The sequence below is a fragment of the Acartia tonsa genome, chromosome 13 (assembly GCF_053477335.1).
Source record: "Acartia tonsa isolate MP-2025a chromosome 13, ASM5347733v1, whole genome shotgun sequence".
Classification (NCBI taxonomy): domain Eukaryota; kingdom Metazoa; phylum Arthropoda; class Copepoda; order Calanoida; family Acartiidae; genus Acartia; species Acartia tonsa.
In genome coordinates, this window is record NC_137272.1 from 6436278 (window position 1) to 6580456 (window position 144179).

Here is a 144179-nt window from a genome sequence, read left to right on the forward strand (position 1 = left end):
TACAGAATTATTTTTAAGGACATACTAACATTTTAAAAACTTGATTATAGATATGCTTCGCTTGTGATATTGTACTTTATTGCATAGGAGTTAAAAATAAATATGATTCATATGGACTTACGGACATTCTGGAAACGATAATAGAGTTGCTTTCTATATCGTACCAAACTGTTATAGGAATCATCATACAAAGTTTGAAATCGATAGGACAATTCTAACATATCTGAAGTAACGAAAAGAACTAACCGTAACGGACGGACGGACCGACCCTAATTATAGCTTCGCCTTAAAAAATCTTTTGTTTAACTACCTTTTATCCTATCTTTTATTTTGTTTTTGTGTTTATTGCATGCATATTATAGCATATTATTGTTTGAAGGTTTCTAAATTGGCCCAAAGTTTCCTGATAGCACAGGAAATACAAATTGAAGGACAGGAATTCTAAAAGTTCTTGGAGCTACCAATACTGATATGACTATGAGCTAAATTTGCGGTTTAAGAATATTTGTCCTTCAGTTCCACAATCCTATTATATTAAGTAGTGTGTTTTTTTTGTCTGTAGCGAAGGATCTCGCCAACCTCTGAACCGACATGGTTCCCCTTTACAGTGGAGTTGCTTTTAGTTCCTGAGGTGATTTGGGGTTATTTTTTTATTAATAAGTCTTTGTATGGTTTTAGGCTATTTTTCTGCCCTTCCATATGCCTTCTAATATAGAGCCCCTAAGTGCTTGGGGCGCAGCCTCTAGCGTTTTTATAAAGAACTGATTGGGCTTCTCTCTTCTGGGGATATAGCTACTATTTATAACTATTCTCGTATTCATTCGAATCCGGTGGATAGGAACCGGTTCTCACCCATACGAAAAAACTATGTCTAGCATCGTATTATATCCAGTTTTCTACGAATATAAAATGTACAATCATAAGATTAAAACTAGTTTTTTTCAGCCCCGAGGTGCGATGCGAGAAATAACTATTACTTGTTAATTCCTGTCATTGTTAGTTTGCAAGAATTTGAAAAATTAATGGCTAAAGAATAATTTAACCATCATAGTTATCTCCCTTCCCGGCTTTTATATATTTATGGTTTTAAACAAGGATGGCAACAAAACAACATCCTTTTTGTTACTTAATTTCAGATTTAGCTTTTTTTTAAGAAGTAAGAAAATTTAGGTCGGTTTATTTTTTATAGGGGCGAATTATTTGGGAGAATTGTGGAACCCTCTCCTAAAATTGTTTTAAGCCTTCCCTGGATTTATCAAAATCTACACTGAAAAGGAGAACTATATCAGTTAACCGTACGTATCTAAACAGACATTAGACCTTCTATCGTAATTACGACGTAATCTTTTTAATAAAGTAAAGGGATGTATGTCTGTTTGTCTTTCTGTCTGCACCGAAGAATCTCGCTAACCGGTGAATTATTATGGTTCTCCCTCACTTGGTAGCTGCTCATGGAAGGTTTATAACTATTTTGGGGGAGGGTACCACCACCCTCCTAAGAGGAACCGCCCCTAGAAAAAAATAGCTTTTTCTTTAGAATCTAAAATAAAAGATTGTGTTATCAAATTCTGCCCTTCTCAAGTGCCCCTAGAGGCATAACCACGAGTCCTAAATAACTTAAAAGACAAAGACATGATAAAATTATAAAAACGCTACGCCGTAACATAGGAAGCAATCAGCTACTAGTAAACTTGGGGTTAGGGAGACAATTGACAGACATAATTTAGAGCAAGCATAAACCTACTTTAAAGCTAATGGTATAAACTCTACTACTGACGTAACTAGAAAGACCATAATAGTTATCTATCGCATCGTATTATAGACAGCTTTCTGTAATGTGATATAATTTAATATAAATCTATAAGATTTAACCTGTTTTGTTTTAATTAATTTTTGTTTGTTTTAATATTCGTGGAAACTTGTCTGTAATAGGATGCTACAGTTTACATAATTTTTCAGCATGGCAGAGAACAGGTTCTAATCTATCGGTTTCGAAGTCATGCTGGAAAAAAGAATTCTGAGAATTCTGCATGATATTTTTCAAAATGTTTTGGAGATTTTTTCATAAAAATGGTTATTCAAATTTTTCAGTTATTTCATATTTTTTGTTTGTTTTTTGCTACACTTTTACGTACATTATTGTTCTTTTTCAAATTTTCAAAAAAAAATTGTGGACGCAAATAGAAGATTGTGTGACTCTAGATGTATCTCTATTGGTTTACCAGAGCTATAACAATAAAAAACCTATTAAGTTGAAACCCAATACAAGGGCAAGGTCATTATCTATCTATCTCTACTCTAATTATTTATCTATTTATCTTCTTATCTATTTTCCTATTTATCTTCCCCTATTATTATCATAAATGGTTTCCAGAGAGAGAGGGGGGGGGGGGTTCTTTATTACACTAGTCCCCAAAGTTTTATAATAACTTTTTCTCATTCATTGGTTTAATAACTTGGGGATTTTTACTCAATTTTGATTGGTTGGTTTATCAAGTGTAGTGTTCAAACGTTTTAACCACTAATTTTTAATCTACAGACGGGGTAATTTTGTGTATCATCATTGGGAAAGTACATCAATTTATTGGACATTGTCTTATCCCTTATTATCATAAAACAATTTCAGTTTTGTTGTTGTTAGGCAGAGATCTAAAGGGATAAGACAATAGTCGATAAATTTGTGTAAATCCTTAATGATGATACACAAAATTGCAACTTGTAAAATTAGTATTAGTAGTTGAAACGTTTGAACAATCAACTTAAAAAAACAATCAAAATTAAAAGTCTCCAAAGTTTTTAAGCCAACGAACAAGAAAACGTTGTTATAAAAACTCTGGGGACTTGTGCAATAAAAAACCCTTTGTCCCCTCTCTCTCTGATTTCTTTACGTGTGTTAATGATTTTTGTAGGCTGTTATACAAAAAATACGTAGAAAATTTGTTCCAAAGTTTTAAATGACAATTAAGATATCTTTTTCTTTCTAAGTAAATTTGTTATGGTAATAGGCTTCGCTACTTATGAATTTTATCATCCATATTTAGGATCTAAATGTGTTTATTAAGAAAAATAAATTTAGCTCACTACAAAATATTTAAAAGTTTGAATCTTTATTAAAGCAAGAGCATTATTGAACATAAATTACAAGTTGTATATCAAACAATTCATAAAATTGTTCTCTGAAGTCAAAAGCCAAAGGGTAGAACAAACGAACATTAACACTTGTCAGGATTTATCATCAAAAGTTTGAATTCTAACATTCCTAAATTAATGAACGGATGTACAAACCCTGATTATAGAAAAGCTTCGCTTTTAAAAATAAAACAGAAGAGTTTACTAGGCAAATTTTTTCCCTGTATCATACACATTGTTTAAAGAATAATAAAAATTCTGCTTTCAGGATGGGCTTTTTATTGAACTAGTCCTCAAAGTTTCATAATAATGTTTTCTTATTTGTTGGCTTAACAACTTTGGGGACCCTTATTGAATTTTGATTGGTTGGTCATTAAGTTGAATTTCCAAATCTATTAAACCACTAACTGTAATCTACATAAGGGATCAACATAAAGGATGTATATTAATTTTTCAGCTATTGTCTTATCCCTTTAGATGCCTGCCCTCCTTTACTATTGAATATAATTTCATGACAAAAAATCCTTATTCTAAAGTTAATGTTCATAATGTTTATAATCCTTTTGTGTACTACCATAGACTTATAATTATTATTATTATACATAACATGTTCTATATAATTTAGCTTTCCATCACTCTTAAAGAATAAAGTTTCTTATCCTATTATATAAAGTGGTAAGCTGAATCATAAGTGCCCGGCCTCCAGAGGCTTCTAGAGTCGTTGCTGCGATTTCAGAATATTGAAAAACTATGTGTGCCTGGTTGTTAAAGGTTTAATAACTAGCTAAATTCAAGGAACATTCTAAATTTTATACTAAGAAAAACAATGGTAAATCTAACATGTCAATTCTGGTAGTTTAAGGTTTTATTCGCTTTTTTTCTGGAATTCTTTCATTTTATATTTCTTTTGTATAGCCCTATACTTAGTTGTCTTGTATATAGCAGAAATTTATTCGTAGACTGTATTTAATATCTCAATTAAGATATCTATGTAAAGTATCTCTATATAGGAGTAAAACACTAGAGGGACAAGGGGTTCAATAACTGTATGTCCGCTTCTCCCTAGTACCCTGACCAACTTTCAATTAGGTCTTTGAAAATCAACTTATAGCGTAGGGAGTATTAACATAGCCAAGTCGCTACAAAAGAGCAGAAAGGAATTTGCTAGCAGTCGAAAAAGGTCCTTAACAGGGGGATCCACATTCCACATAGTTGGTTGGTTATACATCTATACTATAAATGTATTATTTATAAAAACGGAAAATCATATTTTTATATAGTACAAATATATAATAATGTTTCATTTATAACTTTTATTACAACAACAAAAAATAAGAAGTTTGCTGTAATTGTGATAAATAAAGAAAAATACAGGGATCTATAGTGATAAGACAACGGCCGATAAATTGATTTACAACCCCATTGTTAATACACAAAATTACTCCTTCTGTACATAAAAAAATTGTGGTTGAGACGTTTGGACACTCAATTTAATAAACCAACCAATTAAAATCCATTAAAAGCTCCCAAAGTTTTTAAGTCAACAAAAATGAAAGAGTTATTATAAAACTTTGAGGACTAGTGTAATAATCAGCACATTGTCACCTCTGTCTGAAAAAAATACAATATTTAAGTTGGTTTTCATTATTCTAATATTCTTTTCCATTATCTTAGTCTAGTTTCTTTCAGAGAGAGAGAGAGGGGACAATGGGCTGTTGAATACATTAGTCCCCAAAGTTGTATAATAACGATTTCTGATTCGTTGACTGAACAACTTTGGGGACTTTTTTGATTGGTTGGTTAATTTAGTTTAGTGTTCTAATGTTTCAACTTCTAATTTTAATCTAAAGAAAAGAAAGGCAATTTTGTGTTAAATCATTGGGGATGTAAATCAATTTATTGGCCATTGTCTTATCCCTATAGATCCCTGAGTTTCTATGTATATAATAAGTATTAAGTTCAATATCATTACATAATAACCTACAAGCAAGTAAACATCTCAGAAAATACATCAAATTATGTTGTTTTTTAAAATATTTTTTAAAAGCGAAGCTTTTCTATAATTAGGGTCGGTCCGTCCGTCCGTCCGTCCGTACGTCCGTCCGTCCGTCCGTCCGTCCGTCCGAGATAGATAGCTTTTATTCGTTAATTTAGGCATGTTAGAATTGTCCTATCGATTTCAAACTTTGCATGATGATTCCTGTAGTAGTTGGGTACGATTTAGAAAGCGTAGCAACTCTATAATCATTACCAGAATGTCCGTACGTCCATTTTAAACATGTTGATTTTTCTACTTTTTTAACAACAAATTTTCAAGTGTTCTAATTATCCGTTTGATCTGATTTTTGGTATATTGATTCCTGGGACAACAAAGAACAATATTATAAGCGAAGCAACTCTATAACTAAGTCCAAAAATGTAAGTATGTCCATAAACATTATCCTGCTTCAAGCAGTTTTTCAACATATTTACTTACAATTTTGCTTCGACTCTTATACTTTTAAATTCTGATTATTCAGTTCAGATACTATACAAGTGTTAATGTCCGTTTGTCCTACCGTTTCAGTGCTTCGCTTTTATGGATGTTGTCATCCTTGTTTTGTGTGAAATAAGGTTAAAGTTATAGAATACAGAATTTCGATTTAGTTAAGGAAGGTAGGCACCCCCAATTTTTTTTTCATTTTACCCCCCCCCCCCCATTCAAAATTTACCCCTACCCTGGGGGTGCCGTAGGAACCCTTAACCATTTAGGAGGGGGTATTTACCCCCCCCAAACAATTTTGGGGGGGTAAATACCCCCCAAAATAAAAAATCTCTAATAAAAAAAATTTTTGCGCGCTTCGCGCGCATTTTTAATACTATATATTTAATAAAAAAGCTTCGACGCCCCTGTGCATAACATAAACAAAATACAAATCCCTTAAATAAACGTTGTGAAAGTATGAAGTTATCTTCTTAAAATTATCTATCTTAACAAAGTTGTCATTATGTGTTTTAGTTATGGAGGGGGAAAAGGACAACGTAAAATTTTTGTTTCAACCATTATTTTCCAAATAACTATGAACTACTTCAAAATTGTGACCATGGAAAGAAAACGAAGTAGAGGGTTTCGTCGTATTTTAACAATTGCTTTTCTTCTATTTCTAGCCCCTGCGGGTAGGGGGGAGGCTCTAACCCTACAAGTCCAATTTCCTATCCTGCGGGGCAATCTTTAACATTTGCCTAACCTAAAATAAACTATCAAAAGCTTCTGTGAAAATACGACGAAACCCTCTACTTCGTTGTCATTCCATGATCCTAATATATTATCTCGAATAGTCCCTTCCCTACACCCCTGGTTAAAGCTAACCCGAAAATTAGATGAAGAACCTTGGGTACTAAATATGTATAGTTAAAAGCACAAGGATAATCAAACGCGAAGATACAATTAAAACAGAGAGAGGGGATAATGGGCTAATGGTTATTATAGTCCCCAAAGTTTATAATAACCTTTTCTATTTGTTGGCTTAACAACGTAAGGGACTTTAGTGAATATTGATTGGTTGATTTATTAAGTTTAGTGTTGTTTTAACGTTTCAACCACTAATATTAATCTATAGAAGGGGCAATTATGTTTATCATCATTGGGGATGTACATAAATTTATCGGCCATTGTCTTATCCTTTAAATACCTGCAATCATAGTCATTATAAAAGTTCTTATCATAAGTGATAAAATTGTCCCGTTCATTTTAAACCTTGAGTTTTGGCATAATGACAAGAAAGAAACTCTTTTTAATTTATTCTCTATCTTAACGTCACAATATTATAATCAAAGCAACCTTAATATGTAAAGTAGTAGGGGGTTTGTCAGTAAAGATCTCGATAAAAACCGAACCGAAAGGGTTCTCCAATTTAGGGACGCACATAAACAGTATATAAAGGTTCTTTTTATGTGTTTTTAGGATATTTTTTGCCCTCTCTTTATAACTAAAATAATCTTATACGCGTACGTACATACAGGCATAATTATGTATATAGTATCTTTGCTACAGATATTGGGTAAATCATTAAAATGTTGTATCCTTGAAATCATTTTAATTGGTGTAATTATATTTCAACCTTAGCAACCAGGGATGCAGGGAGAGATAAATTAAAAAGAAAAGCCTGTGCCTTCGGCATCTCGAGGCTAAAAAAATAGTTTTAATCTTATAAGTGTAAATTTTATATCTGCGGAAAGCTGATTATAATGCTATGCGATAAATGACTATTATATTCTCAACAAAATTGTTATTTAAAACGCGTACTACAAAACAACTTCATAACCTATGGTGATTTTCTTTATGCCTACACTTAATTTAGGTTAGGTTAGGTAAGGTAAAGGTTAGGAGAGCGTTGCAGGGATTATACACCTTAGAATAAGAGACACCTGCAATGACTATGATTATGTTATTATTATTTTTTAATTATGGGGTGGGGGGAGTCATGTAGTCCAAAAATAAAATAAAAGTGAATATCATACAAATATTACATTTCGAGACCAACGAATAACATATTACCATTATCGAAAAATATATTTTTTGTTGCAATTTATAAATCCTTGTATGCATGTTAACGTTCATTTCATAAATAATGACTTCTTCTTACACACGTATAGTATTAGGGAATAGATATAAATAAATGAAATAAATTGATGAATTTTGATAAATTTGACGTGTAATGTCAAAAATTAAGCATCATTGATTGGCCTAACAGTACTGTATCCCAAAAGACCTTTTTTTTTACATATTTTACCAGAGAAATTTGTAATATTGTATTGTAATAGTACCCTTTAAAAACACGTTCATTCATTTGTTGCTTTACCATTAGAGTAAAACACTAAAGGGGAAAAAGGGTTAAGTAACTGTATTTCCCTATCCCAATTACCCTGTTCCGACTCTCAATTATGTCGGGAAAAATAACACAGCCATTGTAGAAAACAATTTGATAGCAGACGAAAAAGGATATTGGAAAAGGGGATATGTAGTTTATATATACATTTACATATACTATAGATCTGTAACTGTTAGACAGCCAAACAGACGAAAAGATATATAACGAATTAAAGTACTAGTGGCTTTGCCACAATAGGTAATGGGAAGTCCCCGCCTATATAGAATCTTAAAGCTATAGATTATTAGTTATACTGTCTCAAAAAATTCTTTGGTAAAATTTACTCATAACAAAATTAAACCCAGGTTAAAACCTTTCAAAAATATTTTTAATGAATTTGTATCTTGTTTTGATTTTTACATAATTTGTAAAAAAATCTTAAGATCAGACAGACAGACATCGTACTACTTTGTATTATTCTATGTATTATATGTCAATAGCATGCTCATTGTTAGAAACTTGACATTTTTATTTCAGAATTATCTAAAATAATAAACTATTAAAATGTCCAAATATTTTACCAACGACTGAATGTAACTAGAAGGTAGGTTTGTTTTGTATTTTTGATTTATTTATTTAACTTTTTAGAAGTGACAATTCGTGAGTTATCAGGAAAAATTGTTTGGTGTATTAACAATAACATTGACTATAGTAAATGTTTTTCTTGCCTTTTGTTTGTGTAAAGATAATCAAATTATGTTAATTATAGCACATTAGTAATATGTAAGACCTATGACAATATGAAAACAAGGATTACAACATCAATAAAAGTGAAGCTCAAAAAAGTATACATTAACAAATGTAAAATTACAGTGTTTTGAATTTAAATAGAACATCCATAAAAGCGAAGCTTAAAGGCTAAGATGGATATTAATCAATATAAAGGACTAAGACATTTATTCATAAAAAAGTATTTATTAAATTGGACTTCTGCAACTGCCCCCCTTCCTCCATATAACCTTTCTTGGGGGGCTTTTTCAGACCGCCACTTCTCCTTTACTTTAAATTCGGACATTACATATTTACGAAGGTCTTACATTACTGCCAATACTATTAAATAGCAGAACAATAAACTTTATTCAGGGAGAGAGGAGACATTAGGCTTTTTATTACACTAGTCCCAAAGTTTTATAATAACGTTTTCTTTATTTTTTGGATTAGCAACATTGGGGACATTTATCAATTTTTTATTTGCTAGTTTATGAATTGAAGTGTCGAAACATTTCAACCACTATTTATAATCTACAGAAGGAGCAATTTGTGTATCATTTTTGGGGATGTAGATCAATTTATCGGCTATTGTCTTATCCCTGTAGATTTAGCCACATTGTAAAAACATGTACAATATATGAAAACTATTGAATGTGTAAGTGTATGTGAAAGTCCCTCTGTCTCTCTGACGGAGTATTTACAGAGTTTCTACAATATAACCAATAACATGTAATCTATCCTATTATATAAAGTAGTGCGGTGTTTTTGTCTGAAACTTATAAGCTCAAAAGTACCAAACCGATTGGGTTTTTAGGTCAACGTTACATATGTCTTCTGATGGTTATAGGCTATTTAAAGATTAAGATCTCAGTAACCGCTGAATCGATCGTGCTCTAATCTTCATGGACAATAGATACGGATCCTGGAGGGGCTTTAGGCTATATTTTGGTGGATAGGGGAGGTATACAAAAGTATGAGGTGTTATGTGGCTTAATTTTTCTAGACTTCTATTGTCTTGAAGCGAAGCTAGGAACGAAGCAACTAGTAATGATATAAACAAGGACTATTTTGTTTTAAAAAGGAAAGTAAATTATAGCATTTTTTTCTTTTGTTGTTTTATAGGATTACTTAAAATATTGTGTAAGAAAGCGCAAAACCTTGGTTTTTCAGCTTGTTATATTGGGTTAGAAAGCTCATTTCGCACTATCTCTCTCTCTTTCTCTCTCACTCTCTCTCTTTCTCTCTCTCTCTCTCTCTCTCTCTCTCTCTCTCTCTCTCTCTTTCTCTCTCTCTCTCTCTCTCTCTCTCTCTTTCTCTTTCTCTTTCTCTCTCTCACTCTCTCTCTCTCTCTCTCTCTCTCTTTCTCTCTCTCTTTCTCTCTCTCTCTTTCTCTCTCTCTCTTTCTCTCTTTCTCTTTCACTCTCTCTCTCTCTCTCTCTCTCTCTCTCTCTCTCTCTCTCTTTCTCTCTCTCTAAACGTATTCTGTCTATAATAATAGCTTTCTTTATATATTTTCTTATTTTACCCATTAAACTCTTTCTCTCTCTCTCTCTCTCTCTCTCTCTCTCTCTCTCATACTCATTCTCTCTCACTCTATCTCTATCTCTCTTTCTCCCTCTCTCTCTCTCTCTCCCTGTCTATTGTTTGTCTCTATTGTAAACTACCTACGTAACCAAATTATCCTTTAGTTTAGTGAAATAACCCATAATGTTAATGTTATTAGTAGCGTATCTACTTTATACATCTAACTCCAATTAGTACAGGGATATAAAGGATAATGCAGGCGAAAAATATTTTCTGCAAATTTTTGCACTCTCAAAAGATGGATGTAAAAAGTTGTCTACTGATGTATTATCCCTTTCCCTGATTTATTTTTATGTTTAGTAAAAGTTATCAGTGGCTGCGCCCCGAACTTTTAAACTTTTTCAATAATTTAATGTCCTTTCCAGTATGGCTTAGAAACTGATTATTATCCGCTGAATTAGAAACGGTTCTCAGCCATACTGAAATCATGTAAAGTATCGTATAACAGTAAAATAAAAATTATAAAAATAATATCCTTTTTCCTTGGCGTGTTTTAATCCTATAATTTTAATATCAGCGGAAAGTTGTCTATTATACGATGTGATGTATAACTATTATCAAATTTAAGTTTTATGTATTTCTTTGCGATCAAGAAATACTTCTATAATCAAACCCGTTGTTGTAAATCGTCGTGTTCACAACCCATAGAAAATGTTAAGGATTTAAAGATATCATTTTTTGACGTATGCCAGGGCAAGTGTCTCTAAAACTATGTAAAGAACCATGAAAGAAATGCAGGAATAAACCAAGATCAAATGCTTTGTATAAGTCAAACATTATTTTAACTCTTTATCTGAATGACCCTGCGAGGTTTACTGGTATCTTGTGCCAGCCAGGGTGGAGATTTTCAATATTTAAACGCTCAAGTATTTATAAATACCAAATAAAAGTTAGCCTCTAGGGGCACTTAAATTCGACTCTCCCATTTTATATTTTAGGGAGGGGAGTCAACCAAAACATATTTTAAGCTTAAGTTCTAAGAAGAAAAGTATGATAAAAATTTGTGTGGGGATTTTTTTTTCTAGTGTCTATTTTTCTTTGGAGGTTGGTAGAAATCCCCTCCAAATACATTCCTTCGACATATAGTCCCTTTCGTAACATCGTCGTATTTTTAAAATGGCTTTTTATAGGTTATTTTAGGTTAGGTTAGGTTAAATTGGGTTAGGTAATTGCCCCACAGGGTTAGGTAATTGGCCCCGAAGGGTTAGAGCCCCTCGAAGGGGCTAGAAATAGGAGAAAAGCTACTGTAAAAAATACAAAGAATACGAAAGGGACTATACACAGAAGTTCTTATAAATAAGCGGTTAGCTCAGTTCAGTTCAATTCAGTTAGCGGTTGGTACAAACACAAAGACAAACAGACAGACATCCTGTAAGTAAAGTAAAGTAAGTCAGGGATCTAAAGGGATAAAACACTGGACGATAAGTTGACGTACACTGCTAATGATGATTCACAAAACTACCCCTTCTCTATTTTAGAGAGTAGTTCAAACGTTTGAACACTCATCTAAATAAACCAACTAATAAAAATTGTATTTAGTCCTTAAAGTTGTTGAGCCATCGAATCAGAAAACTTATAAAACTTTGGGGACTAGTGGTATAAACAGCCCAATGTCCCCTCCCTCCCTGGAAGCCTTGCCATGTCCATAATTATTTAATTTGTACATTTCTGTCATAAACAAGTAATAAATCTTAATTTGCTGCTGTTAAAATTAATAAAAACCCCACCACTTAATTAGTTTACTATTTTTTGAATTACTAGCGGCCACGCCCCCTTGAGACCTCTAGGGGCACTTGAAGGAAGGGTGAGAGGGGCAACAACCCTTCACTACTTATTTTTAGCTATTTCAAAAATTAAAAGAAAATGGGCGAGGGTAATTTTTTATTGGCGCAATTTGTCTTGTCTTTCTATCCAGAAATTGTTACATTACATCTTGTTATTTTTGGCAAGGGTTAGTTGCTTCGATCTTACACCTTAGGAGACCAGGGAGAATTGAAAAAGGATAAATAGCCAAAAATCGCCCCAGAGCATATTTGAAAGTTACAAGAAAAGTAAATCCTAATCATAACAGCCGTTTCTGATATATTATCTAAATATCTAGATGTGGGTTTGTAAATGCGAATTTTGTCCAGTAGGATCTCATAAAAAGCTGTACCAATCACTGCTCAACTATCAAGCTTAGTATTAGTCCTGGACAGTTACATGTAAGGAAACCCTATACAAATGTATTGGCTTACTTACATCTAAGATATCAGAAAGACATTTTGAAATTGAATGGCAGAGATACATATATTTAGCAGCCACTGAGTTTTATACATTCCTTCCATACTACCGTACTTTTAAGCATTTTCCCAGTAGCTTTTGAAAGGCTATTTTAGTTCTGATTAGGTTAGGTGTTCATGTTTGGCCCCCGCAGGAGCTAGAATAGGAGAAAAGCTACTCTTAAAATACGACGTAACCAGCTACTTCGTTTTCTTTCCATGTTCCGAAATATATATTAATGTTATAATTTTTTATTGTGCAATCTATTGTATAAATGTACTGCATATGATGACAAACATTGCCAAGACAACTAATTATTATTATAAACATTATACTTTTTATTTCATCTTGGATTATGTACTCATCCCCTCAAATTTGAAGCAGCTTATAGTGCCTAATAAAAAATGACGCCATACAATACAAATGACCAATACACATTGTATAAATATATACTGGCTTATTATTGGTCATTAGTATTGTTATACGTCATTTTTTATTAGGCACTGTAAGTTGCTTCCTCATATTGTGTTATCCAATTTTAGTAGCAAAGCTACTATATACATACAGAGCTTTCCCGGATTTTCGAAAGCCTGTCTATCATTTAATATAAGTTAATTTATAAGTTTCAATAAATAACTTTAAACCTATATTCCTTTAGTTTTTGCAAATAAAGGCCTTTGAACAGAAAAATCATAAATATAATTGTCCAAATCTAAGACAAAAGTCTTTCAAATAAGACGGATAGAGGTAACGGTAGAAAAAAAACGTTGTAACTTTTAGAGTAGTTTAGATTCTATCCTATAACATGAAGTAGTAAGAATATTTTGTCTGAAGTTTAAGATCTCGGAAAATACTAGTTCGAATTGGTTTCATTTTTCCGGGACCTTTATTAATGTATTGAGATGGTTTTAGATTATTTTCTTAATTCCATAGCCATCCTCTAGAGCCTAGGGGTGAAGGAAATAGAAACTTATTTTTTTCATATGTATAATATTGCATTTAAACACAATTTTTAGGAATCAAAACCATTATCCTTTTTTTCTTCAAATGCTACATTTTAGTCAAATTGACATCTTTAGACAATTTTGGATAATAATATGGGGGGAGGGGGGGGGATGGGTTAGGGTACCTTTTTAAAAAGTTAATAAGAAAATGTTCTATTATTTTTTCCCTTCAAGAATAATTGACATAAGAGTAAATATTGTTTTCCAACGTGAGTAAATATTTTACTCTGTAGATTTAGTATTAAAATACTATACAATGTCTTATTTTAAGAAGCGCAGCTACTCTAAATGAACTGTCTGTAGATGATTCTTAGGTTCTAAATAATCAAACAATTACCTCTTTGTGAATAAAACAAGAATGATGGCATCCATAAAAGCGAAGCTCAACAAATTTAATCGAACGGTCAGACAATTTATAAATCCTTACATTAAAGTAACAGGATCTTTTAACCGCTTCTCTAGGTCCTGGAAAAGTTTTTAACTATTTATGTTTGGGGGTGGGAAGTGTACTACCACTCTCTCAAGAGAAATCACCTCTAGAAACAAATTTGAAATGACTCCCAAAAAAACGGCTAAAGCTATTTCAAAATTACTTTATAATAGGATACATTTTACGGACTTTAATATGGATTTCTTAGTTTATTTATTTAATAGTAACTGCACCCTTAGGATTTAGTTTCTCCGTATTCGAAGTGGTTGGATGGGTTAGAAATAGCCTAAGGCTATACCTACCAAAACTTGAATCCAAAAAATGAAGTTGCCTAAAACCATCACAGGACCTATCTTAACGATATCTTAAGCTATAGACATAAAAGCTTACTACTTTATATCATAGAATTTATCATTTTAGGAATCAATAAGTAAAAATTCAAGTGTATAATATAATTATATCATTGTTTAGCATTGACTTACTTGTAGTAAATCTCCGCTTCTAATAAAAAATAATAAATTCACATAGTTACCATGTTTTGCAGTTATGGGAATTTTCTTTGTCAAATTAATTAAATTAAGTGTCTAAAAACTAATATGACAACTTCTTAAAAACAAAGCTGAAAATTATTGAAGGAATCAGGGACAATGGCCAATAAATTGATGTACATCCCCAATGGTGATAAATAAAACTATCCCTACTGTAGATTAAAATTAGTGGTTGAAACTTTTGAACACTCAACTTATAATGTCTTATAAAGAATATACATGACGCCATACTAGCCTGCAATTGGTCAATTAAAATGTATACTGGAATGCTATTGGTAATTTAGTTTTGGCCATTTGTATTATATGACGTCATTTTTTATAGAAAGAATTGGAGTAAGATCAATAAACTGTTGATTGTCGGGGAGGGAGGGGACATTGGGCTGTTTATTACTCTAGTCCCCAAAGTCTTATGATAACGTTTTCTTATTCATTGGCTTAACAACCATGAGTACTTTTATTGAATTTTGATTGGTTTGTTCAAAAAGTTGAGTGTCTAAACGCTTCAACGTCTAATTGCAATCTACAGAAGGGATAATTTTATGCATTATCATTGGGAATGTATATCAATCTATCGGCCATTGGCTTATCCCTTTAGATCCCTGGTTGATTGTGCTATTCCTGTAATATAATGAATATTAATATATAAAGACAATATTTATTTTGGCACTATAGCAAAAATTATATTATATTAGGGCGCAATATGTATTTTTATTCTAATCTATAGAAAATGTAGGATATTTTTTTTCTTTCCCTCGGTTCACCCTTCAAGATCTCAATAACCGTTGAACAGAAGATGTTGTACTTTATATATTCGAAATATACTATCAAATATGGCTTTGAAATCGATTAATATCCACTGGTTTAGAACCGGTTCTCAGCCATACTGAAAAACCATGTATAGCATCGTATTACAAACAATTTTCCACAAATATTAAAATAAAAATTTTAAAATTTTAACCAGTTCAAATAGCCAGGGAGTCCGGCGCCTCGGGGCAAACATAACTGGTTTTAATTTAAATTTTTTTCATTTCAATATCCGCGGAAATTCCTCCATAATTCGATGCAATATATAACTATTGCCTTGGCGTGGTTTTTAAGCCTTTTTATAGGGGAAGGGACATCTATGGGCATGGGATGGAGAAGAAAAATTCTAAAACCATCCAACGATTCATATTGAAAAATGTAATAACATCCCATGACAAGAAATTCCCTAAACTGAAGAAACCAATCGGTTTAGCAAAATCTTTAAAAAAAACTTTATATAAAAGAACTTTTAAATATTTTTCGATTCTTAAAAGAAAGGGGGGGGGAGGACTTAACCCCATTTTTTAGCAAATGAATATGTTTAGAAAAAGGAAAAAACAGATAAGATAATTGGCTCTTTACCAATTATACAGGGGTATTCGAACCAACAACGAAAAGCTGTTTTTTTTCACTTTAATTTTTTTCCCTTCCTGTTTATTATACTAGCGGCTTCGCCCCTAGCCTCTAGGGGTTTCGCCCTATAAAGTAATGGGAAGTCAACCCTCTTAAATAGAAATATTCAAAAAAAAAATATTCTTTGTTTTATTACTCTGTGGTAAAATTAAACCCAGGTTGTGCGCCATATGCACAAAAATTTTAATTCGTAAAAATTAAACCCAGGTTGTTTGCCGTATACACAAAAATTTCAATTTGTAAAAATTATACCTAGGTTGTTCGCATACACAAAAGTTAAAATTTGTATAAAAATATTTAATTTTTTTTTTGAGTGGGTGGGGTTCATAAAAATTTTTAAAATTAAAAATTTTGGAAGTGGTAACTTTTTTATTTTTGGGGGAGTTGGGTTGTCCCATCCCTAAGAAAATAGCTTAAAACCACCAGAGGACCAGTAGGTATATTTCCAGAAGGGTAGAGCCCAATTTGATCAGTAGTTATTGCAATTTTACAAAAAATGTAAAAAAAAATTTTGGGGGGTGGTTATTTTTAGATTTTTTGGGGGTTGGGTAGATATACCACACTTTTCTGGGATCTTGCTGCGTCAAGTATCAACTGTTGGGAATATCAAAGGATGACTCCATGCAAAATTTGAGCCGGATCCGGCCAAAACCGGCCGTGAATTTTATAAAAAACCGGTTTTTTCCGGTTTTTAGGGGGTATCAGTAAATCGATTCAGCTGGAGCAAAACCGGTTGGAGGTACAAAAAATTTTACTTCACATGAAATTTAGCCAATGCAATTGCCTACAAAAATGTACTTCATCATCAACTTGATTGGACAACTCTTTCCCCTCCTAAATGTCCATTAAAACCTCGGAAACGGCAAAAATCGCCAAAAATCACGCCTTTGGCGGCGAATAATGGCTAAACGGTCAGTCGGAGGCGAATGAAACATAAATAAAGAAATGTCCGCCTCAAAAAGTTGTTCAATATCAAAGAGATGCTTGAAGTCTCTAAAACGACTCCTTCCCCTCCTTTAAGGGGAAAAACTGAAAAAACGTCATTTTCAAAAGTATGCCCACTTCGTGGGTGTGGGGGGCACTGAACCCGTCACCCCTGGGTCACCAAATATAAAGGCTAGGCGGCTCACATTGCTGAATTTTCACCAAGTGAAAGTCTTGTGTCATTATCTCTTATGAGAAAAAAGTTATTAATGAATTAAAATTTCAAATTGTGATTTTTTGATGGATTTCTTTGATGAAATGACAGGCCAGTCAATTTTTAGGCCATTTTTTGCGGTTTTTGGGCTGTCACGCCCAAACGGTTTGAGATAATCTCACGGGACCTTTTGCCCAACCTAAGTCTGGTTATTTGTGAGGTCTAGGAAAAAAAATCAGACTTACGCAAAAGATTATAATTATAATCTTTACACAGAAAAATGGCACGAGGTGAGGGTTTGAGGGGGCAAAATGAGCCGACCAGCGATTTTTGACGGCTCGCTGCGACGTCGTGCTTCATCCAATCCGGGATTTTTTTTTCTTAGACCTCATAAATAACCAGACTTAGGTCGGGCAAAAGGTCCCGTGAGATTATCTCAAACCGTTTGGGCGTGACGGCCCAAAAACCGCAAAAAATGGCCTAAAAATTGACCGGCCTGTCATTTCATCAAAGAAATCCATCAAAAAATCACAATTTGAAATTTGAAGGAGTCGTTTTAGAGACTTCAAACATCTCTTTGATATTGAACAACTTTTTGAGGCGGACATTTCTTTATTTATGTTTCATTCGCCTCCGACTGACCGTTTAGCCGTTATTCGCCGCCGAAGGCGTGATTTTTGGCGATTTTTGCCGTTTCCGAGGTTTTAATGGACATTTAGGAGGGGAAAGAGTTGTCCAATCAAGTTGATGATGAAGTACATTTTTGTAGGCAATTGCATTGGCTAAATTTCATGTGAAGTAACATTTTTTGTACCTCTAACCGGTTTTGCTCCAGCTGAATCGATTTACTGATACCCCCTAAAAACCGGAAAAAAACGGTTTTTTATAAAATTCACGGCCGGTTTTGGCCGGATCCGGCTCAAATTTTGCATGGAGTCATCCTTTGATATTCCCAACAGTTGATACTTGACGCAGCAAGATCCCAGAAAAGTGTGGTATATCTAGGGTTGGGGGTGTCCCATCCCCCAAGAAAATAGCCTAAAACCACCACAGGACCAGTAGGTATATTCCCTGAAGAGAAGAATCCGATCAGTTCAGTGGTTACCAAGATCGTAAGGGACAGACAGACGAAGAGACGGACAGACATCAAGCTACTTTGTATTATAGATTACACCAACTAATAAAATCAGGGTTCGGAAGCCGCAGCCGCAGCCTCAGCCTCAGCCACCATCAGCCGCGCGGCTTACGAGAAGCCTCAAAATCAGCCGCGCGGCTTCCTCAGCCACCCAATAAGCCTCAGCCTTAGTCGCAGCCGCGCGGCTTAAAGAAAACATAAGCCACTGTAAGCCTCAGCCGCATTCAGCCACTGTAAGCCTCAGCCACAAAACTCCAATTCAGCCACATTAAGCCTCAGCCGCACTAAGCCTCATTCAGCCAACGCCCCTCTAAGCCTCAGCCGCAATCAGCCGCGCGGCTTATAGTTGGGGAAGCCTCAGCCACACTCAGCCGCGCGGCTGTTAATAATTTGAAGCCGCAGCCGCACTCAGCCGCGCGGCTTCAAGAAAGCCTCAGCCGCAGCTGCAAAGTTATGATTATGCCGCAGCCGCAGCCGCGCGGCTTGATGTTTGTAAGCCGCAGCCTCAGCCGCAGCTTAATTTTTTTAATTCAGCCGCAGCTTTAACACAGCCGCGCGGCTGAGATATTGTAAGCCCCAGCCGCAGCCGCAGGTGCTAAATTAGTACAAGCCTCAGCCGTCAATTCAGCCGCAGGGCTTAATTTTCATTTAATTTTGTCTGTCTGAAGCTTAAGATCTCAGCAACCACTGAACTGACAATGTTGTCCTTCTTAGGAATCCTTTTACTAAAGTAACAGGATGTCTGTGTGTCTGTGTATCTGTGTGTCTGTACCAAAGGATCTCGCTAACCGCTGAACCGATCAGGTTCTCCTTAACAGGGTAGCTTCTCATAGGTCCTGGGAAGGTTAATAACTATTTTTTTGGGGGTGGGACACCCCCAACCCCCCAAAAAAATTTAAAATCCTCCCCCCCAAAAAAAGAAAAAAAATTTTAAATTTTTTAAACTAAAATTAAAAATAAGGGGGGAGGCACCCCCCCCAAAAAAAAATTTTTTTTTTACTTTTCTTTAAAAATTTAAAATAAGAAATTGGGTTATTAAATTTGACTCTCTCTTCCTCAAGTGCCCCCTAGAGGCCTCTAGGGGCGTAGCCGCTAGTTATATATATATTGACATTGGATGGTTTTGAGCTAATTTTGGGGTGGGGGTCAGACATTTCCATTGCCCAAAAATAATTTTTTTAAATGTATTTTTTTTTAAATGTTATACTTTTAAATTTTTTTATATACTTTTATAAAAATTTTATCTTAATTTTTTTTTTTAATTACAACCTAGAAACTACCATCTCGAACAACTACAAAAAGTTTGAACCTGTAATGTAAGAGCTCCAGTGGCGCAATCAGTTAGCGCACGGTTCTTCTACACTGTTATGCCGGGGTTATAAGTTCGAATTTCACCAGGAGCAATACGTTTTTGAACGTTGATACTTATGAATATTATTGAATACTATTTATAGGGTAACTGCCCTACTGACGTTTGCCTAATTTTATTGTTTTTAACCCTTACAGATCGGGGGGGGGGTCATATTGACCCCCCCCTCTAGTTTTTTCAATGTCATTTTTTTTGTAGGTAAGATTGAGAGCTGTGACTTCATGACTTTTTAAGTTTAGTAATTATACGTCGGCAAGAGTTGATTTTATTAGGATATCTGGTCTGTGTCGGTCGTGGTGTCCAGTCAAAGTCGGTTGGGTAGCACCAAAATTAAAAAAATATTCTAAATAAATCTTAATTTCTACATTATGACTTTTGTGTATAAAGTAGAAACCTAAATTTTTTTGGTGAATACTGAGATATCAATGAACTTATGAGAAATGTGTTGTTATGACCGTTTGACCGCACCCTGACCGACTTTATGACCGATTTTTGTCCGGCTTTTACTACAGACATATATCATGAATATCGTGGCTTCTATTACAGCTAGAGACCTAAATTTTTTTTTGGTAAATCCTTGAGCAACAACAAACAGATAAAAATATTAATTGGCGCCGCCAACCGCCGTTTTACCGCCGTAACCGCCGAAAATGGCGGTTTCCGTTATTTGCCGTTTTTCGGCAATGATCAGAAAAAGTAATTTTTTTGTTATGAAAAATAAAAGTTCGTCCTAAACTTTGGTCATCCTAGCTGCAAAATTGGCCGCTCTACAGCTGTTTTAAAATTTAGCGGCTGGCCGCTAAAAAGCGGCTAAGGAGCGGCCTGGCCGCTATGACTAGAAAAAGTAATTTTCTCTAAAAATACACATGAACCACCAGAAAAAAATTTTACGTCTTTATCTGTAACAGAAGCCGAGATAGAGGGGGGGGTCAATATGACCCCCCCCCCCGATCTATTAAGGTGGGAATAGGGGCCCGATCTGTAAGGGTTAAAAGATACAAATTTTTCAGAATTTAAATAATATTCACTATGAATTTGTATTATCTTAAATTTTTTTTCTTGTACAAGTGGCCTATTTAGCTTAATGGTAGAGCACTCGTCTTGTAAACTAGGGACCAAGAGTTCAAACCTCACAGGGGGCAATCAATTTTTGTGATACTCAAGTTATATAGTAGCTTCTCTATTATTTTTCCGTTTAGGTACGCAATACTTGTTCTATATAATTAAGCTTCTCCTACTTAGATATTTCTTCAATTTTATATGTATTTAATACTTTGTGGTTGATGAGAGACACTGAAAAAGTTATGCAAAAAAATGATTTATACATATTTCATTTTTCATAGTATTTTTAAATTAATGAAAATAATTAAATTAAGATTTGGGGAGGGGGGAGGGTGTGTGTGTGTGTTTATTTTGATTACAAATTATCCTAATATGTTTTCTAACAAAAAAAATTTAAACAGCGATATATTTTACTTTTTAAAGTTGGTTAAAAAAAGGTCTGTAAAATGCAATAAATTGTCCTGTATAATATGCAAAAAAAATCTACATAATCTTTATGTACTCGATAGATTGAAATAGTTAAATGATTATCATATATCATCCGATTTTGTTTATTTTACAAAGATGCTTACTAAAATTGATTTTATTTTCGAAACTGCAATTATTATAAAAAAAAATGTTTCTTTATCTTTATCATTATGTTATACAATTTCTGAATTTATAAGCAATACATGAATCGATATATTATTACTTTGATGTTGTCCATATTTTCATGTACTCTGATAAAGAAATAATCTCAGCTGGCTAAAATAACAATAACCCCCATACACCCCCTTTAATCCATCTCTCCCCTCTTATGGGATATATAAATGAACTGGCCAATAAATGAGGTCCATAATTTTATTAACAAATTTTCTTTTTTTTTAATATATCCACATATTCTATTATATAAAGTGGTAATGTGAAGCTTCTTATTGATCCAGGGAAGGTTTATAATTTTTTTGGGGAAATGTATCTTTTCTCCCAAAAAAAGATGACCCTCAAAATAAATTATTTTTGCTTCCCTTAAGTATTCCTAGAGGTTTTAGGGGCGCAGCCACTAGTATCCTTTAACCATTAACTCATTACATATTAAAACAGGTTTTAAAAGTATGTACATAAGAGTTATACCTATGAAATTTAGCACCCAATAATTTATTATGATTGTGATATTTAGACCTAAATTTTTCTTCAAAATTTCTGTCACCTTTGGTCTAGGGGTTAGTGTGGCAGTCGTGTGTTGGAAAGGTTCTTGGTTCAATTCCACCAAGAATTGAATGTGATTAAAGTTTTTATTCTGCTATGGACAATGGACAATAATTTTTGTTTCCTCTCATTTATATTTAGTTATTTTCCTCTCAAGTTGAAAAAAAATTATAAAAGGAGGGTGGATATAATGTGTAAAAAAAGATTAGAGGAGATTTGTTCTAGGTAAACTTACTTTATTTGTAATATTATTAACTAAATTTTAATATAAAATTGCTTTACACCTATGTTCTAAGGGTTAGTGCACAGGGAGTAAGGGAGGGGACAATGGATCAAATATTCAATTTTTAGGAGTCTCAGACTTTGGGGACTGGCTTAAAGGGAATGTGCAAGAATTTAGCAGTTTCTGACTGAGTTTGGGGACTTGCGCATGAAATGCCGCTACTCGTTGTGTATGTTTTGAATATTGCAGACAGGGAGAAGGGATAAGGGAAGTGGGGGCAAGGGAAATAAACACTCGTTGTGTTAGTTTGGAATGTAGCAGACGGGGAGAAGGGAGAAGAGAGGTAGGGGCAAGGGAAATAAACAGAATAAACAGAAAGTCATATTCTTGCTAGCAGCTGGCCGGGTCCAATAATCTTTTAAGTTATTTTGTCTGTAGATTAAGAATTCGATAACTACTGAACTAATGAAAACTTTTTAAATTGCCTTTTCCAAGTTTTTGAATTTAAAAAAAAAAAATCAACCAAACTCCCCCCTATTTTCCCATAAAAAATTAATAAAAGTCACCCTTCATCCCCCCCAATTTTTTTTTCTTCTAGGATTCGAACCCGGATGATAGATGGTTCAAAGCTGTTACTGTACCAAAAAGCTATCAGAGCTCCAATATTTCAAAATGAAAATTTGTCTTATTTTTAGATCATTAAGTATTATGATGACTGTTTGTTTGTCTGTCTGTTTGTTTGTCTGTCTATCTGTTTGTACTACAGGATCTCGCTAACTACTAAACCTATATGGTGCTCCTATTCAGGGTAGTTTCTTATAGGTACTGGGAAGGTTTACAACTATTGTGGGGGAGGGTACCATCACACTACCAGAAAAAAATTGCCTTAGAAAAAAAAGTAAACATCACCCCAAAATTAAAAATGGGATTTACTCACCCCAGCCCTCCCCACCCAATAAAAATCACCCTACCCCCCAAAATATTATTTTAATTCAGTTCTTCTTTTTCCAGTACCTATTGTTTAGTATTTTTTGTAATAACTTCATAATTACATTTGTCATTAAGATTATGTGACATAAAAAGTTTGTCATAAAAATTATACCCATGAATAATTGTAATAAAAAGCACTTTTGTAAAAAAAAACATTTTTCATAAGAGGTAAATTAGTAATACATTTATTGCAAGTGTACATATGATAAGCATTTTAAAGACGATTATTTTTAAGACAAATGTAACCTGCGTACGATGGCTCAACATGTAGCGCATCTGCTTGTCATCATGGAGGTAATAGGTTCGAATCTTGGCCAGACACTGCGTGAAAACTGAAGACGTTAAATGGTTCCTACTGCAGCTATGCCAGGTATGCAACATGTAAAGTTAGAGTATGAGGATTTCCTTGGCTCGTAAACAGGTGTAACTCATTACCATAGGACTTTCTGGCAGGTAGTTGGTTGCTGGATAGATGTCACTTAAATTGGAAAGAATTGGTTCCCCTTAATTATCCAAGGTTCAACAAGAAGCGCATCTGCTTGTCATCAGGGAGGTAATAGGTTCGAATCTCGGCCAGACACTGCGTTATAACTGAAGACATTAAATGGTTCCTACTGCTGCTATGGCAGGTGTGCAACATGTAAAGTTGGAGTAGGAGGATTTCCTTGGCTCATAAACAGGCGTAACTCATTACCATAAAACTTTCAGGCAGGTAGTTCAATAAAAAAAAGTTGGTTGCTGGATAGATGTTACTTAAACTAATACAGAAAAGGAAAGAATTGGTTCCCCAAGGTTCAACAAGTAACGCATCATGTAATAGGTTCGAATCTCGTCCAGACACTGCGTTATAACTGAAGACATTAAATGGTTCCTAGGTGCTAGGTGTGCAACATGAAAAGTTCCTCGGCTCATAAACAGGCGCAAAGGAAAGATATAATTCCCCTTAGTTATCCAGGGTTGTTGGACCTTGAGTTAATGTCATAGAAACCCTCGACCGTGGCTCAACATGTAGTGCATTGGCTCGTCGTCTGGGAGTTGATAGGCTTTGTACTGCATCATAACTAAAGATGTTGAAATAAATTCCTACTGCTAAAAAACTTGTATAAAACTTTGGGTACCAGTATAAAACTTTGGGTATCAGAATAAATTTTTGTCTATTAGTATAAAACTTTGGGTACCAGTATGAAACTTTGGGTACCATTATAAAACTTTGGGTACCAGAATAAATTTTTGGCTATTAGTATAAAATTTTGGGTACCAGTATAAAACTTTGGGTACCAGTATAAAACTTTGGGTACCAATATGAAATTTGGGTACCAGTATAAAACTTTGGGTACCAATATTAAAACAAAATTTTAGGCATTAGTATAAAATTTTGGGTACCAGTATAAAACTTTGGGTACCAGTATAAAACTTTGGGTACCAGTATAAAATTTGGGTACCAGGATAAAATTTGGGTAACTGTATAAAACTTTGGGTACCAGTATAAAACTTTGGGTACCAGTATAAAATTTGGGTAACTGTATAAAACTTTGGGTACCAGTATAAATTTTTAGTACCAGTATAAAACTTTGGTAACCAGTTTAAAACTTTGGGTACCAGTATAAAACTTTGGGTAACAGTATAAAACTTTGGGTTCTAGTATAAAACTTTGGGTACCAGTAAAAAACTTTGGGTACCAGTATAAATTTTTAGTACCAGTATAAAACCTTGGGTACCAGTTTAAAACTTTGGGTACCAGTATAAAACTTTGGGTTCTAGTATAAAACTTTTGGTACCAGTATAAAACTTTGGGTACCAGAATAAAATTTGAGTACTAGTATATAATTTTGGGAACCAGTATAAAACTTTGGGTAATAGAATAAAACTTTGGGTACCAGAATAAACTTTGTGTACCAGTATAAAACTTTGGGTACCAGTATAAAATTTGGGTACTAATTCTGAATCAAACATTTGAAAAAATCCTGCTGTCCTCCCCCCTCTTCCCTCCACTCCTATTCTCACAACCCCTAACCACCCTCAACTCTCCAAAAAATGTCCTAGAATGCATTTAAAAAATCCAATTTAGCCGAAGCCTCAGCTGCAAAGCTTATTTTGTAATCAGCCATAAGATCAGCCGCAAGGCTTAATATTGTATTCAGCCGCAGCCGCATTCAGCTGCGCGGCTGAATTTAATTCAGCCACAGCCTCAGCCGCACGGCTTTCAGTAAGCCGCAGCCTCAGAATCAGCCGCGAGGCTTAATTATGTTATCAGCCACTCTCAGCCTCAGCCTCACTCAGCCGCGCGGCTTAATTTTCCAATCAGCCACTGTAAGCCGCAGCCGCTATGAGCCGCGCGGCTTTCAGTAAGCCGCAGCCTCAGCCACAAATCCTTCAGCCACTGTAAGCCTCAGCCACCCTCAGCCACTGTAAGCCTCAGCCGCTCGAAGCCTCAGCCACAAAATTCCAATTCAGCCACTGTAAGCCTCAGCCACCCCAATTCTTATTAAGCCTCAGCCGCATTCAGCCGCAGCCACTCTCAGCCGCACTAAGCCTCAGCCACTCTCAGCCACTTCCATAACTATAAGCCTCAGCCACATCAGCCGCAGCCGCAGCCGCAAATTAGGATTCAGCCGCAGCCGGAGCCGCGCGGCTGATAGCGCGGCTTCCGAACCCTGAATAAAATTTTAAATGTTGTCATCTAAAGAGAGAGGAGACAATGGACTGTTTATTACTCTAGTCCCACACGTTTACTTTGTAACCCCCAATTTGAACTGTAATTTTTTAAAGATGACAGTTAAAATATATATTTTGTCACGTTTTTACTTTCCCTATTTCCCTGTGGAGTCTAAAGATTAATGATTGTATAGTATTGTCATATTTATTGGCATAAAACCAGCGTCACAAAATTTGCAAAATAAATAAATATAAATAAATAATTTTATTTATTTATTTTTTCTCCTAATGTATGAATTGTATAAATTTTAAGGAAAATATTTTTTTTGATTTTTTTAAGCCAGTCAATTTTAGCTCTTAGAAATATATAATTTCTTAACCTGTATTAACGGATCTTGGACAAAGTAGCTTCGGACAAAGTAGCTTCGGACAAAGTAGCTTCCGGACAAAGTAGCTTCCGGACAAAGTAGCTTCCGGACATTTACTTAAGAAAAGTAGCTTCTAATAGTAATAAAGGTTATGGCCGCAGCGCTCGGCCCCCTGGCCTGCCTAGCCGCGGGCGCTCGGCCCCCTTGCCTATAACCTAACCTAACCTGACCTATGTATGAATGTTTAATGTACATTAACTTCAAATTTTTTATTGAAAGCAAACAAAACTTTAACAATTTATGTTTATAAACTGATCAAATTACAATTACAACAACTTTTAATATAAAGTAAATGTCCTATTCTTCTGATTTTTGAAATAATGGTTGCTAGGACAATTTATTATCAGCCAGACAACTCTATAATAAAGTCCTAAAAATGTTAGTATGTTCATAAACAGAATCCTGGATTTAATCAATTCTGCAACAAATTTACTTACAATTTTGTTTACACTAAAAAATTCAAGTTTTGCTTAAGTTCTTACACTCTAAACGTGTTAATGTTTTTTTCCTATCGTCTGATTTTACAGGTTCGGTTTTATTTGCTAACTTTGTTTTTTTTTATCTAAAAATGCAAAATTTAACTGATTTATAAAGTCAATGTTGATTACGTCTGCAAGTGCTTTTCTGAAGTCGAAGTCATTTTGGAATTAATAGTAAATACCAAAAACTTTGGAGGGAGGAGGAAATGGACTTTAAGTTTAAACGGGTAACCAAAGTTTATAAACACATTATCTCCTTCGTTGGCTTAAAATAGCAGTATTCAAACTTTTTACTCAATAATTAAAGCCTTCAGAATCATTAATTACTTAACTTGGTATTTATAAGATAAGTTTGAATCCCCTAAAGAACCTAAAAAGTATTTCAGTTTGCAAAAATATCCTTTTATATGAAGAAGATTTTCCATTAAGTTCTCTAGCTTACTAATTAGGGAAGTTTTCACATATGTCTCGAGTTGGTTTTAACCTATAATTCAATTTTACCTTCAGTCTTGCAATGATTTAATAGTTATTTCTCGCATCGTATTATAAACGGCTTTCCGCGGATATAGAATGTACAATTATGAGATTAAAACTAGTTTTTTTAGCCCCGAGGTGCTGAAAGCACCGGCTAAAAATCTGGTTTTAATCTTATGATTGTAATTTTTATATTCGTAGAAAGCTGGATACAATACGATGCTAGACATATTTTTTTAGTATGGATGAGAACCGGTTCCTATCCACAGGATTCGAATAAATACGAGAAAGTTAATTTCCTGTCCCCTTATTTTATTTTGAAAACCGGTTGTAAGGTCCCAGCCATAGGCATAATGTAAGTTCTTAACATATTCGAAGGAAAAAATTCTGAGAGGTCTCCTTATAGTTATACACACACATATACAATATACATGTACTATAGTTTTCATAAAGACAAGTAAGAAGGACAAAATCCATAAATGCGAAGCTGATAGAATTAGACGGACATACAAACTTTAACCAACATAGTGCCAACTCTTTCATTAACAAAGAAATTTTTAATCAAGGAAAGAAAACGAAGTAGCTGGTTTCGTCGTATTTTCACAGTAGCTATTCTCCTATTCTAGCCCCTGCGGGTGGTTCTAACTCTTCGGGAAAATCATTAACATTTACCTAACCTAAAAAAATCTACAAAAAGCTACTGTGAAATTACGATAAGACCCGCTACTTCGTTTTCTTATTAAAGTACACTTATTTATTTCCAAGTATGTATTATAACCATTACCTAATGATTGTATTGATAAAAATAACTGGGTATGTCAGGTTAAAAAAGAAAGTAACACTCACTTTCCAAGTTTTGTAGCAAACCTTTTCTTTTATTTGGTTTATCCATTAGAATAAAGTTTGTAACTTATAACTGTTAAGTGTAATCAAGATTTCTCTACAGTATCTGCGCAGCCTATACAAATAAAGTATCTTGATAGTCTAGACTATAAAATATCTAAGTATTCTTTAATCTATAGTCTAGTCTCTACAGTATCTACACAGTTTCCTGTTCTTTTTCATAAATAAATAAAGCTTTTAATCAAGTTTTTAAACAAAAAATTTTTAATTGAAATTACCATCCTTGTATGTATGTATATTTAAGAATAAAAATATTGAATTATACTAAGTAGTAGTGAGTTTGGGGGTGTGACTTCACTTACACATAATACAAACAAGGATGAAAACTTCCATAAAAGTGAAGCCCTTAAATGTTAGAACAAACAAACATTAACAATTGTAGAGTGTCAGAACTGAATAAGCAGAATATTAATGCATTAATATATAAGAATTGTAAGTAAATTTGATACAAAACTTCTTAAATACAGGATACTGTTTAAGGACATACCTGCATTTTTAGGACTTGATTCACTTATAATATTGTACCTTGTAGTAATGTTAATCAGATGAATAAGATAATTATAACATACAAAAATTTGTTGTCAAAAAAGTAAAAAAAAACAGCATGTTTTAAATAGACATACGGATTTTCCGGTTATAATTAAAGAGATGCTACGCATGCTAAATCGAATCTTATTGATATAGGAATCATCATGCAAAGTTTGAAATCGACAGGACAATTATAACCTGTTTAAATCAAGAGAATATAAAAGAGCTAATTGTCCCATACGGACGGACTGACCCTAATAATAAAAAAGTGTATTATAATCAGAAAATACAGTATCTCACTTATAAATTAGCGTGTCTTTAATAGTCTTTGCTGTTATAATAATATGCGGTTCTGATACTGATACTTTTGCGGAGGTGAACAAACAGCAAGTTAGTTTGCTATTGGGTTTTTCTTTAGTTAGTAATTCATATAATAACTATAAAAAGGAATGCCTAGGTTTTAGTTTGTGTATAGTAGGCAAGTGTAACTAAAATGAGAGTTGGTTAAATGTATTACAATGGTAAATTATGAAGGTAAAAATATTATAAATGCAAGGATAACTTTATTGATATGTAGGGAAGCCAATAGGTATAAAACATAAAATAGGAAAGTGAGTAGGTGTTTATTGTCAGTGAGAGAGAGGGCATAGACTGTTTAATACACTAGTCCCCAAAGTTTTATAATAACGTTTTCTTATTCGTTGGTTTAACAACCCTGGGGACTTTATTGAATGTTGATTGGTTGGTTCATAAGTTGAGTGTTTAAATATTTCAATCACTAATTGTAATCTACCGGGTAATTTTGTGTGTCATCATTAGGGATGGGCATCAATGTATGAGATTTGTATTATCTTTATTATGATTCTGTATTTAAGCCGTAGTTAAAATAAGTAGAATGTTGGAATGGAATGAAATTTAGATTTTGCAATAGTACCCAAAAAAGTTGTATACACTCGTTATCGTATTCGATGGTTTTAAAACTTTGGGTATTTGATTGGTTGGTGTAAACTAATATTAAAGACTTTTCAATCAATTGTATTAATATACAGAAAGAGTACTTTTGTGTATCATCATTGTACATTAATTTATCGTCCATTGACTTATCCATTAAGATTCCTAAGTATATGAAGTTGCATAAAATGATAGTTTTTTAAAAGAAAAAAAATCATTTAAAATACTCGTTAAAATGTTTTTAACAAATAATGAAAAAATTGGATAAATGATGAAGGACCTAGCCCACATTTTTATACATTAGTATTCCACAAGTAAAATAATCTAATATATTTTCTAAGGCCCACTAAAACAGGGCTTTGGAGCTAAAGTAAAAAAATTATTATAATTTTTTTTCTTTATCTTTGAAATAATAGTATTCGTGGATTTTTAATACCCATTCATTTGTCCTATCGTTTTGCAACTCAACGATGGCATGATTATTCCTACAACATTTAGGCACAATTTGGAAAGTGTAGCAAATCTGAAATTGTCACAGAAAGTACGTAGGATCATTTTTTTGACAACATATTTTGGCACAATACCAGCTGAGTATCCACAAATTCCCCAATAGTAGCTGAGTATCCACGCATATTTCCCAAGAGTAGTTGAAATTTTATACGATATAATTGTCATATTCTCTTTTTTTTTATTGATTTCTAGATCGATTAGATAGAATATTATAGCGAAAGATTTCTATAATCAAGTATTAAAATGTAAGTATGTCCATATAAAGCATCTTGTATTTAAGTAAAGTTGTTTTTAAAAAAATGAATATGAAATTTTTGTTTAGACTTCTATATAATGTTGAATATTAAAGGCGTTGTTACTCAATATTTGTGTATGTTCGTATGTCTGACTTTCTGATTTATTGAGCTTCGCATACATGTACTTATGAAATATTTATTGTTTTCTATAATCAGGGTCTGTCCGTCCGTCCGTAGTGGTTACCTTTATTTGTTTATTTAAACAGGTTAGTATTGTCCTATCGATTTTAAACTTTGCATGATGATTCCTATAACAGTTAGTTACGACTTAGAAAGCGCTGGAACTTTATAATCGTTACCAGAAAGTATGTACGTCCATTTAAAACATGCTGATTTTTTGCTTTTTTGACAACAAATTTCTGTATGTTAAAATTATACGATTCATCTGATTTTTTCACTGATTTCTATTAAAACAAGGTACAATATTATAAGCTCAGCATCTTTATAATCAAGTGCTAAAATTTAAGTATTTCCTTAATCAATATCATGTATTTCAACAGTTTTGCAACATATTTACTTATAATTTTGTTTATAATTATGCCATAATATTCTGCTTATTCAGTTCTAACACTATACAAGTGTTAATGTTCGTTTGTCCTTCCATTTCAGAGCTTCACTTTTATGGATGTTGTCATCCTTGTTATTTGCTTGGCTCTACAGTTCTGTAAAACTCCTTATGTCCTTTCCCTGTAAGAAAATGAAATATAATACGATAAAACATATAAATATAATACATTCAATAGAAATATACATATATATATAGTATTTGCAGGAGCAAACATACTTTTTATTCAGGTTATAGCTGTCAATACGTTAATTTAGGATTTTCTACATGAATCTATGCACAATTATTTATACACGATAGAATCGTTCTATCGATTTCAATCTTTACATATAATGAATTTTGGGGATATAAATATTCAATATTATGATGTGTTCATGTCCATTTTAAACGTATTAGGATTATGGAAAGAAAACTAAATAGCGGGTTTCGTCGTATTGTCACCATAGCTTTTGATAAGACAATTCTAACATGCCTAAAAACAAAAAAGCTATCCGTTCCGGACGGACCATCCATAATTATAGAAAAGCTTTGGTATCAATGAAATATAAATATGAGTGTTAAACTGTCCAAGATTTTTTATTTATTTACAAAGTGAACGCTGTCTTAAAATCTTGCAAACCACTGTCTGATATTTGCACTGATTTTCAGGTAATATTAAAAGGTTATACGTTGGCTTAACAACTTTTATAATTGTGATCTACAAAAGGGTCAATTTCTTGTATATATTGGAGATACACATCAATTTATCGGCCATTTGTTTTATTCCTTTATATCCCTTGGTTTATGAACAGACTTTGAATTAAAAGAAACTAGCGGCCTCTAGGGGCTTTAAGGAAATCTTCTACAAAAAAAATGGGGAAGAGGATTTTTTTGTTTTTTGGGGGGTTGGGGGTGTCCCCCCCCCCCCCAAGAAAATAGCCTAACCACCACGGACCAGTAGGTATATTCCCTGAAGAGTAGAATTTAATCGGTTCAGTGGTTACCGAGATCTTAAGGGACGGACGGACGGACGGACAGACAGACAGACAGACATCATTCTACTTTGTATTATTGATAACTTTATTTTGCCTTAACTTATGAATTAATGATTTATTAAACATATTTTATGTCAAAGTGTAATAAAATAATCATGAATTCTACTTTTTTCCGTTAACGAATATGTTTTCAAGTTTAAGGTTAAGCTTCTTAATAAGTCTAATCAGTTATTACAACACAAAAGTCGCAAGCCGAATCACTTTAAGGGCAATATAAAGAAACATCTGACAATGTGTTCGATTGTCTGTCTTCAAGGACAAGCAAAAATTACTTTTATTTAAGACATCATACAATCTTTTAATTATTTTAAGTTTATTTTTGCAAAAAAAAGGACTTATTTGTTCTTTATATGAATTGTAATTTTCTAGTCTATTGGTTTTATTATTTCTACAAGTTAAATATTTGGGACAGCGAAAAAAGTCATGTGTTACATCATAAAAAAGCGTCTAAAAAGGATGAGGAGAGAAGTCGGAAAGGAAACCCTTAAAAAATGAATGGATATCATTAGTATTCTATCAGTATAAAAAATTCAATGGTTTATATTGATGACCATATGGCTTCAATAAAAAAAAGTTTTGGGCTTATATTCTCGTTAAATCGTTAGTATAGTGATAAAATACTTATATGAAAAATTTCTTAGAATCAAGGCATTTATGTCAATGAAATTATACAAAAAAATCCCTTTAAAATGAAATTAAACAAAAAACCCTTTAAAAAATAAATTAAACAAAAATACCTTTAAAAATGAAATGAAACAAAAAATCCCTTTAAAAATGAAATTAAACAAAAAAATCCCTTTAAAAATGAAATTAAACAAAAAAAATCGCTTTAAAAATGAAATTAAACAAAAATCTTTTGAGACTCAAAAGTGCGATAAGAACGGTTACTATAGTGCACAAACTAGACAGGGAGGGGACAATGGACTGTTTATTACACAAGTCCCAAAAGTTTTTAATGACGTTTTCTTATTCGTTGGCTTGACAACTTTGGGGAATTTTAATAATTCTTATTAGTTGATTCATAGAGTTGAGTGGTTAGACGTCTCAACCAATAATTGTAATCTATAGAAGGGGTAATTTGTGTATCATTAATTTATCGGCCATTGTCTTATCCCTTTAGATCCCTACAATTTTACATTTTAAAAAAGCTAACACTGCAATCATAGACGTCCAAGCTTTCTTTTTTGGGGGGAGTAAAAAATTTTAAGGGGGGTGGGGGGGTAATTACCCCCTTTGAAATCTGTTTGCAGGGGTAAATTTAGTTTACCCGCCCCCCAAAATTTCCCCCGGGGTAAAATTTTTTTTTTTTTGGGGGGGGGGGGGGTAATTTAAATTTTATTAAATATTTAGTATTAGATTTTTTATTTTTTTTTGGGGGGGGGTACCTACGGCACCCCCAGGGTAGGGGTAAATTTTAAATGGGGGGGGGGGGGTAATCGCCCCATTATCCCCCCCTTGGACGTCTATGACTGCAATTTAATTGCAAAAGATGTTGAAACTTATATCTTAAATTAAATAACAATTTATTTTCTAAAATTGATACCTATTATCTTAAAATAATTTTCAGAAAAATGTTGAAATTATCAAATATGACAAATGTGCAAAGAAATTGCACGCAATGTTGTAACATGCTGACAGAAAAAATCTTTTAAACTTTGTGATATTTGCTATTTATAATTTATTTTGTAGAGGTGATTGAATGAGCAAAAAATATTATCAGATCAAAGGAAAGGACTTTAATTTAAAGAGTAGTGATTTAAGGCATCGTATTATAGACAGCTTTCCACGGATAAATAAAAATAAAAGTCATAAAATTAATACCAGTTTTTGTTAGCCTTGAAGCTATATGCGTGGAAAATTTTCTGTAATACGATGCTAAACATGAGTTTTCAGTATAGCTGAGAACCGGTTCTAATGTAGCGGATATTAATCGGTTTCCACGCCAATCTGAAAAATACTTTTCAGGGAGGGAGAGGACATTGTAAATTACACTGCTTCCCAAAATTTTATGGCCATGCTATTTAATACAGGTGGCTTAAAAACTTTAGGGATTTTTATTGAATTTAGATTGGCTAGTTCTAAACTAAAAGTGTACAAAATTGAATTTATCGTTCATTGTCTTATCCCTTAAGATCCCTGAGTATTTATGCTTGTAAAGTAGCATTGCTCCAAAAATCAATTATCTGTACAAAATATCTCAAGTAAACCAAGCACCAGCCTAACCATGCCGTTCAACCCAAATTTTGCCAGCAATATGATGCAGCACACGAAGGTAGGTTCTATATAATTTGTCAGTCAATCAGCACTAATTCCAAATAGAGAGGAGACAATGGGCTGCTTATTACACTAGTCCCCAAAGTTTTATAATAGCATTTTCTTATTCGTTGACTTAACAACTTTGGGGGGCTTTAGTGAATTCTGATTGGTAAGATCATTTAGTGTCCAAGCATTAATTGTAATCTACGGAAGGAGTAATTCTATATATTATCATTTGGGACGTACATCAATTTATCTGCCATTGTCTTATCTCTTTAGATCTCTGGTAAATCCAATATTTATTGTTAACTATAATATTATATTCCATAAGGGAGTCGAAACGGATTAGAACTGATTTTCAGCCATGATAAAAAAACATGTATAGCATCGTATTACATAAATTTTCCCGAACATTAAAATACAAATTATAAAATTAATACCATAAACTTAATGCTTTATGTTTATAAACCTTTAACAAAGACATTTTATTTGATTAATATAAATTTTTGGTTAGTCAAAGCTGGTATAAAACAACAAGGATGACTACATCCATAAGTAGCGAAGTTCCAAAATAATGAATAGACATCCGGAAAAAATGAACTAGAGAGCAGCATCATAAAAATGAAAATATGTAGACTTATTTAAAACATTTCAGACGGACAATTATAGAGTAACTTCGCTAATTAAAAAAAGCAATGTCATCAGTGGCGGTACATCCAAGTAAAATTTGAATTAAAAATCAAAATAACTATATAAAACTTATTATAGGTCACATGACGGTCAGTTATAGACGGATTGACATATCATACTTAAAGAGCAGCTTAGAATTTAAATTAAATTATGTACAATTGTATAAGTCATTAGTATAAGTAGGGAAAGCAAATTGAAATATGGAATATTTGAAATAAAAAAGAATCATTATCTGACCAAATAAATACTTAACATTGCACTTAATGCGGCATTTTTGCAGTCAATTGACTTAACCCCACAGGCCAACCCCGTTTCCATTGTAAGGCACATAAGAAATTTGTCTACCAAACCGACGACAATTGTACTATCCTTTTTACGGTGAACTTTTTTAATGGCATGATTCTATACTCTCAAGAGCTCTATACCATATATAGGCACTATGCCTGTGGGACCTCTTACACCTTTACTTTTCCTTACCTGATTTAAGAAAATCATTATAAAATTTTGGCATTTTTGTTTTATAAAAGATTTACCTAAATGGCAAATAGAAATACTTTCTTTGTAGATAGGGATACCTATGTGGTAAATATAGATAAATTAACCTGGATATTAGTCAGAGATAGGGCAATGGAAAATTTATAAATATTTGACATTAATAGGTTGTAAATGTATTTTTGAGTAATAAAGGATGGAATAGATTTTACCGGATCGCCGGATCGATTTGTTCTCATTCTATGTTTGGGTGGGGAGGGGGGGGGGGGGGCTAGACTTAATCAAACGGATGACAATATGAAATGAAGTTCTGGGAAATTGTTTTTGGTTTATTTGTTGATAAAAGTAAATAAACAAATGATGGTCCATATATTTTCTATATTTAGTAGTGATTATGCCTTTATTAAGTGAGGAAGAGTTAGAAATAATAAACTTCTTATGGGGGTTGGGGCCATGGGAGGGTAGACGCCCCAGGTATGGGGGGACAGAGGAAGAAAAGGTAGGGTTTACGTTAACCCTGCGGGGTTATACATATTTAGAGTTTACTAATGTTGATTTTATGCTATGTATATTTAGTACTACAACCCATTTATTTTATCCCCTTAAAGATAGGGCTGTTATGTTCACATTAATAAAGATAGGGTTGGGGCGAAGTAACTATCCATTTTTTTTATTATAACAGATTCTGAAAAAGCTAGAAATTTATGTACCAAATTATATTTCTGGGATGGATGAATGAACTCCCTACGGTATTGTAGTTTCTCGTATTCATTCGAATCTGGTTGATAGGAACCGGTTCTCATCCATACGAAAACACTATGTCTAGCATCGTATTATATCCAGTTTTCTACGAATATAAAAATGTACAATCAAAAGATTTAAACCAGTTTTTTTAGCCGGTGCCTCCGACACCTCGGGGCTAAAAAAACTAGTTTTAATCTTTTAATTGTACATTCTATATCTGCGGAAAGCCGTTTATAATACGATGACTATAACTATATAACTATTCCAATGTCCACACCTACTAAATTTTGTATTTATGTGGAGGATATTATTTTACATGAAAACAACCTGTAAATATTATCTGCTATGCTAACTTTTAGATTTTATAATAATTTTATATATAGAATTTTTATAATAACAACATAATGCGATTTGTCAAATATATTCTATTTCCTTAATTTCTCTCTCAAACAATATCAAGTATGAATATGCACATAGTAGCCAATATATCCGCAAAACATACAATCATTATACTAAAGTAACAGGATGTTTGTCTGTGTGTCTGTACCGAAGGATCTCGCTAACCGTTGAACCGATCGGGTTTTCCTTACAAGGGTAGCTTCTCATAAGTCCCCGGAAGGTTTATAACTATTTTCTTGGGGGGTGGGACACCCCTAACCCCCCCAAAAATGAAAAATACCCCCCCCCCCAAAAAAAAAAATTTACGTTTTTTAACTAAAATTAAAAATAATTGGGGGGGGGCACCCCCCCCAAAAAAAAAAAATTTCCACCCCCCAAATATCTTTTAAAATTTTTCTTTTAAAATCTAAAATAAGAAATTGGATTATCAAATTCGACTCCCCCCCTCCTCAAGTGCCCCTAGAGGCATCTAGGGGAGTAGGCGCTAGTGATAGATATAGCATTAGATTTACATGATAGGTAAAATATAAATTAATTGTTATGATGGACATACTGCTACATAGCCTGAGCCTAGTTTTATAGTAGCTACGCTTCTGAAGAAAATGATGATTTATACAAAAAAAAAATAGAAACGCGGAATAAAAGATAAAGAGAAAATACATTTAAATTATACAGACGAACAGACCAATAGAGTATCTTCGCTACTAAAAAACATGCATATTGAAAAATTAAAACCATGTGTGCAATAAGCATAAAGTTGTAAAGCAAAGCTTTTCATTTTAAGTGTTTGTTCTTTCAATAGTTTTATAGCTTTAGTTTTGTGACTTATTAATGAAAAAGTATTTGCGCTGATTAGCAGAAAGAAAGGGAACAATGGGCTGTTAATTACACTTGTCCCCAAAGTTTTCTAATAACGTTTTCTTATTCGTTAACTTAAAACATTGGGGACTTTTCTTGAATTTTGATTGGTTGCTTTACTGAGTAGAGTGTCCAAATATTTCAACCACTAATTATAATCTACTGAAGGGGTAATTTTGTGTATAATGTTGGAGATGTACATTAGTTTATCTTCAATTGTCTCGTCCCTTTAGATCCCTGCAAAAAGGTTCTCTTTGCTTCTCATTTTCTTTTAAACGAACACAGTAATAGTGTCTGACTGATTATGACGTAACAAAAAAATTTGCCAATGAGAGGCCACTATAAATTTTACCATTTGTCAATAACGGCCTCTCATTGGCTAATTTTTTTGAACACAGTAATATCTTCTCATTTTCTTTTAAACGAACACAGTAATAGTGTCTAACTAATTATGAAGTAACAAAAAAATTAGCCAATGAGAATCCGTTATTGATCAATGGTAAAATTTAAAGTGGCCTCTCATTGGCTATTTTTTTTTGTTACGTCATAATCAGTCAGACACTATTACTGTGTTCCTTTTAAACATTTCATTTACTGTATTGGTCTAAATTGATTTATTTTCTCAATTATCATTTTCTTTAGTTTATCATTCCATTTATCATTTAAATTTTTGGTGCTCTACTTAATACGGACTTTTGACTTTTCAATTATTTTAATATTATAAGCTTCGCGGTTATGGATGTAATGATTTCCTTATTTATTAAATTTTGTTCAAATGGTAAACAATATGATTAACATATAAAAATGATTAAGAAAACCTTGAAACGCGTGCAAGCCATAGGGTTCAAGGCAAATTCAAGTGTAGTAGATGGTTGATTTTCTTTAACATGTACTTCATGACTTGCTATAGCTTTTCTATAAATGACGGTCTCCCTAATTTTTATTTATATATGTATTATAAGCAGTATTCCCCCCAGCAGTATTCGATACAAATTTTTGGATCATGGAAAGAAAACAAAGTAGGGGGTTCCGTTATATTTTCACAGTAACTTTATACAGGTCATTTTAGGTTAAGTAATGATTGCCCCGCATGGGCTATAAATAGGAGAAAAGCTAGTGTAAAAATACAACAAAACCCGCTACTTCATTTTCTTTCCATGATCCAATTTTTTAAAAAGAATAAATCTTATTTAATAAAATGAGAAAGTTTATTAACATAATTGTCTTAATTCTTAATTTGTCTTCTTTGGTGCTATCACAACATCTAAATCACTGATAACTACCCTTCCACAAACTTTTTTTCTTCAGATAAATAGAAAATAAGAATAATATGAATCTAATGCAGATTTGGTTAGGTTATATATGGTAATGTGTAGCACAGTCAGGCTAGAGTAACATGCAGGGTTAAGCTCCCCCTGCAATCGTTAATCATATGGAAAAATAAAGATTTACAAGGGGAAAATGGCTGTCTGAGTTATAAGTATCGTTAAGAGAAATAAGATTAAAGGGGAGGAAGGATGTTTTTTTGATATAGAAATAGAGTTACGGCACCTTCAAAATACTTTACACTAACTGCACTTATTTTTTTGTGCTTTGACACTCAGACAATTATAAAATATTACAGAAAAGTATTAATACTAATAATATTCATTAATTCTTGCATTTTTGATAAGGAAATAATAAATGTGTACTCAAAGAATTACAGAAACAAAGATAGGGTTTTTTAATATAAATTAATAAGCCTCCAATTTTTCTGCCTGTCCAAAATAACATGTTTGGTGTAGCGGGACAAAGTGTCTCAAAATTAGCCATGTGACGTCATAAAAATGAGGGAGATGATAGGAGAAGTGGGAAAGAAACCCCCTAAAAAAGATGGATAATCACTTATTTTTTTGACGTCACATGGCTGTGATTTTTGAAGCACTTTGTCCCGCTACTGTTTATTGAGATGATATCAGGTCCCTTTTCTTGAAAAAAAGTAAAAAAATATTGGGGAAAGATTAAAAGCTGGAAAAAGTATATATAACATTTCGAAGAGGTTTAAAACTATTATGCTATAGTAAATTTTTGTCTGTGTGGATGTTTGTACTTTAACCCATTAGTGCCGAGCACCACTTTTATGGACCGATCGAGCTGAAAATTTCAGGGAAGCTTTGTTATGGTAAAAACGGAATTCCAATTTTTTTGTTTTGCTCTAGTGGCGTGCACAGGAAAGTTGCAGGAAAACCCGGTTCGGCGCAAGTAAAGAAACCGTTTGGCATAGGTAACCGCTTTTGGCGTTTTTTGGTGCTTTCCCGAACTTTAAATTTCACGAAAAAAATCACTAACTTTACTTCATAAACAAAAAAGTTAGGAGGGGTATTTTAAAATCACCTCGTTTTTCTTGGTTTTCAAATTTTGTTGAGCTATACCGGCAAACGGAAGTAAGCAAAACTGCCTGCTCCAGGGGGAAATGAAAACCAGGGTAGTAGAGGGGGGATTCATACTGAGAATGATGCAATCCTAAAACTGAGAACCGATTTTTTTCGGCATTTTCTGGAACCGGGCATTAAAAGCCATTTCGTCACTAATGGGTTAAAGGGCGAATATAGGTTCAATATGATACGAGCTTATATCAAAGGTGCTATTACATACTTTTAGAATATCTATGCCAAATTTAAAAATTCAAAAAAATCCTTAAGTAGATTTTGCAATTTTCTGTTTCAATTGAACATATAATAAATGAGATTGCCGACAAAATCGTTTATTTTAGCCCTTTACAAGACTTTTTTTGACTATTTTGCTTAAGTTTGATTGACTATTACATTGGCACGCACCTTAAAAGATAATTTAAATGTTTATTATTTTAGATTATATACTAGTTTATTTAATTTTTTAAAAAGCATAAAAATAATTTGCGTAGAAAGGCGTCAGGAGTATTGACAGGGTAAATAATACGTCTTAAAGTTTATTTTCTGTACAGAGATCTTTGATTAATTCATGATGATATAAACAACCCTTCTGTACGCATTTTCAACACACACACACACGGCCACAAAAAAACAGGGATTTGAAATCATTCTTCCTCCAAGAAAATTTTATCGATTATTTTTTTTTACTTTTTACATTATTTGATGTTTTTTTTAACTTTTAAATAATTTACTTTATGAAGGTAGAAGGAGGGTATATTTACCCCTGATTAATTGGTTTCCACGTTATTATGACTATCATTTAACGAAAGCTTTTTAATTCAACCTTCCCACGAAGCCTTGTGTGATGCTAGGGTGTTTGAGTTCTTGGGGAACCACACTAATTCCAAATTTGTTTTTTCGAGATTGACGGGTTTTAAGCTATAAATAGACTTATACAATTGAATATGTCAATATTTTTAAGTTATTTATAATCTATGGAATTGCACCTTTGATATAAGCTCATATCATATCGAACCTATATTCGCCCTTTAAGATATCCTTTCTAATAAAATTTGTTTTTGGAAGTCGATCGTCATATACAATATATATACTAACTCTAACCGAATCAAGCATGGAATTCTATAGTTTTTACATCTTATCACCAATAGTTTTATAATTTGATTTAGCAAAAACCCTTTTTCTTAATAAGTGAGTTAATATTTTTTTCCAAGGGATATTTATTTAAGGAGGGTTTGAAAAAACTCCTCCCTAAAGAAATCTTTAAAGGCCTACATAAAAGAAACCAATTGGTCTAGCTATTATATTGGCTTTCCATTGGTCAATTAAAATGTATACTGGCCTGTCATTGGTAATTTAGTCTATGTATTGGCCTATCAATGCAATGGTCATTCTTATTGTATGACGTCATTTTCTTATAGGTACTATTAACAGCTTTCTATATCAGAGAAATTTTAGTACATTTGTAAGGATAACAAAATTTGACATCAACCAAAGTGAGCAATTTTCACAAAATAAACAATATTATATATATTGTTTATAAATTCATCATGACTTTTGATTGGTAATTGCACCGACCAATCAACCAAACAAGTCAAAGACATAAAGAGCGGCAATGAAACAAAAAATCATCTATTTCTTCAAATTTTGACGGTTTTGTAAAAACCTAAGGAATTTTAATGTTGATGAAAAAAAATTGTGGTTGTGTTTTCAATTTAAACAAAAAAATACAATAATACAAGATTATCTATCTATTTCTCTTAAAACAAATTAAAATAATGAACGCTTTCGGATCTAATAAATCTATGCTTCTTACTTTTTTAAATTACAAACTTTAGAAACTTAAGTAAGATCATGGAAAGAAAAAGAAGTAGCGTGTTTCATCGTATTTTCAGAGTAGCTTTTCTCCTATTTCTAGCAATTTATGAATGTTTTAACCCTGTCAATTTCCCAATCATGTGGGGTAATCAGGAACATTACCCTACCTAACCTAACCTAAAATAACATATCAAAAGCTACTGTGAAACCCGAAACTTAGTTTTCTTTTCATGATCCACGCTTTCTTAAGTTTGTAATTTTTAAAAAGTAAGAAACATAGATTTATTGAATATGAAAATGTCTTATTCAGTGATTTAAAGACAATTCCTAGCAATAATTGAATGTAATGGTGTTTACTTGCTACTATGATTATTACTGCGCTACTTACAGACTTTATATCAGGGATAAGACAATGGCTGATAAATAGATCTATATCCTCAATGATTATACACAAATTCACTCCTTTTATAAGTACAATTAGTGGTTGAAACGTTTAAACAATCAACTAAATAAGTCAAGCCAATGAAATTCATTAAAAGTCCCCAAAGTTGTTAAGGCAACGAAATAGGAAAAGTTAATATAAAACTTTGGGGACTAGTGTAATAGATAGCTCAATGTCCCCTCCCTCCCTCGTTCATATTATAGGAAAAAGAAATAAAACATTTTATCAATATATTATCACACACGAAAAAGTCCTTTCTTCAAATGCAAACATACTCAAAATATTGAAGTACTAGGATGAAAACATTCATAAAAGCGGAAGCCCTGAAACGTTAGGACAAACGAACATTAACACTTGTAGAGTGTCAGAACTAAATTATCTGAATATAATTGAATTGAATTGATTGAAAGTAAATTTGTTGAAATTCTGGTAGTGCCAACTACTGCAGGAAAGTTTGACATCGATGGGATAATTCTAGCATGTCTAAACTAACGAAATAGGTAACCCTTTCCGGATATAAGGACGGACGGGCAGAGGGACTGTCCCTAATTTTAGAAAAGCTTTAAAAAACTTGAAGTTTGTAACGCTAACAACGTGTTGTATAAACCTTCACTTCATAGGTAGCGGTGTTTGTTGGAATTTTCTGTTGTATGTGAAAACTGAAAGATTTATTTAAAGATATTTGAAATGAGCTTTTTCACATTTCAATCATTCTGGCCTCATATTTCAAGCTTATTTTTTCACTATCTACCCTTATTCATATATTTTTCAAACTATCCAACTATCTATCATACTATCTATCTACATATCTATTAAACTATCCATCTACATATCTATCAATTTAGCCTTGAAAATATCCATCTATCTTTCAAATTATCTATCTATCTATTAAAACTACCATACAATTATTATTTGTCTAATAAAATTTATTTTTTTTAGGAGAAAGCCGCGCAAATGCATCAGGCAGGGTCACAATCAATCAATCAATAAATCTTAAATATTGAATTTGATATCCTTATATAAAAGTAACATTATCTGTGTCTGTCTATCTGTTTGTACTGAAGGATCTTGCTTACCACTTAACTAATATGGTTCTTCTTTACAGTGTATCTTCCCATAAGTCCTGGAAGGTGGAGGAAAAAAAAGAGAAGATTGACCCCCGCCCCAACTCTAAAAATAACCACATGTTTTCACTTTCTTTTTAAAACCAAATTGAACTTCAAGTGCGCCTAAAGGCCTAAAGGTAGACGCTATTGCTTAAGGAAGGCTCAAAATATCATGTATATAGGGACAGGACAATAGATAAATTTTAAATATTCTTTCCTCATATTTTGTACCATATATGCCTTTGGTACAGTGCAGTTTTGGTAATGCTGTTGTATTCGTTTTCTTAAACCAAAGAAAATATTTAATCAAAATGCTTTTATTCCTGGTATAGGTAAACTTATTTAAAATTAATGTTAATAGCTAATTTGTTATTATTACACGTTGTAAATTGGTTTTATTGGACAAAATCAGGCAATACCATGTATAGTATAGGGCAGCGAATCAAATTTATACTAGGGTATGTCTTTAAGTTCATCCTGCCGTTTGTCCCTTCTTCACAAATTAAGCACTTTATTTTATTTATTTTCAAACTATTTCTTTTCTCATGTAAGGTATTAATTATTTTTCAATGTTGCGCTATTTATTTTTGTTTTGTAGGGGGGGGGGGGGGCGGGGGGGAGTTGTTTACAGAAAAATAATAAATAAAAGAAAGTAAAATCATCTCGAGATCTAAATGGAAAATGGAGCTTTCCATAAGTTTAAGCATTATGAGATATGATTATTTAACTATATTGTAAAATGGAAAACATGAGAGAGAAAAAAAATTTGATCAAATATTTGATTGGTTTGATGGTCAGGGAAAGCCTGGTTCTGGGAGCGGTAGCAATAACAGAGGTAACATTTATATAATTTTCTCCACCAAGGCTTCAAAACCGATTAATATCCGATGGATTAGAATCGGTTCTAAGCCATACTGAAAAATCATGTATTGTACCGTATTTTATAAAGTTTTCTACAAATAAAAAAAAATGTACAATCATAATAATAAAACTGAGTCTGTGCCTTTAGCATCTCGGGTTTAAAAAAACTAGTTTTAAACTTATAATTGTACATTTTTTATCCGCGGAAGATAAGATGATTTGAAGTACGTATGGACGAACGAACATACCATTATCATAGAGTAACTAAGGTAGGTTCCACAAACTGTCATAATGATCTGAAATTTTACATAGATTCTAATTTATTACATTTAATTTTGATTTTTGGATTTATCAATTAGTCAGAAGTAAAAGATCTTTAACTAGTAGTGTTTTATAAAAGAATTGTCTGTTACAATTAAAAGTTATTTCAAAAATAGGAATGAAGATTTCGCACGATTTCTCGCATCGTATTATAAACAGCTTTCCGCGGATATAGAATGTACAATTATAAAATTAAAACCAGTTTTTTAGCCCCGAGGTGCCGAAGGCACGGACTAAAAAAACTGGTTTTAATCTTATGACTGTACATTTTTATATTTTTAGAAAGCTGGATATAATATGATGCTAGACATATTTTTTTTGTATGGATGAGAACCGGTTCCTATCCACCAGATTCGAATGAATATGAGAAAAGTATTTACTACAAACTATTTGTTAGCATTTAATAAGATTTCTCATCATGGGGTCAAATTAAATAGTTTTATATGTAAAGTACAAAAGAGGTATAAAAAATATAATTCCTAGTTAGTTGTTACACAGCTCAGAAAAGTATAAATCTTACAATATGTCAAAAAATATTCAACTTTGTCTATTAGATTATCTAACTTTCTTACTCTCCCCTGTTATACATTTGTGTTGCTATTATATCAACATAAAACTAGTCAATATGTTATCCTTATAATAAAGTAAAATGATGTTTGTCTGTCTGTGTGTTTATACCCAATTAATTAGCTAACCACTGAACCGATATGGTTCTCCTTTACAGTAAAGCTAATTATATTTAGGTATTGGGAAGGTTTATAACTATTTTCGGAGAGGGTATCACCACCCTCCAAAGAGAAATCATCCCTGAAAAATTTGAACCTCCCCCAATTTTTTTAGGGGGGTGGGTAAAGTGCCCAACGAGAACTCTAGTAGTTCATATAGGTTTAAAGTAGTAATGTTAAGTTTATCAATGTCAAAAATTCCTTATAATTCAATTTAAAAAAATTAAACATATAAATTTTGTCGACACAATAATTACATAAGCAGGGTATATGTGGTAATACGACACCCATACGGACAGGCCCAATACAGAGTTGCTTCGCTGTGACTTATGATAACAAACCCACCGCACTAATCCCATTATATCACTATCCATCTCATGACCGCTGTTAACCCCGCACTCGGCGGTCAAACTAAGCCTGCCTAAATGTGGGGAGGGGACTTGAACATGCAACTATCACGAGTCCATCATGCACTTATATAATCGGGAGGCACTGCCTCCCCTTTTACCACCGCTGCCCCCACAGCCTGTCTACCGTCGGGCGCTAAGCCCTAGCGCCCCACACCCCCTTCAAACCTAACTATTGTCATATTTTTGTTGTATATATATAGTAAACATAACTTGTAAATATTATTCAGTTTTAAATATATAATTCTGTATGATTGAATCCTGCTTGTTTGTTTGGTAGAATACTTAAAGGCTAGGGCCCGTTGAATCCGAACTCGTTACCCCGTGGGCCGAGTACGCTCGGCTTACCAGAACTTGGTGTCAGCGTGTTTCAATCGAGCCTTACAGAACTAGCCTATTCTACCTCTGATTGGACCCTTTGGCAAGTAAGGGGACAATCAGCCGCCAACTGAGAAGCCAACTGACCCGTGAGACGGCCTTTTTAGGTCGAATTTCCATCATTTTGAACGCAATATGTGGGCCTCTGGCCTACGGCAAGCAGATTTAGCCTGCTAAAAGCGCCAGTTAAGACGCTTTGTCCGTATCGTGTAGGAGTAGCGCTAGGTGCGCAGCCACGGCAACCAGATAATTTAGCTCAGACGGCTACAAAACTGAGTCTAAATTGGCAAGTGTAGCTGGGACAAGCCCCAGGACACCCAGGCCAAACCTACGAGACAGACAGCTGTGTGCTGGTCTCCCTAAGAAGGCAATGTGTGGCTGCGAAGCTTCAGCACACAAGTAAGCCCTACCACTGCGACGGATAGCAGATTTTGAGCCACAGGCACGGCAGGACGGGACATTCCCTGCCGCTGTCTCCCAGGATTCGAACCCGAGGCGCTGTAGGACGGGCCATTCCCTGCCGCCATTTGTCGGGATTCGAACCAGCGGCGCTGTAGGACGGGTCATTCCCTACCGCCGTCACCCCTCTGAACCTTGCAGGACGGACATTCCCTGCTGCCAGTGCTTCCAGAATCACACCTAGAGCTCCTAGTGATAACAACACATCATTGTGTATAAAAAGTCAACCAAGTGATAAAAATAAATATAAAATTGTTGACCAAGTGATAATTAATAAGCCCTAGTGATTCGAAGCTACAGTCTAAGCCACCATGGTAAGCGATACCACCATAGCTGCGGTGCGGCCACCACCAAAGTTTCTGCCAACCCCAGCCGAACGAGAGGCCCCCTTGTCCCAAGGGCAAGACCTCCACTTCCCCTGCCATATCAGGGTGAGGTTTCCTACTCCTGACCCTGCCCAGCATGTACAGGTTGATGCCATGGTTGATTCTGGCAACCGTGTACCAGGGTCTGCTGTAATTTCTGAGCACCTCATGCACGCGATGGGCGTGCAACGCATGTTGATTCCGGACAACACCCAGATCCTGACTGCTAATGAGGAAGGCCAGCCCCTCCAGGTAATTGGAAAATTAAAAGAGTTATATATGGCAGTTTCACACACTCTTATACTCCATCTATACCACGTGACTGTGGTCCGAAATCTCTCCCACCCTCTGAACTTAGGAGGGTATTTTCTCAAGGAGTTCGGAACTAGGCTCTGTTTCGACATGCAACCACCTTGCTTGTGGGCGCGTGGGGAGTTTATCCCACTCCGTGGCGTCCCCATTGACCGGGAGACAGCCGAGAGAGAGCTAAGCTATGAGGGGCCTCTGCCAGGCCCCCTGCCTGAGCAGCCGCGTGTGGTTGAGAAAGGCACACACTGGGTGGACGCTGAGCTCAACGCACACAAGGGCGCTAACCTGCTAGCCATGGGGTTGCCCCCAGTGCCCAAGGTGCCAAGGGAGAGCCTGCCAACAACGTTTCCTGAGATTGCCAGCCCTCCAGAACCAATCTTCTCCTCCGACATTTTTATCAACGGCCAGCCGTGTCCACCTGGCCCCCTCTACCTGGGACCTCCAGCCAGTCCACCAGCCAAGCCCGAGTCCAGACCCGTCAAGTCGCGGTCTGATGTACCCGGAGCCACACTCAACTCTCAGGCCCCAGCCTCTCCCGGCGCCGTGCCCGTCAAGTCGCGGCCGGACGCCCACGGAGCCAAAGCTGGACCCAGCATTTTGGCCTCTCCCAGCGCCGAGCCCGTCAAATCGTGGCCGGACGCCCCCGGAGCCAAGCCTGGCTCCGACACGACAGCCTCTCCAGAAGCCGAGCCCGTCAAGTCGCGGCCGGTGGGTCCCGGAGCCAAGGCTGACCCCTCACCAGCCACGTATAGGCTGAGCGCTGTCACTCCAACTAACGGTCAACCACCCCAGCTCCGCACAGCCAAGCGGGTGGTCCTGCCTGGCCGCGGGGTTATGGCAGTCCCTGTTGAGCTAGTAGGCCATCGCACCAAGGATGCCATTCAACTAGCTGCCCCAGAACAGAGGTTTGGGGAGGACCTTGTTATTCCAGAGGGCCTGTATGCCCACAGGCCTGGCTCTGCCACTGTGTTTAGAGTACTGGTGGTCAATGAGGGGGAGGTGCCCCTCTTGCTGGATGCTGGCCTCCCAGTGGCAGGGGAGCTGGTCAAACCTGACATTCTGGAGGTCTCTGATACGCCTCCCCCGCGTCTCCACTCGGTCCAAGAACCTGCTGAGCCTATAGACATGCAAGAGTTGTGGGAGGCCTTGGAGATGGAAGACAATGAGTTCCTACGCAAGGACCCCTTGCTCAAGAAGGAGGTCTGGACTACGTTGTCAGAGTACAGGGACGTCTTCTCCAATTCTACCCCCGGCTGCACAGATGTGGTTGAATTGCAGCTGCGCCTCAAGCCAGGGACCCAGCCGATCCGCCAGAGATTTAGGGATCTGAACCCGCGGCAAGAGGCTGAACTGGAGAAACAACTGGACACTTGGCTGCAGGAAGGAGTCATAGAGCCGTCGGACTCCGCCTGGAGCAGCCCCCTGGTGCCCATCAAGAAGAAGGACGGGAGCACCCGCTGGGCCGTCGACTACAGGGCCCTCAACAAGTGTCTGGAGCTGGACAGCTACCCCCTGCCTAGGATCCAGCAATTGGTGGAACGAGCTGGCGGGCACCGTGTCTACAGTGCTCTAGACGCGGTGGCCGCATACTACACCATCCGTGTGTCTGAGGATAGCCGGCCCTGCACCGCCTTCACCACCCCCAGGGGCTTGTATCAATGGAAAAGGATGCCCTTTGGCCTGGCTACGGCACCGTCTGTCTATTCCAGGTTTATTGCAGGGGTCCTAAACCCACTAGGCACAGCCAACCTCCAGTCATACCTTGACGACGTCCTGACCTTCCACCAGGATACCTGGGCCCACCTGGCCAGGCTCCGAGAGGTCTTGGAAGCCCACCGCAGGGGAGGGATCCGCCTCAAGCCAGCCAAGACCAAGTTGTTCCGGTCCAAGGTGGATTATCTGGGTCACACCCTCAGCCGAGAGGGGATAGCCATGCAAGAGGACTATATTGACCGCATCTTGGACTGGCCAGCCCCTAGCACCCCCAAGGATTTGCTGGCGTTGCTGGGCTTCTTTGGATACTACCGCCTGTTCATCCCAGAGTATGCAGACCTCACATACGAGATGAATCGGCAGAAGACGGCCAAGGCCCTAACCTGGACGCCTGAGATGGAAGCCCAGCTGCTGCAACTCAAGGACAAGTTCCGACAGGCCCCCATCCGAGCGCCGCCCAGGTTTGATTTACCAGCAGTGTTCCAGCTCACCACAGATTTCAGCAGCCGCGCCATCTCTGCCATATTGAGTCAATGCCAGGAGGGCAAGGAGAGGCTGATTGCCGCCGTGGGGCGCAAGACAACCGACCCTGAGACGCGCTACCCGTCCTGGAAGGGAGAGATGGCCGCCATTATCTATGGGATCCGAAAATTCCACGGCATCTTGTCCTACCGCAGCTTCCAGATCAACACTGATTCCTCTGCCCTGCTACAGATGAAATCACTGAACACATCCACAGGGATGGTGGCCCGCTGGCAGGAGGAGCTAGCGGCCTTAGACTTTACCGTCTGCCACAGGCCTGGCACCCAGAATACCAACGCCGACGCCCTCAGCCGCCGGGAAGATGCCAACATGCCAACGGCTAGCGCCGAAGAATTAGCAGAGCAGGCGGAGTATATCCACAACCTGGCCCAGCTAGGGGAGCCCGCAGCTAGCCGGCCTCCTGCCGCCCGACTGGACTCAGCTAGAGTATTGGAAGCCCAGACACAGGACCCCCTCCTGCTCCGTGTCCGCCAATGGGTGGCTGATGGCAAGGCCCCAACCAAGGCTGAGCTGCGTGGCAAGGAACGAGACGAGCAGCAGTACGCCAGCCGCTTCTCAGCCCTGGGGCTTGACGAGCATGGCTGCCTCACCACCACTGACCAGACTCTGACAGGAGAGAGGACAAGATACCTGCTGCCTGCGGCCCTCCAACAGGATGCGTTCTTTCTAGCCCATGGGACCCCCATGGCTGGGCACTTTGGGATGGACGCAACTATCGCCCGCGTTGCCATGCACTTCTGGTGGCCCAACCTGGCCCGTGACGTCCGCCTGATGGTACAAACCTGCCCTGAGTGTGTCCAGAAAGTTACCAAGGAGAGGCTGAAGCAGGGGATCCACGTGCCCTCCCGCCAGGGGTATCCACAGCAAGTCCTATTCATCGACCTGGTGGGGCCACTGCCAGAGACCCCAGCTGGGAACCGCTACATCCTCACCTGCCAAGATGGATTTAGCCGGTTTGTCAGCCTCTACGCCATCCCCAACAAGCGCACCCTCACGGTGGCTGAAGCCCTGTTGCACCGCCACCTGGCCACGTTCGGGTGCCCCCTGAAGATCCATTCCGACAATGGAATGGAATTTACCGGCCAGGTATTCCAGGAACTGGCCTCCCGGCTCGAGATTGGCCTGACACATCCACCACCCTACAATCCGCAGTCCAACCGAGTGGAGAGGTTTCATAGGACGCTCAACACAGGCATGCGCCTGTTCCTAGACCGAGACGATAACAACTGGGAGCCCCACCTGCCTGCCATCGCCTTTGCCTACAACACCAAGGCCTGTAGATCCACTGGTGTGACCCCGTTCCTGGCCTTCTTTGGGAGAGAGGCCAAACTTCCGGTGGACATGGTGCTACGGCTGCCAGAGACCGAATATGCTTCAGTTCCAGCCAACGTCCAAGCTCTGTTGCAGCGCTACTATGCAGTTTATGATGCCATCCAGCAGAAGGAGGAGGGAGCCATCAGGAGGAGCGCGGCAGCTTACGAAGGCACGGCCAAGTATGAGGTTGGAGACTTGGTCTGGTACCTGGCCCCTCGCCTGGTGCCAGGAAAGGCAGCCAAGATTACCAAGAGATGGACGGGCCCCTGGAAGGTAGTAAGGAAAGCTACAGAAGTCCATTATGTCATCAAACCTGCCTCTCCAGTAGCCAGGATCTCAGAAGTTACCGCGCATGTAGGCCGACTGCGCAAATACACTGGAGATGTGACTGCCCACCAGATCCCAGAAGACATCCAAGTTGACGTGGACGGCGACGAGGATGCCACCGAGCTGCCAGTTGGAGCGGCGGCGCCCGCAGCTAGCAACCCAGGAGAGTTCCCAGTGCACCAGCCAGCCGCAGCCGCCCCCCAGCCTAGCGGCCAAGATCGTGACCCAGTGGAGGAAAACCTGCAGGAGCAACCCAACGAACCACCGCCGCCGCCGCCCGCTCCAGAGCCACTCAGAGATGCCATCTGGAACCCTGACGCAGACATGGAGAACCTGCCAGCCAGCAGCGGACCTGTAGGAGAAGAGCCAGCCACTGCGATGGAAGAAGCCGCCCCAGAAGAAGAAGAAGAAGCCATGTGCCCCCTGCTGATGACAGCCATCCCCATCCGGGTAGGAGCTAGGAGGCCAAGCAACCTGAATCAAGCAGGCGCCCCCATGGAATTCTATGCGCCCTTTGCCATCACCATTCCACCCTTAGGAACCACCAGAATCTGCCTAGGCCTCCGTGTCCAGTTACCAGCCGAGACAGAACTGATCCTGCAGACGAGGCAAAATTTCCAGCGGCGAGGCCTGGCCGTGGCCAACCCACGCCTAGAAGCCAACCAGGAGCTGACAATGCTGATCACCAACCACAGTCAGACCGAGCAACGAGTGTCCCGAGGAGCCTGTGTAGCCCGAGCTGTCCTCCATCGAGCTGTGCCCCAGGAACTGCCTGTCCGGCGCATGAGCCGGCTGTCGTATCCCCAGGTTCAAGGCCTGGTGTCTCAAGAGCCACGCAACCCTTGAAGGGGAGGTTGTGGTAATACGACACCCATACGGACAGGCCCAATACAGAGTTGCTTCGCTGTGACTTATGATAACAAACCCACCGCACTAATCCCATTATATCACTATCCATCTCATGACCGCTGTTAACCCCGCACTCGGCGGTCAAACTAAGCCTGCCTAAATGTGGGGAGGGGACTTGAACATGCAACTATCACGAGTCCATCATGCACTTATATAATCGGGAGGCACTGCCTCCCCTTTTACCACCGCTGCCCCCACAGCCTGTCTACCGTCGGGCGCTAAGCCCTAGCGCCCCACACCCCCTTCAAACCTAACTATTGTCATATTTTTGTTGTATATATATAGTAAACATAACTTGTAAATATTATTCAGTTTTAAATATATAATTCTGTATGATTGAATCCTGCTTGTTTGTTTGGTAGAATACTTAAAGGCTAGGGCCCGTTGAATCCGAACTCGTTACCCCGTGGGCCGAGTACGCTCGGCTTACCAGATATACTCATACTTTTTCTTTCTCTCTCTTTCTTACTCATTTTTCCTAAATCCTTAGCATAGTTTTAGAATTATATACATGCATGCATTATTGAAAAGAAGATACTCAATAGTTTACATTGTAAGTCCGTGTGTACAAGACATATTTTATTTCATGTAAAGTAAAGCTTCTCGACAACTTAATATTTTTTTTTGAAATTCTGCCCTTAGTAAAGTTTTTTATGTATTAAAAAGGTTGGATCTACTGCAGTTCACGTTAAATTATTGCTGGTAAGCAATATTTTTAAAAATCTATGAATTTTAAAGGCTGCTAGCTGCCAAACGGCTGAACGTGCAGATTATTCCTGCACACTGTTTTAAGCGGCATAAGATGGCCTACAAATAATCTTGAATAGCCATTAATCAATAATGCATAATTATCTCGCAGTGCAGAGAAATGCGCGAAAAAGACCTTTTTTACGCGTTTTTTCTTCAGTGAAGCTTTCTCTGTGCATAATTAGATCTTCGCTATTCCAAATAATATTTGTATGTCTTCTTATGCCGCTTAAAATGGTGTGCGGGTATGATCTGTACGTTCAGCCGTTTGGTAGCTAGCAGCCTTTGAAATTCATAGATTTTTGGAAATATTGCTGAATATTTTACCGTGAACTGCAGTAGATCCAAAAGGTTTCTATAAATTCTAAACCGATATTATTCTTTTACAGGGATCTTAAAAGATAAGCTAATGGACGAAACGTTAGTGTACATTACCAATGATATTAGATAAAAGTACCCAAGGTTTCAAGCCAACGAATGAGATCGTAGTTTTGTAAAAAATTTGGGTACCATACCAGTTTAATACGCAATCCATTGTTCCCTCTTACCTCTTTAACAATGCATGTCGCAAATTCTAAATGAATATGATTTATTAAGTCACTATGCTATTAACAAACCAAGGCCAGTTATTTTAATAGGTAGTGCAGCAATAAAAAGCCACACAAACCTACATAAGGCACTATCCATGAATCATATTCTGATTAAGCTTATAGAGTTGCTACGCTATCCGAATTATACCTAACAGTTTCTGGAATCAAGGTGTAAAGTCGATAGGACAATTCTAACATTCCTAAATTACGTTCACAGCTATTCGTTATTGACGGACTGACGAACCAAATTGTATAGTTTGGACGTACTGACGTATGGATACCCATATATTATAGTGTAGCTTCGCTATTAATAAAAAAGTGCTTATTGATAATTACATATTTGTCACGCTTTTTATCAAAATCAATCATCAATAAATACATCAAAATAAATTAAATATATATGTATACAATACTTTCCAGTATGGCTTTAAAACCGAATAATATCCGCTGCATTAGAACCGGTTATAAGTCATATATCTGAAAATCATATATAGCATAGCTTACAGACAATTTTTCATGAAAATTTATATAAAAATCATAAAATATAGTTTTGATAGAAACTGCCCTCGCACTCCGTGACTAACAAAAATGGTTTCAATTCTATAAATTTTCATTCTAATATGTCTATAATACGATGTGATAAATAACTATTACATTATTGTTTTTAAAAAAGCAATAAAAAAACCAGCAAAACAGAAACTATAAATTTGCAACGAAGGGTCTCAATTAGCTGATCTGGAAAATCATTTAAAATGTCGAATTCACAACGCCTTTCAGATCTTCAGATCTATAGTATCGTTTTAGTGGTTTGCTTTCTTAAAATAATAAAGAATTTCCGAATATAAACGAGTCCTTCCTAGCTTTTTTGCTTACTTCACCCTTTTATGTTTTATATACCTACCTTTGTCTTTAGGTTCTTTTAAAAAATATTTTTTTGACTTGAATTTCTCCAATTTAATAATTTAATTTCTCGTCACCTTTGAAATATTTGTCATGAACGTCATTCATACATGCCAAGTCATTTAGTATGATAATAAATCATTAGATTGCACTTTTAGTATTTAGGAGTAGCTACTCTATAGCTAATTCAATAAAAAGGACAATTGTACATAAGTTAATGTATAAAACGTTGGAGACATACATTCTTTTAAAATTCATATCACAGCCACCAGGGGCGTCCAAGCTTTTTTATTTGGGGGGGGGGGGGGTAAAATTTTGAAAATAAATTTTTTTTTTGGGGGGGTAATCTTTATTTTATCGAGGCATTTTTTTATTGGGGGGGGGGGGAGGGTTAAAAATTGAAAATCTAAAATTTTGGGGGGTTCATTTGGGGGTAATCACCCTTTTACCCCCCCCCCCCTTAAACGTCTATGACAGCCACCCTTTTAGTATGGTATTTCCAACTGTCCTTAACTTTAGTAAACTTTTAAACAAGTGTCGTGCACAGTGTTTTCCAAGGGGATGTATTTCTTACAGTACTTGGCAGCTGAGCGTAAACCTCAGTGAAATCGTCATATTATAACTTTAAAATTCAGCTGGATGTCTAAACCTGTTCCTACACAAACAAATTCAGTCTTTTCATAATTTATTCTTTTAAAGTTGAGCCCTGATTTTTCGAGAGAGTGAAAGGGGGTAGCTGACACCCTCCTCCGCACCCTTAACAGTTAAACTACTTTATACTTCCGTTTGCGTTATTAATTCAGTAAAAATATTGGACATGATTGTTCTTGTGTGTTACTTAATTTTATATTAAAATTGGAGTTTTAAATCAGGGATATAAAGGGATAAAACAATGGTTTATAAATTGATGTACATTCCCAATGATGATACACAAAGTTACTACTTTTGTAGATTACAATTAAAGTACTTTTCTTTGCAATTATTGAATATTTTTTCTAAAATTCTAGTGTAATTTCACTTTCATTTGTCAGAGCGTAGCTTATACGGCTTAAAAAGGATGACAACATCCATAAAAGCGAAGCGCTTAAACAGCAGGACAAACAAACATTGACACTTGTAGAGTGTCAGAACTGAATTATCAGAATATAAATGTATACAGTATGCTTAAATACAGGATACTGTTTAAGGACATATTTAGATTTTTAGGACTTATGAATATGCTTTGCTTATAACATTGTACCTTGTTGTCCTAGGAATTAAAAATAAGTGAAATATTTATCTTTTTATCCAAGCATTATATTGCAATGCAAATTTGATTTATTAAACATTTATTATGTTTTTCAATTTTATATAATTTTTTTGCAAACAACATGTTTTTATTACTAACTAGTTGCCTCGCTCCTAGCTTCTAGGGTAGGAAGGGTGAGGTCAGAAAACTAGACTGAAACCATCCCAACACAATTATAAAGCTTCCCCCAATAAATAGCTTAAACCCATAGATATATTCTTTGAAGAGTAGAGCCTAATCGGTTCAGTGGTTTCTGAGATCTTAAGCTTCAGACAGACAGATAGACATCGTTTTACTTTGTATTGTAGAGAACAAAAAACTTTTCATGCTTTTAAATCTTTAAAATCATCAATAACCAAGGAAGTGATCGTAATTTTTTGTTCAATAACTATAAGTGTAAAGTGTAAAAAGTATATACTAGTCGTATCCACAAATTATTATCTTTTAATCAAATTACACATTGGTCTATAAGCAAACAAATTTATAAAAAAATTTCTTTTGGAAGAATTAAAAGAATATTTAATAAATCATTTTCGGGAAGGTGACACCGCGTTATAAGAAAATATGTTAAAAAATGTTCATACTGTGAGGTGTAAACAAAAATAGGGGAATGTCTTAGCTCTAAACAGACGCAACTCATTACCATGCAAAGTTAGGACTTCCAGCCAAAGGTCGTGTAATGAACGGTTTTCCGATCTGAACCATATAATCATGCACATTATTAAGCAAGATTAAACAAAATAAGATCTTGTAGTGTATCCCATCATCTATGGGGTAGCCGAGGCTAAACTATAAATCTTACTGTCTAATAATTCACATTCTATTTTGGCGATGCTATTTAAGAATATAATCGTACTATTTTTATCTATTTTACATAATACATTACCAATGGTAAATATAGGAAGCGTCAGACATTATTAGTAAAGGGACAATTATATATCATAACTTACCATTTAAAAAGAACTTTTTTTCTAAGGAGCAAATAAGGCATAAAAGAATTTATTGTATCTATGATTCAAAGTAGAACGATTATTGTTTGTCAGCTTAAGATCTCGCTAACTGCTGGATTGGTTCTGGTTCTCAGGGAAAATGTCTGATTTTTTATTTATGTCTATTTTCTAGAAAGGAGGAGTGGAAAAGAGACAACACCCTACCCCAGAAAAAATTAACCTTCCCTCTTTATTTGTAAAAATTAATAAATATATACATAGGTAGATTAGTCTTGTCTTTAATTATAAAAAATAACATTATTCCGATAAATCAAAATTATTTCAACGACCTTACTATTTGAGTGAATGCACGAATATACTTTATTTCATAGAGTAGATTCGCTACTTAAAAACTCTAAATGGCCCCTTCCAAAAATCAGGCCATATTATTTTGACCTTCCTCTCTTTAAAACTAACAATTTATCAATTTCTTACAATAAGAATTGGCTTTTAAAATATATCATTAATTAAATCAGAGAGAAAGGAATGTGAAGTTTAATTTCCATAATAAATTTTTTTCTATCTCTCTCTTTCTCCTTTTCTCTCCTTTTCTTTCTATCTCTCTCTCTCTCTCTCTCTCTCACACACACACACACACACTCGGAGAGGTGATAGGATCGAGTCTCGGCTCTACACCGCGTCAAAACTAGACGTTTAAATGGTTCCTACTGCTGCTATGTCAGATGCGCAACATACATAGTTAGATTAAGTTAACGGTAGCTTGAAGAGGACTTGAACCCGAAGCATCACCTTTAGTCCCCAAGAGATCATCCTGTCTCCTCACTGTTGCACGGCCAGACGAAAAAAGTTTATTTTAGTGTTAGGCAAAAATGACTTTGCATTTGTATCAGTAAGTATGTTTATTAACACCATTTGATAATTTTAAAATTCAACTAAATCTAATTTTTGAGAAAATTAGATTTGAAAATGTTAAGTTCAATTTTCATCCCCTAGGAGTTAACGAACAATCATGACAAGCAAAGATTATTAATTCAAAATTTTAAACAAGTTTGCTTTTTTAAAGTTTTTTATAAAACCACTCCTGAAGGGAGTTAATCACTGGCTATTTTTATCAGTTGCTTTGCTAAGGTCACGAAAATTCAGCCTTAGATAAATCATATATAGAGTGGTTTTATGAAAGACTTCATAAAAGCAAAGTTGTAAAGAATTCAAAAGTATGAATATTTGTTTTTCTTATCATGAATGAGTGTAAGCTCTTAGGGGCTGAAATTCGAACTTGAAATTTTCAATCTTTGTTTTTATATCTTTTTCTCTGAGGGATATTCTAATGAAAAAAGCAAAGCTTTCGATGATTAAAAAAATTTATTTTTGCCTCACTTGCTTATTCTTTGTTTTCCACAATTAAACATCCACACACACAAATGTTGTTAAGGTTGCAATCATTTCCTCCTAACTGAATTATAGTAGGATTGAGCAAGGATCTAAAGGGATAAGACAATTAGTTGTTGAAACGTTTAAACATTCAACTTCTCGAATCAACCAAACAAAAAGTCCCCAAAGTTGTTAAGCTTACGAATAAGAAAACTTTATTAAAAACTTTTGGGACCAGTGCAGTGTAATAAACAGCAAATTGTCCCCTCTCTCTGCTTTTTGTGGGCATGACAATATACGGAAGTGATAGAACATTATGTATTTATTATTATCATTAATTTACTTTACTATTATTGACAGTGTTTACAACAATACACAAAATAAACACTTTTTTTATTCCGGCTGGTAATAGTTATAGCTTTTTTTATTTTCTTTGATTATTAGGAAGTTTTTGGGCTATTGTATGTAATTAACACCAAGAATTATTAATGTTTAAAAGTCTGATTTCTTGCTACTACCCACTAAAATACATTAAAGGAGAATCATATTGGTTTAGTGGTAAGCGAGATCCTTTAGTGCACACAGACACACACACGGAGATCCTGTTACATTATATATAAAGGTATTAAAAATTACAAAATCGCTATTATAAAAAAAATTCAGTTAATTGGGAAAACACTTTTTTGAAACCTTTAACAAATGTTGATTTTACACTTTATAGACACTTTAATGTTTAATAGATTAAATTAAATGCCATTTTTAATTATTTGTATCGATGCAGTTCTAAACAAGTTTTTGAAGTTTTTTGTTTGTTTCTCTAATACTTTAGGTTACAAAAGGTTAGGTTGTTTTGTGTATTAGTTAGCCATGCGCATTGTAAAGGCATCGATGATCGCAGATATACATATATGTGGCATGGATTTGGATAGGGCTCCGGTTTGGCAAGTACTACCCCCCCCCCCATCCCACCACCCAAAAAAATCATTCAAAATATATTTTAAAAAATAGGGGGTGGGGGGATATCAGTGCTCAACCGGCCACTTGTACCTTTATTTCGTCTTTACGAAATATAAAGAGGTTGCGTGATTAATACGATAATGCTTCATTGTAAGTAGCGTAGCTACCCTATGAATCTAGTACGCCATACGTCCGTCTATGGGTCCAAACAACATGTCTTTTATTCACTTCAGGACAACAGCATTTTTAAACGGCTTAATGTGGCTGCTCTCTATTAAATTCTCACTCTCTAACATCCACAAATAATCTACAATTAAGTCTTGTTTATGGTTATAGAGCTTTATTTTTACATTTATTGAATATATATCAAGACTTTCTCCAATTTTACTGTGTCACAAATAGATTTTATTTGACATTTTGTTAAAGCTGCATAGCTCATGGACTAATTTGTACTTGCTTAACTATTTTTTTTACAATTTTTGGATCTACTGCAGTTAACTGTAAAATATTGCTGGTAAATAAATGCGCGTAAAATAGGTCTTTTTCGCGCATTTCTCTGCACTGCGAGATAATTATGCATTATTGATTTATGGCTATTCCAGATTATTTGTAGGCCTTCTTATGCCGCTTAAAATAGTGTGCGGGCATGATCTGTACGTTCAGCCGTTTGGCAGCTAGCAGCCTTTAAAATTCATAGATTTTTGGAAATATTGCTTAACAGCGATATTTTACCGTGAACTGCAGTAGATCGGCCTAATTTTTTAATATTTACATACTTGACAATTATGCACCGGTGTCCCTTATGTAAGTAAGCACGGAGGGAGGGGACATGGACTGTATATCTTATTGCCGTTGTACCTAAAGTTTTATAACCATGTATTCGTTGGCTTAGAAACTTTGGGTACTTTTATCAAACCTTTGGTTGGTTCAAAGTAGCAGAGTCCAAACTTTTCAACCAATATATTTATAATCTAACAAAGTTATTAATTTGCATCAATTCAACGTTCATTGTCTTATCCCTTAAGGTCCCTGAAAAAAAGTGTATCCAGCAAAAAAGGTTATGTTATTGATTTTCATAACAAACTAGGTTAGGCTAAAATTGGTTAGTAAATAATTATATATATTTTACATAGAAATCAATATATAAATAATATTTTGTAGAAAATAGTTCGGATCATATGAAGGAAATGAAGTCATTCCTTAAAAGGACAGAAATTTCATTCCAAAAAGGACAGAAATCATCTTCGTTTTTCTCCGATAAGTGAAATATGGACAAAAATCACTCTCCTTTTTCTCACATATCTGAAAAAGAGAATAAAAATCACCTCCCTAAATCTCACTTAATCTTCCTAATCCTAAGAAAATTAACCTAGTTACTCCAAATTCTACCTTTTCATAACAATGTCTACCTTTTCCTTACACATTCTCACATATTCTCAGATAACCTACCTTATTCTAAGAAATTCTTCCTAAATCTAAGAAAATCTACTTGACTCCCCCAAATTCTTCCTTAGTCCCCCAAATTCTTCCTTATTCTAGGAAATTCTACGTTATTCTAAGAAATTCTTCCTTATTCTAAGAAAATCTTCCTAATTCTCCCAAATTCTTCCTTATTCTAAGAAATTCTTCCTTATTTTAAAAAATTCTACCTTATTCTAAGAAAATCTACCTTATTCTAAGAAATTCTTCCTTGTTCTAAGAAAATCTACCTTATTCTAAGAAATTCTTCCTTATTCTAAGAAAATCTACCTTATTCTCCCAAATTCTTCCTTATTCTAAGAAAATCTACCTTATTCTAAGAAATTCTACCTTATTCTAAGAAAATCTACCTTATTCTAAGAAATTCTTCCTTATCCTAAGAAAATCTACCTTATTCTAAGAAATTCTTCCTTGTTTTAAGAAAATTATTTACCCCATTCTAAGAAATTCTACCTTATTCTAAGAAAATCTACCTTATTCTCCCTAATTCTTTCTTATTCCCCCAAATTCTACCTTATTCTAAGAAAATCTTACTTGTTCTAAGAAAATCTACCATATTCTGAGAAATTCTTCCTTTTTCTAAGAAAATCTACCTAATTCTCCCAAATTCTTCCTTATTCTAAGAAAATCTACCTTATTTTAAGAAATTCTTCCTTAGTCTAAGAAAATCTACCTTATTCTAATAAATTCTTCCTTATTCTAAGAAATTCTACCTTTTTTTAGAAAATCTACCTTATTCTCCCAAATCCTTCCTTATTCTAAGAAAATCTGCCTTATTCCCCCAAATTCTTCCTTATTCTAAGAAATTCTTCCTTTTTCTAACAAAGTCTTTCTTATTTTAAGAAAATCTACCGTATTCTAACAAATTCTTCCTTGTTATAAGAAATTCTACCTTATTCTAAGAAAATCTACCTTATTCTAAGAAATTCTTTCTTATTCTAAGAAAATCTTCCTTATTCTAAGAAATTCTTCCTTATTCTAAGAAAATCTAACTATTTCTCCCAAATTCTTGCAAAACATAGCAAATTCTTGCAATATATAGGTGTTCCAAACTCAATAACGAATTTTCAGCGCAATCCGACCACCCGTTCTCAAGATATGGTGACCTGGTGTCCTTGGTATTGACGGTAAGATTTGGGAAATGGTTCAAATCCTTAGTAAATTTGGTCAAAGTCCAAAAATATTTTGACACTTTTCAATTTTTGATCAAAATTATTTGTCCACCTGGGTATTTTTTCTTCAAAATTTTGACTAAATGCCAAAATATTTTTGGCCTTTACTGCCAAATTTATTAAGGATTCGAACCATTTACCAACTCTTACCATCGGTACCAAGGACACCAGGTTTTTGAGTTTTGGACCCCTATATATTGCAAGAATTTGCTATGTTTTGCAAGAATTTCTTAGAATAAGGTAGAATTTCTTAGAATAAGGAAGAATTTGTTACAATAAGGTAGATTTTCTTAGAATAAGGAAGAATTTCTTAGAATAAGGAAGAATTTCTTAGAATAAGGTAGATTTTCTTAGAATAAGAAGAATTTGTTAGAATAAGGTAGAATTTCTTAGAATAAGGAAGAATTTGGAAGAATTAGGTGGATTTTCTTAGAATAAGGAAGAATTTCTTAGAATAAGGTAGATTTTCTTAGAATAAGGTAGAATTTGGGGGAATAAGAAAGAATTAGGGAGAATGATATAGATTTTCTTAAAATAAGGAAGAATTTCTTAGAATAAGGTAGATTTTCTTAGAACAAGGAAGAATTTTTTAGAATCAGGTAGATTTTCTTAGAATAAGGTAGAATTTCTTAGAATAAGGAAGAATGTCTTAGAATAAGGTAGATTATCTTAGAATAAGGTAGAATTTGGGGGAATAAGAAAGAATAATATAGATTTTCTTAGAATAAGGTAGAATTTCTTAGAATAAGGAAGAATGTCTTAGAATAAGGTAGAATTTCTTATAACAAGGAAGAATTTGAGGGAATAAGGTAGATTTTCTTAGAATAAGGAAGAATTTGGGGGAATAAGGTAGATTTTCTTGAAATAAGGAAGAATTTCTTAGAATAAGGTAAGTTATCTGAGAATAAGGGAGAATTTGTGTAATTAAGGTAGAATTTCTGAGAAAAAGGAAGAATTTGGTGAAATGAGGTAGATTAATTAAACATAGTTGTAATAGTAAGGAAAAGGAAGAATTTCTAAGAACTAGGAAGAATTTGTAAGATGGTGGACAGAGGTCACCTTCCTTTAGTGATAATTTGTAAGATAGTGGACAGAAATCACCTTCCTTACTGAGAATTTGTAAGAAAAAGAAAAGGAAATAGCCTTCCTATACCCAAGGAAGGGGATTTCTGTCCTTTTTAGGAATGACTTCATTTCCTTCATATGATACAAAAGTTCTTAAAGAAACAAGGATGACACCATCCATAAAGAAAGACAATAAAAGAAATTGATGTGCATCCCTAATTCTGATAAACAAAATTACCTTTTTCGTAGGTTAAATTAAATTGTTGAATTGAAAAATGAATCTCCCCCTTCAACCTACCAATTAGTGTTCCTAGATGCCACTAGGGGCGTGAATAGAATAGATAAAATAGTAAAATAATCCTTTTTTTGGATTTTTAAAGTACAGAGTATTTTATTAAAATATTTATTTCAAAACAAGAAAAATTGATTTCCATGAGGTTGAGCAAAAATAAGCTAATATTTTTAGTGTCTGTATGTCTACATGATGGTTTGCCTGTGTATGTCTTTATGTTCATGTCATCTATGCCTCTCTGTCTGTCTTTCCCTCTGTTAGCAACGTTTCAGAGGTAATTTGATTTTATATGCTGATTTTCAAACTAATATTTTTTTCGAATATCATAATTACTAATGAGCATCTATGGTAAGTCAGTCTGTCGATAATGCAATGGAACTTCTATGGGGAAAATACGATTTATTTGGATTCTATTAATGATAGAAACCTTATTTTTTAAATATAATACATACTCTACTTATAATTTGGAAGTTTAATATTGAATTCATAAGTGTTAAGTAAACTCTTCCTTAAGTCAATAATGCATTTCTTGTAGTAAAGGCCTTTACAATAGAACTTTTTTATTTGAATCAATTTTAACTTTTGTAGCTATTTATATTGATTTACTAACATCAAAGGGCTATGTATTGTATTAAAATTGTCAGAAAGAGGGCAAAACATAGTCCATCCATAGTTTTTTTTTATACTTTGCTGCTTAACAGAGAGGGGGGTGGGCAATGGACGACTAATTATTAGATTAGTTCTCAAATTTTTTAAATAATGTTTTCTTATTCGTTGTCCTAACAACTTTGGGGACTTTTGAGTTTTGATTTGTTGGTTCGTTTAATTGAGTATATCAACTACTAATAATCCACAGAAGGGATAATTTTAAGGATATTCATCAATTTATTAGTCATTGTCTTATCCCTTTAGATTACTTGCTACTTAAGGATGTCGTTATCCCAGTGTTCTCCAATTTTACATAATCATCCAATAAATTTAATAATTCAAAATTTTATTTTACATATTAGTTGAAGATAATAAAATCCATAAGAATTCTGCAAATCTATATAATCGTATAGGATTTTTGCTTTTTAAGCTACTAGTGGTTACACCACTAGCATTTAGGAGCTCTGTATTTGAAGGGGCAGTGAGGGGCTAAAAAGAAGCTGAAAACCATCCCAAAACTTAGATCGGAAATAACAGATATAAAATCATCACAGGCCATATGTAAGGCTTACCTGAAATAGAGAACTCATTTAGTTTAGTATTCATTGAGATCACACCTTCAGATAAAAAACCGTACTACTTAACTTGAGGGCGGGGGGTTAATTCACCCCCCCCCCCCCATTTTCAGTTGTAGTTTTAAAAAATATTTTTTTGAGTTGGGTTCATTTATTTCTAGGAGGGTCGTGGTACCCTCCCCCAAGATAGACATAAACCTTCCTCGGACCTATGAGAAGATACCCTGTAATAGAGAACCATATCGGTTAAGCGGTTAATATATCTTTCGGTGCAGAAAGACAGACAGAATAAACATCCTGTTCCTTTTTTAAAAGGATAATAACCAAATAATAAGTAAGATTTATAAAAACTTTGCTGCTAAAAAAACCCATAAATCATAAAATTATTCACTGTGTTATGCTTATTTGTCAAAGTAGAATAATTTATGTTTTAAAATTATATATGGATTTAAAGTAAAGAAAACAGGAAGGGGTTAATGGGTTGTTTATTATACTAGTCCCCAAAGTTTTACAATAACTTTTTCTTATTCGTTAGCTTAACAACTTTGGGGACTTTTGCTGAATTTTGGTTGGTTGGTTTACTGAGTTGAGAGTTTAAACGTTTCAACCACTAATTTTAATCTACAGGAAGGTTAATTTTGTGTGTCATCATTGGGGATGTAAAATAATTTTTCGGCCATTGTCTTATCCCTTTAGATCCCTGAAAGAAAAAAGAAAGTTGGAATGAAATTCTTATATGAATATTGAACAAGAACACCCATATCCATAAATCGTTATACATACTACAATGTAGATTGATGTCTTAGTCTGTTGCCCCAAATGCGTTCTGCTTTTAGAATATAATACTTCTGGTCTTTAGTATTTTTGACCAGCGAGGCTAGAATCGGTGCTTAAAGTCTCAAAAAAGTAAAATGTAAATGGTTCTCCATTACAGTGAAGCTTTTATATGTCCGATTAGGGTTTGTAATTTTTTTTTGAGAAGCGTTCCTTTACCCTCCCAATAAAAGGAACCTTGGAAAATAAATACCTACTTGCAAAATTTGTTCTTTATTTTTACTTTTAAAGAGCTAAAAATGAAAATGAAAGGTAGACTTTTCCCCTCTTCCCTTTGCCTCTAGTGTCATTAGAGCTTATGTATAACGATCATGCATATCAATAATACAAAGTAGTACGATGTATGTCTGTCTGTCTGTCTGTCTGTCTATCTGTCTGTCTGTCTGTCTGTCTGTCTGTTCGTCTGTCCGTCCGTCCGTCCGTCCGTCTGAAGCTTAAGATCTCGGTAACCACTGAACCGATCGGATTCTACTCTTGAGGGTATATACCTATTGGTCCTGTGGTGGTTTTAAGCTATTTTCTTGGGGGGGTGGGACACCCCTAACCCCCCCAAAAACAAAAAAATCCCCCCCTTATTTTTTATTTTGCTCTGATACAGGCTGCCGCAGGCTGCCCTTTTTATTTTTATTTTTTATTCCAGCATTTATTTTGAATGAAAGAATAGCAACATTCTCTCACTAAAACAATAAATATTAATTTTTTTTATCACCTCTTGGGGCAAAGCCCCTAGAGGCTAGGGGCGAAGCCGCTAGTTTTTAAATTAAAGGAAAGTGTACATAACTACATTTGTTGAAGTAGACACGTGAAAATAAATGTTGAATAATAAATTGCAATTATCTTGTCAATATATGTAGCAGCTTATATTTATACAAATAAGTACATTTTTAAACACGCAAAACTTTTTCTATTAAGCTTAGGATGGCTCATGCCCTTGTCTTTCTGTATATCTGTCTTAATGAATACACGACAATTATTTGGTATTGTTATTGGTGGTTTCTTTAAAGTGCATTGTCAAGCAACTACCCTCGCCCTATCTTTAAAATAAATCAAAAATAAGTGGGGGTGGGAGTAGTTTTTCATTTGTTTGTTTTTTTGCTTATGTTCAGGTTAGGCTAGGTTTTATTGGGTAAAAAGTGTTTGTGGACCGCAACTGTAGGACAACCTAGCAATAGTGAGACATAGTTAAATAAAACTATCCTCCCGCTTTTATTTCCAATTTGTCTAAAAAATTTGAAGGAAGGTAGATCAAAAACCACTTGGAGGTTTTATACTATCCAATCATTCGAAAAACAAATCATTAGAATATATTTATTTATTTTAGAAAGTGTGGATGGACAGAGCTTTGGAGATCCTGGGACACTTACCAGGGATCAGGTATAGTTATTACTTTAATTGTATTATCTTTGTCTGGAGGTTCTAACTATGGACAAAGTTTTGGAGATCCTGGGACACTTACCAGGGATAAGGTATAGTTATTTATACCATTAAATTATAGACAGAGTTTCGCAGATATTAAAATTAAAAATTATAGGATTAAAACTAGTTTTGTTAACCCTGAGGGGCCGAAGTCCATGGCCAACAAAACTGGTATAAGTAATGTGAGGGTTTTTTTGTGTGGCTGTATTATACTTTAGGTCGGGATATTTTAGATTATAATAGGTAACCACGCAGGGTTACACATCTCAGGGTTAGATTCCCCACGGGTAAATCTGTAAATCATCAAATAAACCTTTCAGATTTTAAGAAAAAATAGAATACAAAATATATTCTTATTCAGATGTTAGCAATGATAAAAGAACAACAAGCCGCCAAAAAAATGAAAAAGAAATCAGCGCCAAAAAGAAGTTTAAGCGAAAAAATTAAGGTATTGGTGATTATCAGCGGAAAGGATAGCACAATAAACTGAAACAATACAGGGATCTATAGGGATAAGACAATTAACGCAAAATTGATGTACATCCCCAATGATTGTACACAATATTATCCGTTCAGTAAATTAATGGTTAAAACGTTTGGACACTCACCTAAATGAACTAACTATTCAAAAATCAATAAAAGAACCAAAGGTTGTTAAGCCAACAAAAAAAAACGTTATTATCAGACTTTGGGGACTAGTTAAATAAACATCCCAATGTCCTCTCCCTTTCTGGAAACAATATGAAAGAAAAAAAGAAATATTTTATTTTCCTAGTTTAGTTAAGTTCTAAGTTAGTTTTCGTTAATTAATCATATTAACAAACAAAACTTTTATATTCTCTTTGCAAACTTTAAAGTTTTTATTTAATTTTTGAAGTTGTCGAAATTCAAATGTAACAAAAAAATTTTCTTGGCGTTCGGTTATAGCCAGGAATCTAAAGGGATAAGACAATACCCGATAAAATGATGTACATCCCCAAAGATGACACACAAAATTATGTAGATTAAAATAAGTGGTTGGAACATTTTCAAAATTGAAAAAAATCCTATGGGGATAACACCCAAAGTTGTTAAGCCAACGATTAAAAAAACGTTATTAAAATTTTGAGGACTAGTGTAATAAACAGCCATTTTTCTTATCTCTCTCTGAATAAACCTTGATATGAACATGAATTGATTATTTAGTAGCTCTGTCTAGTACCTTAGGGATAGGGATAGATGTCACAGCTTTTGGCCTACCTATTCTATTGACGTCATAGTTGAGGGAAAGAAAAAGAGAAGAGGGAAAGAAATCCACTAAAAAAGCGATGCGGTATAAGGTATTTCCTGACATCAATAGAACAGGTATGCCGAACGCAGTGACATCTATCCCCATTTTGCTAGGGCACTATAGACAGCTACGATTATTATTTAGTTTGTGACAACATTTACCTTTTCCTTGCTGTTAATGGCCAGCTTCAGTATTCTGCTCTTCCTTGTACCTTTCGTTGTTGATCCTGCTCTAGGTAAATAGATAGATAGATAGATAGATAGATAGATAGATAGATAGATAGATAGATAGATAGATAGATAGATAGATAGATAGATAGATAGATAGATAGATAGATAGATAGATAGATAGATAGATAGATAGATAGATAGATAGATAGATAGATATATAGATAGATAGATAGATAGATAAATAGATAGATAGATAAGTAGATAAATGGCCAGTTTCAGTATTCTGCTCTACCTTGTACCTTTTGTTGTTGATCCTGCTCTGGGTAATCAGCTGTTTTTCCCCCCTTAAAGTATCTTGTTGAGCATCGAAACGCCTTCCTCCCCAACCTCAGTTTTTAATAAATCAGGGAGTTCGGTAGTTTTTAAATTCTTTGTTTAATACTATAGGTCAGGTTTTGGTATTTGATACATTGTAGACACGCAGGGTTAGGGCAACGCAAGAATATAAACTGAAGTGTCCCTTTTTTTGATTTATAGCATATAATTAGGGAGGGTATGGGGTTAATTGCTCTAAATGCATATTGTAAGAGAGAGCTATAGCAAACATTTTCAATATATGTAGTTTCAGGTTAGATTTGAAAAATATAAATTTATTTTTGTTGCGGACAGTCCTTATAAGTAACTGTTTTTTTCAGCCACTTTGACGGGAAACTTTGTGGAGCGGCCAGTAGAATGTAGAGTTATTCAAAGTGTTTCTATTCTTGGTAAGTAATTTCTTTCTTTTCAGCTATCCATCTTCTTATATAGAATACTAGTGGCTATGACCCTAGAGGCCTCTAGTGGCACTTGATGAAAGGGGGGAGGAAGTCAAACATTTACTTTACATTATAGTTTTTAAAAGAAAAAGTAAAAACAAATAATGGGGTGGGGTGTATTTTTTCCAGAGGGTAATTTATAATTGGAGGGTGGAGGGTACCCTCCACTCCAAAAAGTTATAAAACTTCACAGGAACTACTATAAGCTTCACTGTAAAGTAAAATTATTTCGGTCTTGCCTCTAGTAAGAACCTTCGGTAAACAGACTCAAAACATCATGTTACTTTTATATTAGAGTAACACTAAAAATGTACAAAACCAAATTTTTTTTTGCATTAAAAATGTACTGCAGATTTATAGCATTTCTTGAGACAATATTTATCTGCTATCACAATTAGATATTGTTGTATGAAAGAAAATTGTAATTGTAATATTTGATAATAAATTTCTTAAAAACCGCCTAAAATTGCATGTCGCCATTACTTACTTACAACAAGAACCATGTTTTAATTTAATTAAACTAAAAAAAAATACATTATATTAAAAATATTTTTTTATAAATGGAAAATTTTAACTTTAAAGTAGCAAAGTAGGCATAGACCTACCCAGTAAAAATGAAATCTAACGCCTAATCTTTTAGCCAGTTTATTGATGTATCTCTCTGTCTGTAACGAAGGATCTCGCTTACCGCCGAACCAATATGATTCTCTTTTACAGTGTAGCTTTTCATAAGACCTTAAAAGTTTTATAATCTTTGGGGTAGGGTACAAACAACATCACTATCCAAAGAAATCGCCCCTACAGTGCCTCTAGATGCCTTTAGAAGCGTATCCTCTGGTATAGTCCTTTTATAAAGTAACAGGATCTATATCTGTTGTCTGTAACGAAGGATCTTGCTAACCACTGAATTGATATGAATATTATTTACAGCGTAGCTTTTCATATAACCAAGAAAGGCTATTTTGGGGGAGGGTACCACCATCCCACTAAGAGAAATCGCTCCTAGAAGTCATTACACCCCCACCGATTTTTTCTTGCTCCCAATTTTTAAAATAAAGATGTAATTATTATCTGCTAATGAACTATCCATGTAGCACTTTAGGGGATATTGGGTTTTTTATTACAATAGTCCCCAAAGTTTAATAAATTTTCTTTTTATTTTGCTAAACAACTTTTATTGAATTTTGATTTATTAATTCTTATAGTTGAATGTCCATACGTTTCAACCAATAATTGTAATCTACTTAGGGGAACTTTTGCTTGTCATCACTGGGGATATACATCAATTTATCGACCTTTGTCTTATCTTTCCCTGGATTTAAACTGACATTTCCATTGTTATAAGTAAAAAATAGTTTTACCTTGAGACCTGAAGTTCTAAATTTATATAATTAAGCTTTAAGAATCAGGGATAGATCACCACAAGAAAAATCACACTTCCTTTAAAACATAAAGAAATAACTTTGTAGGATCTATGTCTGTCTGTACCGAAGGATCTCGCTAATCGCTTAACAGTGTAGCTTTTCATAAGTCTTGGGAAATTTTACAACTATTTTGGAGAGGCTACCACCACCTTCCCAATAAAAATCGCCAAAAACCAAACAAATATAAAACGCTGCTAGTGGATATTTTGGTAAACATTCAGTTTAGGAAATCATTTTACGTTCTCTAAAGGCCTCTAGAGGCGTAGCCGCTAGTGACTAAAAAGAAACAACTAACCTAATTGATTGCATGATAATTGTTTCATAGTCTATATCTCGTTTATTTTAATAGCCATGCCTCTATTCCTGATACTTAAAGTTTAAATAAATCTTGCCAAACTTTGAAGATCGTTTTATCTTCTTGTCTCTTAATATTTGGATATCTCGTTTATATACCAATAACAGTTTCTCTTCTCATTTTTTCTGTATCTTTCTTTCATTCTTTCTCTGCATCTTTAATTTTCTTTCTCGTATTCATTCGAATCCGGTGGATAGGAACCGGTTCTCATCCATACGAAAAAAATATGTCTAGGATCGTATTATATCCAGCTTTCTACGAATATTAAAATGTACAATCATAAGATTAAAACCAGTTTAAATAACTATTATAGTTTTTATTTTTCTATTTCTATCTTTCTTTATCTCTCTCTTCTTTCTTCTCTCTTTCCTTTTTTTTTCTCTATTCTGCTTTTATATCTTGTTTTCCCTATATAATTAGTTAATCAACTACAATATTTTGTTTACTGGCGGTTACGCCCCTAGATGCCTAGAAATCGGGGGGGGGGGAGGGTCGACCCCCACCCCCACCCCCCACATTTACAATTTGAGTATTAAAAGATCAAATTAAAAACAAAATTTTGGGCGATGATTTCTCTTGAAAGGGTGGTAGTATACTCCCCCCCTAATAGTTATATGTTTTGCGTTAGCAAGAAGATCCATCGGTACATTTTGTAACTTTGGAATAAGGATTGTGTACCCCTACTTATCCATTTGTCTAACTATCAGTATTCCTCAGGGATCTAAAGGGATAAGACAATAGCCAATAATTTGATGTTCATCCAAAATAGTGATTCACAAAATTAACCCTTCTGAAGATTACAATTACGGTTGAGACGTTTGGACACTCAACTTAATGAACAAACCAATTTAAATTCTACAAAAGTCCCCAAGGTTGTTGAGCCCACGAATACGACTTTGGGGACTAGTGTAATAAACAGTCCAATGTCCTCTCTCTCCCTGAGTATTCACCCTTTTTCCTAATTTATCTCAAGTTAAAGTAATTATAAATCTTTACAAAAGTTTGGTCATTTGTCTACAAACTTTAGCGCGGTTTTAAGATGGATAATTTCAAATAATCACATTACAATTTAAATGCTGCAAGATTAAATATTCTAGTGTTATACCAAGTGTATTTACGGTTCTGGAATTCAGTTTTCAGCTAGGTAACATAACATGTAAGGTGTTGTGGTTAGGATTTTGAACAATAAATTAAAAAAACGGATAATATTGGCCCTAAGTAACGCGGCAAAACAAGGTTACAAGTTTCTCTACACTTTTAAAGACGTAGCAGAAGTTATGTCTGTATGTCTGTCTGTTTGATGTTTCAAAAGATCTTGCTATCCACTGATCAAATATAGCGTATCTTGATATGGTACCAGAAAGGTTTTAATTTTTAGGGGCCGGGTGTTAACTCCAAACTTTCAAGATAAATCACGTCAATATTTCCCATAAAAAAAATTTCTTTGAATTTTCTTTTTGATAAAAGATAAAAGATAAAATTAAAAAAAACACCCCCCTCCCCCTTCTCAAATTTGGGTTGACCATAGAGGCCTCTAGGGTCGCAACTGCTAGAATGTAATATTAAAATAGATTTATTCAAGATTTGATTTAATTTTATAACATTAAGTCACTCAAAACTATAATTGCATAATCTAATGTACAGAAGCTAATTTAAGCACATTCATGATGAGGAAAAGAAGTTTAAAATTTGGATTCGTACATAGAACAGGGTAGTCAGAAAGAAACCAAATACCGAATAGGAATTAATTAACGGACATTTTATTCCTTTCTGATGTATTTTAAAATTTTTATTTTACAGATTATGAAAATAAAATGTAAAGTCAATTTGACTTTACCAAAGTGTGCGAACGCTTAACTAATAATACTGTAAATGTTAAAAAAGGAACCCGGTATAAGTGTCGGCCTGATTATGACGTAACAAAAAAAATTAGCCAATGAGAAGCCACTATGAATTTTACCATTGGTCAATAATGTCCTCTCATTGGCTAATTTTTTTTGTTACGTCATAATCAGTCCGACACTAATACCGGGTTCTTAAAAAGTTTTTTTTTATGAAGAGTTTTATAGTGCCTAATAAAAATGACGCCACGCCGGACTACAATGGCCAATTATATACTGAATTGCCATTAGTAATTTAGTCTGTGTATTGGCCTATCATAAGTCATTTGTATTGTATGACGTCATTCTTTTATAGGAACTATCCAGAACTTCGTATTTTAAGAAGTTGTCTTTTTCCTCCTTATATTGTATGTTAATATATCATAGTAAATGCTAAAAACCAGTTTTTATTTTTTTATTTGTAAAAAATAAAATATTTTTATTTTAGGTGCAAGCAATTGTTCTTGGTCCTCTTGTAGAGAAGGATGCACCAGGTATGGATATACATAGATAGATAGATAATTAGATAGATTAATATATAGATAGATAGATAATATATTGTTCTTGGTCCTCTTGAAGAGAAGGATGCACCAGGTAGATAGATTAGACTATAAAAGTTTTAAAGATTTTTAATCGATATAATAGATTTGAAATCTGCATAAAATTTTAAGGATTTTTTTTATAAAATTAGTTTTTTTATATAATTCTTTATTTAAAGGCGCAAATACAAATTAAGTTAAATAATTTTGAGATCTGTGATTGGTGGATTGAAAACTATCTGCGCTCTGATTGGAGAAGCTTAAGTGACGTACATCATTCAACCAATTAGAGCGTAGGTAGTTTCCAATCCAGCTATCCTATTGGTCAAAATTTATTAACTCAAATCGTATTTGCGCCTTTAAATAAAGAATTATATAAAAAACGAACTTTATAAAAATCCTTAAAATTTTATGCAGATTTCAAATCTATTATATTGATTAAAAATCTTTTAAACTTTTATAGTCTAATATAGATAGATAATTAGATAGAAAATATATTGTTCTTAGTCTTCTTTTAGAGAAGGATGCACTAGGTATGGATATAGATAGATAGATAGATAATTATATAGATTAATACATAGAGATATAGATAATATATTGTTCTTGGTCCTCTTGTAGAGAAGGATGCACTAGGTATGGATATAGATAGATAGATAATTATAGTCCACATAGAATGAACAAAAGTTTATTTGTAAAACATCATGTTTCATGCATTAAGCAATCTTCAGTTACAATTTAATAGATAGATAATTAGATAGATTAATACATAGATAGATGGATAATATATTGTTCTTGGTCCTCTTGTAGAGAAGGTTGCAATAGGTATGGATTGACATAGATAGATAATAAAGAGATAGATAATTGGATAAATAGTATAAGCATATAAACATGGATAAATAGTTACATTCATACATAGATGGATAACCAGATAAATACAAAAAAGGTGGAGAAATAGTTTTAATATATAAAGTAATTATTTGATTATAAAATTTTCACTTTATATGTTAATATTTGAAGAAAAATACACTAATGCTTTTTAATTTTGAAGTGGTTGTAATAATTTCAATAATTTTCCTTAAAAAAGTGTTGTTATTATAAATGCACTTTAACATCATGTATGTCTAGTCAACTAGTAGAACATTTTCCATTAAACGCAACAAGAAAATACAGAAAAAAAGTTTTATATGGTTATAATTTTTACCAATTATTAATTTAGATATAACAAGAAATATTATTTTGTCAAAAAACACACCCACTTATTGTCAAAAATACAGTAAATTGAAATACAACAAATAAAATTTACAATAATTTACCAAGGGGCGTTGTAGTTACGGTGATGAGAGTTCGAGTTCTTGTCCCCATTTGGCAACTCGAATTTCTCAGTTGAATAGATTAACGCAACTTCCCCTGGTTGTGTAAAAAGGGGATTATAGAGTAAGTTTGGATACTCAATAGTCACGTACATAATATCAGAACTACCCTTAAAAGTATTTCATCCTACTCCATGACTAATTAGGTCTAAACCCTAAAAAACTATGGCCAATCAATCAACAATTATTTACCCCCTTTCAAAAAATATTCGTGAAAAAAGTTGTTTTGATTTTTTTCAGGGGTTATAATTGCAATTGAAATAAAAAAGCAGCCTATAAATAAACTAATGAATAGCTATGATACTTAAAGAAAGAAAGTTTTTTGTGTTTGCTATGAGTTTTATTTTTCCAATAGAGTGACGTTAATATATTATCATGCAAGTTAATAATACAAATACTTATGTAAATACATTTTTTAATTAGCTCAGCTACTTTTTAATTACAGCAAGTTCGTTCATTCGTGACTAAGTTCATAATAGGAACCTGAAGGACAGGACAATTTTAGATCTAGTGTAGTTCACCGTAAAATATTTCTGGTAACGATTATTAACTTAAAAGGCTGATATCTGCCAAACGACTGAATGTATAGATCCATTTTTTTTGTAGCTGACGATGCTAAAACTAAAACTCTTAGTGACTGTTGTATGACAGGCATGTAGAATAGCTGCACACTGCAGATTAATGACCAAGCAAACATTTGTAGTTTTCAAGTTTATTAGTAAAAATCTAACTTCATACATAAATGAGTAATCAAAAACCATTGCATATCATGTTTTCTATTTTATTATTTAAAAAAAAACTTGGCTTTAAATAATATGTACATAAATGGAAAGTTTTGTAGAAGAAAGGCATTGTCATTAACAATTTTTCTGTATAAAACCTTACTTGGCTAAAACCTTATCAGAAGCTTTCCATCTTTGAGCAATGCAACCTTTATCCCCTTCCCCTTTTTTTTGATAAAATTTGAAAAATTGATTGCGGGGTATCCTAAACCCTTCAGTGCCTATACCTGCGGTGCCCTAACTCATTTCGGATACCAATAACCCAATGTAACCTAACCTAACCTGCCATAAAGTAATAAACAAACAAACAAAAATCTAAAACCAAAAGAGGACCTATGTTAAGCTAACCTTAAAAAAGAAAACACTTACGGTTCAGTATTATTTCAGATCTTAAGCTTCTTAAACTACTTTATATAATAGAATCTGATTTATTTTAGGGATATCTTTCATTGTCATCATATAATGGTGGAATATTCTTTATCTCAGGTAATTATTTAACAATTTGATTTCTGTCTGTCTAATAATAAATTGTCTTTTTAATTATCAATATTATCTATTTTTCTAGTTACATACCAATCCATTCATCTAGTTATAGAACTATTTATTCAACTTTTTACATCTCTTTCATTTTCTCTTTTGATATTATCTAATCCTTTGTTATTTATTTTATCAAGTACGACATTTAGTATACTCTAAATGAAATGAAAATTTAACATACTTAATTTTCATGTGAAAAAAAAATTCTCAGTTTGATGTTGAATAATTAGCGGTGATTTTAACTTAGGAAGAACAACCGTTTTCATTCGTGGTATAAGGATATGACATTCATCCCTTTTCTTTATTCAATATTTCTCTAAAAGGTTTTCAATTCACCGTAACAAAAGTCATTTTCCAATTCGTATTTGTATTTTTAAAAGCGAAGCTTTTCTATAATTAGGGTCGGTCCATCCGTCAATCTGAAAGAGATAGCTTTTATTCGGTAATTTAGGCATATTAGAATTGTCGTATCGATTTCAAACTTTGCATGATGATTTCTGTAGTAGTTAGGTACGATTTAGAAAGCGTAATAACTCTATAATCATTATCAGAATGTCCGTAAGTCCATTTTAAACATGTTGATTTTTCTACTTTTTCAACAACAAATTTTTATGTGATCTAATTATCAGTTTGATCCGATTTTTGGTTTATTGATTCCTGGGACATCAAAGAACAATATTATAACCAAAGCAACTCTATATTCAAGTCTTAAAAATGTAAGTAGGTCCATAAACATTATCCTGTATCAAGTAGTTTTTCAACAAATTTACTTACAATTTTGCTTCGACTCTTATACTTTTATATTCAGATTATTCTGTTCAGACACTATACAAGTGTTAATGTCCGTTTGTCCTACCGTTTCAGTGTTTCGCTTTTATGGATGTTGTCATCCTTGTTTGAAAAATAATTGATTGGGTTCTATGTCAGGTAATGGATGTAGAGTATATACGTGGATGATATACCAGAAAAAAAAATATAGTCAATTGAGGTTGTAATTTCCCCCCACATTTATTGGTCGGGCCGTTTATCCAGTAGTAGGAAAAAAGATGTGGTAAAGGGTGGGGGGGGGGGGTGAGATTATTATTTTAGCCCGCTACAGAGTTCACTTTATTATAGAACATGAAAATCTGGTGTAAGATCCAAGTAATAATACATCCATTTGTCAGGTCCAAATTTTAGGTATTCATGAAATTATCTTGAATACCTAATCCAATGACGTTCTTCCCTTTTATAAGCTTAGATTCTAACCTTGTTCTTAGGTCGGTCAATTTGTCTGACAGACAAATAAACCAATCTGTTGGTTCGAACCTATTAGTACATGTTGTTTTTTTAGGATGATTATAAAATCCTGGTGTCAGAAAAGAAGGATAAAAATGAAGATTATCCGAGTAGAACTCAGGTAAAACCCAGGGACTTAAAGGGATAAGAATAGTCGATAAATAGATATACAATTATAATACACAAAACTACCCCTTTTGATTACAATCAATGTTTGAAACGTTTGGACACTCAACCTCAAAAATCAACCAATAAAAGTTCATTAAAAGTCCCCAAAGTTGTTAAGCCAACGACTAAGAAAACATAATATGACTTTGGGGACTAGTGTAATTATTAGCCCATTCTCCCCTCTCTCTCTGGGTAAAACCTTTGAAATACGTACAAAAAAATCTCAAAGCCCTACGTTTTTACAAATCAGGTGATTTTTTTATCATTTCACTCCTTAAATATGTTTTTTTTACTCCAGATAGAATTTAAATTGGGGATAGGGGGTGTAATTACCTCCTTCTCATTGTAAGTTTTACCCCTGGGTGTTAGGACTAAATTATTCGTATTTTAGGGAATTTCTGATTTTAGATGTTATTTTTTTAATCAGTATAAAAATGTAAATAATAGATTCTTTTTTGAGGAAAATTAGACCCTAAATTACCCTTAACCCCTTTATCTTTGATAAGAAAACTTCTTTGACTTTGCAATTTATTTTGTCTGAATGGTTTCAGATTAGACAAATTATTGTAGAGGCTGCAGAAATACAATTACTTAATCCTGTTTTATTAGCGAAGCTACCCTATTATTTATTTTGTCTGTCCGTCCGATGTGACCTGTTATTCAAAGAGATTGCTGAAATTTTTGGTGATGATTCCATTGTGCATGTAGTATAAATACAATTTGTCTGTCTGTCTGTCGGTCATGCTTTAAAATTCAAAGATACTTATTTCTTGCGTGATTTTTCCTATAAGATTGGTCTCATATTATCTCTATTTATGAAATCTGCTCTATAACTCACTTTGGCTTCTTATCTATCCATGATATTTTGTGCTTCACTACTTGTAGATGTTTTCTTTTTTTTCTAAACAAACATTCGATGATAAGAAGAATTTCTCAAAGTTACTGAGACACAATTACTTGTAAATCATTATTTCTAATCGTCCAAGAAATCCCCATTTAAAATATATATTTATTGAATATATGTATGGGCTATTTGTGAAGATGATAAATTTTTCATAGTTAGTTAAGATGCATCTCGCAAAAACTCTAAATTCAGTGCCCATATAAATCAAAGGAGAATTGACCATTAATCCACAAATAACTCACAACTAATTCCTCAATATATAAAGTCTCAGGGAGGAAGGGGACATTGGGCTATTCATTACACTAGTCCCAAAAGTCTAAAAATACCGCTTTCTTATTCGTTGACTTTAGGGACTTTTATTGAATTTTATGTGGTTGTTTTTGAAGTGTCTAAACTTGTAACCACTAATTGTAATCTACGGAAGGGGTAACTTTATGTAACATCATAAGGGATGTACATCAATTTATCGGCCATTGTATTATCCCTTTAGATCCCTGAATTTCTCAACATATAAAGTCTTTATACAATATAGTTAATATTTTAGAAAATTGACAAATCAACCTTAAAAATATGGAATCTTAAATAAGACAAACTTTACTCTTTCTGCCATTCAAAAATGGCTATTATATTTCTTAGTGGTTTGCAGTAAATATTGCTTTGTTTAAGTCAAAAAGTCATCTTTCTATTAGTTTTTCAATTTATTTTCTAAGCAGATGATATAAGTTTTTTTTAACGCACCTACAGAAAATGTCTTTAAATAAACATTAAAGTAAAAGGATACAAGGGGCACGAGCTATAAGTAACTGTATCAATACGATAGGCCTTTTCATAGGGTCTATCAGCCAATAGCGTCGGTAATAAAAACACAGCCAAGTCACTACAAAAGAGAAGAAAGCCATTTGCTAGCAGACGGAAAAGGTCCCTACTACTTGGGCCAGGTATTTGTCTGGGTTATACATATATCTATACAAATTATCAAAATTCACTGAAGTCCCCAAAGTTGTTAAGCCAATGATTAAAAAAAAACTTTATCATAAAACTATGTGGAATATTGTAATAATAATCCCATTGTCCCCTTTCTCCTTGATTAATAACAGTAAATTCTCTGTGAATTTATTTAGATTTTTTGTTTAAATGCATGAGTACCCACCATTAATCAGTAAATATCTGAAAACTAATTCCTCAATCTTTACACTACATCTATACCAAACTTGATAGTGGTATCAGTCAGTGATCTAAATGATAAGACAATGACCGATAAATTGATGTACATCTCAAATGTTCATTCACAACATTACCCTTTCTGTGGCGTAAAACTAGTGGTTGATAGGTTTGAACATTCAACTTAATAAACCAATCAATCAAAATTCACTATATAATTAGTGGTTGAAACATTTCGACACTGAACCAATAAATCAAAAACTAAAGTCTCCAAAGATGTTACACCAACAAGTAAAAAAAATGTTTTTTTAAGCAGCCCATTGTCCCCTCTCTCTCTGGGTAGAAATAAGGAGCGAGGGAACATTGGGCTATTTATTACACTAGTCCCCAAAGTTTTATAATAAAGTTTTCTTATTCTTTAGCTTAATAATTTTTGGGGGTTCATTAAGTTGAGTGTCCAAACGGTTCAACTACTAATTATAAACTGAAGAAGGAATAATAATAAGGGGGGATAATTCTGCTTTTTTTTTGGGGGGGGGGCGCGAAGTGCGCAGCAAATTTTTTTTACCCCCCCCCAAAAAAAAATTTTTACCCCGGGGGTAAAATTTGCTTGGGAGGGGGGGGGGTAATTACCCCCCCTGAAATCTGTTGGCAGGGGTAAATTTCTCTTATGTTTCTTTTACAAAAAAAAATTGGTTTGGGGATTTTTTTTGGGAGAAGCGGTTGGGGGTTTGTCCCACTCCCCAAGAAAATAGCTTAAAATCACCACATGACCAGAAGATATATTCCCTGAAGAGTAAAGCCCAATCAGGTCATCGGTTACCGAGGTCTTAAGCTTCAGACAGTCAGTTAGACAGACAGACATCAAGCTACAACTAAAAAAAAATTCAAACAAATTATGAAAAACTTATTTTCGATATGAGGAAAACACAATTTTTTCAATTGGCAATTCAATTAAATTTGGTAATTAGTCTTATTTGAATAACAATTTGAATTAAATTAAAATTTGCAAATAAGTGTAAATTTTGGTTAAAAATTTTAATTTAGATGCATGAATTTCTATGTATAAAAAATGAAAATAATTGTAATTTAGTGTATTCAAAAAGAACAAAGGTAAATTTTTAAAAAATTGCCTCAAAAATTTTTTTTTTGTAATTTAAACTATTAGCTTATTTTCTTTCTTTTTTTAAAGAAAATTTGTAAAAAACTATATTTTAAGGCAAAAAAATGAGGGGAAAATTAATAACATGAAAATAATAATAATTCAAAATTATCATCAACTAGACGCTTCCACTCATGACAGGAAAGGGAGGTGAATTCTGAGAAAGTTTTTAGTCTACCTAAAGCAAAACTCTCTGTCAAATTAAGGGGCATTGTATGTATTTACAATGCCCCTTTTTTGTACTTCCATTCGCTTCACTTCTAGCCTCTAGGTATGTATGTAGCCCTGACTCTCTGATGATAGGATTCAGATGCACATGGAGATTAGGTGAATATCCTTTGGCCAATCATAGATTGGTAAGCTTCGCGCACAGCTGAGTTTATTCTTTGTTAACTACAAACTGACGTACAAATTCACAATTTCCTTCCCTATGAGATTTTGAAAATTCTTGGCCGTCCATATACAACAACATAAACGAAAATTACGTATAATTGTTTGTAAAATTACATGCTGTAATTGTTATCAAGATGAATGAACAAAATACTGTTTTTAAAAATTCATAAAAAAAAACTGTTTACTTTTAGTATATTTGTTCCTTTCCTTCAAAGCTATTACATTTAGTTTGGGGGGAAAGCCTTTGTATAAGAGTTCATACAATGCAAATACTAATGGTTCAAAATAAGATTTAATCTATAATACAAAGTAGCTTGATGTCTGTCTGTCTGTCCGTCCGTCCGTCTGAAGCTTAAGATCTCGGTAACCACTGAACCGATCGGATTCTACTCTTCAGGGTATATACCTATTGGTCCTGCGGTGGTTTTAAGCTATTTTCTTGTGGGGGTGGGACACCCCCAACCCCCCAAAAAACAAAAAAATCCTCCCCCCATTTTTTTTTACGAATTTTGCAAATACGTTATTTAATCGCTATTTTTTTTACGAATTTTGATCGAGAAAATGTTTTCCTTCTGGGTAGGTGCGAAAATTTGCGATCCGTTCTGCTTGGTAAGTAATAGAAGATGTAATTATACCTCTTGGGGCAAAGTCCCTAGAGGCTAGGGGCGAAGCCGCTAGTTTACTAAATGATATTAATAGCGAATAAGTCCCTATAATCTAGAAGGAAAAGAAAGGGGATATTGAAATAGCCTTAAATCACCCCAAGACTTATCTGTAAAAAATAGCCCGAAACCATCACATGTAAAGCTTGCCAAATTAAGAGAACCCAATGGGTTTAGAAGTTATTGAGATCTTAAGCTTCATACAAAAAAACCTTACTACTTTAAATAATGGGATATCTGTAGATATTGAAGAAAATGCCTATCATAAAAAAAGAACCTTATAATAAAAAAAGAAAAAAACAAATAAGTTTGGATTGTAAACACACTTGCTGTATGAGGTCCAAAGTTTTTTTCCATCGAGTCTTTGGTTTTTGGGGTATTTCCAGCAAAATGCATGTTCAATTCTTCAATAAATAGTTTTCTTTCAGAAGACAAAGACAAAAATTTGAGTTCTATACTTGTAAAAATTTTATATTTTTTCCTTTAAACATTATATCAATCTCAAGGCTGTAAAGATAATGTATAATCATTTAAGACTGTATAACAATATACTGTCTAAAGTTTTGCATAAAATTAATAAACTTATTTTTGCATCGTTGTATAGCCTGTAAATCAATTTCTCGTATTGATTCGAATCCGGTGGATAGGAACCATTTCTCATCCATACGAAAAAACTTCGGCACCTCGGGGCTAAAAAAACTAGTTTTAATCTTATAATTGTACATTCTATATCGCTGTTTATAATACGATGCGAAAAATAAATAGGTATATATCTTATTCTTTAGTTCCCTAGTTGTATAGTAGCGGCGCTAGCAAAAAGGTGAAAATGTATATGGCTTTTTTGATTTGATATAATTTTCCAACACTACAGGGAGGGAAATTACAATGGCGCACAGATAATATTTGCTCCGCAATAACTTTAATTTAAAAAGGCATTACACTTGTAGTTGGGAAGGTGCTAGGTTTGAATTTCGGCTCGTCGCGACGTCATAAATAAATACGTTTAAAATGGTTCCTACTGTGCAATGAAAGTTGTGAGGAAAACCTTGGCCGAAAACAGGTGCAACTCAATACCATACTGAGTGAGGACTTTCAGACAAAGGTTGTGCAATCAAAGGGTTTGCTGTCTGAAGGACGTTTAACCATATAATCATGCACATTATTTAGCAAGGTTTGGTTCAGATATACACTCAAAATAAAGTATCCTCTGTCTATCTCCGTGTATCCCGATATCAAAGGCTATCTGAGGCAGGATTTTTAACGTAAAGATTGGGGGATGAATATAGCGTCCAATGGGATATCCCTGCCTGCCTGCAAGGACCTGAACATTATTGCGTCAGTAAATATGAATTAAGTTTATACAAAAGACATAATTACATTACAGAAGTGTTTAAACAATCCTACCAGTTTTTTTTTATTTTTTTTGTAATTTTTAAAAATATGCTTCCTATGATACGCCTCAAATATTGTCTACAAATTAAACGGCGAAAGGATATTATTTTTTTGTGAGTAGGATAGCCCAAAACCATTGCCAGTATTTATATTACTTGAAAAGCAGAACCTAATTGGTTCAGTGGTTGGAGAATATAAAAGTAAATTGCGGCAAATTCGGAGGATGTTAAATGTTTATTCAATTTATTGTACTTTTATTAAATATTGATTGGTTGGTTTACACTAGTAGTGTCCAAATATTTCAAAATACAGATAACCAACTCTATAATTGCACAAAATTTGTCTAAAAGGTCCATGGTATTGAGTTGTGTCAATGTAAAAACCTAGAACGTTTGTGACTGATATTTACATTTGCATTATGACCAATATTATCCTTAAATTACATGGAACAGCATAAAAGTGTCGTAGAATTGACCGAAAACCTACAAATTAAGGTCAATCCCAAAGATTTTTCATAAATAAATTGACTAAAAAAAAGCAGTTCCATGCCAACCTGCAAATGAAATGTAATTTAACCAGATCAATATGTCTTTATACCCTAATATGTTTTGCCTTGCGAAAGGAAAGCTTTTTTGCAGGACTAGAGTTTATTTTATCGATTTTTTTTATATATTTGTGTGGCTAAAAAAACTAACCCAAAGAATTAAACATATTTTATATACTTTGTTTTTTTTGGGGGGGGCAAGGCTAATATGGCTTTTTCGTCGGTCTGTCAGTCATTCTACAAATATAAATATCAAAAATACATAAGAAAGGTTACGTGATTTTTCTCAAGTAAATATATTATTTATCTTAACTAATGTTCTTTTAATGTAATTGTCCGTATTCCCGTCTATGATTTTGTGTGCTTCGCTTCTTATGGGTGTTGTCAAAATAAAATATAAATAAAGATGTATAATCAGACAACTACCTGGATCTCCCTGATGTGGACCTTTTTCGTCTGCTAGCAAATTGCTTTCTGCTCTTTTGTAACGACTTGGCTGTGTTTATATTCTAGACGCTATTGGTTGATTTCCAAAGACAATTGAAAGTCCACATAGAGTCCTTGGGCTGGGGTGGGGACATATAGTCATTAAACGCTTCCCCCTTTAGTGTTTTATTCTAATGTTGTCATCCTTGTTTTTTTATTTTCAGATTGCTTCATTATTTGTGAATATAAAAGGCTGTGGTTACCCTCCTGGTGTCAATTGTAAAGATTGGTTAGAAAAGTGAGTAGCTTTCTATCTTATTATCTATCTTTCTATCTATCTATTTATTTATCAATCTATCCATTTATCTATCTATTTATCTGTGGTTACCCTCCTGGTGTCAATTGTAAAGATTGGTTAGAAAAGTGAGTATCTTTCTATCTTATTATCTATCTATCTATCTATCTATTTTTCTATCAACCTATCCATTTATCTATCTATCTATCTGTGGTTACCCTTCTGGTGTCAATTGTAAAGATTGGTTAGAAAAGTAAGTAGCTTTCTATCTTATTATCTATCTTTCTATCTATTTATTTATCTATCTATTTGTCTATCAATATATCCATTTATCTATCTATCTATCTGTGGTTATCCTCCTGGTGTCAATTGTAAAGATTGGTTAGAAAAGTAAGTATCTTTCTATCTTATTATCTATCTATCTATGGTTACACTCAAATTGTGTCTTTTGATTGGTTAGAAAATTAAGTATCTATCTATATTATTATTTACCTTATCTGTATGTTAACTTGATTTAGAATATACTAGCGGCTACGCCCCTAGAGGCCTCTAGTGGCACTTTAAATATTTGTTTGTTTTTATTTCAAATATCTAATTTGAGAAATAATTGTCTATGTTGCGTTCATGTCTCTACAAATAAGTTTTTTTTATTTTGTTTTTGTTTTCTCCTTGGTACCCTCCCCCAAAATACAGTGTGTTTTTGTTATGAGAATTTTTTAGAAAGCAATTTTACCCCACTTATAGTTATCAGAATTTAATAAGCAATGGCTTATTTTCTTCGCTTTTTAATGAACAACAACAAAAAATATTTCAGTTTTCATTTAAAAAGTACAGTAAATTCTAAAATTCAAAACTTAGGTGTCAACATCTAAAAATGGTTTTAGCGCATTTTTCTTATGCTCAAATATTCAACCTTTTGCAAAAATGGCTGCTAAACTCTTCAAAGTTGAGATATAGAGCTAAAAATGTATACAGATACTATAAGGGACATGTACTAGAACATATCAAAGTTTGAAGGTCATATCTTAACCAGAGAGGGAGTTCTAGCCCCCCAAAGTCGACTACAGAAAATCCAATTTTTTTCTTGCAAAGGGTAGAAGATTTAGGCATAAGAAAAATGCGGTAAAACCATTTTAAATTGGTGACACCTAAGTTTTGAATTTTAGATTTTACTGTACTTTTTAAATAAAAACTGAAATATTTTTTTGGTGTTCTATTAATTGCATTAAAAACGAAGAAAATAAGCCATTAATCATTAAATTCTGAAAACTATAAGTGGGATAAAATTGCTTTCAAAAAAGTTCTCATAAAAAAAAACACACTGTAGTTATAAACCTTCCCGGGACCTATGGAGACTACCTTGTTAATGAGGACCAAATCGGTTCAGAGGATAACGAGATCATTCGGTACAAACATACAAATACACAGACATCCTGTTACTTTATTATATTTATTTATTGATTTTCTATATAATATAGTTCTAAATTATTCCGCTAAGTGACTCAATGCTAAATTTTGAATTTAGTTGTTAATACTACCTACCATAAAAGAATGCTTATTTGTTTAATTAGTTGATTGTCTTTATTAGGTTTATTTTAATGTTAAGAATAATTGTATACTTAATTTGATTCCTGCTTAAAAGCAGTTTGAACATATTAAATTTTAGATAATGATTTTGAAATGTTCAATTACTACATACGTTATTTTTATTTACATTTTAATCAGCTAAAGCTGATTAAAATACTTTTATGGAGTGGTCCCTGTCTTTTAAGGGACTATCTATAATACAAAGTATCTGTCCGTCCCTTAGGATCTCGGTAACCACTTGACCGATCAGATTTAACTCTTCAGGGAATATACCTACTGGTCCTGTGTTGGTTTAAGGCTATTTTCTTTGGGACACCCCCAAAAAAACTAAAAAATCCCACCCCCTCAATAAAATTTATTTACATTTTGTAAAATCTCAGTAACTGCTGATCAAATTGGGCTCTACCCTTCTGGGAATATACCTACTGGTCCTCTGGTGGTTTTAAGCTATTTTCTTGGGGGGTGGGACACCCCAACTCTCCCCAAAAATAAAAAATCCCCTAATAAAAAATTTTGTAATCAAAAACCAGTAGTTGAGGTGGGGGAACCTTACTGCATTATGGGGCGATATTTTTTTTTAGGAGAGTTGACTTCCCATTACTTCATAGGGAGAAGCCCCTAGAGGCTAGGGGCGAAGCCGCTAGTCTTTAATAAACTAGATACATGCTAAATGAATTATCCAGTAGAAATACAGTGAATGAACAATCCAGCCATATAATTGGTTAGTAATGTGCAAATATAAGTCTGTCGATCTAACAGTGCATTATCCGTATATTAAAGTAATAGGATCTATGTTTATCTCTCTGTTTGTGTGTACCTAAGGATCTCGCTAACCGCTGAACCAGTCGGGATCTCCTTAACAGGGTAGCTTTTCATAGGTCCCGGGAAGGTTTATAACTATTTTGGAGGAGGGTACCACCACCCTCCCAAGAGAAATCGCCCCTAGAAAAAAAATCCCCCCCCTTAAAAAAAATTTTCTTAATATTTCTTTTCAAATCTGAAATAAGAAATTGGGTTATCAAATTCGACTCTCCTCTCCTCAAATGCCCCTAGAGGCCTCTAGGGGGCGTATCCGCTAGTATATAATATTCTTCTGATGGTACATGAGTCTGTCTGTGTTTATGCGTGTATGTTGTATTTTACAGTCTACTATAAAATTTACATGTGATAACTTTCTATTTTATATAGTTCTAAATTTTTCCGCTAGGTGACTCAATTTTGAATTTTCAATTTAGTAGTAAGCTCTACCTACCATAAGAAACTCTTTATAAGTTTAATTAGTTATTTTGTTCTTATGTTCATATTAATTTTATGAATAATTCTGTAATTAATTTAAATCCTGCTTGAAAGCAGTTTAAACATATTATATGAAAAATAATAATTTTGGAATGGTCCGTAATTTTGCACGTTTGTTTTGATTAATAATCAGCGAAAATGCTGAATTTATACTATTTTTGGAATGGTCTCTGTCTTTTAAGGGATCATCTTTAGTTTATACATAAATGCATAGAAAGTATTTCGTGAATACAGATAAAATATATCTATCTATATATCTACGTATGGAATAAATGAGACAATATTTCCATGTAATTATGCCAGATATAATATATCAGTCCATATATCTATCTATCTATATATGTACCTAAGTATGGAAAGAATGAGACAATATTTTCATATAATTATGCCAGATAATATGTATATATATATATCTATCTATCTATGTATTTATCTATCTATCTATCTACCTAGGTATGGAAAGAACGAGACAATATTTCCCTGTCATTATGCCAGAGCTAACCAGAGCCTGGCAATTACCCACCTGGATCAGCAGGTATAGTCTTTAAATCCAGGGATATAAAGGGATAAGACAATTGCTGATAAATTGATGTACATCCCCAAAGATGATACACAAAATTACCCTATCTGTAGGTAACAATAAGTGGTTAAAATATTTGGACACTCAACTCAAATTTCAATAAAATTCCCCAAAATTGTTACGCCAACAGATAAGAAAATGTTATTGTAAAATCTTGGGGACTATTGTAATAACTTTCCCTCCCAGCTTTAAATCAAAAATTTTACTAGAGCAGCTATTCTCTAAGTCTTAATGTGGTTTGCTCGGCTGCCATCGTTTATTGATTACCTCATACGGGCAAGCTGCTGTCCATGACACTTTAACGTCAGGTCCAACAACCCAGGATAGTTAAGGGGAGCCAAATATCTCCGTCCAAATATCCTGGGTATTAGATTGAGTAACACCCATCAGACAACCAACTCTTTGTTTGCAAGACCTATGTCTGACATATCAGCTGTAGGAACCATTTTAACGTCTTTTGTTTTGACGCAGTGTTGGGCCGAGATTCGAACCTATCACCTTCCCGGCGACGAGCTAATGCGCTACGTGTTGAGCCCTGGTCGTGGTTTAACGCTTCAAATTTAAACTACACTTACTCTCTATCTATCTACCTATTTATATGATATGTGCATTAGGGTGGGTCAATTTTGGAATTTCACATTAGTAGACATTGGCAAGGGTTACTGGGCCAATATAAAACCCTGTGAAACTTGAAAGAGGTTTTTTAATCCAAAAACAATGGGCGCGCTGGGGGTATAAAATGTGCCCGTCCCCTCATAAAACCAAAAATTGAAATTCCTTCAAACATAGGCATGTTGCATATCAAAATGACCACATTAAAATGCTGATTACAGATCTGTAAACTGTTTTGAAAAATATTGATTCAGTCTGAAATGTTTTTCAAATAACCTACCAAAAAGAACAATTTAGACTAAATCAGCTGTTTTTAGGTACTTAATGAGATCTTATTCGAACTAGGGGCAATATTTTTCAAAACGGTTTTCAGATTCGTAATCAGCATTTCAATGCGGTCATTTTGATATGCAACATGCCTGTGTTTAAAGGAATTTAAATATTTGGTTTTATAAGAGGGTGGGCACTTTTTATACCCCCCGCGCGCAGGCAGCCATAAGAGCTAAGTCACTTTTGAAACTTGAATGGGGCTCATCATACATATATATGACTTCCACAACTTATGATAACAGTAAAATCTAAAAAAAGGGGGAAATGGGCCCACCCTAATGTGCATACCTATCTATCTATCTATCTATTCTAGGAGGATATGAGAAACCTATTATTAGCTACAGTGATACCTATATAGCTACATGTACTATCTATCTATCTATACACCTATATATGATATGTGTATACCCAGGGACAAGGGAAGGCTATTCTGGCAAACAATGCTTTAGAGTTGATTTCTTAGATTTTTTAAAACTTGATGATGAAACAAAGCAACTTTTGGTAGAATTTGATAAGAAACTAAAGCATTAATTTAGCACTTTTTGCTTTGTTTACTAAAAGCCGTGCTACAAGGATTGTCAGAATTTATTTGCCCGTTCAGTTAAAAGATGTATGTGCAGAAATAATGCCTTTTTACAATTTTTAAGTATTTTATCTAAATCATAAACTACTCGTAAATTATATGTTAAATAAATAGTGAATAAATATATTAAAAATCCTAAAGAGTGAATAGCTGTAATACTTTGAAAAATATTTAAGATTGTTTAAATATTTATCTCATATACAAATTTAAATTCAAAAAAGGTTTTTACGACACCTAGCAATAAAATTCGGAACTACATAACTATGTATTTTCACAATCATACATTTTACAATATTTGTTGTAGTTTAATTTTGCCTTTCTTAGCAACTTCTTGTATCTAATGGCCAAACACGTTGGAGGAAAGTGGCGAAATAGGAATCTAAAATAAAAAAGCTTCCCTCAAATCATGATTTAATAGGTACTGCAATAATCAAACCTAAAAACTTCTAATCTCCTCCGAATATTACAACTTACAAACTTTTTTAATCATTTAAAATATGGGTAATTTCCCCCAAAGTGCCTTGTAGAGCACAGAGTCCCCCCTTTCCCTACCATTAATGTAAAACAAAAAAAAAACGATCAAAGGGGCGGCATGTTAGAATTGTCCTATTGTTTTAAAACTTTGCATGTGATTCCTGTAGTAGTTAGGTACAATTTAGAAAGCGTAGCAACTCTATAATCGTTACCAGAATGTCTGTATGTCCATTTTAAACATTATGTTGATTGTTTTTTACTTTTTAATAACAAATTTTTATGTGATCTAAATATCCTATTGATTTGGTATACTGATTTCTAGGACAACAAAGTACAATATTTTAAGCAAAGCAACTCTATAATCAAATCCTAGAAATGTGAGTATGTCCATAAACATTATCCTGTAATAAGCAGTTTTTCAACAAATTTACTAACAATTTTGCTTCGTCTCTTATACATTTAAATTCTGATTATCCAGTTCTGACATTCTACAAGTGTTAATGTCCATTTGTCCTATCGTTTCAGAGCTTTGCTCCCATAGATGTTGTCATCCTTGTTTGATAAGTAATGAACAATGAATTTAATTTTGAGCTTTAGGCATAAGTTCGAATTTTTAATTTTTTTGTAAAGATCCAAGATGCTGTGAGTATTGGGTTGGATTTGTCCTATTTATTTTTTTATAGATTCATAAAGTGAGATATTATTTAGTTATTGAATCGTTTTGAAACTTTTGCCTTAACCTGCCTCAAGGGGTTAATCAAGGTGTTGAAGTGCTTTTGATTAAAAATTTGTTAAAATATTTTTTTTTGTTTGTAAACAGTTACAAATATCTTGAATAAGAAAAAAATGTAAAGATTTTAATTTCAGGAGGTATTTTAGAATATTTTTTAAATCTCCCTAATTCTAAATTCTTTAGTAAGAAATCTTTGTTTTGATTTAAGGATCAGAAGCTAACGAGGTTTGGTGATAGCTTATGATTTATACTATCTGAAATGAACAATAGTGCATTATAGAAATAGTTGCACCTTTCTTTTTGCTATATCAGCTGACGATTACCAGGGTAGGTTTCGTGATTTTCCAAGAATTGTTGAATAATTGTTGAAGAATTGTTGATGAGACGGACCGCCCCTGGTGTATACCTATCTATCTATCTATCTATTCTAGGAGGATATGAGAAACCTATTATTAGCTACAGTGATACCTATAGCTACATGTGCAATTAGTGGGATTATTCTATGTGTTCTACACACGAGGTAAGGGTGCTTTTAGTAATTCTTTAAGGCTATGTATTTAAATATTTAGGTATATTAGACTAGTCCAACTTGAATAAGGATTTCAGTGACCATAAGGCAAGCCAGAAGATGAAAATCTTTATTATATCTTAATTTGTCAGTATTTCTTTCATTTATGTGGGGTTAAGTTAGATAAGCTTGGTTTATAAAAAGCTTGGCCAATTAAAATGTATACTGGCCTGCCATTGGTATTTTAGTCTGTCTATCGGCCTATCACTGATCATTTGAAGTGTATAACTTAATTTTATTGGCACTATAAACAGCTTGCTACATGTCTAAAACATTTTGTATAGATTCCTAATACGAGTAAGCATATATATAACTTTTGATATTATATTTTTATTTTCAGATGTCTCTCCTACTGTAGCAAGCCAAAAATTTATGATATTTATGATGATCCAAGGTTAGTTTAAATTCCAGTTTTGTCCTTTTATTTATCTACTGAGATATTTACCTGTATAGTTATATAAGAATTATATCTATCTATCTACCTTTCTAATTCTATCTATCTATCTTTGTAATTATGTCTATCTATCTACCTTATTAATTTAAGCTTTCTAATTCTCAATATCTTTCGAATTCAGTCTATTTATCTATTTAATTCTATTTTTCTTTCTATCTTTCTAATTCTATCTACCTAATTATCCTAATATATATCTATGTATCTGTCTAGTCCAGAGAAGGATACAGGTAGCTGTACAGAGCTGAGGTTCACCACCTACCCCCACCGACTATGGGCTCTAACACCCATAATATCTATCTAGCTATGTATCTATCTATTTATTTAGTCCAGAGAAGGATACTGGTAGCTGGACAGAAGTTCACCACCTGCCCCCACCGACTATGGGCTCTAACACCCCCAGACTCATAGGCAACCATTACAACTAAATGTATTAGTAGAACTTCCGCTTTATTTATTTGTTGATACATAATACATACCTACAAAGTTTGCAAAGATGCTTCTGTTCGTATTTTATGTACGTCAGTATTTTGCGCTATTTATGCTCAATGGACATAACTGTCCTTGTCTGAAAATATATTATTTTCATGTAGAGGTTTAGTGACTAACAAAAAATGCCTGACAAAAATATCAATAAATGACATAATACAAATCCTATTATAGAAAGCAGTAAGGTTTTATTGTCTTGATCTTAAGATCTTAAAAACTACTAAACCGATTGGGTCCTCTATTTTATAGGTAAGCTTCACATAGGTCCTGTGATGGTTTTAGGTTATTTTAGATTCAGATTTAAGTCTTGGGCAGGGGCGTCCAAGCTTTTTTTTTTTGGAGGGGGTAAAAATTCTTTAAGGGGGGGTAAAATGGCGCGCGAAGCGCGCCGCAATTTTTTTTTTACCCCCCCCAAAATTTTTACCCCGGGGGTAAAATTTGCTTGGGGTGGGGGTAATTACCCCCCTGAAATCTGTTGGCAGGGGTAAATTTAGTTTACCCCCCCCAAAATTTACCCCCGGGGTAAAATTTTTGGGGGGGGTATTTTAAATTTTATTAAATATATAGTATTAAAAATGTGCGCGAAGCGCGCAAAAATTTTTTTTATTAAAGATTTTTTATTTTGGGGGTGGGGGGTAAAATGAAAAAAAAATTGGGGGTGCCTACGGCAACCCCAAAATCGTTTGGGGGGGGGGGGGTTAATCGCCCCATTACCCCCCCCCCCCCCCTTGGACGTCTATGGTCTTGGGACTATTTTTAGCCCTTACATGCTGGAGGCGCATCCGCTAGTAAAGTGTTAAAGTAAAATATGTACAGAATTTATTTTAAGAAAGTCTTTGTTTACATAAAGTTCTTGATTATATGTTAATGCATAATTTGAATATCTATTTTAAGTTTCCTATATTAAAAGTTATATGTATTGTATGATGTCATTTTTGTATTTAACATCTTAGAGCTTCAATTTTAGCAAACCTACATACGGACGGACGACCAAACTTATGGAAAAGTTTTGTTTCTATGAAGGATTCATTTGATTAAATATTTAATTTCTATAAAACTTTTGTTTGCATTTGTTTATGATTGACAATAATTGTATATATACTCTTTTTATGTTTTAGTAAACTAAAAGAGAACAATTAAATTTAAAAGAAGCAAAAAAGTTTACAAAAGTAATAATAACCGGAACATACTTGAAGGCAGAGGGGGAAATTATGCCCCCTCCCCCCCCCCCCCCCCCCTCGTGACAAAATAAATGGGATTGGGCGCACTCTTGATACAATCCATAAAATAGCAAAGTTAAAAGGTTGAAAAAAAACGAGCATATAAAACTTATTTGTGTTACCTGACTTTAAGTAGGTAAAATAACAGGAATTTTAATTTATCTCAGGAATGGATTGATTGGACTGTATCAAAACTTTTAAAAAGATGTTTTCTCGTTTGCTATCTTACAATCTTTTATTGAAAAGTTCATTGGTTGGCTCAAACTAAAATGTCTAAACTTTTCAACCAATAATTCTGATCCACAGAATGATTATTATTAGTGATGAATAACAACTTATCTATCATATATGTCCCTTAAAAGCTCTGAATTTATATTTATATGTAAAAATCGTTCTGACTATATTTTAACCAACATAAATAAGATTGATAGGCACTTTAAATTATAGAGTAGCTATAATTCTTAAACAAAGTTAATGTGATAAAATAACCACCAATCATTATATTGTCTAGTTTTCAAATCAAATTATTGTTATATGATAAAGGGATATGGTAATGGACTTAAAATCAGGCTGTTAGATCCCTCGTCATTTTGAAGACATCCCTTCATTAAAACAAAATCGACGGGGGTGTAGGGGGTATCAGTCTTAGTATTAGTAGTATTACAAACAATAACAGGGGTGTAGTTTTAGTTTCAGGGGAGAAATTCACCAACCTATATGTCAGTCCACCCAATTAAAAGTCAAACAAGCGTACCTGAATTGGCAAACACCCCTTTTAAATTTAAAGGGGTTGTGACTTTTTTACATTGACACCCCCTTGGCTGTACGACACTGGGATTAAGCTAAAGTTTTATATGTTTTATATGTCATTTGAATATCATCAAAGTGAAGGCTACCCTAAAAATGTTTATCCTAAGTTACGCCGGGATGAGGTATTGCATGACGTGGTAATATCGAACTAATAAAACTAATATCTTTAGGGGAACTATAAACCAAAATTATATTCCTTTAATTGTTATTTTTCCAAATGATATGATGTTTGAAAACTTCAAATCAAACATATATGCAATTCTTTCTTTTTAACATCATTAATATTATTCAAATATTAAAGTCATACAATTTTCATTATCAAAGTTTTATATTAAAATTAGAACTGATATCTGTACAAGTATAACAATATGCAAAAAGGGCGTCTTTTTAAATCAGCGGATTGTTAACAATTTAATGGTTTTGCCAAAATAAAAAAATTATAGGCAAATTTAAATAAATGTTTTAGCCATGCCAGATATAAGGTAAAGGCAACAAGCGACAGATAAAAGGTCGTCATCCCCCCCCCCCCCAACGACAGCTGAAAATCGCGTATAGGTTTCGTGATTTTATTTAACTATTTGTTGGTAAAAGCTGCAGCCATGCGATTTTTGGCATCCCATGATTGCTAACTAAAGTAGCAGTATTAGTAAAAAATTGAATACATACTTACGTACATTTAAGTTGAAACAGTATGATTTAGGCATTCTTCAAGTACAACACGACAGAAAACAGAAGTTTAAATAAAATTTACATAATTTTAATTAATTCATTGTATTGATTCATTAACTTTTGCTGCTTGGATAGTTTATATGAAGTGTTCAATTGTTTGTCAGAATCATATTCCCTTTTCCCTTGGTTCTATAGGGGGTAACTTTTTGAACAATATTAAAATAGAATTCATAATTGTTGAGAAGGTTGCGTGATGTTATTTATCAGTCTTTGTATAAAATATAATTTATTAAACATGCAACCTTCAATGATTCATTAGCATTTACAACATTAAAAAGAATAATTTTGTTCATATGTAGCGAAAAAATTGTGGATAATAGTAAACTGCAATACAGTAAAAGATTACGTTTTGTAGCTGTTCAAATGTAGAATGTATATAAAGTATGTTTTTTGGTCCATTTATGGAATCTTTATCAAGTTCTTGAGACGGTTTTTGATGGTGTGGTGCTTGGTTGTATCAGCAAGTACAGATAGTGAGCGTTTTTAAGAGCACCTTATTGATTAAGTCATGCAGTCTTTAATAGAGTTGCTTCTCTACCAAAATGCATTAAATTACATTCAGACGGCCACCAAATATTATTCTATTGGTAAAAATTACTGTTTCACAGTCAGAGTCACTGGTAAAAAAATTGGTATAGTAGATCTAGACCCCAATCTACTTATTGGACCAATAGAAACACAGTGAAGAACCAATCGAGTTATGACTATGTTATTAGTTAGAACGTGTACAAATTTTGGTGGAAAAGAGCAGCTATTTTTTCATTTCATCCTAGTACAAAAGTCAGCTATAAGTAGTTGAATCTGACAAAAAAATAAACAAATATGTTCATTGCTAGTAATCGGACGGGGAGTCTAGGGTTTTCGATCTATTGTCCAAAATACATTTATTTTTTAAATGAACCTTTTTCAGTTTTAAAAGCCTTTTTTTGGAAAAACCATAATTTAAACTAGGACAATAATAAAACTTTTTTGATTTAACCGACGTTAGTTGACAATTGTACATAATTATGGAGTACCTAAGCTCTTTCAAATAGTTATTTTCTAGACTAATTTTACAAATACAATAATTAATCATTACATTTAGTGCAAAATGTGAAATAACAATAATTTTTTTTTTTAATTATTAAAAATAAATATTTTATGTCTATAAATCTCTTATTTTCATAGATACTTTGATTTAGAATAGTTTTTAGCTAAGGCCAAGTAATTCAAAAACATTTTTGGGGGCGAATATTACTTATTATTAATGTAAAAATGGCGAACTTTATCAAAAATATTTAAAAATGTATATGTTTTTGCATAAATTAAAATGCATATTACACATGTATTTTGATGTTTAAACACGTAGTTTTGCTCAAGTATTTGATAACTTTTGTTTGCTTAACTGTGCCTCATAATCAATGATTTTAACCTAAAAGTTGAGGAATTGAAATTGGAAGGATTTATTACGTGTTTGAAAAATTATAATTTTTTTCTTCATTAATATAATGTTTTCTTATTCGTTTGTTAAATAACTTTGGGGACTTTGATTGATTTTTAATTGGTTTGTTTTGAGTGTTCAAACGGTTCAACCACTAGTTGTAATTTACTAAAGTGGTAATTGTGTGCATCATTATTGGGGTTATATACTTCCAATAAAGAATATGTATACTGTTATTTCCTGTTATATTATGTTATACTGTTATAAGACTAAAATAACAAACCTTGAATATGATAATTTATTCATTTTTCAGTTATTATGAATGATTTGAATATGAAGGTCAGTAGACAATATTCAAATAAACATATTCAAAGTGCACACAAAATATTAATAGTTGAGGGAAATAAGTAAAGCCTAGACAATCAAATGACCTTAATAACAAAAACCTACAAAGAGTTTAGGTTGGCTAAGCCTTAATGAACAAGAATCGCATTGATATAATAAAAAAAGAACTTTAATTACATATTTTTAATCCTATTATATAAAGCAGTAAGGTATTTTTGTTTGAAGCGAAAGATCTCAATAACCACTGGTCCGATAAGTATATCTATTTAAGTGAAGCTTAACAAATGCCCTATGATGGTTTTAGGCTATACTATTTTTACATTTAGGTTTAAGGGATCGTAGAACACGAAATGCGTGTTATAAACTCAAAATTATTAAGTAAATAGGTGCAAAATTTATTGATTTATATCCACTTCTAATTTTTTTTCCTTAAAATAAAGTAGAGATGGTCTTAGTAAAGTAGAGATAAGTCAGTAATATATGATGTATTGATGTATATCTCCTATGATGACACACAAAATTACCCCTTCAGTAGATTACATATAGGAGTTAAAACGTTTGGACATTCAACTAAATGAACCATCCAATCACAATTCAATAAAAGTCCCCAAATATCATCTATGCTATCTCCCATTATATTTAATGTATTTTTTATTTTGATAGTGAAACATTCAGAGTAAGGGATAGAAAGATTTTATGAAAATATTTCGCGCGTTTTAATACCCAAATTTGTGAAGTTTGTAGTTGTAATGATTATTGATTTTGTCAGCCTCTCCCTCACTTCCCTTCTCCCCAACATTTATGGATCATTCGAGGCCAAAGTCAATTTTGTCAAACAGGTAGTTTTTTTTACAGGAGCGTAGCTACTCTATATTTAGTTCGCCTGTCCTTCCTTCCTTATTTCCTTAATTTTCAAAGCCTAAATTGGCAATTCATAGTAAAACGATGTCTGGCTTTCCTCCTAAAGGGATGAGACAATGGCCGATAAATTGACGTACATCCCCAATCATGATACAGAAAATTACCCATACTGTAGATTAAAACTAGCGGTTGAAACGTTTAAACACTCAACTTAATGAACTAACCTATCAAAATTTACTAAAGTTCCCTAAGTTCTTAAGCCACCGAATAAAAAAAACATTATTGTAAAATTTTGGGACTAATGTAATAAACGGCCCATTGTCTCCTCTCTCTCTCTGGGCTGTCATTCTGAAAGGTAAGATCTCGGTGACTACTTAATCAATTAAGCTCTGTTTTTCAGGGAATACATCTACTTGTCACTAAAAGGTTTTAGGTTTTTTTTCTTGGAGGATGAAACACTAATAAAAACCTTCAAATGTTTGAATCCATCTGTCCATCTGTAACCTACAACTAATTAATTCGAGAATTTTTTTTTTGCAAAAGTTTCGTTATTTTGGGGGGGATAACACATCGTATTTATGGTTTCGATCCGCTGATTGTTAAATCATAATCTATTGTCATTCACAACGAAAAAAAAGGGTCTCAAAGAACCTTGTCGTAGATCATTCTCTACCAAATTTTGGAATGAATTAAAAATATTTTTTGTGTTAATTGGGTACAGAGTTGCCTCGCTTGGTGAATTATAAATTATTCAAGATCTTTTACCATTCCTAGTGACAGGTTACCCTCTAAATCTCTTTGTAAACAACTAATGAACACAGTAAATAAGAGAAGAGAACAAGTTTAATATGTAAACATTAATTAACTTTTTATGTACTCTTTTTAGGGAAGATTTTCATGGGTCTATTAGAAAAAGATTGAGTTTTATGAGCTCCACTGGTTCGGTTAAGAGAAAGGTAAATAAAACTGATTAATATCCTGTGGATTAAAACCGGTTCTGAGACATATTGATAAATCAAGTATTGTATCATATCATAGATAAATTCCCCGGATAATAAGAAAAAAATAAATTAAAAAATCAGTTTAGTTTTCCAGAGCCTTCAGCTCTCCGCGGCCAACCAAACTGGTATTAATCTTATGATTTGTATATTACTATCCGAAGAAAGCTGTCTATAAAACAATGCGAAAAATAACTATTATGCATATTTTTCAAACTCTTTTTAATGTATCTTTGCTTCAAATTTTATTTTTTTTAAATGTTTACTTGCATTGATATGACTCCAAGGACCTTTAAACCGATGGTCTCCATGAAGTCATCTGTGTTTCGTAAATTAGTATAATTGACGGTAAACAGAAATAAGTTTTAGTCTTTCATTGAGAATAGCTACTTATCGCATCATATTATAAACAGTTTTCCCGCGGATATAAAAATGTACAATTATAAGATTAAAACCAGTTTTGATAGACCCGAGATGCCGAAGGCACGTGCTAACAAAACTGGTTTTAATATTATAATTTTAAATTACGATACATGATTTTTCAGTGTGGCTGAGAACCGGTTCTTATCCACTGGATATTAGTTTTAATGGAAAAATATATTTATACATGAAAGAACAGTTATTCTTTTTCTATTATAAAAATCTTATCTAATTAATTTATATGTTTTAGGGAGATATGTTGGATCTACCAACGCTTGCCAAAAAGGTAGAAATATATTTTTAATACCTTTAACATTTCTTTTCTAAATTAAATAAATACTAGAAGGAAAACAACACAAAATAAACAATAATTTTAAAAAAATAGGGGGGGGGGGAATCTTTCATTTGATTACTTATTATTATTCTGTGTACGCCTCGCAGCGTTAGGGCACCGCAGATGTAGGCCTCGCAAGGTTAGAGCCCCCCCCCCCCCCCCTCCCTTATTTTAAGTTTATTTCAAAATAAGTGCGGGTAGTGGGAACAGGAAAAATTCTTTATTGATATTTTGCTGAACATTTAGATTATTCCCATTGATACGAATTATTAAGGTGAAGACTGGAGAGTTGGAATCAAATTCATCCACAGAGAATCTTATCAATGAAGAGGAAATTAGAATTAGTCCAGATTTATAGATATCTGGCAAGATACCGGATATCTGGTATTATAATTCAGCCGGATACCCGGTATCCAGTATCGGATATCTAGCTAGAGGCAGTTTATAGTGCCTAATAAATAATGACGTTATACAATACAAATGACAAATAATAGGTCAGTATACATTTTACCATTGGTCAATTACAATGTATAATTGCCTATCATTAGTAATTGTGACGTCATTTTTATTAGGCACTTTAAGCTGTTTTATCTAGCTATCCTGTCTATTTACATTTATGTCCTGGTACCTATGTATATGGTGTCTATATATTGATATCTAGCTATCCTGTATGTAGAAAAGATGTTTTGATACCTAGAAAACCTTTTTTTGGACTTTATGTTTAAATAACTTGCTATCCTGAATATAGATTTCAAGATATCTAGCTGTCCTGACTATTGATTTGATGACTAGATTTCTTGCTATCCTATCTACACATTAGATGTCTAGATTTTTCAAGGATTTTATTTTCAATTACCTACCTACTAGTCTTTAGATAGGATTTATGGATACCAAGATATTTTAAATTTACATCGTACAATCTGAACAGGCTTGTATCTAGCTATCTTGATATCTAACAATACAAATAATTTACTTGACTACAAGAACTGTTATTTTAAACGTCAATCCTAAATCTAAATAGATTCACAAATTATTGAATTAAGAATCTTAAATTGTAAATGATAAATTTTAATTAAAAAGAATTTAATTAGAAATAAAACAATAATTTACTAAACTTCGCTAAGGTTATTTTTTTTTAGGTATTTCTTTAATATAAACAATGAAAGTTTAATAAAAAATTTATAATAATAAAAAGTAATAAAAAGTTTGTTTAAATTTTATTGATGTTGTAGTTTTAAATATTTAAATTTTAGTTTATTTAAGTTTTATTTATATTTGTAAAAATATATTATAATACATTCTGATATAATTAGATTTTAATTATTTTTGCTTAGAAAATATTAAATTTAATGGCCAAATATATAGAAATTTTATTTAGATTATTTTAACCTATTGTAATTTATTATTTTTCTTATTGTATGTTTATTAAAACAAGGATGACAACATCCATAAAAGGGAAGCTCTGAAACTGTAGGACAAACGAATATTAACACTTGTAGCGTGTCAGGAATATATTTATGAACAAGTTTAAACAAAATGTAAGTAAAATTGTTGTAAAAATTAAAGGACATACTTTAGGCCTGGATAAGAGAGGCTTTGTTATATAACATTGAACTTTGTTGTCCTAGGAATCAGTATTCCTAAAATCAGTAGAATATCATAATTATTATATCACATAAAATCGTTATTTGAATGAGCATGTTTGAAATGAACGTACAGACATTCTGGTGACGATTAAATCATACCTAATTGTTACATGAATCATCATCCAAACTTGGATAGGACAATTCTAACATGCTTATGATAAAGATTAGAGCTATCCGTTACGGACGGACCGACCCTAATTATAAAAAAGCTTTGCTTTTAGAAATACTTTTTTTGAAAAGGTTACTCTATAATATCCATGATATGGCTAGTAAGATATATAAGTTGGAAAGAATTTTAATGTTAGAGGTAGATTTGAAATCTGCATCTAATTTTAAGGATTTTTTATAAAATTCGTTTTTTGTATAATTCTTTATTTAAAAGCGGAAATACAATTTAAGTTAATTAATTTTGACATCTGTAATTAATGGATTGAAAACTATCTGCGCTCTAATTGGAGAAGCTTAGTGTTGTACATCATTCAACCAATTAGAGTGCAGGTAGTTTTCAATCCACTTATTATGGATGTCAAAATTAATTAAGTAAATTGTATTTGCGCTTTTAAATAAAGAATTATACAAAAAACGAACTTTATAAAAGTCCTTAAAATTTGATGCAGATTTTAAATCTACCTCTAACATTAAAATTCTTTATAAAAACTTATATATCTTAATAACTAGGATGTCGGTTTTCAATCATTTTTGTTTGGGACTTCATTTGAATCTTAAGAAATTTCATTTGCTTTAATTTAAGACATATTAGAAGTGTCCTAAAAATCGTATTAGCTTGTTATTGCTACGCTGCTTATGGATAAAGTTTTCATTGTTTTATACACTAAAACACTTTTTCTTATGAAAAAAAGATTTTCTATTTATAATAAATGAAATTAACTGTAGACTAGTCTATGAATATGATATTAATATGCTTTTTATGTATATTTATATTTAAATGTTCAATATATGTTATTATATAAAATATATATTAAGAACAAATTATTTTTTTTGTAGCAAAGCTACTTTGTAAGTGTTTTATGTATGTCCTTCTGTCTGTCTATTAGGGGTTTACGATTTTTATTTTGAAGTGCAGGTCCTCATATCTTCCCCTCCACTTCACTAACCCTTTCCGGATTATGGAAAGAAAAAGAAGAAACGTACGTAGTATTTCCACTGCAGTTTTTGATGGGTTATTTTAGGAATGGGAGAAAAGCTATTGTAAAAAAAAACGAGGCAAGCTCTATTTCATTTTCTTTCCATGATCTAACATTTCTAATAAAGGAGAAAAATGAAACAATCAGTTATGAAGTTTCATTTTCAGTGTACACTACGAGTTTTTATTAGAAACGGATGGGCAAAGAATTTTTTTTTTCATTTTCAAATCCCTGTCTGCTAGAAACCTGGAACCTTGGCCTCAGAGGAATTTCTTTATTAAATTCCAAGGTTGAGTTACTTATTTTGCTAGTGTAACTGATTTTCATACTAGCAGATACGCTAATAGAGGCCTTTAGGGTCATTTGAAAGAGGGTGGTTATTTTTTATGGGTAGTTTGAGAGCTCACCCCCCACCCCCCTAATAATTATAATCCTTCCTATTCACTATAAAGGAAAACCAAAGCAGAACTAAATCGGTTCAGTGGTTAGCGAGATGTAAAGATACAAAGATTAGTTTTTTTGGACACCATGGAAACTGTCCCAATTTTGTATAACTTTTGCGGAACATGTTCCAGTTACGTCATATTTTTCTTTCCCGAAAAAGGGAAGGGGGAAAGAAAAAAAAGGGAAGGGAGGAAGAAAAAAGAGATGGGAGAAAAAGGGGTTTTCCCCATCTCTTTTGAAGAGATTTTCTTCCCCCCTTCCCTCTTTCGGGAAAGAAAAATATGACGTAACTGGAACATGTTCCGCAAAAGTTATACAAAATTAGGACAGTTTCCATGGTGTCGTTTTTTTGCACATGCAATTATAAATTTTCCCAATTTAAACATGGGTTATGGGGGGGGGGGGTGAATAATTGTTCACTAGTTAAAAAGGTAAACTTCCAAAAGCTAAAATGTTCACACTTCACTTTCTTTTAGGTTAATGCAACACATTTTTCTCAGCTTATACTAACTACGAAATTAATTCGGGAAAAAATCACGAAACCCAAACGTAATTTCAGCTTATTTCGTTTGTTGGTTTTACCTTATTCCTGCATTTTCCTCAACCAAGTAATATCAATGAAAATCCCAGGAGTCTAAAGAGATAAGATAATGGACGATAATCTGATATAAATGATGATAAACAATACTACCCCTGGTTGTAGATTTAAATTTTTCTTGAAAGTTTGGGCTATACTTCTTTGGAACTAACCAAATAAAATTAATTAAGGGGTACTCAAAGTTTTTTATTCAACAAAAAAGATAACGTGGCTATATAATTTTGGGTACCAGCATAATTTGCAGTCCGATGTTCTCTCCCTCCCTGAAGAATCCTCATTTCATTTATTGGTTATTGGGTGACATATCATTTGTGTATGTGTGTGTGTGTGTGTGTGTGTGTGTGTATGTGTGTGTATCTGTGTGTGTCTGTGTGTGTGTGTGTGTGTGTCTGTGTGTCTGTGTATGTGACTGTGAGTGTAGGGGAAAAAGGGATAGGACTATTGATAATAAATTATTCTCTCCCCAATCCGTTAAAATCTGCCTTTAAAATAAGGCGAATTTCGGATGAAAGAATGGTTTGATAATTTGTTTAATAGATTTTAGATTGCAAGACATTTGTCTCAAAGTTCATAGTTTTTTGACAATACATTGACCAAGACATACCACCACTTTAAGTGTCTTAGTGTGAAATAACCTCACAGCATAAGGTTAAGGCTCGAACCCATGACCAGCAAATAAGTTTACATTCTGAGCTAAAGCCGGAATTCAAATATTTATTTGCAGTAAGTAAAATTCTGAGGAAGGGCATTTACATAGCCCATACTGCTATCTAGGAAAGTTTTTGGGAGAAGAAAAGTTTGTCTACCATTAACCTATCACTTTACTCCAGGTTCTCTGTAAGTGCAAAAACTGAGCGTATAACTGTTTTATATTTTTAGAACATAGAGTAAATAGATATCGAAGCTTTTTCAACAGATAGGTTCGTTGAAACCCAATACAACATTACCTAATCAGTGCTCAACAAGATACTTTGCACTACATCTTTACTTTGTTTCTTATTTTTGGAGGGAAGGGGGGGTATATATGTTAGAAGCTATTCCTCTTAAGGGAATGATCTGCTCAAAATAGCAATAAACAGGCCAACGAACAACGACCAAAAAAATTATGAAAGTTATAGAAAATCTTCAACGGCCATTAATTTGAAGATTTTTTTCCTCTTATGGCAAATACTCTTTGTAAATGCCAATATGATCTCTACTTTAAATATATTTTATCGCCAAAACTGAGGTCACGATTTTATAATTTGGTTGTTATGAGTTCTTCAATTTTAAAATCACAACATCATTAGAAATAAGCAACCCTAAAAAAAGGATGACAATATTCATATGTAGCATAGCACATTTAATACCAGGGCGGAAGGGACATTGGACTGTTTATTTCACTAGTCCCCAAAGTTTTATAATAACGTTTTCTTATTCGTTGGCTGAACAACTTTGTTTTTTAAAATAAATTTTGTTCAAACGTTTCAACTACAAATTTTCATCTACAGAAGGGGTTATTTTGTGTATCATTAACGGGGATGTATTGTGCATCAATTTATCAGCCATTGTCTTATCCCTTTAGATCCCTGCAAATTTCCCCAGAGGTAATTGCCCCAACATAAAAAAAATGGTACTAAAACATTTAGGCTGGTTTTGGAGAGCCACATGATCAGAAAGATGATCAGAAATCCCATTGCTTTAGCATGTAGCATTGAATAAGTTGATAACTAATTAAGGTGGTTTTAATTATTCTACAAAATATTTATCTATTATCCACTGATATTTTAAGATGGGACATTAAGGATGTTCAAATTAAAGAGCTCAAATAGAGGGAGGGAGTGGACATTTGACTGTAAATTACGCTGTTTCTCAAATGTTTTCAAAAACGTTATCTATTCGTTGGCTTAAAACTTTGGATACTTTGATTGATTTGTGGTTGGTTTGTTTAAGAATGTAGAGTCAAATCTTTTCAACCAGTTATTTCAATATTAAAATGGGTAAGTATCCACTTTGAGTATGCACATCAATTTGACGCCCATTGTCTTATCCCGTATATTTCCAGGGAGGAAGGGCACATTGGGCTGTTTATTACACTAGTTCCCAAAGTTTGTAACAACGTTTTCTTATTCGTTGGCTTAACAACTTTGGAGACTTTTTTTTAGAACTTTGATTGGTCCGTTTATTGAGTGTGCAAACTTTTCGACCTCTAACTGTAATCTACAGAATGGATAATTATGCATACCATCATTAGAGTTATTCATCAATTCATCGAGCATCGTCTAATCCTTTAGATCCCTGTTTATTTCGTTAATACTTATACCTATAATCTCCTAAAACATCGTAGGTCATATAGGGCTTAGCAAGTCTTCAATCAGTAGCAGATGTACCTAACTTTGATAAAAACAATAAATAGTTATTTATCTCATCGTATTATAAACAGCTTTCCAAGGATATTAAATGTATAATTATATGATTAAAACCAGTTTTATTAGCCCCGAGATACCGAAGGTTCTAAGCCACGCTGCAAAATCTTATCGAATTACAGACAATTTTCTACGAATAATAAAATTTTACTTTCGCAGAAAGCTGTCTATAAAGCGATGCGCTAAGTAACTATACACCAATTTGGCATTAAATTACCACAGTAAGGTAAGATATAACACAAAAAAAATGTTTTTTAGAATGCTATAAACAAAATGAACAAAAATGCATAAAATATGGCTGGAGCCAATACAAAGCTTCCTTATAAACCAAAATATTTTGGATCCATCTCAATACACAAATACATAGACATTTTCATAAATTAGAGAAAAGTTTTGCTTTCAGTCAGGATTCAAAAGCCTTTATTTGCAATTTTTACATAATGTTATTGCCACTGTTTATTTTTTTGATCTAACCTTCAAACTCAATTTATGTTGTTTTGTTTTGAACTTAAAGAAATCTTGATTATTCCCTGTAAAAAAATTCACATTTCAAAATTATTTTTGTTTGTCCTAGAAGGTCTGACAACCATGAGTGTTTTTAAAAACAAGCTTTTCTATAATTATGGTCGCTCCGCACGTCTGTAATGGATAGCTCTTTTTGCTAATTTAAACATGTTAGAACTGTCATAGATTTTAATCTCTTCATGCTGATTTTTATAACGATTAGGTATAATTTCGAATCCGTAGCAACTCTATACACTTTACCTGTTACCAGAAAGTCTTTACATCTATTTAAAACATGCTGATTTTTACCTTTTTTCACAACAACTTTTTGGTTATTTATACAGTAAAAAATGAACCAGTTTTTTATAGATTTATTTTTCTATTTTTACTAGGGTTGTTTAAAAAAGTGAGAGCATGAAGATGATGGCAATGTAAAATGTAAAACAAGCAAGAAATTAATGCCTCTTGGTCAGTTAAAAGTATTATTTCATATCAGGTTGCAAAATAATTATGATATAAGCAGGTTTTTCGATTTGTGTTTGTTTTCCTTTAAAAAACGGCTGTGATTTTGACTAAAGCTAAACACAGTTGGAGTGAAAGTAAGGATGACTGTAATTTGCTGGATGTGTAAGTGATAGACCCTTAAAAAACAACTGCTAGATCTAATCTAAATCAAGAACATCCAAGTTTTTTATTATGTGGGATAAACATACAATTATATGCCCCCCCCCCCCCCTCAACATACGTCCTTGCATTGAATTATTAAATAACAAGCTGCCAGCACCAGTTTCTTAATTTTGGGCAGCTTATTAATATGTCATTGCCAAATTCAAATGGAATCTTTAGAAGTTTTGACATCTTTTTATCATTTTCTCACCCTTTTGAACAATTTTCTTGGTCAGTGCAGTAGAAAAAAAAATAGCTTTCTTTTTAAATGCATTTAGATAAATTACCCCTATTTTTGGGGGGCTCATTTTTTCTTTCTCCAAAAACTAAGCTATACCCTTTTTCCATTGCTCTTTCTTTCTTTTTCTTTTAAGGTTGGTGTTTATACAAAGCAACTGTTTTAGGTCAGAAAACTGTGCCTATCAATCAGAGAGATAGGGGACAATGGGCTGTTATTACACTAGTCCCCAAAGTTTTATATTCGTTATTTCTTATTCGTTGGCTTAACAACTTTGGGGACTTCATTGAATTTTGAATAGTTGATTCATTAAATTGAGTGTTTCAACGTTTCAACCACTAAATTTAATCTACAGAATGGGTAATTTTGTGTAACATCATTTGGGGAGTACACCAATTTATCGGACATTGTCTTATCCATTTAGATCCTTGTTATCAATTCTTATTTCAGTGAGGCATTGTTTTGTTCCTTGATAAACCAAGAGCAATATTCACTGAGAAGCACAAACTTGTTTTTTTACCGAGATCTTAATCTTCAGAATGTACCATTAGACAAAAATAAGTTTATCTAAGATACAATATTAAGATATCTAAATCTGGATCATATGAAGAAAATGAAGTCATTCCTAAAAAGGACAGAAATTCCCTTCCTTGGGTATAGGAAGGCTATTTACTTTCCTTTTTCTTACAAATTCTCAGTAAGGAAGGTGATTTCTGTCCACTATCTTACAAATTCTCACTAAAGGAAGGTGGGATCTACTGCAGTTCACGGTAAAATATTGCTGGTAACGAATATTGCCAAAAATCTATGAATTTTAAAGGCTGCTAGCTGCCAAACGGCTGAACGTACAGATCATGCCCGCACAACATTTTAAGCGGTATAAGAAGGCCTACAAATAATCTGCAATAGCCAAGATCCAATGATGCACAGGGAAAGCTTCACTGAAGAAAAAACGCGTAAAATATGCCTTTTTCACGCATTTCTCTGCACTGCGAGATAGTTATGCATTATTGATTTATGGCTATTCCAGATTATTTGTAGGCCTTCTTATGCCGCTTAAAACAGTGTGCGGGCATGATCTGTACGTTCAGCCGTTTGGCTTCTAGCAACCTTTAAAATTCATAGATTTTTGGCAATGTTCGTTACCAGCAATATTTTACCGTGAACTGCAGTAGATCCGGAAGGTGACCTCTGTCCACCATCTTACAAATTCTTCCTAATTCTTAGAAATTCTTCCTTTTCCTCACTATTACAACTATGCTTAATAAATCTACCTTGTTTACCCAAATTCTTACATATTCTCAGAAATTCTACCCTAATTACACAAATTCTCCCTTATTCTAAGAAGACCTACCTTATTCTAGCAAATTCTTCCTTGTTATGAGAAAATCTACCTTATTCCCTCAAATTCTTCCTTATTCTATGAAATACTAACTAATTCTATGAAAATCTACCTTATTGTAAGACATTCTTCCTATTCTAAGAAAATCTACCTTATTCTAAGACATTCTTCCTTATTCTAAGAAAATCTACCTTATTCTAAGACATTCTTCCTTATTCTAAGAAATTCTTCCTTATTCTGATAAGATCTACCTTATTCTAAGAAATACTTCCTAATTCTATGAAAATATACCTTATTATAAGACATTCTTCCTTATTCTGAGAAAATCTACCTTATTCTAATAAGATCTACCTTATTATAAGACATTCTTCCTTATTTTAAGAAAATATACCTTATTCTAAGACATTCTTTCTTATTCTAAGAAAATCTACCTTATTATAAGACATTCTTCCTTATTTTAAGAAAATCTACCTTATTCTAAGACATTCTTCCTTATTCTAAGAAATTCTTTCTTATTCTAATAAGATCTACCTTATTCTAAGAAATACTTCCTAATTCTATGAAAATTGACATTAATAGTTAAAGTATGTAGAATGCCTTGGCCCCAAACAGTCACAACTCATTACCAATCCTATTTAGGACTTCTCCGACAAAGGTTTTGCAATCAAAATGGTGGTTGTCTGATGGGTGTTAGTGTTACTTAACCTAATACCTCGGGTGTTTGGGCAGTTATTTTGGTTTGTTTGACCTGGCGTTTGAGTTAATTGATAATACCCAAGGATCTAAAGGGATAAGATAATGGCTAATAAAATTATGTAAATCTCAATGTTAAAACACAAAATTACCCCTTCTGTAGATTACAATTAGGGGTTAAAACATTTGGACACTCAACTTAATACACCAACCAATTAAAATTTATTAAAAGTCCACAAAGTTGTTAAGCCAACTAATAAGAAAATGTTATTGTAAATATTTTTGGACTTGTGTAATTAACAGCCCAATGTCCCCTTTCTCTCTCTCTCTCTGCAAACACCAATATTCTCTGTTTATGTAATACTTTTTGAACCACGGTAGTGCGTACATCCCCAATGATGATGCACAAAATTATCCCTTCTATAGATTAAAATTAGTGGTTGAAACGTCTGAACACTTAATTACCAACCAAAAAAAATTCACTCAAGTGCGTAAAGTCTTTCCCTTATTTTTCCTTCCCCCACATCGCTATAGGAAAATACATTTAAAAATGGATATCTTAATTATATGTATAACAAAGAAGATAAAGTATAGAATAGAATCCAGGTAGAAGATTCTGCCTGGCTAGCCTGAAATAAAATTGGAACTTTTGAAAGCCCTAAATGGCTACAAGGCTTGTAGTAAAATCACATGATTTCAGATATTATCGAGAAATGATATGAAAAATAAATGCCTTTTTTAACCCTTACAGATCGGGGGGGGGGTCATATTGACCCCCCCCTCTAGTTTTTTTAATGTCATTTTTTTTTGTAGGAAAGATGGAGAGCTGTGACTTCATGACTTTTTAAGTTTAGTAATTATGCGTCGGCAGGAGTTGATTTTATTAGGATATCTGGTCTGTGTCGGTCGTGGTGTCCGGTCAAAGTCGGTTGGGTAGCACCAAAATTTAAAAAAAATTCTAAATAAATCTTAATTTCTACATTATGACTTTTGTGTATAAGGTAGAAACCTAAAATTTTTTGGTGAATACTGAGATATCAATGACCTTATGAGAAAAGTGGTGTTATGACCGTTTGACCACACCCTGACCGACTTTATGACCGATTTTTGTCCGGCTTTTACTACAGACATATATCATGAATATCGTGGCTTCTATTACAGCTAGAGACCTATACATTTTTTTGATGAATTCTTGAGCAACAATAAACAGATAAAAATATTAATTGGCGCCGCCAACCGCCGTTTTACCGCCATAACCGCCGAAAATGGCGGTTTCCATTATTTGCCGTTTTTCGGCGATGATCAGAAAAAGTAATTTTTTTGTTATGAAAAATAAAAGTTCGTCCTAAAATTTGATCATCCTAGCTGCAAAATTGGCCGCTCTACAGCTGTTTTAAAATTTAGCGGCTGGCCGCTAAAAAGCGGCTAAGGAGCGGCCTGACTGCTATGACTAGAAAAAGTAATTTTCTCTAAAAATACACATGAACCACCAGAAAAAAATTTTACGTCTTTATCTGTAACAGAAGCCAAGATAGAGGGGGGGGTCAATATGACCCCCCCCCCGATCTATTAAGGTGGGAATAGGGGCCCGATCTGTAAGGGTTAATAGTATACTAAAAGCCATACAGCCAATCGTCCAGCCATATTTGTCCTATTCACAATGGATTAAAACCTTATAGTATGAGCAAAACTTTAAACAAAAATTCATTTCAACATGAATTTAATAAAAAAATGATTTTAAAAATATTTGGTTAAGAAATAATGATCACGGCATTTGTATTAGGGTTGCGCGTGAATTTGTTTACAAAAAATCCTTAGCAGCTGATTTTTAATTCTTTCAAGGTCTGAGAGTAAAAGATGTTTATATCCAATTATATATTTTTAAGTATTTTAATTTCAATTATTATCATAAATTATTTTATTAATTGTTGAGTTATACACAAGTTACATTTACATTTCGTAGTCGAGTGATTACGCAAGTTGCGTAATAAAGTACATTGACAGTGGTGAAATGTAAACAATATTAGATAAACATAAATTTAATTTCTATGCAGTAGAGACATAAAGTTAGAGGAAAAATCTAATATTTTTCAATATATTTTCATTAAAAAGATTATTTCAGTTTTGTCCCAACTTGACATGTGTACTATTCAAGTTTCATATTATGTTTTTATTGCGCAAGCGCAACTTTTCTTCAATATTCCCTAAAATATTTGAGGTTTTCATTTTTATTCCTCCTTATTCTATGTTATATAATCATATATAATACATGTAGATTGTAGGTCTGTTTGAAAAGCAATTATTACTATTGTAAAATTCCTTGAAATGTTTTATGAATTTCCCATATATTTTTATCCCAGTATTAATCTTAATAGGCAAGCTACTCTATAATTTGAAATATCCTTCCGTCTAAATGTCCGTCTGAAACGTATAGGGTGAATCGTGATTTTTTCTACTCTGATTTAAAAAAGACGACTGTCCTTATAAAGCATATCTAAGTCTTTTGTCTTTTACTGATGATTTCTACATATCTTTGCTTTTGTTGGTCCTATTTTACAATTTTTGTGGGTAATAGCATCAAAATTAAATTTCCATATCAATGAGCATAAACTCTTAATATTTCTTTGATATTTTTAAAATTTTAATACATCGCTAATTATGTATGTTCATCCTTGTCCTTTAATGGTTTCAACCACTGCGCGGAGTTAAACTTCTGTCTTTAGAGAAATCTCTACAACTCAAAAGAAAATGATAAGCAAAAATGAGGGAGTATAATGACTTGTTCAAAAAGTAAAAAAGGAAACATTAAATTCATTTCCTTCTCAAATACAAAATTCGAAAATTAAGCTTATAACTTTATCTCACACTTCCTTTCAACAACAAAATAAAGTAGTAAATAAATATATTCTAATTTCTATTGAAAAAAATGCTGGAAAATTCAACTGTGTATTACTCCACATAAAAGTAACCCCTTTGCTAACATTCTGAATGTAATGGGGATGGCTTTACTTTGGCTTTAGAAGAAGAACAAAAAGACATTTTGCTAGGTAACCAATATTTTTTATAGCAAAGATTGCATACATTTACATTTTCAAACTTCCTTTCATTGATTCTTTTTTATTGTGGTATATTTTTGAAAGCGTAGCATATCTTTTTAATATTATACAAATCATTTTAGCATTACTAGGTGCTTCGCCCCTATGATTAAAAAGATTATGCAACTTCCCCCCCCCCCCCACCCCACCACAGCTTAAAAATCACCACAGGAACAGTGGGTTTATTCCCTAAAAAGCACAACCTCATCTATACAGCAGTTATCAAGATATAAGCAGTAGACAGATAGATCCTACTACTTTAAATCATAGATGTAAATTTTAAACACATAACTACTCTATAGAAAAGAAAGATCTTTTATTTGAAACGATATTTGTTGGTTTGACGGAGCACCGTAGAAAAAAACGCGCAAATCTGGTGCTCATAAATCAGGGAAGACAGAGAGACAACGCGCTTAAGATGTAAGCTTTGGGGCCCCCCAGGGGGAAACATTAGGGTTACATTTAAATTAATAAAGGAGAGAGGAAAAAAAAGAGAGAAAGGGATTAAGAGAGAGAGAGGGTGAGAGATAGAGAGAGAGAGAGAGAGTAAGTAAATATAAAACATCTAAAATTATTAAAAAGCATAAATAATTTTATTTCAAAATTTAATTATTTGAACAAAAATTGTAAGAACAAAAGCTTCTCAGTTTTTAAAATTATGTAGTTGGTATTAAGGGTAAAACCGATCAACTCCTCCCTCCAAAAAAGAAAATTCTTAAATGTGTATTTAAAAATTTAAAATATTATGAAGATATCTTGAAGTATTTAATTGTAAGAAAGTGTCTCGAAAGTAGCCTAAAACCATCCTAAAACCTATATGAAGCATCCCGAAGAAGAAGAACCAAATCAGTTCATTATTTATATAAATCAAGCTTTAAATAAAAAAAAAAAACATGCTCCATTTGTTGTTTTTAAAAAACGTCAATTTTAGAGATGAAACCATCGAAGCCAAACTAAAGAGCGGTGCAGTTTCCAAAGATTTTTATTATTGTATTACACAATAAAATCGAGGCTTTGAGAAGTTGTGACTTCAATGAGAGAAAAATTATGAACCCCGTTTGCAATTTTTGAATTGACAGAAGAGAGATTTCAGAACATTTGACTTTCAGTTGACTTTTGATTCTTTCAAAGTAAAGTTGTGAGAAAAAATCCGCGGAATTTGTGCTTTAAAAGAAGTGATTTTTTGTGTGTTGACAAAATGCGGTTGTTTTTACCATTTACGGTGGGTGTTTTTTTTTTAACTTAAAATACATAAATATATATGTATGTAAATCAACAGGAGGTCTGCCTGTATTTTGCGAAAGATATCGCCAACCACTGAACCGATATGGTTTTGTTTACATTGAAGATTCCCATAGGTTCAGGGGATGTTTATAATTATTTTAAAAGCGAAGCTTTTCTATAATTAGAGTCGGTCCGTCTTTCCGTACGTCCGAGACGGATAGATTTTTTCGTTGATTTAGGCATGTTAGAATGTTATAAGCGTAGCAACTCTATAATCATTACCAGGAAGTCAGTACGTCTATTTTAAACATGTTGATTTTTACTTTTTTAACAGCAAATTTTTAAGTGATTTAATTATTTGATTGTTCTGATTTTTGGTATATTGATCCTGAGACAACAAAGTACAATATTATAAGCAAAACAACTCTATAATCAAGTCATAAAAATGTAAGTATTTCCTTAATCAGTATAATTCTTTTAAGCAGTTTTGCAACAAATTTACTTACAATTTTGATCAGACTTCTGCATTAATATTCTGCTTATTCAGTTCTGACACTATACAAGTGTTAATATCCGTTTGTCCTACCGTTTCAGTGCTTCGCTTTTATGGATGTTGCTATCCTTGTTTAACTATAAATATCCCTCTCCCCACTAAATATAACATTCTCTTGATAAGGCAATTGTGATTCGATTCTTTTTGAAGGTTAAATAGAAAAGATTTACGATAACCCTATAGAGTTAGTCCCTTTTTTTAGACCCTTATTTGGATAATAAGGGTTATTTAAGAGTTCTTTTTTTTAGAAAATTGGGGATTCTATCAACGAATTAATAATACAAAATTTTCGCAATTGGCAGTTTTTGATGGCTTAAAAAATCATTAAACCATGGATAAAATTCCTTTACCCTCGGGGTAAATTTAGGCATAAATTAAAGAAAAACTATTGGAGAAAAAAGATTTATGCATTTTTACCCTACATCCTTTTGGATTTGAAAAATTAAGAAACCGTTTTTTCTTTTAACACTTTCGTTTTTTAAGTCAAATCATTTTAATGATAAATTTTCAGTTCTATTTTGTTATAAGATGAAAATATATAGAGTAGTTTCAATGATATTAAACACGCTAAAAAGTTATTTCTTCATTTGCTGTATCACTGGAAAAAAATGTATTTCCCGTTCCAAAGAACTCGAGCTATAGATTTTATGCAATTAAATATCTACAATGCATATAATATCATTATTAACAGTGAAGCTACTTAGGGATCTAGGGGGATAAGACAATGGCTGATAAATTGATGTACATCCCCAATGATGATACATGAATTATCTCTTCTGTGGATTATAATTAGTAGTTTTGAACACTCAACTTAATGAACGAACCAATTAAAAATCCAGTCCCAAAAGTTGTCAAGCCAACAAATAAGAAAGCATTTTTATAGAACTTTGAGGACTAGTGTAATAAACACCCCAATGTCCCCTCCCTCCATGATTATTAACAGTGTAGTTACTACATAGGTTTTTTTTTAAATTATTGATTTTATGTTTTATCGACAGCCGCACATTTTCTATCAACATAGGCGGCAGCTGTGGCTCAAAAAGAATGGCAACGGCTTAAGATAAGATTATATATTTATCAGGGCTTATTGTCTGTCAATTTTTATTTTATGTCAATATGTCTGTCTTTCAGTCTGTCTATCTGTAAGGCATTTGATCGTCTATTTGCCTGTCTACCAATCTGTCTGTCTGTCTGTCTTTCTTTAATCTGTATATATGTAACACTGATATGTTTAATTCTATTGGAATTTGATTTAATTTTAGAGCCTTAGAATCTTTTTCTTCATATTTGTTGCATTTAATAACATTTTAAAATCCATATCATCATTAAATTTACGTGTCTTTAGTTAAATGTTTGCAAAAATTGTAAATTTTAAACACTATAAAATTGGCCATGATCTTACAATTAAATAATTATTTGTTGATCTGCTCGAATTCACACTGATTTTTATCAGGGATCTAAAGGGATAGGACAATGACAGATTGACTTACAATAATGATACACAAAATTTTATATTCTTTAGATAACAATGAGTGGTTGAAACGTTTGGACAATCAACTTAATAAATCAAAATTCAATAAAAGTCCCCAAAATTTTGAAGCCAACGAATAAGATAACATTTTTATAAAACTTTGGGGACTAGTGTAATAAAAAGCCCAATGTCCCCTCTCTCTACTTGGGTTTTTATGCCATTTACACCAGGGATGAAGAGATAAGACAATTTACAAAAAAAAAGAATTTTACCACTTTTCTATCACAATAAAATCTGCACTGGTAGTCTGGTTAGAGTGCAGATTATTTTATCTTTCAGTTTGATTGTTATCTCTATCACTGAATTTGCAAGCATTGAAAAGAATGGAAAATTTGTTAGAAAAACTACTAAATATATTGATGTTATTCTTTGATTCTTTTTTTTGTCCTTAGTTGTAACATCAGGACGATAAGGCCGGAATACAAAAAAAACATCAGAACAACTAACTTTTATATTACAATAAAAAAATAGCTTAAAACTATCCCAAGACTTTAATTTCAAAATAAAATAGCCTAAAACCATCTATGGATCCATGTGAAGCTTACCTATAATAGAGAATCTAATCGACTCAATCGTTATTGAGAAATTAGGCTACAGACAAAAATCCCCTTACATCTTTATATAATAGAATACACAAACAGATATCGTTAGCTGTATAAATCTTTAAAGATAATATCTGAGGTCATATTAAAATTTTCAAATTTGCCGTTAAATTGTTACTAAGATATTGAAACATGTGTGTGTATACTTTTAATTATTAAGAAAAATCGAAGCTTTTTACATTTGGGATTTGTCTGTTCTTAAGAAATAACTTTGATGTTTAATTTAAGCAAGTTTGAATCGTTCTATTGCTATAAAAGAATTTGTAAGATAGTGGACAGAAATCACCTTCCTTACTGAGAATTTGTAAGAAAAAGGAAAGTAAATAGCCTTCCTATACCCAAGGAAGAGAATTTCTGTCCTTTTTAGGAATGACTTCATTTTCTTCATATGATCCAAACTTTTTACTAGGGGTCCTGCAACAATGTTGTATAATGTGTAAGAAAAGTGTAATCTATAATACAAAATAGAATAATGTCTGTCTGTCTGTCCGTCCGTCTGTCCGTCCCTTAAGATCTCGGTAACAACTGAACCGATAGGATTCTACTTTTTAGGGAATATACCTACTTGTCCTGTGGTGGTTTTAGGCTATTTTCTTGGGGGGTGGGACACCCTCAACCCCCCCCCCCAAAATACCCCCCCTATTTTTTTAATTATTTAAAATTAGTGGGGGCATCTCCACCAGAGGTACTTAATTTTTTTTCTTTTATTACCTCTGGAGGCTAGGGGTGAAGCCGCTAGTAATATATATATAGAGAGAGGGTTGGGGACAATGGGCTGTGTATTACAGTAGTTCCTAAAGTTTTATAATAACGATTTGTTATTCGTTGACTCAGCTTTGGGGACGTTTACTGAATTTTGATTGGTTGGTCTATTAAGTTTAGTGTTCAAACGTTTAAACCACTAATTTTTGGGGTTGTAAATCAATTTATGGGCCATTGTCTTATCCCTTTAGATTCTAGGTAACTATGTAAAAATAGTGCGGCATATTAAGTATTTAAAGCAAAAACTTTACATATAGCATTAATTAGCTTTGCTTTTATGAATGTTGTAAATACTTGTTTTGTGCATTTTTATAATTTTCTAAAATTGCATAGATATTGGTTCTATTTCTTTGGGGAAAAAATGGCCCAAATAATAAATTTTTCATCAGAAGATAAACTTGCATTTTTGTGTTATGTTTTTAATAAAAAGATTTTGGATGCGGGAGGGTATCATAACCCTTCCCTCTTAAAATTAAGATTTGGGAGGTCAATATTTTTGTTTACCTCCTCAAGGTCCACTACCTCCCCCCTGCAAAACTCTGTCTACGCTTCTGGTTAATTGTCAAGAAGGAATGGGACAATGGGGTGTTTATTAGACTAGTCCCCAAACTTTTAATAAGTTTTCTTTTTTGTTGGCTAAACCACTTTGGGGACTTTCACTGAATTCTGATTGGTTGGTTCATTCAAGTTGAGTATCCAAACGTTTCAATCATTAATTTTTAATCTACAGAAGAGTGAATTTCATATTTAATCATTGTGGATGTACATCAATTGATCCCTGGTAATTGCTGTGCTTTAGAATTAAATATTCGTATACCTTTTTACCCTCTGGGCATTATTTTTAAAAGCGAAGCTTTTCTATAATTAGGGTCGGTCCGTCCGTACGTCCGTCCGTCCAAGATAGTTAGCTTTAATTCGTTAATTTAGGCATGTTAGAATTGTCCTATCGATTTCAAGTTTTGCATGGTGATTCCTATAGTAGTTAGGTAAGATTTAGAAAGCGTAGCAACTCTATAATCGTTACCAGAATGTCCGTACGTCCATTTTAACATGTTGATTTTTTTACTTTTTTAATAAAAATTTTTTATGTGATAAAATCATCCGATTGATCTGATTTTTTAATTACTGATTCCTATTACAATAAGGTACAATATTATGAGCGAAGCATCTCTATAATCAAGTATTAAAATGTCAGTATGTCCTTAAACAGAATTCTGCATTTAATAAGTTTTGCAACAAATTTACGTATAATTTTGTCAAACCTTATATTTTCATATTTTGTATATTCAGTTCTGACACTCAACAATAGTTAATGTTCGTCTGTCATCGTTTCAGAGCTTCGCTTTTATGGATGTTGTCGTCCTTGTTTCTTCAATAGTCTAATGAATTTAAAGTTTTCACAATTTTTATAATACAAAGTAGAACGATGTCTGTCTGTCTGTCTGTCCGTCTGTCCGTCTGTCTGTCCGTCTGAAGCTTAAGATCTCAGTAACCACTGAACCGATTGGGCTCTACTCTTCAGGGAATATACCTACTGGTCCTGTGATGGTTTTAAGCTATTTTCTTGGGGGGTGGGATACCCCCACCCCCCAAAAAAATGAAAAATACCCCCCCCCAAAAAAAAAAAATTTTTTTACTTTTTCTTTTCAAATCTAAAATACGAAAAATTAGGTTGATCAAACCTCTTGGGGCACAGCCCCTAGAGGCTAGGGGCGAAGCCGCTAGTTTTTAATAAATTAACAAATAAATTCTTCAATTCATTCTCAAATTTTTCCATCAATTAATAAGCAAATATTTATTTATTAACAAGGCAATATTGCTTGATTCACTTCTACAAGAGATAAAATGAATTAAAATTCAAAATATATTTTCTTGTCTTAGAATAGTGTATTTTAAAAAAATAGGTTAAAAACATACTAACTTTAAAATAAAGTATTACAGACCGACCAACTTACATATGCAAACTATCTTTACTACTAATACTTGTATAAAATTGATTCTACTTTGGATGTTTTCATTCTTGACACAACTTTTTTGAGATCATCTTTAAAAATCTACATTGTAATGAAAATAATTTTTAAAACAGAGACAGCTTAATTTGATGCATAGATACTAGATAGTATCATTAACTCATTGATTTTACATATGATATATTATGTAGACTATTCATACAGTTCCTTTTCAATAAAGTAGTAAGTGTAAGGTTTGTCCAATAAGATCTTGTGAAGATCAAGTCCAGGCCGTCTACAGCTTAAGTAAATGCGCGAAAAAAAAGGTTTTTAAGTATTGGCTTTTCTCGATTATTTGTTGGGCTTTTTTGTATCTAATGTTGTAGTATTTATATTGTATGGCCAGCACTTTAGAATATTCCCTCATATTTTAAACTCATTTTTCGTCAATTAAGTATGCAAAAGAACAATCTACAATGCCTCTATTATTTATATTTTTGTGACATGACTCAAAATAAGGAAAAAAGGACGGATATGATGATAAGATAAGTAATTTTATATTTGAAGGAAAAAATTACACGATTACTCATTTGAAAAGTTACTCAATTTTAACATTGTCAGAAAGAGAGAGAGGACAATGGGCTGTTTACTACACTAGTCCCTTAAGGTTTATAATAACATTTTCTTATTCGTTGGCTTAACAATCTTTGGGGACTTTTATTGAATTTGAGTGGTTGGTTCTTAGTTGAGTGTACAAGCAATTCAACCACTAATTGTAATCTACAGAAGGGGTAGTTTTGTGTATCATCATCGGATATGTACATTAATTTATTTTTTCTTGTAAAACGTAAATTAATTTTAATTGTGCTACTTATGTATAAAATTGTTCTTGTTTAAAAAATAAGGTTTCAAACAAGCAGTATTGTTTTCAAACAAGACTGTTAAATATTTTTGCCATGTTGTTGCCTTTCATTGTAATTAAAACGTTAACAAGGATGATAATATTCAGAAGAGCGAAGCTTATCATGAAAGGGCTATGTATTTGTGTGCTATAGAGTTCCTACTTTAGTTATTCTTTAAAGAGCTAATAGCTTTGCCCCTACCAGGATTGAAGGCAGAAAGACATACTTTAAAAGATTAAGATATAAATAAATCTTCCCTAAAATGGAGAAATTAATCGATTCAGTGGTTAAAGAGATCCTAATAGAAAAGCCAAAAAAAAACACTTCTTTATGTAATTTTATGCCTTACCCTTAAAAGACTAAAACTCGAATAAACGTACATACCCTAATTTTAAAAAAGCTTTGCCTTAAAAAAAATCTTTTTAACTTAGTTAACAGACATTAAAAATATTTTACAATTTGATCTTATGAACTTTAAACAGAAAAGGATATCTCATCTACAGAAAATCTGTCTATTTTTATCTAAATTTGCACTGTTTTTTTTCCAAGCTTTAATTCTTAAAATGTCACAAATGAACCTAAATATTTGATGAAATTGTCTAAAACAGTTGAGACAATAATTAAAAGCTTAAAAATGTTTTTGGGTTGATCTTCTATTTACATACCGCGATAACAAAATAAAAAGCAGCCGCCTGTAAGACTCAGAAAATTCAACCTTTTACAATTTAAACAAGAGTGACAACATCCATAAAAGCGAAGCTCTGAACTGGAAGGAAAAAGAACATTAACACTTGTAGATTGTCAGAACTGAATTAGCAGAATATTAATGCATCAGTACAAACAATATTGTAAGTAAATTTGGTGCAAAACTGCATAAATAGATGATACTGTTTAAGAACATACTTACATTTTTGGGACTTGTTTATAGAGATACTTTGCTTATAACATTGTACCTTGTTGTATTAGGAATCAGTTTTCAAAAAATCAGAAGAATCGGATAATTTTAACATTCAAAAATTTGTTGTCAAAAAAAGTTAAAAATCGATATGTTTTAAATGGACGTACGGACATTCTGGTATTGATTATAGAGTTGCTACGCTTTCTAAATTGTACCTTACTACTACATAAATTATCATGCAAAGTTTGGAATCGATAGGACAATTAACGAAAAGAGCTAACTCTCTGTGACGGACGGACGAACGGACCGACCCTGATTATAGAAAAGCTTCGGTTTTAAAAAACATCTTGAAAAAACATGGTAATCTCTTTAAAAAAAAATTCAAAGCATTCAAGAGGGTTTAAATTTGAGGCTTAATCGCGGCTGATGCGCGGCTGCCTAGCCTTGATAAAATAAATTTGGCTTCACTAAAAATGACGTTATTGTAGCAAAGCTTGTGTAAGATATACTTATCAATTATAGTCTAATTTTTAATGGATTTCTTATCAAAATGTGCATGTTATTTTATATGTCATTGTAAAGTGCAAATATTATAAGTTCATTTTATTACATTAATATTGTTTTAATGAAAATACTTGTTGCTTCAACTAAAAACAAGCATAAAAAATCTTTTTAAAAGCGAAGCTTTTTTAACAATGAGGGTCGGTATGTCCGTAACGGTTAGCTCTTTTTGTTAATTTTGACACGTTATGATTGTCTTATCGATTTCAAACTTTGCATGATGATTTGATATTTTTTTGTGTTAATGATTCTTATGACAACAAGGTGCAGTATTATAAGCAAGTCATATTTATAATCAAATCCTTTAAATGAAAGTATGACTTTTTATTGTATCCTTTACTTTTGTTCTCATAAAGTCACCTTTTGCTAATAATGACGACGTAAATATTCTATAGATTAATTTAATGTCAGCAAAGACCACTTTTAAAGCTGCACCATGTCGTAGATTTAAACCTTTCATTCAATGGTTATTGATTATATACAAAAATCTTCAATTTTAAAGCTTTTTATAGTGCCTCTAAAAAAATGACGTCATACAATACAAATTACCAATGGCAGGACAGTATACATTTTAATTGACCAATGGTAGGCCAATATGATATCATTTTTCATATATAAAAAGCTTCTGAAATTTTAGCATTACCCTTCTGTTTATAGAAAAGCTACACTACCAAAATTTAAGCAACATACATAATTGAATTTAGGCCTTGTTTGTTTTTAATGCCATGGTTGAAATGGCGTTATTATTGAATCTTGTTTTTAAATAAATCTTTATTCGTCATTTTATCAGATATCAAACATTAAGGTTTGAAAAAGTATTATATAGGGTCTTATATTTTTTCATAATTGTACTTTTCTTATATTTATTGTCTAAGTAGTTCAATAATAAAAATGTAGACATATTAAATTAAAATTATGATTTAAAACATTGCCTGTAAATTTCAGTAATTTTTAGGCCTAAAATGCTGATGTATTATGCCTTTTTAGAGGCATACACACATAGATTTGAAAATAATATTAAATGTTTAAAGAATCTATTTAAAACCTTTTAGTAAACTAACCTGGCTTAAAAATGCAACCCAATTGATTTGATTAATTCAAATTCTTAACAAATAAATTGGCCCTCCTTCAAAACAATCATTTTTTTTCAATGCAGATAGCGTTTTGTCCACATAATGTCTAAAAATGAAACCTCAAAGCAACCACAAATTAAAGTTTAAATTAGTTTGAAGGTTTTTATAATTCATTACTTATATTATTTTTATTTTTTAGGTAAGTCTTTCAAGCAATAATTTTGACATTTTTGAGGCAAATATTAACATGAGAAAAGTCCTTATGCTTATATAAAAGTAACTGGATGTCTTATCTGTTTTAAGCTAAGAATTTCGCTAACTGGTCAACTGATATGGTTCTCCAAAGCAGGATAATTACTTTTTTAGGGGGAGAATTCCCAAGAAAATTGAAATTGAAACTGAAATTGAATAAAACAATTTCTCTATGAGATAAAATCTTTGATTAAAATCAGGATCTAAAGGGATAAGACAATGGCCGATAAATTTATGTACATCCCCGATGATACACAAAATTACCCCTTCTGTAGATTACAATAAGTAGTTGAAACTTTTAAAAACACGACTGAATGAGCCAACCAATAAAAATTTAATATAAGTCCCCAAAGTTGTTAAGCCAACGAATAAAAAACTGTTATTATAAAACTTCGGGGACTAGTGTAATAAATTGCGCAATGTCTCCTCCCTCTCTAGAATTTTGGTCTTCCTTCAAAACAACCAATTCGTTTCCATACAGAAAGCACAAAATGTCAACACTTAACAGGGAAGGAGGATATAATACACTGTAAATTTTATAACTCAATCGTTTTGTGACATCGAGAATAAGTTTTTCTTTATTTCTGATCTGCTTATATTATTTGGTATCTAATGATATATTGTTAGTTTATTCAATATAAAAACAAGGATGACAGCTAACTACCATAAAATAAAAATAAGAATTAGTATCAAAATTTTTATATCATTGCTTATTATTTTTATTTTTCAGGTAGGTCTTTCAAGTAATAATATTGACATTTTTACCTGCAAATATTAACATAAGAAAAGGCCTCATCCTTTTATAAAAGTAAGAGGATCTTTATCCAGGGACAAGGGAATGTCTGTCTGACAAACAATTCTATTAAATTCATGCCAATTTATCACGAAACCTCACCAAGTATGTAATGTTATGAATGGTGCAACTATTACAAAAAAGGGCTCTTAGTATAATACATAAGGGTATTCATAAGGGTAATTCACTAAACCTCATGAGAATAGTGTACACTATTAAATAATAAAATAGCAGACGAATTCACAAAAACATCTTACTAAACAAGTCAGATGTAGGGAGATTAAAAAAATATTTTTAAATATTTCCTAAAATTAAAATCTTTAAATTTTTTTCTTATCCATAAAATTTGTAACTGTTTAAAGACAAAAAACAAAATTTTTGACAAATTTTTACTTCGACTCATTTTTAAACACCACAATTAACCCCTTAGAGCAAGTTTAGGCATAAGTTTCAAATTGATTCAATAACTAAAAAACATCTTACTTTAAAGTTAAAAATAAAATTCATCGTTCATTTCTTATTAAAACAAGGATGACACCATTCATAAAAGCGAAGCTCTGAAATGGAAAGACAAATGGACATTAACAGTGTCAGAACTGAATAAACTGAATATTAATGCATATGTCTTTACAAAATTGTAAGTAAATTTGTTGCAAATCTGATTAAATACATGTTACGGTTTTAGAACATACTGACATTTTTAGGACTTGATTTTAGAGATGCTTTGCTTATGTATTTTGTTGTAATATGAATCAGAATTCAAAAAATTAGATGACTAGGATAATTTTAACATACAAAAATTTGTTGTAAAAAAAGTAAAAAATCAGCTTGTTTTAAATGAACATACGGACTTTCTAGTAACGATTATAGAGTTGCTGCTCTTTCTAATCGTACCTAACTGCTATGGGAATTAGCATGTAAAACTTGAAATCGATAGGACAATGCTAACCTTTTTCAATTATCAAACAAAGCTAACTGTAACGGATGGACGTACAGATGGACGCACGGACCGACCCTAATCATGGAAAAGCTTTGCTTTTAAAAAATAATAACCATAAATCATACAATACTAAATCTATTTGACGATCAACTTAATTTAAAATAAACATAAAAAAACATATATTGGTGCCTTACAACAAAGTTGCCTATGAAGCACTGATTCCCCCCCCCCCCATATTTAAATTATATCTGCTGGTTTCTTAAATGCTATACCTAAAGCACTCCCGCCCCTTTGATCGTTTACAGTTTGTTTTAAAATTAATGGTAGGGAAAGGAGGATTCTGTGCTCCACTAGGCACTTTGGGAGAAACTACCCATATTTTAAATTTTGTAAACTTCCTTCCAACTTGTTTCGCAATTAGGGGCAAAATTAAACCACAACAAAAATTATAAAATGTTTGATTTGGAAAAGCATAGTTATATAGTTTAAAACTTTATTGCTAGGTGTCGCAAAAACTTTTTTTCTTTTTAATTTTTAGATGGGATAAATGTTTAAACAATCTGAAATATGTTTCAAAGTATCACAGCTATCCACTGTTTGGATTTTCAATAAATTTTATTCACTATTTAACCTATAATTTACGAGTAGTCTATGATTTAGATAAAATATCTAAATAATGTAAAAAGCTTATTCTATGTTCATTTATCTCAAAAATAAACATGGTACTAATCTCTGAAAATCATTTTTGAATGGCTTATAGTAAATTAAGCAAATACTGACAAAATAATGTTTTAGATTCTTGTCAAATTCTGCCAAAAGTTGCTTAATCTCATCATCTAGTTTAAACTGGAAATCTATGAAATCAGCTCTAAAGCATTGTTTGCCAGAATAGCCTTCCCTTGTCCCTGATCTTTATCAGTTTGAAGCGAAGAATCTCACTAACTAGACATAACTGGTTTGGTTCTACAGAGAAGAATTTTTTTTTTATATATTTTAAACTAAAACTAATATTGGAGAGTCACCTCCGTCAAATAAGAAAGCTATCGTATCAATTAAAACGGCTTAAATAAATTCAATAGTAGCTTGGAAACTTAAATTGAATAAAACAATTTCTCTATGAGATAAAATCTGCGATTAAAAAAAAAGAATCTGGCTCTTTGTTAGTAGATTAGGATTTAATTTTCTTTTCATAAAGGAATTCCTAGCTAGCCCTTAGTCTTAGTTAAGTCAGGGAGGGAGAAGATAAGGGAAGAAAATATCACTTTTAAATATCAGAACACAGCAAATTGATCTAAACATGGATTTATTATTACTTGGATTTTACACCAGATTATCATGTACTTTGATAAAGTGTAACATGTAGCTGAAAATAACGATTCCCCCCCCCTTCACTTTTCCTTCTAATGGATGAATGAACTGGCCAATAAATGATGAAGTTTTTCTTCTGTCATAATATCCACATCTATGCTATATAATCATTGATCTCAAACATTAGATATCATAATTTCCTCTACTTTTCCTAATTTAAAGGGGAACTTTTTGTTTTGATAATTTGAAGAAGGTGAATTTAACACTTATCCCCATGTCCCTGTAGTGAAAGAAAATGAAGGGATAATCATAACAAAGACGATTATTTTCAATAATAGCTTGAAGATAAATTTGACTATAAGTCACAAAGCAACAAGCTAGATAATTTTCTAACTTGAATAAAGTAACCATGATACAAATGTGGACTGATATAGTAAGTAATAGAGTAGCTTCGCTATTCATAAGCAGCAGATATTATATATTCACAGATGGACAGATTGACCTACGAATAAACTCTAATTATAGAGCAGATTAAAAAATAAATAAAACATCTTTAAATGATACTTTAAGGCTTTTTAAAATTTGATAGGGTCGTTCTTACGAACTTTAAGCAAAAATTAAGGGTGTAGTTCAATTTAAGTTTGTTTAAAACATTTGTTTTAATGTATTTTTTTTTATTTTGCTCTTTCTAAGGGGATAAGAAACTAGCATATGAACTAAAATTGAACCCGAATGATGATGCACAAAATTAACCCTTCCGTAGATTACACTAATTGGTTAAACGTTTGGACACTCAACTAAATGAACCAATCAAAATTTATAAAAGTTCCCAAGGTTATTTAGCCAAAAAATAAAAAAACGTTATTTAAAGACTTTAGGAAACAGTGTAATACACATCCAATGTCCCCTTCCTCCCCTAATTTTAGCTCAGTTTAGGATATTCCTGTAATTGTCAATAAATCACTAAATATGTCAAAGTTTTTTTTAACTATTTCGCCTTAAACCTATATGGGAATCCTTACCCTATTCAAACTTTTTTAAATATTGGATTGTAAATGTTATAGTTATTTAAATTGTAAATGGTCCATTACAAAAATTTTATCGGCCATGAAAATATTATTAACAAAAGAGGGGAAAATAGAATCATATATTACCTTTTTTACTGGGACAAAACCGGACAAAGCCCAAATTGTGTTAAAATTGTGTCAAAAATGATCCATGTGACGTAATAAAAATGAGGGATTATCCATCTCTTTTTTAGGTGGGTCCTTTCCACTTCTCCTCTCATCTCCCTCATTTTATTTTGTCACATGGATCATTTTTGACACAATTTTAACACAATTTGGGCTTTGTCACAATCATAGATTACATTTCTGCTTTTATAAAAATGATTTTAACCTTCTAACTGTTAATGAATGTTGTCATCCTTGTTATTATTTGCATAAATATTAAGAGATTATTTAAAAGTAAAACATATGTAGGAATAATATTTAAATATTTACATATTTTTACAATTCTACAAATCATTTAATGCTATTATTATTGTTTATTTTTGATTTATTTTTAGTAGCGAAGCTACCCTATAACTCACTATGCCTGTCCGTCTGGCAGTCCGTCTGGCAGTCCGTCAGTCAGTCTGTAAAGCTGTGGATGGAATTTGATTTGCTCGGCTGATATTTAAGATAGTAGTGCTAAACTTTTTGTTAAGATTCCTATCATTATGAACATAATTAACTATAAAACATCCATGGCGGTCGGACTGCTTTTTAGCAGGTTTGCGGCTATTATTATATTTTCCAAATTTGGGGCACTTCATTTTTTCGGCTTATTTTTAAGGTAGAAGCCGAAACTTCTTGTTATTTTATTTCTTCTAAAATTTTTAAAATTTATCTCTTTAAAAAAAAATTTTTACCTTTCTCTTTTTTCTTTCGGTTGTCTCTTATTCTGTTTCTCTCAATTCAATATTTTAATGGAAGGGGGGGGGGGTTAAAGGGGCTACTCTACCTCTCCTGGGAGGTAAGGAACATGGACTAAATCCAGTCTAGTACTGAGTGTTTATTAATGTTTTAGAGTTAACAGTCCAGCCGTTTACTGGATCTTAATAAACAGTCATTCATTCATCCTGTTTCTTAAGACATGCGCGCATGGTATTTTAGTTGATTTTTTTATCTAAGAAAAACAAAGATGTTCTAAATGACATAATTATTTGAAAAATGAACTTAAACCTAATAATTAGCACATCATTCTTTCTATAATAGATGTGTAATACATGCAGAACAAAAGAATTGGCACACGTCTTCACTTTCAGGGAGGATGGGGGCATTAGGCTGTTTATTACACTAGTCCCCAATGTTTTATAAAACATTTTCTTAATCCTTGGCTTAACACCTTTGGGGACTTTTATTGAATTTTGATAGGTTTGTTCATTAAGTTGGGTGTCCAAACGTAAAACCACTAATTATAATAAACAGTAACGGGTAACTCATAATTAGGGATGTACATCAATTATCGTCTTATCCCTTTAGATCCTTGCTTCAGTTTGCAATATGCGTTTCTTCGTTGAAACAAAACATAGAACATCCAAAAACGCAAAAATTTACAAATAAATACAATTTGAAGAAAATTATCTTGAATACTAAACAAAATTTTAAGACTTGATTATAGAGACTCTTTGCTTAAAACATAGTGTCTAATTATCATGCGAATCATTTTACTATCAAATAAATAGAACAAATAGTTCATACATTGACCATTATAAGAAATAAATGTATGTTAGACTAAAAATGAATCTTCGCTAAATTAATGTATTGACTGTTTCGTATGAAATAAAAGTATAAGAACGTTTAGCATAAAATATGATTGATATTTTACTTAGGTTCAATTCAGTAACAAGGACGATAACGTCGTTAAAAGCATGAGGCAACTAATCAAACCATATTGATTAAGTTGAGACTGAAATTTGTCTCAAAATGGCTAGATTATTGAGAAATATATATAATTTTCCTAGGAAAAGAGATACTTAAGAAGTAATTTTAGCCGTATAGCCTAAATAGTATCAAATCAACCCCTTTTCCCCCAGCGGACTTTCAAACTTTTATTTTTGAAAAAATACTTATGTAACTTTTGTTTAACTTGAAATCAATATGTATTCATTTTCATCAGGGAGGAAGAAAGATCTAAAAGTTTACTAAGTCTATTGCCCTTTCTTTTCCCCATAAATTACAAGCTGTGAGCTACAGAATATATTATATGCAAGAGAAAGAGGGGACGATGGGCTGTTTATTACACAAGTCCCCAAAGTTTTATAGTAACGTTTTCTTATTCGTTGTCTTAACAACTTTGGGAATCTCTATTTTTTTTATTGGTTGGTTAATTAAACTGAGTGTCCATGCGTTTCAACCATTAATTTTAATCTACAGAAGTTGTAATTTTGTGTATCTTCATTGGTGATGTACATTAATTTATCGTCTACTGTCTTATCTCTGGTATCCCTGAATATCAATCAAAAGGGATGAGTAAGATATAAAATCATTAGAGACAAAAAAACACATTTCGCAGCCACAAAGCAGTTATGGAAAACGGTTTCACAAGACACATGATTTTTGTAATAGCAAAATTTTAAATTTCAATGAGGCTAGTTGAATATTTGGATGATAGAAAACGAAGTGACGTGTTTCGTCGTATTGTCACAGAAGCTTTTAATACGTTATTTTAGGTAAGGTAATGTAAATGTTTAAGCTTGGCCCGTAGGGTTCGAGCCCCCGCCCCCACAGTGGCTAGAAATAGGAGAAAAGCTACTGTGAAAATACGACGAAACCCGCTAATTCGTTTTTTTTCCATGATCCGAATATTTTTCTGCAACTATGTATGTTTTAAAGATTAGCTATATTGGGTTTGTTCAACTCTTATTAAGGGACAGACGGAATTAATATAAAGATTTGAGATCTTAAGCCTAATACTTTTTATATTTTTTGTCTTTTTTTGTAAGAACATCTTATTTATAATTATGATTTTGGTATGGTTAAAAGGGGATGCAAAAACCGCTGTAAAATAAAGGGAAAGAAATAGATCATAATGAATTCGCAGTGTCATTTGCGTAGTGATACAGGGATCTAAAGGGATAGGACAATGGCCGATAAATTGATGTACATCCCCAATGATGATACACAATATTAACCCTTTATTAAAATCCAATAAGTGGTTGAATAATTTGGACACATAACTAAAGGAACCGACAAATCAAATCCAATTAAAGTCCCCAAAGTTAATAATCCAACAAAAAAGAAAAAATCATTATAAAAGTTTTGCGACTATAGTAATAAACAGCCTAATGTCTTCGGGCCCTCCCTTCATGTAATGAAGCTTATATATTTATATCTGGCCCTATAATAAGCTTAACCGTAAAGGAGAAACATATCGGATCAATGGTATAAATAGACACAGAACACCTTGTTACTTTTAAATGAGGATTAAGTGAACATCTTTCCAAACGAAATGGCTTAAATCATGGAAAAGATACGCTATAAAATTATTACAATTATTTGAGAGCAAAACTTTTATAAAATGAAGTTTGTATGTCACAAAATTACTACGAAAAAGTTTGGTCGGTAAGAAATGAAAGAATGCTATTGTCGTTGTTAAACATTGAAGAAAGTTACTTTGTAGTAAGGCTTCCAACCGATTAATATTCGTTGGATTAGAACCGTTTCTCATCAATACTGAAAAATCTTTAAAGTATCGTAATATATACAGACATTTTTCTACGAATACTAAAATAAAAACCATAAAATTAATACCAGTTTTGTAAGCCCGATCCTCAGGCCCCTTAGGGCTAAAAATAGTATATTTTTTTTTTATTTTGATATCCGCGAAAAGCTGTCTAAAATACGATACTTTAATAACTGTCATCAGATAGTTGGTACTTCCATCATTTGATTATTTTTTTGCATGTGAGCTAAGTTTTTATACATATCGTCATCCTTGTAATTGCTCCGCATTTTAAAAACCCCAAAAACACATGGCAATTATAACTGGCTTTCTAGTTATTTAATTTTGTTCTAAAAGGAGTCTCAGTTTGCTTGAGCCTATCCGGGGATTTTTTATTACAATAGTCCCCAACGTTTTTATAAAAACGTTTTCTTATTCGTTGGCCTAACAACTTTGGGGAATTTAATGACTTCTGATCATATAATTCATTGAGTTCAGTGTCTAAACGTTTCAACCACTAATAGTAATATATAGCATGGATAATTTTGTGTATGTACATCAATTTATCGCCCATTAGATCCCTTAATTTGGCCCCTAGTTTTCTTCATTAGCTAGTGACATCAACGTTAGATGAAAAGACATCGTAATGAAACCCTTGATTAAAAGGCTATGTAACAAAAGTGTTAAACATTCCATGTTACTAGCCGCTGCAGTTCTTGCATATATGGGCTTTACATTCCAGGACAGGGGGGGGGGGGGGGGGTAGCCTAAAACAAATCCAAGACTATGAAAAAAAAATGTATTACAGAATTATGTTTATTTTTAAATTTTGAATACGATATCTCTAATTTTAAAGTATTCTTTATGAAACTACAACTAAATCTATAATATGTGATTGTCCTTTTAATGTAAAATCTGTGTCAACTCATATTTTAAACAAAAAGGTTCAAACCAATTTCAACTAGTCTTTGAAAATTTAGCCAATCTACTATAAGAACATATATCCGTAAAAAGAAGATTTTTACATGAAAGACTTTTTTATTAAGTCGTTTATGGGTCTTACATGACAACACACACAAATTTGAATTGTTTTTGCTTTTACAAAAGTAAAGTGTATCTTCATAATAATAAGAATCTATATTCTGTGCAGTAATACTTTTATTGTCCGTAGCTTAAGAATTCGATAACTACTGTATACCGATTGGGTCCTTTATTTTAGGGAAGCTTCACATTTAGCAAAATTGTATGCACATATGATTATATACAGAAACAATTGTGCTTAAAATTAAGGAATAGGGATAGCACAATGATCGATAATTTAGCTGTCTCCAAAACTTGATCTGAGAAATCTCACCTTTGGTAATAAATAAATTTTTTGTGGAAGAAAGGATTGTCAATTAATTGAACAAGTATACTACCCTTTCTCCCTGGCTTAAAGTTCATAGCGCTTATTTATAAATACAATTTTCACACAAAGACCCCTTTTTAGTTCAAATGTCAATTTCTAGAGCAACCTTTTTCTAAAGCGCATCTTTTTTTTGTTTTACTTTGTTTGTCAGTCACTGTTTAAATAATCTTTTTTCAAAGCAATTGTTAAAACAAAAACAAAAAATAATATCAATTTATTTTCTCTATAATACAAAGTAGAATGATGTCTTTCTGTCCGTCTGTCCGTCCCTTAAGATCTCGGCAACCACTGAACTGATCGGATTCTACACTTTAGGGAATATACCTACTGGTCCTGTGGTGGTTTTAGGCTATTTTCGTGGGGGTAAGACACCCCCAATCCCCTAAAAAACTAAAAAATCCCCAACTTTTTCTGAATATTTCCTTGGTCCTTTTTTTCTTTTTTTTTGCTGAAGATTTCCTTGGTCCTTTTACGAATTTCACCAAAATTTTTTTTATCACCTCTTGGGGCAAAGCCCCCAGAGGCTAGGGGCGAAGCCGCTAGTGTTATTATAAATCCACGCTATATTATGATAATTCCACCCTTCCTTTTTTTGCCGCAAAAAAGTATAATTTTGAAATATATTATTAAAAAAAAAAAATCTTATATTTTTTGTTGCTTCATTCTTTTGAAAGACAATTCTTTGATCGATAGTTAAAACATGTGAGAATTGTCCTGTCATAATACAATTTACTGTATTTAAGCTATTTGACGGCTTATTTACATCAATTTTGGAATCAATTTTGAAATAATATATTCTTTTTCAATATTTAGCTTTGCTTGTTTGAAAGTTATCATCCCTTTTATATCTCAGGGATCTAAAGGGAAAAGATAATGGCTGATAAATTAATGTATATCCCCAATGATGATACACAAAATCATCCCTTCCATACGTTACAAATAGTTACACTCAACTTAATGAACAACCAATTACAATTTATTTAAAAGTCCCTAGATTAGTTAAACCAACGAATAAAAAAACGTTATTATGAAACTTTGGGGACTATAATATATAAATGTTCCCTCCCTCCCTGGTTATGTCTTCTGTAATTGTCAATAATGCAAAAATAAATGGCTCAGATAATTGGAATAATTTACTTTCAAGACAAGACAAAGGTGTTCTTTTCAGGGAGGCAGGGGACATTGAGATGTTTATTTATACACTAGTCACCACAGTTTTATAGTAACGTTTTCTTATTCGTTGGCTTAACAACTTTGGGGACTTTTATTAAATTTTGATTGGTTCGTTTATTAAGTTAAATGTCCCAAAGTTCCAACCTCTAATTTTAATCTACAGAAGGGGTAATTCTCAATGTACTTTAATTTATCGGCCATTGTCTTATACCTTTATGTTTCTTCGTTCTTTTGCAAAATGATTGAAAAATTATTTACAAAACAGATTTAAATAATTAGAATCAACACAAAATAAAACAGTTGGAACTCAGCTGTCTAATTATGAAAAAAGAGAAGCTTAAAGATGTTTCGACTTATTGAATATCTAAATTAATAACAAGCTCAAATTTACAGGGATCTAAATTGATAAGACAATGGTCAATAAATTGATGTACATCCCCAATGACGATACACAAAATTACCCCTTATGTAGATTAAAATCAGTGGTTGTAACGTTCCAACACTCAACTTAAATAACAATCCAAACAAAATTTACTAAAAACCCCAAAGTTGTTAATGCAGCGAATAAACTTATAGAACTTTGGGGACTAAACTGCGAACCAAAAAATAAACAGCATATTGTCCCCTCTCTCTCTCAAGCATAAAAACCCTTCACCCCCACTTTATTATTCTAAGTAATTTTAAAAGTCTTTTTAAACATCAATTAAAAGGTATTTTAAACGCCTTCGCATGTTTTGTTGTTAAATGTTTTATTGTTAAATATTTATGTGTAGGTTCTAATTGAGTAAGAAATATAATTATTGCCATCCTTGTTTAAAAGTAAATGTATCATCTTTTATCTTCAAAAGTGAAGATTTTTAATGATTGAGTTTCAAAATGATTTTAAAATTTGCATCGTATCAGGGGAAGGTGCGATTAGCAGGGATCTAAAGGGATAAGACAATAGCCGATAAATTGATGTACATTCCTAATAATGTTACACAAAATTTAATTTTTGGAGATTAAAAATTAATAGATGAAACGTTTGAACACTCAACTTCGTAACCTACGTATTAAAATTCTCCAAAGCCCCCAAGGGCTATCTATTACACTATTCCCCAATATTTTATAATAAAGTTTTCTGATACGCTGGCTAATCAATTTTGGGGACATTAGTGAATTTTGATTGGTTGGATCATTAAGTTGAGTGTTTCAACCACCAGTTTTATTCTATTGAAAGGGTAATTTTGTGTATCATCATTGGTAAGTACATAAATTTATCGGCCATTGTCTTATCCCTTTAGATCCCTGGTTTCTTAATGACAAAAGAACAGACAGACAAATTCATTTATAGAGTAGCTTCGCTACTAACTAGATTATAATGTTATATAGATGAATTTAGTTGATAAGTTAATAGTTTATTCACAATGTACATCTGGATGTTAATTGATTTACAGCTTTTTAGGGATATGATAATGGTCGTTAAATAGAAATACATTGTACATCATCCCCAATGATGATACACAAAATTACTCCGTCTAGATTAAAATTAGTGGCTGAAACGTTTGAACACTCATCATAATAAACCAATCAAAAACCAATAAAAGTTCCCAAAGTTGTTAAGCCAACGAATAAGGAAAAAACCGCAGTATACACAACACACGTCAGCCGCCTGTAAGTCGTAAGTCGCGGCTGACGCACGTAGGCCGAGCCCTGGTATAAATGGATGGATAAACGAATTACTACTTGTTTGTTTCATTTAAAATCTTCCTATTCATATCTTTAATTCAACAATAGTTGTCTAATTCATTTAACAACAATAACAAGGATGACAAATACTTAGATGCCAATCTCATAATGTATGACTGCAATGATGATAAACAAAATTATCCCTTCTGTAGATTAAAAATACTTGATAAAACATTAAGACACACAACTTAATAAACAAATCAATTAAAATTTATGAAATAACCCAATAAATAAGAAAATATGATTTTAAAACCCTGGGTACTAGTGTAATTAACAGTCTCATATCTTCTCCTTCCATGGACAGCTAAGGGTTCTAACTTTTATTTTGCTATTCTTACAAATTGATTATCTATATGATCAGGAAGGGAGTTGACATTGGACTGTAAATTACACTGATGTCCAAAGTTTTATAACCCTGTTATCTTACTTGCTGGCTCAAAAACTTTGGGTACTTTTATTGAATTTTAATTGGTTTGCTCCAAACTTGTACAGTCAATGTATTATCTCTAATCGTCTTATTCCTTAAAATCCCTGTTTATTACACATACATATAATACATACAGAAGCTTTGCTCTTCAAACCATAATCTATTATAAATAGTAGAACTCTGTCTGTCCGTACGTCTATCTGTCTGAATAGAATAAAAAGTAGCTAGTCATGATGTTCATTTGCAATGTAAACAAAAATATATTTGATACCTTTTATATTCATAATACATTTCTTCTTTTAAAGAGGTATTCAAATTATTATATTTGTAATATAAGGACCAAATTACTTTAGATTTTTAAGATTTAAAGTGTATTTGATATATTTGTTGATACATACCTATTGTTTGAAAAGATAGATACGTGGATAAATAGATAGATAAATATATAGTGGGCTTCATGATTTGCTTACATACCTATTTATTTAGATAGATAGATACTTGAAAAGATAAATAGTCTTCATGATTTGCTAACATGCATATTTTTATAGAAAGATAGATACTTAGATAGAAAGATAGATGGTAGATAGATAGTAGGCTTCATGATTTGCTAACATGCCTATTTGTTTAAATAGATATATACTTGGATAGATAGATAGATAGATAGATAGATAGATAGTAGGCTTCATGATTTGCTAAAATATCTATCTGTTTAGATAGATAGATACTTGGATATATAGATAGATATATAGTAAGCTTCATGATTTGCTAATATACCTATTTGTTTAGATGTAAGAGGTTAACTCACAAACAAAATATGATATGATATTTGTTTAGATAGATAGATGCTTGGAAAATAGATAGTAGAAAGAAGACTTTATGATTTGCTAAAATACCTATTTTTTTTAAATATATAGATACTTGGAAAGAAAGATAGATAGATAGATAGTAGATAATAGTCTTCATGATTTGCTAACATATCTATTTGTTTAGATAGATAGATACATAGTAAGCTTCTTAATTTGCTAACATACCTATTTGTTTAGATAGATAGATACTTAGAAAGATAGATACTAGGTTTCATAATTTGCTAACATATCTAGCTGTTTAAATAGATAGATACTTAAATAGATAGATAGACTTCATGATTTGCTAACATACCTATTAGTTTAGATAGATAGATACTTGAAGATATATATAGATTCTTTGAAAGATAGGTAGATACTTGGATAGATAGATAGATAGATAGAAGGCTTCATGATTTGCTAACATACCTATTTGTTCACGCTTTAACTAATTTTGGCGTATACATGTTGTACTGCAAAGTATTCTTACCATATAGCAACTTTAGAATAATAGCAAAACGGGGTAATTGTGTGTTCACAAGAATTATAAAAATCAGAGAGAAGGGGACAAAGGGCTATTTATGACAATGGTCTCCAAAGTTTTATAATTCGTTTGCTAAACAACTTTGGGGGATTTACTGAATTTTGATTGATTGGTTCATTCAGTTAAGTGTTAAAACGTTTCAACTATTAATTTTAATCTACAGAAGGGGTAATTTTGTGTACCATCATTTGGGATGTACATCAATTTTTTAGCCCTAAAAAGAAGTATAAAAAACAACTAAAAAAAAACAGTAGAAAACTTAAGATTTTTAATAAATGCTATTTTTTCATATTATATGTTATGTTAAGTAAATACCTTTTACATGACTCAAAGTTTAGATTTTTTATGCTCCTTTTAAATTTACATGTCATTTCCCTATAAACACTTTAAGAGGATTTATTTCATTTAATTCCTACCCCAAGGTTAGGCAGCCGCAGTTGCGAAAATCTGTAGTTTTTTAAAGCATTTAGTTAAAAGATGACATTCATAAAAGCGAAGTTATAAAACGGTAGGACAAACGAATATTACCACTTGTATAGTGTCAGAACTGTACAGAACTGTCTAGAAATTTAGGATAATGTTTAATAACATTCTTAAATTCTTAGGACTTAATTATAGAGAGGCTTCGCTTATAGCATTGTACTTTGTGTCCTAGGAATCAGTATTCCAAAAATCAAACCAGTCGGACAATTATAATTATATAAATTATAATTTGTAGTTAAAAATATTAAAAAGCAACATGTTTAAAATGGACGTACGGACTTTCTGGTAACGATTACAGAGTTCCTACGCTTTCTAAACCGTACCTAACTAGTATAGGAATCACCATGCAAAGTTTGAAATCGATAGAACAATTCTGACGTGCCTAAATCAACGAAAAGAGCTAACCCTTACGGACGGAAAGACGGGCGGATCGACAGACTCTAATTATAGAACGCAACATTTTAAAAAATTTAAACCACTGCACTGCTGCAAAACATGACAACTAGAGGCCCAATCAACCCAAGACGGCAACATTTCTTAATCCGCAGCCGGTCCTTAATTATTTTTTGTTTCCATTCTTATGTCAAAATTCTTACTTATTACAACTACCTAAAAACTTTTAAGAAACAAATTTGAAGCTTTAAAAAATTTTGTTGAAGAAATTAATAGAGATCTTTTTAGGCAAACATATAATTTCATACTTTTCTTTATTTCAGGTATGTATATTTTAGGCATGAAAGAATTGTCTGATGTGTATGAAACTAAATGATAAACTGTTCTACAATTGTAATAAAAAAGTAGTAGCATATTTAGATTTTAACTTCAAAGAGTAATAAATATTTAAATTGTCTTATTATAGACAGCTTTCTGCGGATATTGAAATGAAAAATTACAAGATTGAAAACAGTTTTGTGAGCCTTAGGCCTAGACTAATAAACTGGTATCAATTTTATGATTTTTATTCAACATTCGTAGAAAGCTGGGGCTATACATAATTTTTTCAGTATGGCTGAGAACCGGTTCTAATCCAGAAGATATTAATCGGTTTTATAATGTATTATTACTTGGATGTTGCACCAGATTTTTAAGTACTCTGATAAAGTGAAACTCTCGCAGCTGGCTAGATTATCATTACCCCCCACCCGTCCCCTTTACCCCATCCCATCTACTCATACTAGATGAACGAACTGACTAACATTAGGTCTTTATTAGCAAGCTAAATTGACAACAAATTTTCCCCTGTCAGTATATCCACGTACATCATATATCCATCTAAAAAGAATTATTTACACTTTCCCCCAGATAATTTTAATCTATATAAGAAAAGGAACATTTTATCTTCCATTGTTTCGTTTCATCCCTGAACCCCTGATGTGAATGAAACTGTTGGTATGCAATTATCATTCCCTTTTTAGAACCTCCCTTGATGGATAAAAGAAAAAGTAAAATATAGCTTGAATAGAACTTGATAACGTACTCCCCATCCCAACCTGTTAAATATTTTTGGATTTTTGAAAGAAAACGAAGTATCGGGTTTCGACGTATTTTCCCAGTACCTTTTAAATGTTTATTTTAGGTCAGGTTAGGTGAATATTAATGATTGCCCCGCAGGGTTAGGCAATTGGCCCCACATGGACTTGGAAAAGGAGAAAAGTTACTTTAAAAACAAAACCCGCTACTTCGTTTTCTTTCCATGATAAATATTTCTTTTAAAATTTACCCAATAATGGATGCCAACTTTATATCAATACTGCTGGAATCCTATATCTACCTTGTAATGATATTCTAAAATTAACAGAATGTCTTTCTGTCGGTCTGTTTGTACCAAATATCTCTCTAATCATTGGACAAATATGGCTCGAAGCTTCTTCTATGCCCGGGAAGGTTTAGGTTCCCATAGAGGCCTCAAGATAAAAATGCCTCCTAAAATATCCAGAACGGTTAGATGACATAATATATCCAGAAAGACAGGGGACAATGGCCTGTTAATAAATTAGTCCCCAAAGTTTTATAATAGCGTTTTTTTTTCGTTAGCTTAACAACTTTGGGGACTTTTAATGAATTTTGATTGGTGGATATATTAAGTTGAGTGTTCAAACGTTTAAACCACTAATTAAAATCTACTGAAGCGGTAATTATGTGTATAAATATTGGGGATGTGCATCATTTTATTGGCCATTGTCTTATCCCTTTAGTCCTTGCATTCACTTGAACGTGGGTGTTTTTATATTGTATTGAATGAAAGCCTCAATTTGTCCCCTCAACAATTCTTATTTCCTTAATTTAAGTGCATACTGTACCCGGGATCTAAAGGGATAAGACAATGGCCGATAAATTAATGCACATCCCAAATGATGACAAAAAAAATTACCGCTTCTTTAGATCAAAATTAGTGGTTGAAACGTTTAACACTCAACTTAATAAACCAACCAATTATAATTTTGTAAAAGTCCCCAAAGTTGTTAAGCCAACACAACTGTATGTGCAATTACTGCCCCACTAAAGCTAGTTTATTATAACCGCCAAAATAAGAAGTTCTCCGAGAGGCCTCTTGGAGCACCTTAGGGAACAGAGGGAGGAATTGTAGGTGGACTTGCACTCTTATTGTAGTTTTAAAAACATTTTTAGGGGGGTTAATTTTAGGGATGGTTTATTTGGAGGGTAGATTTGCCCTTCCCAAAAATAGTTATAAACCTTCCCTAGATCTATAAAAAGCTATACTGTAAGGGAACATTGAACAGAAAATCCGTCGAGCAGTTAGAGAGATCTTAAGCTGCATACACACAGACATCCTGTTACTTTTATGTAAAGATATGCCAAAAATAAAAAAAATATATATTTCATAAAATCAAAAGATCGTAAATTTGATTTGTACTTGATAATTGGGGATGTGGTAATTTGTTTGCCATTGTCCTATCCTTTTGAATTTGTTTTAGTCTCTGCGCTAATTATGGATGATGTCATACTTATATTTATGGGTTAATGAGAGATAATCACGGTTGCTCATCAGGGAATTAGGGTCAGGAAAATATACAGGTAATTCATATAATACAATATATAACTACAAAAAATTAGGTGTATATTTTCAATTTTTTAAAACGGAAGAAAATTTAACAGAAAGTCTTTGTTTTATGGCTAGGTTTGGTTTACTAAGATATAGGGTAACCCTACGGTGATATAGCCCGATAGATTAAGACTGTTTTTAGTTGTGATACTCCATGGATTTTTTTTTCTATTGACCTTTCATTATATCTCTGATTGACTCATCCAGACATCAGACAAAGTAGATCTTTAAAAAGATAAGAAAACAAGGATTTCAACATTTCATATAGACCAAACAAGGACGATTGTATCCATTAAGGGGCATCCAAGGCATTTCCCCTACTCTAACTATTTATGTCACTTACCTGACATAGCAGCAGTAGGAACCCTTAAGTATTAAATATGCATTCATTCTGTTTATGACAATTTAGTTCAATTTGAAATTCAAGAAATATTAATGAAAAGTATACTAGTTATGATATGTCTATGCTTAAATGTCTATTATCTATATATTGAGACCCATCTACTCGGCGCACGAAAAATATTCAAATTTTTAATGTCCTCATTTTTCATTATAGAGACATTATTGCTGAAAAGCTTTCTATGTCAAGATATTAAATAATACAAGAACGATTGCTTTAAAGATTACTTAGCTTTTTGCTTTTAAAAGCATCGTGTTAGCGTTTTAAAACTGTGAAACTTGTTGTGGTTGGGATTGGCTGTTTATTACACAAGTCCCCAAAGTTTTATAGTAATGTTTTCTTAAACGTTTGTTCAACAACTTTAGGCACTTTTACTGAATTTTGATTGGTCCATTTAGTAAGTTGAGTGTTAAAACGTTTTAACCACTAATTATAATATACAAAAGGGGTAATTTTGTGAATCATCATTGGGGTTTTACATCAATTTATCGGCCATTGTCTTATCCTTTTAGATCCCTGCATAAATATTCAGAAAATAAGGTTTATAATGATGTCTTACTTATTTAGATTTTAACATATTAGTCTTTTTAAAATAGTATTTTACATATATTTTGGAATTTTATCCTATATTCATATATGTTATCCTAAGTTTAAAGTTTAATACATCCTATTATATAAAGTAGTAGGTTTTTTTTTGTCTGAAGCTAAAGATCTCGTTAACTACTTAACCAATCGGGTTCTCTATTTTAAGTAGGCTTCATATAAGTCCTGTGATTGTTTTAGGCTTTTTTATTTTCCGATTTAAGTTTTAGGGTGGTTTTAACCCTTACAGATCGGGGGGGGGGGGCTCCAAGAGCCCCCCCCTCTAGTTTTTTCAATCTCATTTTTTTTGTAGGTAAGATGGAGTGCTGTGACTTCATGACTTTTTAAGTTTAGTAATTATACGTCGGCAAGAGTTGATTTTATTAGGATATCTGGTCTGTGTCGGTCGTGGTGTCCGGTCAAAGTCGGTTGGGTAGCACCAAATTTAGAAAAAAATTCTAAGCAAATCTTAATTTCTACATTATGACTTTTGTGTATAAGGTAGAAACCTAAATTTTTTTTGGTGAATACTTAGATATCAATGACCTTCTGAGAAAAGTGGTGTTATGACCGTTTGACCGCTCCCTGACCGACTTTGTGACCGATTTTTGTCCGGCTTTTACTACAGACATATATCATGAATATCGTGGCTTCTATTACAGCTAGAGACCTATAATTTTGTTGGCAAATCCTTGAGCAACAACAAACAGATAAAAATATTAATTGGCGCCGCCAACCGCCGGTTTACCGCCGCAACCGCCGAAAATGGCGGTTTCCGTTATTTGCCGTTTTTCGGCGATGATCAGAAAAAGTAATTTTTTTGTTATGAAAAAAAAAAGTTCGTTCTAAAATTTGGTCATCCTAGCTGCAAAATTGGCCGCTCTACAGCTGTTTTAAAATTTAGCGGCTGGCCGCTAAAAAGCGGCTAAGGAGCGGCCTGGCCGCTATGACTAGAAAAAGTAATTTTCTCTAAAAATACACATGAACCACCAGAAAAAAATTTTACGTCTTTATCTGTAACAGGAGCCGAGATAGAGGGGGGGCTCTTGGAGCCCCCCCCCCCCCCCCCGATCTATTAAGGTGGGAATTGGGGCCCGAGCTGTAAGGGTTAAGATATTTTTCTAGCCATTCTCTGTTTTTCAGAGTCCCTAGATGCTAGAGGCGTAGCTCAAAAATATATTTATCCTAGTAATTTTATAAACCAGATAAAAAAGGGAAAACATGATATACTTTTTATACAGCAAGATTCAGAGATAGAAATCGACCATGAAAATTTCAATAAAATGGATGTATATGTAAATTAATAGATAGTTATACCTTTAAAAAAAATAGACAGACAGATAAAATATGGATAGATAGATAGATGAATGTTTGTTTATCGGGCAACAGTCAATCATTTTGATTATAGGATGTTTATTTATACACAATACACATTTCTATATGTTCCATCCCTCCAACCAATTGTTTGAAATAGTATCATATTTTCCAGAGAGAGAGAGAGAGAGAGGGGACAATGGGCTGTTAAATATGCCAGTCCCCAACGTTTTATAATAACGTTTTCTTATTCGTTGACTTAACAACTTTGAGGAGTAAGTTGAATGTTTAGAATGATTTTAATCTACAGAATGGGTAATTTTTTATATCATTACTGGGGATGTACATACATTTATCGGCAATTGTCTTTTCCCTTTAGATCCCTGGCAAAAGGGCACAAAAATAAGTTCGCATATGTAAAGTTAGGTGGAATTACTTGGCCATAAACAGATTCGGCTCATTGTCATTGTATTTTCAGCCAGGAATCTAAACGAATTGGACAATGACCGAAATATTAATGTACATCCCCAAAGATGATCCACAAAATTACCTCTTCTGTAGATTAAAATTAGTGGTTGAACACAAAACTAATCCAACGAATAAGAAAATATTATGTAAAACTTTTGGGACTAGTGTATTAAACAACAGCCAATTGTCACCTATTTTTCTCATTCAGATTTTCAGCATGGGTCGAGATTTTTAACTCATTATTTTTGTCTTTTTAATCCAACATACATGTACACTTTAGAACACTTTTAGTACAACATACATATGGGTATTTTTTGTTAGCTCAAAAGCGAGAGTTTAACGTTTGCCTTCTAATCTACAATGGGTTTTTAAGGTATTTGAAAGTTTAGAATTACAGTTAAATTCATGCTTATGATAACCTTATATTGAGATGTTATAGATATACAGTTAAGTGACTCTAGAATCCATATTTCTACTTTTAAGGTACACTTACTTCATGACAGCAACGTTTGATTTTCAGGGTTTGTATAGTATATTACAGTATGGCTTAAAATCGGTTAATATCCGCTGAATTAGAACCGGTTCTAAGCCATACGATCATGTATTCTATCGTATTGTTTCCGTTTTTCTTCGGCATCTCGGGGCTAACAAAGCTGGTTTTATTATTTTTATAATTTTACATTTTTATACCCGCGGAAATATTCAAAAATTGCAAAGATTTTCTATGTACATTAATTAATTATCCACTAACACTTTTAAACCTTGCATGAATATTCCTGCAGCAACGAATTATGATTTTTTTTAAACCGTAGAAAAAATTTATCCGGTCCGTCTATTTTATTTAAAGCCATTTTTTTTCATTAGAGATTTGTCCTATTAATTTTTCATGTCTAGGACAGTTAAGCAAATTTATAAAAAATAGTGCATTCTATAATATCGCTGAATATTGAATGCGTTTTTACTTTGTTGAGCTTCGCTTTTCTTGGTGGTGCCATCCTTGTTTCAAGTGCAAATATATTTGGTAAAATATTCGAAAGACAAATAATATGTATTCAGTAAAAGTCTTGCGTTGAAATATAGCAAAGCATATCAGGGATTTAAAGGGATAAGACAATTGATGTAAATAGACAAAATTACCCCATCTGTATATTACAATTAATTTTTGAAACGTTTGGACACGCAACTTAATAAACAAACCAATCAAAATTTATTTAAAGACCCCAAAGTTCTTAAGCCAACAAATAAGAAAAATTATGGGACTAGTGTAATAAACAGCCCATTGTCCCCTCTCTCTCTGCAAATGAAATATATTCAGAAAAAAACTATAAAACAAACCATCTATGTATGTAAAAGATTTTATATATCTATTAACTTTTTAGTATAGCTTGTCTGTAATTTTGGACCATCCATTTTCCAGAACAAATTTAAGATTTTTTTTACAACTTTTAAGAACTTTTTGTAGAATAATCCTACTTTAAAAACTCCAGAATTCCTTCAATCTATAATAAAACTAGCTTACGTAATTGCTAATATTAATCTTAATTTTGGTCCGTGTAAAGAATACACCTTTGTTTCAAGTTGGACAAAGATGATAACATCTAAGCGAAGCTCAACAAACCGGAATGACAAACGAACATTAACAGTCATTGATTTAATTTAATTTTAGAAACTCATTTTTAGAAATATGAATAAAAAAAATATGGCGCAAACAAGGATGACAACATCCATAAAAGCGAAGCACTGAAACGGTCGGACAAACGGACATTAACACTTATATAGTGTCAGAACTGAATAATCAGAATATAAATGTATAAGAATCGGAGCAAAATTGTAAGTAAATTTGTTTAAAAACTGCTTGATGCAGGATAATGTTTATGGACATACTTACATTTTTAGGGCTTGATTATAGAGTTGCTTTGATTATAACATTATACTTTGTTGTCCCAGGAATCAACATACCAAAAATCAGATCAATCAGATGATTAGATCACATAAAAATTTGTAGTTAAAAAGGAAAAAAAATACAGGTTTAAAATGGACGTACGGACATTTTGGTAATGATTATAGAGTTGCTACGCTTTCTAAATCGTACCTAACTACTAAAGGAATCACCATGCAAAGTTTGAAATAGATAGGACAATTCTAACATGCCTAAATTAACGAAAAAAGCTATCCGTTTGTGACGGACGGATGGACCGACCCTAATTATAGAAAAGCTTCGCTTTTATAAAAGCTTAATTAGTAATAGCTTAAACCGTTTCTATACATTTTTGAAATATTGTAGACTTAATTATTAGAGATGTTCTGCTGATTTTCTCAATCCTATATCGTTACAGACGTACAGTTAGACCTACGTACGGACATACACACTCTAATTATATAAATGCCCTGTTTTAAAAATAATAAAAAGTTGATTAAATTGCAGGTAAGGAGTAAAGACTGTAGCTTACACTGGTACCCAAAGTTTTATAGCCACTAAA

At 33.0% G+C, this 144179-nt stretch overlaps 2 protein-coding genes across 2 annotated transcripts in view; both read left to right on the plus strand.

Annotated features, from left to right (window-relative positions):
• The first annotated feature begins 33505 nt into the window (after window positions 1-33505).
• Window positions 33506-99071, plus strand: LOC145335488 (uncharacterized). Its single transcript, XM_080181251.1, has 20 exons — window positions 33506-33631; window positions 34143-34212; window positions 42987-43010; window positions 43952-43988; window positions 65974-66026; window positions 66430-66516; window positions 67483-67573; window positions 68204-68272; window positions 72431-72476; window positions 75111-75159; window positions 76544-76609; window positions 83525-83598; window positions 86932-87013; window positions 90222-90310; window positions 90699-90752; window positions 91138-91220; window positions 96592-96661; window positions 97570-97639; window positions 98352-98387; window positions 98710-99071. The coding sequence occupies exons 2-20, from the start codon at window positions 34165-34167 to the stop codon at window positions 98791-98793; spliced, it is 1212 nt and encodes a 403-aa protein (XP_080037377.1). The 5' UTR covers window positions 33506-33631; window positions 34143-34164; the 3' UTR covers window positions 98794-99071.
• Window positions 99072-112318: 13247 nt separating this feature from the next.
• LOC145304301 (uncharacterized) overlaps window positions 112319-144179 on the plus strand; it is a 68920-nt gene continuing 37059 nt past the window's right edge. Inside the window, exon 1 of the mRNA XM_080146161.1 lies at window positions 112319-112433. Coding sequence (XP_080002287.1) covers window positions 112410-112433 — 24 coding nt within the window. The 5' untranslated portion in view covers window positions 112319-112409. The remainder of the gene's footprint in view (window positions 112434-144179) is intronic.

Bases quoted from the DNA above. Each gene is read 5' to 3' on its own strand.
- LOC145335488 (XM_080181251.1), top strand. From the start codon at position 34,165: ATGCCGTTCAACCCAAATTTTGCCAGCAATATGATGCAGCACACGAAG. The intron at 34,213-42,986 runs GTAGGTTCTATA...TATTTTTTTTAG, and splicing joins ATATGATGCAGCACACGAAG to GAGAAAGCCGCGCAAATGCA. The intron at 66,517-67,482 runs GTATTGGTGATT...ATTATTATTTAG, and splicing joins GTTTAAGCGAAAAAATTAAG to TTTGTGACAACATTTACCTT.